This window comes from Sus scrofa, chromosome 4, assembly GCF_000003025.6.
Source record: "Sus scrofa isolate TJ Tabasco breed Duroc chromosome 4, Sscrofa11.1, whole genome shotgun sequence".
Classification (NCBI taxonomy): Eukaryota; Metazoa; Chordata; class Mammalia; order Artiodactyla; family Suidae; genus Sus; species Sus scrofa.
Genome location: NC_010446.5, coordinates 44961808 through 45105986, shown reverse-complemented (window position 1 = coordinate 45105986; position 144179 = coordinate 44961808).

The window sequence follows — 144179 nt, the reverse complement described above, 5'->3', positions numbered from 1 at the left end:
TGTTCTCTGGTATACTCCAACTAGTTCCTTTACCCCTCCCCCAACCAGAAGCCCAAAGAGATTTTCTGTTATTTAATATGGAAACCTGGTCAAGCTCTTGGAGCTAAATCTCACAATACTGTAAGGGCTTCACTATGACTATGTCCCCTAGAGTTTTTAACTAGTAATGTACACACTGAGCCTCTAGCAATTTGTCAATTTCAGTTCAGTTTTTCCAACCCCCACTAGTTTACAGGGAAGCTTCTACTGCGTCTCTGCTCTGGGAAGCTACAGCTCTGTGCATTTTCCTCTCAGTCTCCCCAATTTCGGAACATTCAGCCCTGTGTCTTTCTTTCTTATGAATTGAAAAAGTTTATTTTTCAGTCTGTCCAGCTCTTTAATTGTTAGGGCAATGTGGCAATTTTCATAATCCTTATAGACAAAGTTGGACTGAACTACTTTTTTTAACCCATGCATTTTGGCATCATTAATATTTTGAAAGTATATTTTCTTTACATATTTTTCTCAATTTCTGACGTTAATTTTACTAGATGAGGATTTTTTTCTATTTTTAGTTTATAGTGAATACCTTTGTATTTAAAAAAAAATTAAGCCATTTTTATAATCATAATAAATTAGGTGTGTGAGATGAGAAATTTTATCCCTGTCACTTTTTTACAACTGCTAATTCTTCATTTTTTATTTGTAGAATATAGGATTTAGACACAGATCATAATTATAAAATTGATTTTATGCAATCTATTGTTATCTATATAATAATGTCTGATACTTGCATTAAACCCTAATACTATATTAGAAATAATGATTTAGACTTAACTGTGTTTATTTAGTTTCACTGCTCAATTTTAATCTCACATAATAAATTTTATATTTTTAAATTATTTTATTTTTTCTTCAGTTAGTCAGCTGGAAAATATCTTCTAACTGTTCCAGGAAAGGAGTGTGGGTGGTAGACTTTCTGAGTCCTTGCATGTATGACAATGTCTTTTTGCTGCCTTATTATAGGAATGACTGGGGACAGAACTCTTGTATCAAACCCTCTCTGCTCAGAGCTCTATGGATGAATACAACCTTAAACAGTGGTTTAGAGAAAAGGAAGAACAGCTTAGTTTTCAGTGTTTAATTAGTAACTCTGATTTTTCTGTGTATGAGTACTTAAAACATTTTATGTTTTGTTCTTGAAAAAGGCCAGCAATTTTTAGGCTCTTTTTAGTTCCTTGAGGTTTTTCCTTCATTAGATATGTAACTGAATACTTAAATTTTTTGCCAACAATTGTGATATTTGATGTTTTATTGATGTATATACCTACTTGCTCTTATTTTCTATTAAAGTTTTGTTGTAGTATAGTTGACTTAGTGTTGTGATAATGTCTGCCATACAATAATGATTCAGTAACATATATATATATATACACACACACACACACACATCCATTCTTTTTCAGATTCTTTTTCTATTATCAAAGAGTATTAGATAGAATCCCCTGTGCTGTATAGCAGGTCCCCATTAGCCAACCATTTCATTTACCACAATATGCATATGCCAATTCCAAACCCCCAGTTCATCTTATCTGCTACCACCCGTCCACTTTGGTAACCATAAATTTGCAAAGTCGGTGAGTCTGTTTCTGTTCTGCTAAAAAGTGCATTTGTATCTTTTTTTAAGATTCCACATGTAAGTGGTGTCATATTGTTTGTCTTTCACTGTCTAATTCATTTATGATTATCTCTAGGTCCATCCATGTTGCTGTGAATGGCATTATTTAATTCTTTTTCATGGCTGAGTTATATTCCTTTGTATATATATATCACATCTTCCTTATCTATTCTTATGCTGATGGACATTTAGGTTGTTTCCATGTTTTGGCTATTGGAAATATTGTGTCAATGAATATTGAATATTGAATATTGTGGTGCATGTATCTTTTAAAATTATAGTTTTCTTCAGATAGATGCCCAGGAGTGGGATTGGTGGATCATATGGAGGTTTCAGTTTTTTGAGGAACCTCCATACTGTTTTCCATAATGGTTGTACCAATTTACATTCCTACCAACAGTGTAAGAAGGCTGCCTTTTCTCCACACCCTCTCTAGTGTTTATTGTTTGTAGAACTTTTGATATTGGACATTCTGACTGGTATAAGTTGGTGCCACATTATAGTTTGATTTGCATTTCTCTAATAACTAGCAACATTGAGCATAATTTCATGTGTGGGGTTTTCTGTGGGGGGGGCATCTATATGTCTTCTTTGGAGAAATGTCTATTTAAATCATCTACCCATTGCTTGTTTGGGTAGTTTGGTTTTTGATATTGAGCTGAATGACTTGTTTGTATATTTTGGAGATTAATCCCTTGTCAGTGGATTCATTTGCAAAGATTTTCTCCCATTCCTTATGTTGTCTTTTCTTTTTGTTTATGGTTTCCTTTGCATGCAAAAGCTTTTAAGTTTAATTAGGTCATTTTGTTTATTTTATTTTTATATTCATTACTCTAGGAGGTGGATCTGAGAAGATATTGCTGCAGTTTATGTCAGAGAGTGTTCAGCCTAGGTTTGCCTTGAAGAGTTTTATAATTCCCCATCTTATAGTTAAGACAAATCTATTTTGAGTGTTTTTGTGTGTATGGTGTTGGAGAGAGTTTTAATTTCATTCATTTTCATGTAGCTGTCCAGTTTACCCAGAACCACTTATTGAAGAAATTTTCTTTTCTCCATTTTATTTTCTTGCCCCCTTTTTTGCTTCAATTTTTCAAAGAGACAACTGTGGGCTTGGAGATTAGTATATGCTGCTGAATTCCATTAGTCATATCATTATGTTTGCTGCTTCTGAATCAAGCATCAAAATACAGCTTTCTCCTTACTGTAGTTGCTAAAGCATTGTTACAACCTGCATAAGTACTTTTATCCACCCACAAACTCCCAGAGCATCAAATGATAAGTTTATGACTCCTACAAGTACTAAAGTATAGAATTTAGAATGGAATTCAAAACCAAAGCATGGCAGGGAGCAGGTCTCAAAGTGAAGTGGATCAAAGGAAAATCCCTAGTACCTGCTAAAGACTGGAAATATGTAATTGTGTGATTTACTTTGTGTACTGGTGGCTCATGTTAATTACAGGAAATCCCCTTAAATTTTTCACAGGATGTATCGGTGGCCCACATGTCTTCTGTTATTTCCACTGAAAGTAATAAATTTCCAATGCAGTAACTGTGTGTGCTGTATAGTATTACTGTCACATTAGCTTGTAATGAGATAAGAGTCATTAATTCACACTGTTATAGTGCATTCCAGTGCATCTTGCCCTTCATGAAAGTTTCTCATCTATATTCTGGTTCATTTTTAATACATGTCACATAAGTATGCTCATAAAATTTCACCAAATCATTTCATTTTTGGTACTTCTCATCAGGCCCTTTCATACCTGCAACCTCATATGACAGATATAAGCACATATGTAGTTATTTTTGGAAGAAAACAAAATTTCAGATGAGAGGGTTCAAGAATGAGAAATAAGCAATTACTAATTAAGTACCCATTATGTTAAAATTCCATAATGCTCAAACAACTCTATGAATAATGTTCCTTTTTTCCAAATCCTTGAATGGAGCATCAGAGAAATTATATTATGTCCTGAAAGTAACATAGCACATCACAATGTTAACTATTTGTAATCTATCTATAAAGTCCTAAATATTTCCACTTGAACCACAAATAACCTCCATTTCATTATCTATAAAACTTCTCTCCTCAAAAGTAAACTTCCAGTCTAATATTCATGTTAATCATATTTAATTTTAGTTTAGAGAATATTATTGGATATTAGCTGACTCCAACATGTGTACTTTTAGGCAAAGAACCACTTTCTGCAATTTACTGTATATGCAAAGTCAAGCAAAAAATCAAACAGAAGATATCCAACAAGTACAATTTGCTTCACTGCTTTTTATAAATGCTGATTTTCTTAAATACAAATTTGGGTTATCATGAATAGAGATCCAACTTAGGTCTAGATCTACAATCAACCACACAAAAATGAAGAGAAACCACAAAGAGTATAAATAAAAACAGAGGGAAATCTCCAATTATTTTTCTGTTCTATGTATGAGGCCAGAACTACTTCCTCCGTGGCCAAAAGAAGAAGTTAAATGTTTATCATATTTTCTATAAAAAAGGGAGACCACAAGAAACTGAGATGAAGAGATGTCCATTTCTAACTCAAATGAACCTCCTCAGAAATTAGACTCATTGTCTTCAATGGGAGGTTGAGGGCAGTTGACCAAACGTCAACGTTGATGTAATGGAAATGCTACATACAAATATATATTTAGGAAGACATTAAAAGCAAAACAAATCCAATTTTATGAGGAATAATTAAACTATAAATTAAGGTAAAACAAGTGCATAAACTCATCAGTTTTGTCTTCTACTTCATATTTCATATTTTTCTTTGTTTTTATTTTCTCATTTTTACTTTTTAGAATCAGGCTCTTCAAAGAGAAAAAAGTCATATATAGAATATGATCCTAAAGCAACAGAAATGAAATATTTGTAATTTAAATTGAAGGCAATATCAATTAGTCAACAATAAAATGTAATAATATCTTTCACCTAAAGAAGTCTTTAAACACACAAATAACAATAGCATCTAATGTTTATTAATTAAGAACTTATAATGGGTATTGGCCAGGGTGAAATGCTTTACAAGCATTTCATGGCATTCCTACTGTCTAGCCACCATACCAGGATTAATGGGGAGACAAAGTTCTTTTTTTTCTTTTTTGTCTTTTTTAGGGCCACACTGGTGTCATATGGAAGTTCCCAGGCTGGGGTACAATCAGAGCTGTAGCTGCCGGCCTATACCACAGCCACAGCAACACGGGATCCAAGCCACATCTGTGAGCTACACTATAGCTCATGGCAATACTGGATCATTAACCCCCTGAGCAAGGCCAGGGATTGAACTGTGCCCTCATGGATATAGTTGGGTTCATTACTGCTGAGCCATGATAACTACCATAGAGTTCTTATCTTTAAAAGCAGCTGCTTGAGAAGAAGCACCCAGTGCAGCTGGGCCTAGGAGCACTTCTCTGCATGTGAGGTAGCAAAGAGAGTAACACCCACCATAACAGCCCAGTGCTTATACAACTGAGCTTAATAATAGCAAACTGTCCTATTCAAGAATGAGTCATAGACAGTGTAGGAAACAGGGTCAACCAGAACTTAGATTCCACTTCGTGATTAGAAACTCTTCACATGTTAACATGCTTATTAACTCATTCACACATTCAACAGACATTCACTGACACCTTCTATATACCAAGGACTGAGTCAGGTGATGAAAATACAAAGATAAATATAACACAATTACTGTTCTCAAGATGTTGCCAGGCTAGTTAGTGCAAAAGACAAATACTTGATGAACAAGTCCCAATAAAGTGTAGGTGTAAAAATTTGCAGAGGTACCAGGTAGGAAGAAGTGTTCACATTGGCAGGATATGCCAAAGGACTATGAATGGGGTTGGCTGAGGAGACAGGGGAGGAAATATTTCATGCAAATGAAACATCTGTAAAACACTTGGGCATGAACCAGAAAGGTGTGTTTGGGATCTCAAAAATTTTAGGGCAGGATGAACTGATTGTGAAATGACACATGTATTTAAAGAGCTTAGATTTTGTTCCTGTAGGGGATTGGGAGTTAATGTAAAACTAAGTGAAATATTGTGACTGGATCAATTTGCTGTACAGTATAAAATTGACAGAGCAACTATAATGGAAAAAATAAAAATAATTAAAAAAAATAAAAAGAGAGTGGGGGAAAAAAAAACAAAGCCAGAAATCTTTCAACATCCTACTGTATTTTTGGAGTAGCTAAAGAATTGCTTAGTATGAACTTTATTCTACATCTAAAAACATGATTTTGTGGTGAGGTGAACTAGTTTCAAAAAAACATACTTGAATCAAAAAAGCATAATTTAACTGTGTGACTCATCATTGTTCCCATTAGGCTGGTTTTCTGCTGCCTGTAAGATGGCATATGATGTATTCAGAAAACTCTTTGAGGGGAATTCATGATTGTATTAATTATAGTGCATTTGACGGCAATTTAGAATTGTCCCTGTTCTAGGGGTTTTCAAGGAGAAGTGTTTTCAAGGAAGAAAGTTTAGTAGAGTTACTAGCAAATGGGCTTGTATTGCTTAATTACAATATAATACAAACTATTACATAGTATTAAAGGGAAAAAAAGTAACCTAAGTGAAATAGAACTATGATCCAATTTATACCTTGGGAAATGCAAGTTATTTTGTGAAATTGTCATACAAGTTCGTTGGGTATTGAAAGAAAAGTATGTAATACTGCTGGAAAATGCATAATATCATGAGATATTTTCAGATCTTACATTGTTATATCTATAATATGTGTTTATATGTGTGGAGGGGTAGAGTTTTTATAACTTCTTTTCCCTAATATTATTGCCCTAAGCAACAATCAGAAAATTGGAATTAATGAATTTTTTCCACTTGATCTTTTGGCCAAGGAATCTCAAGCTTAAGTGATACTAAAATACTTCTGACTTTTCTATTTCCTATTAGGTAAAGGAAAATTAAAGTCATATCAAGCACCTTTCTGACCACAACACCATGAAACTAGAAATAAACAACAAGAAAAAAAATGCAGAAAAGACAAACACATGGAGGCTAAACATTGTGGTACTAAACAAGCAATGGGTCACTGAAGAAATCAAAGAAGAAATTTAAAAAAAGAAAAAATACCTGGAGACAAATGAACATGAAAACACAGTGATCTAAAACCCACGGGATACAACAAAAGCGGTTCTAAGAGGGAAGTTTATAGTGATTACAAGCCTACCTCAGGAAAAAAGAAAAAGCTCAAATAACCTAACCTTACACCTAAAGGAGCCAGAAAAAGAAAAACAAAACCCAAAGTTAGTGAAAAGAAAGAACTCACAAGAATCAGAGCAAAAATAAATGAAATAGAGACTACAAAAATAGAAAAGATCAATGAAACTAAGCTGGCCGTTTGCAAAGATAAACAAACTTGATAAACCTTTCGCCAAACTCATCAAGAAAAATGAGAGAGGGCCCAAGTCAATGAAATCCGAAATGAAAGAGGAGAAGTTGCAACCAACACCACATGAATACAAAGTATCATACAAGGTTACTACAAACGACCATTGGCCAATAAGATGGACAACCTCAAAGAAATGGACAAATTCCTAGATGTGTGCAATTTCCTAAGACTGAACCAGGAAGAAGCAGAAAATATGAATAGACCAATAAACACTAATGAAATTGAATCATTAATAATAATAATAATAACAAAAATAATAATAATAATAATACCTACCAAACAAAAGACCAAGGGCAGACGGCTTCACAGGTGACTTCTACCAAACATTTAGAGAAGAATTCACATAGTTTCCTTCTGAAACTATTCCAAAAATTTGCAGAGGAAGGAACACTTCCAAACTCATTCCATGAGGCCACCACACCCTGATACCAAAACAAAGACACCTCAAAAAAGAAAATACAAGCCAACATTACTCATAAACATAGAAGCAAAGATCCTCAAAAAAAATTAGCAAACCAAATGCATTAAAAAGACCATACCATGATCAAGTGGGATTTATCCCGAGGATGCAAGGGTCGTTCAATATTTGCCAATCAATCCAAGTGATAACCACATTAACAAACTGAAGAATAAAACTCATGATTATCTTAATAGATGCACAAAAGGCTTTTTGATAATTTATAGTGAAAATTCTCAACAAAGTGGGTATAGAGGGAACATTCCTCAACATAATAAAGGTCACGTATGACAAGCCCACAGCTAACACCATCTTCAGTGGTGAAAACCTGAAAGCATATCCTCTAAGATCAGGAATAAGACAAGGATGCCCACTCTTGCCACTTTGATTCAGCATAGTATTGGAAATCCTAGCCACAGCAATCAGATGAGGAAAAAGAAACAGAAGACTCAAAATTGGAAAGGAAAAAGGTAATACTGTCAATTTGCAGATGGCATGACACTATGTATAGAAAAATCTAAAGATGCGGCGAAAAACCTGTTCAGACTCATTCATGAGTTCAGTGAAGTTGCAGGATAGAAATCTGATTCCAAAATCAGAAAAAGAGAAAACTATAGGCCAATATATTTGATGAATTAAGATGCAAAAATTCTCAACAAAATTTTAGCCAACCTAAACCAATAACATATTAAAAAAAAAAAAAAACTGTGTACCACGACCAGGTGGGATTAATTCTAGGTTCATAAGGATGGTTCAACACACACAAATCAATCAATGTCATACACCACATTGAAAAAAGAAAAGTCAGAAAGCATAGGATCATCTCAATAGATGCAGAAAAAGCATTTGACAAAGTCCAACATCCTTTCATGATCAAAACTCTTACCAAAGTGGGTATAGAGGGAACATACCTTAACATAATAAAAGCCATTTATGACAAACCCACAGCAAATGTAAAACTCAATGTAGAAAAGCTGAAAGACTTACCACTAAAATCTGGAACAAGACAATAATGCCCACTGTCACCACTCTTATTCAACACAGTACTGGAAGTCCTAGCCACAGCAATCAGACACACAAAAGAAATAAAAGGCCGCCAAATAGGAAGAGAAGAGGTCAAACCATCACTGGTATGCAGATGACATGAGACTATATATAGAAAACTCTAAGGACTCAACCCCAAAACTACTTGAACTGATCAACAAATTCAGCAAAGTAGCAGGATATAAGATGAACATTCAGAAATCAGTCACATTTCTGTATATTCACAACAAAATTTTAAAAAAGGAATACAAAAATATAATACCTTTTAAAATTGCACCACAGAAAAATCAAATACCTGGGAATACACCTGACCAAGGAGGTAAAGGACTTATATACCGAGAACTATAAAATATTAATCAAAGAAATTAAAGAAGATGTAAAGCAATGGAAAGATATTCCATGCTCCTGGTTTGGAAAAATTAATATTATAAAAATGGTCATACTATACAAAGCAATCTGGAGATTCAATGCAATCCCTATCAAATTACCCATGACATTTTTCACAGAACTACAACAAACAATCCAAAAATGTATATGGAACCACAAAAGACCCAGAATTGCCAAGGCAATTCTGAGGAACAAAAACCAAGCAGGAGGCATAACTCACCCAGACTTCACAACAATAAACTCAAAATGGCTTAAAGACTTAACCATAAGACAAGACAGCATCAAACTCCTGGAAGAGAACATAGGCAAAACACTCTCTCACATCAATCTTACAAATATTTCTTCAGGTCAGTCTCCAAAAGCATCAGAAATAAAAACAAAAATAAACCAATGGGACCTAATCAAACTGACAAGCTTTTGCACAACAAAGGAAACCAAAAAGAAAACAAAAAGACAACTTACAGAATGGTAGAAAATAGTTTCAAATGATGCAACTGACAAGGGCTTAATCTCTAGAATATATGAGCAACTGATACAACTCAACAGCAAATATGCCCACAACCCAATTGAAAAATGGGCAAAATACCTGAATAGAGATTTCTCCATGGAAGACGTACATATGGCCAACAGCACATGAAAAATGCTCAACATCAGTGATTGTTAGAGAAATGCAAATCAAAACTACCATGAGATATCACCTCACACCAGTCAGAATGGACATCATTATTAAGTCCACAAATAACAAATGCTGGAGGTGGTGTGGAGAAAAGGGAACCCTCCTGCAATGTTGGTGGGAATGTAAGCTGGTACTATGGAGAACAGCATGGAGGTACCTTAGAAATCCATAAGTAGAACTATCATATGAGCCAGAAATCCCACTCTTGTGCATATATCTGGACAAAACATTCCTTGAAAGAGATGCATGTACCTGCATGTTCATTGCAGCTCTACTCACAAGAGCCAAGACATGGAAACAACCCAAATGCCCATTGAAAGACAATTGGATTAGAAAGAAGTGGTATATATACACAATGGAGTATTACTCAGCCATAAAAAGGAAAGAAATAATGCCATTTTTAGCAACATGGATAGAACTAGAATCTCTCACAGTGAGTGAAGTAAGTCAGAAAGAGAAAAAAAAAATACCACATGATATCACTTATATCTGGTATCCAATATACAGCACAAATGAACCTTTCCACAGGAAAGAATATCATGGACTTGGAGAACAGACTTGTGGTAGCCAAAGGGGAGGGGGAGGGAGTGGGTTAGATTGGGAACTTGGGGTTAATAGATGCAAACTATTGCCTTTGGAATGGTTAGCAATGAGATCCTGCTGTGTAGCACTGAAAACTACGTCTAGTCACTTATGATGGAGCATGATAATATGACAAAAAAGAATGTATACATATATGTGTAACTGGGTCACTATGCCGTATAGTAGAAAAAAAAATGCATTATGGAAATAACAATTAAAAAGTATAAAAATAAATCAACAGAAATCTGTTGTGTTTCTTCATACTAACAATACACAATTAGAGAAATCAAGAAAACAATTCCATTTGCAATATCATCAAAAGAATTAAATACCTAGGAATAAATCTAAAAAGGATGTAAAAGATCTGTACTCTGAAAACTGTAAGATGTAATGAAAGAAACTGAGCTGACACAAACAGATGGAAAGTTCTACTATGTTCATGTATGGAAGTTTTAATATTGTAAAAATGACTGTATATCCCCTAAACTATCTACAGATTTATGTAATCCTTATTAAAATACCAGTGGAAATCTTCATAGAACTAGAAAAAATAATTTAAAATTTCTATGAAAACACAAAAGACCCCAAATAGTGAAAAAACTTTGAGAAAGAAGGACAAAGAAGTATAACACTTCCTTATTTCAAACTTTGAAGAAAGGTAATCAAAACATTTTTGTACTGGCAGAAAAAACCCAAACAACAACAACAACAAAAAATACAGTTACACAGATCAATGTAATAGAACAGAGAGCCCAGAAATGAGCCCCCATCCTTATATAAGCAATTAATCTATGATGAAGGAGATAACTATACATTGCGTAAAAAGCAGCTTCCTCAATCAATATATATGGTATAAGGAAAACTGGGCACATATATGCCAAAGGACAAAACTGTACTTCTTTCTCACACCAAGGACAGAAATACATTTAAAATGGATCAAAAAAATTTTTTTTAATTTCCCTTTATTTATTTATTTTGTCTTTTTTTGCTATTTCTTGGGCCGCTCCCACGGCATATGGAGGTTCCCAGGCTAGGGGTTGAATCGGAGCTGTAGCCACTGGCCTACACCAGAGCCACAGCAACGCAGGATCCGAGCCACGTCTGCAACCTACACCACAGCTCACGGCAACGCCGCATCCTTAACCCACTGAGCAAGGGCAGGGACCGAACCCGCAACCTCATGGTTCCTAGTTGGATGCGTTAACCACTGCGCCACAACGGGAACTCCAAAAATGGATCAAAATTTTAATATAAGTCCTCAAACCATAAGAGAAAACATATGAGAATAATATTTGAGTTTGGTCTTACAAGTCTTTTTTTTTTTTTTTTTTTTGGACATGTTTCCTCAGGCAAGAGAAACAAATGCAAAAATATTGCAATTATCAAAACCATTAATTTAATTAAAGAAATTTTTTGTCTCTTTTGGGTCATACCCATGGCATACTGAAGTTCCCTGGCTAGGGGTTAAATTGAGCTATAGCTGCGAGTCTATGCCACAGCCTCAGCAATGCGGCGTCCAAGCCACATCTGTGACCTACACCCCAGCTCATGACAATGCCAAATCCCTTAACACACCAGGAATCAAACCCACATTCTCATGGATTCTAGTCAGGTTTGTTACCCCTGAGCCACAGTGGGATTTCATCAAACCATTAATTTATTGTAACTATCATAGATGCTAAGGGGGGGTAATCAATAAAAGATAATATACAAGACATATGGACAAAGAAAACAGAGAAATAGAGATCCTAATTAAGAATGGAAAAGAAATGCTAGAGATAAAACTATAATAAAATGAAGAATGTTTAAATAGGTTTGTTAGTAGACTGGACATCTCTGACCTAGAGAATACATCAGTAAAATCATTAAAAACAGAAAAATAAAGAGAACAAAGACTGAAAGTTGGAGCCAAATATCCAAGGAATGTGGGGCAAGTATAAAAGATATATGTATGATGGAAATACTAGAAAACAAGAGAGAAAGGAACAGAAGACGTATTTTAAACCATAATGACTGAGGATGTCTTCTAAATTGATGTCAGATACCAAACCACAGATCCAGGAAGCTAAGAAAACACCAACCAGGATAATTGCTGAAAATCTACTCTTCATCATATCCTTTACAAAATATGAAAATCAAACAAAGAAAATTCTAAAATAATCTGGAGGGAGAAAAATACTTTACCTATAGAGAAACAAAAATGAGAATTACATCTGATTTCTTGGATGTATAAAATATTTAACATTTGAGATAAAAAGAAACCCTACCATCCTAAAATTCTCTGAAAATTTTCTTCAAAAGTGAAGTAGAATTAAAGACCTTCTCAGACAAACAAAAATTGAGAAAATTGTTACCAGTAGATATATCTTGCAAGAAATGTTAAAATTCTTTAGAGAGAAGGAAAATAATAAACTCAATTTTACATTAGAAAAGGAAAGCATCAATGAAGAAATAAGTGAAATAATTTATTTTACTTTTTTTCTTTTTATGGCCGCACCTGAGGCATATGGAAGTTCTCAAGCTAGGGACTGAATCAGAGGTGCACCTGTGATCTATGCTACAGCCATGCTGGATCTGAGCTGAACTATACCACAGCTTGCAGCAACACCAGATCCTTAACCCATTGAATGAGGTTAGGGATCAAACCGTCATCTTGTCGTGTTCTTAACCTGCTGAGTTACAATAGGATCTCCCTATTTTACTTATTCTTAGTTGATATAACAGATAACAATTTGTTCAAAATAATAATAGCAACAGGGTATTTGATTGCTATGCTTATGTGAATATTTTATATTACCCAAAAGAGTTGAAAACATGTCCACACAGAAACCTACACAAGGATGTTTATAGCAGCTTTATTCATAATTGTCAAAACTTGGAAGAAATCAATATTAAGTAGATAAGTTGACAAATAAACAATGATATTTATAGACTATGGAATATTATTTAATCCTAAAAAGAGATGAGCTATCAAGCCATGAAAAGACATAAAGGAAATTTAAGTACATATAATAATAAAAGTGAAAGAAGCTGATTGTAGTATTCTACATACTATGTGATTCCAACTTTAAGACATTCTAGAAAAGGCAAATTTATTGAGACAATAATAAGGTTGATGATTGCTAGGGATTGGGCAGGGAGAGATGAATAGGCATACCACAGAGAATCTTTAGGGCAGTATAAATATAATGAAGGACATATGTTATTATACATTTGTATAGACACATAGAAAATACTACACCACAAGTGAATCCATAGGTAAATTATGGGCTTTGGGTGATAATAATGTGTCAATGTATGTTCATCCTTAATTTTTAAAAATATACCATTCTGGTGAGTGATGTGAATAATGGAGGTGGCTATACCTATATGGGGGTATGGAGTATATAAGAAATCTCCATACCTTCCTCTCAATTTTGTTTTAAACTTAAAAAATAAAGTTTTTTAAAAAATTAATGATATTTATCACTAGGTATTATTTTTGTAATCTGAGAAACAACACATCATTTAAAAAAAACTACTAGCCTGTAAGCTAGAAACAGAGAGAAGTTAGCTTGTGATTGTCTAAACTCTTGCTAAAGAGATTGTAGATACAACTGTATAGACATAATCATGGTTAACTCTCTTTTCTGACATTGCACTTATATATGCATCAATGATGATGACAAACCTAATTGATACTGTTTATTTAGGAGACATGTTCCTGGTACTGCTGTTTTCATTTTTCCAGCTTAAAACAATTGTGGTGTCTTCTTGCACAGAAATAGGAAATTTTTTTTTAAAGTTTCTTCTATTCCAGCACCCAAGTCATCAGTTTTGAATGTAAGGCACAGTGATGACTATGGTAGGGTGTGTTGTGCTAAGATCTCTTTGAAAATGACCCCTCGGTAAAACCTATATTTTGTAAATTGTCCTTCACTTTCCCCTTGACAGCAGACTTGTAGCCTGTGAGAGCAGTTATGGCTGATCAAAAATAATTCATTTTATATTAAACAAGTGTTAAATTCCATAGTAGTTCTTAACAGCAAGGGACTCTCAAAGGGCAAAAGACTGAATAAACTTAAACTTCAGGGAACAGTGAGCTCTTGCTTGCAGCAATCAATAGCCTTTTACTATGGAGAGCAACAAAACCTTTTGGCTTCCTGACTGTAAGTCAAGTCTCTGATCCCCATTCTAACCATCATTCATTTTCAGGGCACTTTGATTCTGTGCCTCTCATGTGGAGGCAGCAAGGTGTTGGCCCCTGTTTGAACTCAAGTCCCTGTGGAGAAAAAGATTCCCCAGCAGAGAAAATAAATACTTCCCAACTTCTTTGTTTGTCTTCCAGGCTCCCAGTGGGCACAGAACTCCTGCTCCCTCTGGGTAGCACTCTTCAACTCTCCCTGCTAATTAACCTCTCCTACCGGGTTGCCAAATGAGCTGCTGACAACCAGCCATGAGCAACTAGAAAACACCAGGACAGCAGACTGGATTGTTAAATTCATCCATTAAGTCTAGGAGCAGAGGGCGCCTTTGGAGCTTTACTTGAATTCAGTAGTGGTAGGTTTACATCACAGTCAGAAGAGGGAAAGAATTTGTGCCACACTTGCTCTCTATCAACAGGATACACTTTTAAAATATTTTTTCATGTGGTAGAGGAGGCGAAAAATAGTAGTAATTGAATGTGGGATCTTTTTACAACAAGAAATGGAAAAGATACTGAGAAATGTTAGGGGTGATCTTGAAATTTCAACCTTCTTTGCTCCTCTCTCTCAATATAAGTAAATCCCAAACCAAAAGCCAAATGGCCGTTTTTGCTATAGCAGAGGAAGTTGTGAGGGAACTACACATGCCTTATAAGTTGTGGGAGCTCAACAAATATTTAAGAATAACCAACATTTTATAAAACACATAGTACTACATCATAATGTATGGGAATACTATAATTTTTAGAATCTCCTCCTCCAATAATACAAAAAAAAATCAACTGTGAATAAATTACTTAAAGGTAAAGTTTTAGTAAAACCAATTAAGAAACAGTTTTGGTTTTTAAAAAAAATCCATGAAAATCAATTTTCAATCTTATGTATGGCCAGAGGGAGGAATACATTTTTTGTGACCTTCAAAATTAGTGCTGCTTTAAGTCAGGATCACCTAAGTATTTTCATTGGGCTGAGTATCAGAAGGTTTAATATATGGCAGAAAAAAAATTTGTAAAGTTTAGAAAGGTTGATGTCTGTTTTAATTTTTTTTTCTTTTTGATCTCAATATTCCTTAACTTTTTGCACCCAAACTTCTCTTCATATATCATGTTTAAATATGGCTATTGGACAAACTAATATTTAAGAATTTCTCCTTCCAACCTCAACTTAAACCTTACTTTACAAGCTAATTATTCACCCACATCATATGATTTTATGGGTAGCAGCTATTCAAATTTTTCTACAGTTCCTGAAGTTCTGATACTAACACATCCTTTTTTTAGATAAATATGTCTGTATGTTTTCTCTTAATTTACAGATACTCATCACCCAACTAATACACATTGATTGGTTTTGAATGGAATGCCACATTTTGAAAAATTCCAAGGGTAATTTCAGCAAGAGTATTGACTATGATCAGTTAATGATGTCTGCCATGGTCACAACATGGGAAAATGCTGGTAAACATGTTGTGCCTTTTCCAGCTACACCTGCTGTCTCCTCTGTATGAATGTATTGGTCAGTCTCTTTTACTTGCTGAGTGTCAGGAAAGACCCTTAATTATATAAGGTAGAGACGTTTATACAAAAGAAAAATCCCACCGTAGAAGAGAATCCAAAGATGAAGTGTTAATGTGCCACGATTTTGCTTTTGGTGCTCATATCTAGCTCTGAATGCCTACCTCAAAATGCTTATTCAAATCCAATCTTCCCTTTCCCAAAGCAAAATTAAAAGTGCCAAAACAGGCATAGCAATAAATATGTTCCAGAGCGTATTGGTCACACGTTAAAAAGTTATTTGGGAACCAGTCTACAAGTAACTTGTTGTTCACAATTTGAGGCAAACATATTGAAAAAAAAAAAAAAGTTGAAATCCAGAATTGAGTATATTATACCTAATTAGACAGAAAAATGCACAAACGTTTCCTGAGCAGTGGCAGTCATGCACAGAACACCTCACTGCTCCTCTGATTCTTTTACAGATTCTTCTTTCTTCTCAATTTATCTAAATATTAGTAACATTTAAAGCTCTCTCCTTAAGCCATTTCTCTTTTCCATTTTTATTTTCTCCGTAGGTAATCCCACCTCATACTGAAAGTCTCTTCTCTCTTTGAACTACTTCTAAACCCAAACTTCAAACTTGGTATCTTCAAAATTATACCTGAATATCTAATTGAATACTAAAATCTGGATTATAGAATGTTCTATCTAAACTTTTAAAACATATCAAGGTCAATTTAATCATTTACAAACAAAAGTTGTATTTTTCCTACCTAACTTTTATGCTAATGGGACTATAGCAGTCCAGTCCAATGTTTTTTTCTTTCCATCTCTAGTGCATGGGGGCTCTTTTAGGTTCTCAATTCCTATCTTTCTTCCATCTCAATTACCTCTGAACTTAATCTTTCTCCTGAGATTTTTCTTTTCAATTGATATTAAACATCATTAACAGATACTTAATTTTAAACCATAGATACAATTTATTATTTCCCTTTTCAGAAGCCTGCTGAAACTACTCATTATCTACAGAATAAAGCACAGAGCTCTCAAGCTGACATTCAGGATCCTCTGAAAACCCTCACAAGACCCTTATACGTCTATCCATCCATTTATCCCACTCTCTCTATTTGCTCCCTTCCTTCTTTGATTCTCCTTTCACTCTTTCACAAGTAATAACTGAGTGATTATTATGTGTTCAACACTGTGCTAGGTCTTGGGAGTACCAAGCCAAACAACACAGTTGCATTGAATCAGTCTAGTAAAATAGATATATGTATATAAAATTACAATACAAGACGTAAATACTACTACTACAGAGCTAAGGGCAAAACATGGTGGGAATACAAAGGAAGAAGCAACTGACTCATCTGCGGGACAGAAAAGGACTTTTTGTGTTAAGAGTTTACATAAAATATGGTACTGGCTTTGAGGATTAAAGAATGAAAAAGTGTTCTTTAGGTCATATTTCTCACTCCTTTCCCACATTTTGTGCACTTTCCAGGTAGACAAGCTACTTTTCCTCTGTTAACACATCCCTAATGTACGTTTGATCATGCTTTTTTCTCTTCACCTAGAAGACCTCCCTTCCCATCTGTACTGGGTTGAATAGTGTCCCTCCTGCCTGAATTTTCATGTTCATTCAGAATCTCAGAATGTGCCCTAATAGGGTCTTTGCAAACATAATTTGTTGTGAATCTTGAGATGAAATCATTCTGATTTTAGTGTGGGCCCCAAGTCCAGTGATTGGTCTCTTTATAAATAAGGATAGGGCATCCAGAGATACACTGAGGAGAATGCCACATGAAGATGGAGGCAGAGATTAGAGTGATACAGCTATGAGCCAAGGAAAACCAAGGATTGCCAACAGTCACCAGAAATTGGGAGGCATGAACAGATTTTCCCTGAAATCCTCCAGAAGGAAATGGATCTGCTGGCACCTTGATTTCATACCTCTGTTCTCCTGAACTGTGAGAGAACAAAGTTCTATTATTTTAAGCCACTCAGTTTATAATAATTTGATTTGGCCGCCTGGAGAAACTAATACACCATTTTAATTCCTTGTAATTCTATCCAGTCATTAAGATATTCTCAAATGCACTTTTTTCTATTGACATTTTGCCTACTTGCTTCTCCCCTGCTAGCAAATCTGATGTGATCTCTCTTTTCTTTGAGCTTTATATATGGCTCTTCTGAAATATCGCATTTTATCTTGCTTTGGCATTTTTGTGTGTCCTTCTCTATTCATCAGATTGTAAGCTTTTTTAATGATGTTAACATAACATCTTCATCTCATATATTTATGCAGCACAGTTACTAGTACTTTCTTAGCTTAAGTTCTGTCAAAACCAAAACCTGATTTTTAAAAAAGCATACGCGTGAATAGTTTTAGGAATGCGGTGCATAAGAGTTGCCTAATAAATTATATATAAAATACTCAATAAATATTTGTTAAAGGAATACATGAATAAATAAAATGGATACTAACATATTATAAATACTTGAGGACAGACATTCTACCTATTCAATTTTAGCCACTGCCTAGTATAATGTCTATTACACATAGCATGTCCTCAATAAATGAATTGATGTTTGATGAATGAGCTAAATTCAAGGGACTTTAGCCAATGTGAGTCCTTTGTTTTACAATTTGTCCTTTGATCTACTTAAACATACCTACTTTCCTGGTCAGATTTTTTAATAATGTAAAAATTCCTAATAGATTACGATTCTCTCTAAATTGCTGTTAAATTCATGTGATCATGATGTACATAAGCAAATAAGCATGTATCAAATTATCATACCTGATTTATTAATTCTGTGGATAAAATTAAAATTTCATCATTCAAATATTTTCTTTATTCAAAATTATGTCTTACAAGTCTTGAGATGAAATTGAAATCAAAAGTGGTTTGCCAAAAGTCATATATGTAGAAAATAGCAGAGCTAGAATTTAAAATTAGATTTACCCAATTTCAAAGCTCATAGTATTTTCACTCTTCCAAACTGACTTGGCTTCAAATCACTTGACTTTTGCTGACCTCAAAATCCCCCACTCGCCAGCTCAAGTTTATGCCTTTATTTTCACCATCCTGCTAGCTTTGAATTGTTTCTAGGCTTCCCATCACCTTGTGATAAGAATGCCACCCACTTATGCTGTGCTAGCCTCCGTCTGGTCCTCGTCAATGTGATTTTACCTTCATCATCTCTCAGGGCACTTGCCCTTTCTTTGCCACCTTCCAACACCATATGGCACATTTTTATGCCACATGGCTTCCATACATCCTGCCTCCTTATGCTCACCATCCTCTTAATCCCCTTTATATACACTTCGACAATTTTTTCCTGTCCTTGGATTTCTGATCTCTACTTTCATCCCAGGTTTCACTGTGGTGCCCTGTTCTTTCTCATTTCATGGCAGTCTATACAGTCATGACTGCAACATATGTCTATAATTCCTTCATAGTATTGGGAACATCCATCATGCTGCTGACACCACATAAATTCTGTGCATACGTTACAGATTTTAGAGAAAGGGAGGACACTTGCATCCAGAGTGAGCTTCACAAGTTGATTTGTGGGGCCCATCTATCTCATACTAAGTGACATCTCATGAACATGCAAAGAATTCAGAAAAAAAATTTTATAGAATTTCTATAGATTAAATTATATGTGTATACACAAATAAGATTGCACATATAAAGCAAATATGCCATTATTCTTTTGTTTCCAAATTTGCATTATGTTTTACAATGCTGAAATGTTTAAATGAACAATGAACATCCATATGCTCAACATCTAAATTAGACAATTGTTAACTTTTGCTACATTTTCTTAATGTTAGCTATAAATGTGTGTAAATTTCTTTTTAAATAATGAAATGTGTGAAAGTAGTGAAAGACATCAAGATGTTGCAGCATGTTTTTGCAAAGAATAAGGGTATTTTCATTTATAGCCATAAAATGTCATTATTATACCTAAGAAATTAATGATTCTATGGTATCATCTAAATGGTTGTCCATATTCAAATTCCTTCCATTTTTTTCTAAAATGTATTTTATAGGTTTAGTAAAACATCCAGTGTCAATGAAGTTTCATGCAGTGCACCTGAATATTTTGTCTCATTTACAACAGTCCTGCTGCCTGCTTATTTTTGTGTCTATGCGCAACCAAACCAGGTCCTTTCTCCAGTAGAATGCATCACATTCTGGGTTTGCAGGAAGTTTCTTATGCTGTTAATTTCTCCTTTTATTCACTTATTTTTTTTGGTAGATTTTAAACTATGTTTAAAGTAAATTAGGTTCCATGGTTCTATTTTCATAGATGGTGAGATGGACTTCATTTTCAACCGGCACACATTGTCCCACATTTGATCACTTGGTTAGGATGGAGAAAGCCAGATGCCTCCATTATAACTGTACATTTTTCCAATTGCAATTGGAAAGTAGTCTGTGAACTGACACTTTGGCAGAGTGTGAAATACCTATTCCCTTGACTGCCTTTCTTATAATGAATCTAGCATCCACTGATGATCTGTGCCCGAATTAATTATTATATTAGGAGTTACAAGATGTTGATTTTTTCTGATTGTATCATTCCCTCTACATAGAATTATTACCTAGCATTCATCTATAAGGAAAACTTTCTCTCATCAACTAGGATAAATTCTACTTTGCCTGAAAAAATGTGAGATAAATACTTATTAATTACCAATTTTCAAAGTAAGGGATGGTTATAATCATCATCTCCAGTGAAGGTAAGTGGGATTTCCCCTTTTTAATTCATTTAGATTCATTGATTTTTATTTGTTCTATTATAATTATTAAAGGCATTATTCTTTTTTATGTAATGATTTTTATATTTTTCCATTATAGCTGGTTTATACTGTTCTGTCAATTTTCCACTGTACAGCATGGTCACCCAGTTACATGTCCACGTATGCATTCTTTTTTCTCACATTATCATGCTCCTTCATAAGTGACTAGACATAAATCCCAGTGCTACACAGCAGGATCTCATTGCTAATCCATTCCAAAGGCAAAAGGCTGCATCTATTAAACCCAAGCTCCCAATCTATCCCAATCCCTTCCCCTCCCCCTTGACAACCACAAGTCTGTTCTCCAAGTCCATGATTTTCTTTACTGTGGAAAGGTTCGTTTGTGCTCTATATTAGATTCCAGATGTAAGTGATATATGGTATTTGTCTTTCTCTTTCTGTCTTACTCCACTCAGTATGAGAGGCTCTAGTTTCATCCATGGTGCTGCAAATGGCATTATTTCATTCTTTTTTATGGCCAAATAGTATTCTATCATGTATATATACCACATCTTCCTGATCCAATCATCTGTCAATGGACATTTGGGTTGTTTCCATGTCTTGGCTATTGTGAACAGTGCTGAAATGAACATGTGGGTGCATGTGCCTTTTTTAAGGAAAGTTTTGTCCGGATAGATGCCCAAGAGTGGGATTGCTGGGTCCTGTGGTAGTCATAATTCTTATTCATCCTCAAATTATCCCAAATTTGGCCAGTGGGAGCCCCTAGGAGCTAGCATATTTCCTTTCATCAGAATTAAAATTGAGTATTTCCTTATTTTCTGGCACACTCAGATTCCTTTGTACTTTTCATTCTAGGATCATGTTAGCAAGGACTTTTACAAAATTTTTATGTTCAGATGAAAAAGAACACTGTGCCCATAATTTTCAGTAGATCATTCCAAAATGTGTTTAATGTAATGCAAATACATTTATTACAGAAATTGGGTGTAACCATCAGAAGAAGGATGTTCAGAGCCATGACCTTACTCCACAGGTGAGAAAGAAGCATGCAAAAGAAACAGAAAGAGAAAACTGACATGACTCCCAGACCATATCCATGACATACTGATAAATACAAATGATCAGAACAAGAGTAGAGAAACATTGGTCACACTACAAATGAAAAAGCTCAAGCTACAAAAATATATTCAATGTCATGTTGATGCACTTATAAAATAGGCTAGACATTTTTAAAAATGAAAGAAATTTTTAATTTATCAAAGTGCTATAAATGTAATGTGTGAGGAAATAGCTTTATTATTAATTAATGATAGCAAATTTAATTATTGGTTTGTTGGCAGCCAAAACCATAATGAAGCAATGAAATAAAAATCTAACATGCTGCATCAAGATGAGATTGAATTTGAAAATATCTAATATTGTATAGTATATCTTATCAATGCATTGAAAGTAAGTATTCTCTACAACTAAATACCAATAGTTAGATTTCCAGAATTTGTAATGAATATCAGAAACTAAAGTAATTCTCAGGCAGTTTACTAAGTCTAGAGCTTATATATGCACAGTCATTTAAAAAATATAATAGGATCAAGGAAAATCTTGATAACATTTGATGTCTGTTTATCATACTTGGGCTTTCATATAAAAAAGCCTTTCAAAAGAGGACCAGCATCCTACAAACGTTAAGTGAACTGCAGGAATTTATAACAAAAACATTGAGACATTACTGGAACAAAATAAAGTTAATGGATCGCTCATGTATCTGGAATTCAGAGAAGCAGAGCTCAGACAATTCTAAACAGATGTTGGTAAGAACAATGCAAAGGAGAAAGTATGCCAGCTTGTATTTCAGGGACAAAAACAGTGATGTTTTGGCCAGCTAACACCATGGCTATTTGAAATACGTTAACAGATAAACTAAAACTGTGCTACCATGGTATCTACCACATTTCCATACATATTTATCCTCTTATGCATATACATATAGTTCCACACTTAATTTTTAAATGAATATTATGAAAATATATTTGTCACTGGTTATCTTCTCTGAAAGAGCAACCACTGCTGCCAGAGGTTCCTTGGGAGTTTTAGCAGCATCCGTCTCAAACCTAGAGGGAAGGGGCTTATAGCTATTGAGCTGAGCACATGTTCCTTTAACAACTTCTATGTTTTGCCATTTGGTTAAGGGTTATTTTTCACCTAGGGCATTCAAGATCCATGGCTAGATACTGTACTGATTTCCTCTATGTTTGAGATAGGAAAGAGCAAATACAGGTATTCTTTCTTCTATGTTAATGGTTCTTAAATTTTGGGTGGTTAGGACCCCTCCAAATACCTGATGAAAACTACAGACTCTATCCCTGGAAAAATGCACAATAGTTTGATTGCAATTGGGGGATATTTATTGATCCCCTGAAGCCCATCCTTGGACTCCATGAACTAGGAGAAGAAAGTATACATCCACAAGGCCAAGACTGCTATGAAATACTTCTATTTCTTTGTACACTGCATTCCTTTCAGCATTACACCAAAAAAAAAAAAAAAAGACATTGATGAATGACTCATATATAAAACCAATAAAATTCTTCTCAGGTCTCATAAAATTTACATAAAGAATCAGAAATAAGTCATTGATGAAAATTGTAGCCATTTTAGACTTTTCCACACAGCTTCCAAACTAAGAGACTACGATCAAATTAGAAAAAAAAAACTGATGATAACAAATTTCAGCCTGGAAGAGACATTGGCATAAACAAGATTTCTCAAAGGTCACCACATTTCCCACACCAGTCTAATTAGTATTATGTTGGAGGTATCAATTTAAGATAGTATAAAATCTTGGTTGCTTCCATAGGAGGTATTTTACTAGCAGTCCACAAAAACACTATTCTGTGCAACTGCTGATACTATTTGTCTTCAATTAACAAAGCTATTGAACATTTACTTACGAAATTCCATGATTATTGCCTACGCTTAAAGGTAATCTTTCTTGTAAAATTGAAATAATTGGTACTTTTTTGGTTTCTGGTTTGGGTACTCATTTGTTTTTAACCCAGTTGATTTTAATGATTTGGTTTTATTATGCCTGATTACTTAGGAAGGGTAAATAAAGATCCCTCATTAGCACGTCTTCTTTTCCAAGGCTTCTGGCTAATGAAGAGTCCTTCAAAATGCTCTTTACCATGACCTTAAAAGTCCTTTGCAATCTTACATAAATCGTTACCAACCTTATTGCTTTTGTGCACCCTTCTCACTTTACCATTTCCTGCAATGCCTTGCGTCTGTGCCTTTTACCATGCCATGCTAGTTGCCTAGGATTCCATTTCTAGCTCCTCTACCTAATGAGGAGCTACTTATTCAAAGCCAGCTCAGCTTTTCTCTCCACTGAGAAGTCTCCAACTTCTCCAGAGAAACAATCTCTTCTCTTATTTATTGTCATAGCTCTTTACTAGAAGAAAGGAAGGACAAATAAATACTGGATACCTTGAAAATATTTCTATCCCCTAGGATATTGGAACATGTAATAAGTAGAACACAGCTTTTGGACTCAATCAAATCTATATTTCAATATGGTTTATTGCTAAATAGTTATATGACAATGGGAATTTACTTCTCTTCTCTGGGCATCAGTATTTATACGTGTTAAATAGAGATCATAACACTTATTTCACAGGCTTGCCATTAAGTTTAAATAGATGATAAATGCAACAGCCCTAACATGTGATAGGCATTTTCCTTTCCTGCCACTACTCATCTGTTGTTCTAGAGATGTCTACCTCATCCCAGCTCTTTATGTGACTGTGAGTGCCACATGAACAAAAGTCATGTCTGTTTTTTTCTATACACAGGGCCTGACATAGAGCTGGTGTCTGACAAATAATTACTGAAAACAATCAATCAATCACTCTCAAGTATTTAAAATATCTTGGGCTTCTTCAAAACAAAATTCATATTTTAACAACTGGATACACAGTGGACATAAATACGAGAGTAATCTTGAAAATGTTGTGTATTCTGCTGTTATTTTTTAATTTTCATAAGGCAGCATGATATAGTGTTAGGAATTCATGTTCTAGAGTCATACACTTAAAAATTGATCTAGTTAAGTTATTAAAGCACTCTGTACCTTAGGGAGTAATAATAAAACAGGCCTCAAGTGGTTTATGTGAGGATTAAATGAGATAATATACAGAATGCTTAATACGGTGCCTGGTATATAGTAAGAAGTTTAAAATTTAGCTAGAAGTGATTATAGATGTGGTGGTTGAAGTGATAAAAAAGCAATTAGAATACAACTGTTTAAATTTCTTAGAAGAATCCTAGGGCTATGGGTACAACAGATGTAATAAGTTGGTTATTTCATTAAATGTTTATAGCTATTAGCTTCTTATGTGAATGAATGCTTTATGAAAAATGCTTAATGAGAATGTATTATATAACTTGTAAGGGTAGTCTGACTCTAGAGTATAAAAAAAAAATTCTTCTCTTTGAGGAATTCTTTCAATTGAGGGAGAAAGATAGGTAAAATTTCTGTGTACTAATGAGTTATTGGTGGTACAGCAGAAATGTGTAAGGGTACAATGGGTGTACAGTGGAGGGAATGGTTGATTCTTCCTGAGCAGTTAGAAGAGAGAGCTAGGAAAATCATATAAAAATGATGATGCTTCAGTCAAATCTTGAAAAGCATTCTTTCCACACAACTTGATTTGATACTCAGATAAGTAGTAGCCACTAGGGGCCAACAGAATGAGAAGACATCAATAAGTAGGACATGAGAGGAGAAGTTAAGAAAGGGAGAGATAATCAGTTAACTGTCTGCAGTAGAATAACTTCTCTAGGCTGTAAAGTGGGATGGGAACCAAAAATTAAATTTGAAGACAGGAAATATTTTAAAATATTTATAAATTCCTAACAGAAGGATGAGACATGGCATAACAATTTTATAGATCCTTTTTTATCTTTTTAGTGTAACAATCTCAAGGAAGAGTAAATACAAAGGAGAGTATCAACTGAATAGTATTTCAAATATGGGCTTCTGTTTATAAAATAATGATTTTTTCTCTATTTATCTTCTTTGATATTTATTTAAAATGACAACAAGGAAGGAAGGAAAGGCGAGAAAGAAAGGAAGGGCAGGAAAGAGGAAAACTTTATTATCAATGGAACAAAAACATTCATAATTTTAAATGACAAAATCTGAAGAATATTTTCCAAATACTTTAACACTTGGACAAGAAAAATAAAATATTGAAATCTGATATATACTCACCCAGACTTCAGACAGGAACAGATTTATTAAAATTGTTTCCACATTATTTAAATTTTGTGTATTAAAATTTTGATTAAAGTGATGAAATAAAAGGTTTTAGAAAGGTCATAGAAATAGAGGAGAATGCCCCTATAATGAAAAGATGCTTGATGACTTCAATTTTCTTAATGTTACTGAGGTTGGATTTGTAGCCCAGGATATGATCAATCTTAGATCAATCTTAGATCCTTCTGGCCTTCAGAGTTTCTATTGAAAAATCTGCCGATAGCCTTATTGGGATTCCCTTGTGTATTATTTGTTTCTTCTCCATAGCTGCTTTCAAGATTTTCTCTTTGTCTTTAATTTTGGTCACTTTGATTAGTAAGTGTCTTGGGGTGTTCCTCCTTGGGTTTATTTTATATGGTACTCGTTGTGCTTCCTGGATTTGAGTGAGTGATTCCTTCCCCATGTTAGGGAAGTCTTCGGCTATTATCACTTGGAATATTTTTTCTGTCTCCTTCTCTCTCTCTTTTCCTTATGGCACTCCTATAATATGGATGTTGGTGCATTACACTTTGTCCCAGAGCTCTCTGAGACTCTCTTCATTTGTTTTCAATCTTTTTTCTGTTTTCTGTTCTGCATCCATAATTTCCACTAATGTGTCCTCCACCTCACTTTATTCGTTCCTCTGCCTCCTGTATTCTGCTGTTGGCTGCTTCTAGTGAATTTTTTCTTTCAGTTATTGTATTTTGCACCTCTTCTTGTTTAAGTTTTATTTCTTGTATCTCTTTGCTCAGTGTTTCTGGTAAGGTATCCATCTTTGCCTCCAGTTTATTTCCAATGTCTTGCATCATCTTCAGCATCAATAGTCTAAAGTCTTTTTTCTGGCGGCTGAGAATCTCCTCATGGCTTAGCTGTTTTTCTGGGGTTTTTCCTTTCTCCCTCATCTGAGTTATAGTCCTCTATCTTTTCATTTTTATAGGTTTTTGGTGTGGCAAGCATCTTTTCTGACCACAATGCTATACAACTGGAATTCAACAACAACAAGAAAAAAACTGCAAAAAACAATCACGTGGAGACTAAACAACATGCTACTAAACAACCAATGGATCACTGAAGAAATCAAAGAGGAAATTAAAAAATACCTGGCAGCAAATGATAACGAAGATATGACACTCCAAAACCTATGGGATGTAGCAAAAGCTGTTCTAAGAGGAAAGTTTATAGCAATACAAGCCCACCTCAGGAAATAAGAAAAAGCTCAAATAAACAAGCTAACTTTACATCTAAAGCAGCTTGAGAGAGAAGAACAGACAAGACCTAAAGTTAGTAGAAGGAAAGAAATCATAAAAATCAGAGCAGAAATCAATGAAATAGAAACAAAGAAAACCATAGAAAAGATCAATGAAACAAAAAGGCTGGTTCTTTGAAAGATCAACAAAATTGATACACCCCTAGCCAGACTTATCAAGCAAAGAAGAAAGAGGACTCAAATCAATAAAATTCGAAATGAAAAAGGAGAAGTAACAACAGACATCACAGAAATACAAAGGATCATAAGAGACTACTATATGCAACTATATGCCAATAAAATGGAAAACCTAGAAGAAGTGGACAAATTCTTAGAAAAGTACAATCTTCCTAGACTAAACCAAGATGAAATAGAAAAGATGCATGGACCCATCACAAGAACTGAAAATTGAAGCTGTGATTAAAAAACTTCCAACAAACAAAGGTCAGGACCAGATGGCTTCACAGGCAAATTCCACCAAACATTTAAAGAAGAGCTAACACCTCTCCTTCTGAAACTATTTCAAAAAATTGCAGAGGAAGGGATACTCCCAACTCATTCTATGAGGCCACCATCACCCTAGTACCAAAACCAGACAAAGAGTCCACAAAAAAAGAAAACTACAGGCCAATTTCACTGGTGAACATCGATGCAAAAATCCTCAACAAAATACTAGCAAACCACATCCAACAATACATTCAAAGGATTGTACATCATGACCAAGTGGGATTTAGTCCAAGGATGCTAGGGTTCTTCAATATCTGCAAATCCATCAGTGTGATACACCACATTAACAAACTGAAGAATAAAAGCCATATGATCCTCTCAATAGACATGGAAAAAGCCTTTGACAAAATCCAACACCCATTTCTGACCAAAACCCTTCAGCAAGTGGGCATAGAGGGAAACTACCTCCACATCATAAAGGCCATATACGACAAACCCACAGTGAACATCATTCTCAATGGTGAAAAGCTGAAAGAATTCCCGCTGAGATCAGGAACAAGACAAGGATGTCCACTCTCGCCACTACTCTGCAACATAGTTCTGAAAGTCCTAGCCACAGCAATCAGAGAAGTAAAAGAAATAAAAGGAATCCAAATGGGAAATGAAGAAGTAAAACTATCCCTATTTGCAGATGACATGATACTCTACCTAGAGAATCCTAAAGACTCTACCAGAAAATGGTTAGAGCTCATCCGCGAATTTGGCAAAGTCGCGGGATACAAAATCAATACACAGAAATCGACGGCATGTCTATATGCTAACAATGAAAGAGCAGAAAAGGAAATTAAGGAAGCAATCCCGTTTACCATCGCATCCAAAAGAGTAAAAGACCTAGGAGTAAACCTACCTAAAGAAACAAAAGACCTGTACTCTGAAAACTACAAGCCACTTATGAAAGAAATCAAAGATGACACAAATAGATGGAAGGATTTACCATGCTCTTGGGCTGGAAGAGTTAATATTATCAAAATGACTACACTACCTAAGGCAATCTACAGTTTCAATGCACTGCCTATCAAACTATCAAGGACATTTTTCACAGAACTCGAACAAAATATGTTAAAGTTTGTTTGGAAGCACAAAAGACCCAGAATAGCCAAAGACATCCTGAAAAAGAAAAATGGAGCTGGAGGAATCAGGCTCCCGGATTTCAGACTATACTACAAAGCAACAGTCATCAAAACTGCATGGTACTGGCACAAAGACAGAAATATAGATCAATGGAACAGGGTACAAAGCCCAGAATTAAACCCACACACCTACAGTCAACTCATCTATGAAAACGGAGGCAAGGATATACAATGGAGAAAGGACAGCTTGTTCAATAAGTGGTGCTGGGAAAACTGCACAGCCACACGGAAAAGAATGAAATTAGAACACTCCCTAACACCATACACAAAAATAAACTCCAAATGGATGAAAGACCTAGATATAAGACCAGACACTATCAAACTCCTAGAGGAAAACAAACTCCAAACACTCTCTGACATAAACAACAGCAACATCTCCTCAGATCCACCTATCAGAGTATTGACAACAAAAACAAAAATAAACAAATGGGACCTACTCAAACTTCAAAGTTTCTGCACAGCAACAGAAACCCTAAACAACACAAAAAGACAACCTCCAGAATGGGAGAAAATCTTTGCAAATCAATCGACTGACAAGGGATTAATCTCCAAAATTTATAAATGCCTTCTGCAGTTCCATACCAAAAAAACAAACAAGCCTATCAAAAAATGGGCAGAAGATCTAAACAGACAGTTCTCCAAAGAAGACATACGGATGGCCAAAAAACACATGAAAAGAGGTTCAACATCATTCATTATTAAAGAGATGCAAATCAAAACCACGATGAGATACTACCTTACACCAGCCAGAATGGCCATCATCCAAAAGTCTACAAACAATAAGTGCTGGAGAGGGTGTGGAGAAAAAGGAACCCTAGTACACTGTTGGTGGGATTGTCAATTGGTGCAACCACCACAGAAAGCAGTATGGATATGCCTCAGAAAACTAAACATAGAACTCCCATTTGATCCAGCAAGCCCACTCCTGGGCATCTACCCAGAGAAAACCATGACTCGCAAAGACACATGTACTCTGATGTTCATTGCAGCACTATTTACAATAGTCAAGATATGGAAACAACCTAAATGTCCATTGACAGAGGAGTGGATCCAGAAGATGTTGTACATATACACAAAGGAATATTACTCGGCCATTAAAAAGAACGAAATACCAGCATTTTTTGCAACATCGATGGACCTAGAAACTATCATGCTAAGTGAAGTCAGATGTACAATGAGACACCAACAACCAATGCTTTCACTGACATGTGAAATCTGAAAAAAGGACAGACTGAACTTCTTTGCCGAACAGATGCTGACTCACAGACATTGAAAAACTTATGGTCTCCGGAGGAGACAGTTTGGGGGGTGGAGGGATGTGCTTGGGCTATGGGATGGAAATCCTGTGAAATCAGATTGTTATGATCATTAAACAACTACAGATGTGATAAATTCATTTGAGTAATAAAAATTTTTTAAAATACTATATGGATCTAGAAACTATCATACTAAAATGATCTAGGACATTTTTCATTTCATATAAACTTTGGAACAAACATTAATTTTTACGCAAAATACTTACTGGAGTTTTGATTAGAACTGCTACAAATTCAGAATTGACATATTAACTATATTATTTCCTAAGCCATCAGCATGGCATATATCTTCAGTGATTAAGGCCTTATTTAATATCAGAAAAATAATTTTTTCACCTCTTTAACACTACCCCCGTCAATAATTTCTTGCACATAATGGATACTCAAAAATATGTATTTATTTAATCAATGTCCATCAAACTAAAACACTTCTTCAGGGAACACTATCTGGAGACGTAGGTAAGAACAAGATATGCCAAAACTACAGGTTAATACATTGCCCCAGCATCAATTTAAAGTTTAAAGCCTCACTGCTTTTGCACAATTTAAAGGTTGAAAGACCATTTTATTTTTCTTAGTAAAACTTCCTACCAGAATTCCATATCTTTATGTCCACAACGCATATAATTATCATTGTTAACATTTTTTTGAATATATTATTATTATTATTATTTTTTTTGCTTCTTTTTAGGGCTGCACCTGCGGCATATGGAAGTTTCCAGGCTAGGGGTCAAAACAGAGATGCAGCTGCCTATCTACACCACAGCCAGATCCCAGCCGCTTCTGTGACCTACCCCACAGCTCACGACAATGCCGGATCCTTAACCCACTGAGAAAGTCCAGGGATCAAACCCAGGTCATGGATACTAGTCGGGTTCATTACCACTGAGCCACAAGGGGAACTCCTTGAATGAATAGCCTTTATACTTTACCCTTGAATATCTGCTGTTGTAGTGAAAACCTGTCTTTGTTTGCAAGGAGGAAGCAGATCTGCTGCAAATACTTGTTTAAACTTCACATGAAATGCTATATTGAAAATGTCTCAGAGGAAGTGTTATTAGTATGTTAATCAAATAATATAACAATTTAACATACAAGCCCTATGAAGACCTGAAAAGTTTATTAAACTGTGGTTCAGCTATAGAAATTTGATCGTTATATAACTAAACTGGTGTTTTGAAGAGAAAGCATTGGGAAAGGGAGAAAAGAAAAAGAGTGTTTGAGAGGTAATGGAGGAAGTGAATAAATGATGAGCAGTAGTAATTATAAAATATGTACATTAATTAAATTTATAGAACTACTGGGAAATTATTCTAGGTATGTCATGATTAAGTGATCAAGCCAGTAACAATAGGACATTGTCCTGATCTACAGACAATTGGTATGCTTTTCTAAAATGACTAACTAGTGTTAAGACCCTAGTCTTATATGCTTGGGTGGAGCATCTCTCTTTAGATATGTATACTGAACCTTAGCCTCCCAAGTTTGAAACTTTAACCCACTGAATTAATTGTCCCAATTAAATTATTAACAATGATACAACAATATAATTGCTGTTGAAATCATTGATTTTATAGGAAAAAATGAGCAAGGAACACTGGCATCTCAAGAATAATGTGTATTACACTCACAACAGACAAGAGGGTTCAACAGATCTTCGTGGACTGATCTGGTTTGAAATAATTGCATTGATGACTTTTTTCAGGTTGTCATCACCAAATATCTCCTGGCAATTATTTTTAACAGCTGGCTGCTGTTATTGTGCATCTATTTATAAAGCTGTCCTCTTCAACAAAGCTGAGGTCTTATAAGCATCTGTCTGCAGCCAGTTTTTGTCTCTTAAGGAAAGATGATTTTTTGCAGACCTTAGTTCTTGACAGACTTCCCCCTTACCATTACCAATATTCAATATGCTCTTCTGGATCTTCTCTATTTATATATTGTTTCTATTAACAGATCTGTCCCATGCAACCAAAATGAAAACAACTCCAAATTAATTAAGTCATGACTGGCTTCTGTCATATTGTAAAACAAATGAGATTATATTTCATCCATGGCTTATAAATTTTTTTTCCAAGTGCACATGGGATAACAGCAATTGTTCTTTTTCAACTTCTGGTTTCCTCTTGTAGAATTTTAGGATTTTATGTTATGTTCATAGATGCAACTAAATGAAAGTAAATAGTGGAAGTCATTTAAAAATTGCTTCAAATTAAATACTAACATTTCTGGAAGAATTTTCATTGAATATTTAAGTTTAAAAATACTATTTAGGTATGTATCCTATGTATCCTATGTATTAAACAGATATTAGAAGGAGATGACAGTTTAATGGGGGCATATTTTCTCAGAGGACAATCTAGAATCTGTTCCAGGTCTGGTCATTTGCTAATACTAATTGAAAGATGAAGCTAGGGAAAGAACTATCCCATGAAAAATGTCTAGAAAATTTATAAGGAATGTTATACTCTAAATTATCACTGTCCAATAAACTTTCTGAAGTGATGTAAATGTTCCATATCTGCCACTAGCCACATGTGGCTATTAAGTACTTGAAATATAACTAGCATAACTGAGGAACTAAATTTTTATTTAATTTTCTTTTTGTTCTTTTAAGGCCTCACCTGTGGCACATGGGAGTTCCCAGGCTAGGGGTCAAAGCAGAGCTGTAGTTGCCAGCCTACACCACAGTACAGCAACATAAGATCTGAGCCACATCTATAACTTACACCACAGCTCATGGCAACACCATATACCTAACTCACTGAGCGAGGCCAGGGATCGAGCCCAAGTCCTCATGGATACGAATTGGTTCATTGCTGCTGAGCCACGATGGGAACTCCATCTTTTAATTTTAATTAATTGAAATAGAAGCAAACTATTGCTTTTGGAATGGATTAACAATGACATCCTGCTGTGTAGCACTGAGAATTATGTCTAGATACTTACAACAGAGCATGGCAATGGGAGAAAAAAGTATGCATATATGTATGTGTAACTGGGTCCCCATGCTGTACTGTAGGAAAAAAAATTGTGTTGGGGAAATAACAGTTAAAAAAAAAAGAAATGGAAAAATCTCCATGTGAGTAGTGGCTACCATATTTCCAGCTCCATGTAATAAATTTCAATCTGATAAACCATAATTTTGTGAGATTAAGAAATAAATCAAATATCTAAATATGTATATTTACATTTTAAATAAAAATATAATTGGGGATGGCTGGGGTTTTTTTATTTACAATAAAGTATGTTCCTGGAATATCTAGTATTTTCTGCACTATTATTTTAATCATATTTTTCTAAGTTTCATGAATGTTACAGTATTTTGAATTTGAATAAAACTAAGAAATAACTTAGTCTAACTCCATTTTATGGATGAGTAAGATGATTCTAAATAGTTTTGAAATAACTTCACTAAGGTCATTTGACCTTCAAAAGCAAGGTTAAAACTAACATTTTTTAAAGATAAATATTATTTTATTGTCATAAAATATACATAATATAAAATTTAGCATTTGAACTATTTTAAGTGTATAATGGAATTAAGAACATTTACAATATTATGTATCACTACTATCCATTTACAGAATTTTGGAATCTATGACTTGTAAGGATGCAGTGGGAATAAACTCCAAAAATAATTTTTACCTATTTTAAAAATTTACCTAGGCAAAAAGGGAAATTCGTAAAGATAAAAAGCAGAACAGAAGTTTCTCGGGCTGAGGGAAGGGAAGAGTTGGAAAATTAACTCCTTTAAATTTTTCCCAAATATCCTTTCTTCTGAGGGGGAAGTAGTCTAATGCCTATAATTTTTTTCCAGATGTTTTTATTTTATTTTTTTAATTTTATATTTTTTTTTCCATTGTAGCTGGTTTACAGTGTTCTGTCAATTCTCTACCGTACGGCAGAGTGACCTAGTTACACATAAATGTATACATTCTTTTTTCTCACATTATCATGCTCCAGTAAATTACTAGATATACTTTCCAGAGCTATGGAGCAGGATCTCATTTCTAATCCACTCCAAAGGCAATTGTTTGCATCTATTAACCCCAAATTCCCAATCTACCCCACACCCTCCCCCTCTCTCTCCCCCTTGGCAATCACAAGTCTATTCTCCATGTTCATGATTTTCTTTTTCTGTGGAAAGATTCATTTGTGCTGTATATTGGATTCCAGATATGTGATGTCATATAGTATTTGTCTTTCTCTTTCTGACTTCCTTTACTTAATATGAGAGTCTCTAGTTCCATCCATGTTATTGCAAATGGCATTATTTTGTTCTTTTTTATGGCTGAGTAGTATTCCATTGTATATATATATATATATACTACATCTTCTTAATGCATTCATCTGTCAATGGACATTTACTTTATTTCCATGTCTTGGCTATTGTGAACTGTGCTGCAATGAACTTGCGGGTTCATGTGTCTTTTTCAAGGAAAATTTTGTCCGGCTATATGCCCAAGAGTGGGATTGCTGGGTCATATGGTAGTTCTATGTATAGATTTCTAAGGTACCTCCATACTGTTCTCCATAATGGTTGTACCAGCTTACATTCCCACCAACAGTGCAGGAGTGTTCCCTTTTTTCCACGCCCTCTCCAACATTTGTTCTTTGTGTACTTATTAATGACGGCCATTCTGACTGGTGTGAGGTGGTACCTCATGGTAGTTTTGATTTGGTCTTCTCTAATAATCAGTGATGTTGAGAATTTTTTCATGTCCTTGCTGTCCAATGCCTATAATTTAAACAATGAATTTTTCATTGTTTTAGTGTCACTAATATTTCATTTTTAGTTGTGTGTGCTGCTACTACTACTGATGATAATATAATTCTGGTTAGTGAAATTTAATAGAGGCCAGACACTGCCCAAAGTACTTTGTGTATACAACCTCATTAAGGCCTCACCATGAGACTTTGAGGTAGATTTTACTATGATTCTTATTTTATAAATGAAAAATATTGAGGCAGAGGGAGGCTAAGCAATTTGTCCACAGTCACAAACCTAGAGAAAGCAGAACAGTTATTCTAAATAACTGGGGACTATATGTTATCATTACTATGGCTTGTCGCAATTCCTCAGCTGTGCAGTCACATTCTGCCCAATCTGGTCTCACTCTTCCCTACCCCATCCTGTCACCTGATGCTAAACAGCACTTGCATAGATATTGAGCAGACAGATCAGCAAGTCATTTTTCACAGATATCTCCTGTGCATTCCAGCCTTTGTTGCCTTGTGTTTCCTCCCTTCCCATTCACTCATCAGGCAGCCCTAATGTTCTTCAGCCTATGTTCTTTGCTGAATTTGTTCTTAGCAAGGTACAAGTGAACTCCATGTTAATAAAACCAATGGGCACTTCATATCCACTATATGTTAGCTCTCTCAGAAACAGTCAATGGTGTTGATCCCTCCTTTTCACCTCAAATAGTTGACCCTGGTTTTCTGTGATAACGTTAAATACTATTCCTTTACTGCTATCTTCGACTTCTCCTCGGAAGCATTGTTTACTGTTTTCCTCTGCTCTCTTCAACATTTAAATATTGCTATTTCTTTTTTTTTTTTTTTTTTTTTTTTTTTTTTGTCTTTTTTGCCCTTTCTTGGGCTGCTCCAGCGGCACATGGAATTTCCCAGGCTAGGGGTCTAATCAGAGCTGTAGCTGCTGGCCTACACCACAGCTCACAGCAATGCCAGATCCTTAACCCACTGAGCAAGGCCAGGGATCAAACCCACAACCTCATGGTTTCCAGCTGGATTTGTTAACCACTGAGCCACGACAGGAACTCCTCTTTTTTTTTTTTTTTTTGAAAAAGCTAATAAAGTAGATACATCTCTAGCAGGAATGATAAAGGGGGAAAAAAGCACAAATAAACAAAATAAATCATAATTGAGACAAATATTTTTAAAGGAATATATATATATATATATATAAACTGAATCACTTTATTGTACAGCAGAAATTAACACAACATTGTAAATCAACTGTATTTCTTTTTTAAATTACTCAATGAATTTTATTACATTTATAGTTGTATAATGATCATCACAACAAAATTATAGCATTTCCATCCCAAACCACCAGCGTATCCCCCCAACCCCAGCCTGTCTCATTTGGAAACCATAAGTTTTTCAGTCTGTGAGTCAGCATCTGTTCTGCAAAGAAGTTCATTGTGTTCTTTTTTTAGATTCCACATGTAAGTGATAGTATATGATTTTGGTGTCTCGCTGACCAACTTCACTTAGCATGATAATTTCTAGGCCCACCCATGTTGCTGCAAATGCAGTTATTTCTTTCCTTTTAATGACTGTTTAATATTCCTTTGTGTATGTGTACCACATCTTCTTCAGCCACTCCTCTGTCGATGAACATTTAGGTTTTTTCCATGTCTTGGCTATTGTGCAGAGTGCTGCAATGAACACTGGAGTACATGTATCTTTTCAAGTCATGGTTTTCTCTGGATAGATGTCCAGGTAAATATTGCTATTTCTCAGGACACTTTCTCACTCTTTTCTACACCCCTTCAGTGATCTCATTCATTCCCACTGCTTTGAACACCAGGTTTATGCTCCTGATTCCCAAATTTAAACCTCGAGACATTTCCTCTAATCTTGTATGTATAATGCTTTCTCCCTGTTTCTTCACAGAACTAGCTCCCTTTCTTTTAGATCTCAGATTAAGAATATACCCATCTTGGAAAGAACTTCCCTGAATATATAATCTAAAGAGGCAAATCCTGGAGTTTCTGGTGGCCTAGGAGTTAAGGATTCTGCATTGTCACTGATGTGGCTCATTGTCGTTGCTTTGGTTAGGATTCAATCTCTGGCCTGAGAATTCCATATGTCATGGGTGCAGCCAAAATAAATAAAGATGCCAATTCTATTGTTCTTTACCAAAATGCACTATTGATTCTGAAGATTCTGGATCTGCAAATTATATTCTTTTTTTTTTTTTTTTTGTCTTTTGTCTTTTTTAGGGCCACGCCTGTGGCATATAGGGTTTCCCAGGCTAGGGGTCTAATTGGAGCTATAGTTGCTGGCCTACACCAGAGCCATAGCAACACCAGATCCAAGCTGTGTCTGCAACCTACACCACAGCTCATGGCAATGCTGGATCCTTAACCCACTGAGCGAGGCCATGGATCGAACCTGCAACCTCATGATTCCCAGTTGAATTAGTTTCCACTGTGCCACAATGGGAACTCAGTACAAATTATTTTCTTAAACCAAGCCATCAAAGACTCTAATCCTAAAATATATTTACTTTCTCATCTGAATGTTTTTAATGAATTGGTTTTTTTTGTTTGTTTGTTTGTTTTACCTTTTTGCTATTTCTTTGGGCCGCTCCCGCGGCATATGGAGGTTCCCAGGCTAGGGGTCCAATCGGAGCTGTAGCCACCAGAGCCACAGCAACGCGGGATCCGAGCCAAGTCTGCAACCTACACCACAGCTCACGGCAACGCCGCATCATTAACCCACTGAGCAAGGGCAGGGACCGAATCCGCAACCTCATGGTTCCTAGTCAGATTCGTTAACCACTGCGCCACGACGGGAACTCCTGAATTGTTTTTAAATAATGTTTCCAGATTACATAGTATAACCTGGCATGATCATTTATTCATCTTTAATTTGAGTATCTATTTCTGATTTGATGGCAAATTCTCTCCATTCTCTTAGAAGAAATATGCTGATATTTTTCATTTATAATTTCACCTTGAATGCACATTCAAATACAGAGTATTATGAAAACTCAATTTAGCATGTAAGTTGGTCTTAAAAATATATTCCAAGTTCTTATTATTAACATTCTAAGAGAAATTTATACCAAGCTACAGAAGTTATGAGCTATTTTTATGAATTTAAAGCTGATATATGCAAAATTATTTCAGAAGGTACATGAAACCATTGGTATATCTTCCTGAATAAATCTATTTTCTAGTAAGTAATTTAAAACATTATTTTAACATTAAAACTAGCACATATAGTTTATAGAGTAGAACACAAAGTTCACATGAATTTTTAAAATAAAATACAAAGACTTCAAATAAAGTCTATGCCTAGAGAAATCAGCTCTGAGCTATCCTTTTGGGACCACTAGGAGTGTAAAATCTCATTCTCTGAAGCCAGGAATTCTTTGGTGAAAAACTCTGAGATGTATTGAACCAGTTTTGAAAAGAGAGTCATCTCAGAACTAAAAAAGGGATCCATCTAAGCATATAGAACTAACAGAAGGCCTTAAAAAGGGGGAAAGCCCAGAATTCTTCAAGAAAATAATATGAAGAAAGCCCTAAGGGAAAATGAAAGAAATGAAAATCATAGGAAACCACAACCAATCCCCAGAGTCTCTTCAAATAGCTCATAGAAATGAATCTCTGAAGGCAGAATAGAAGTCATTATGTAGGAGTTCATCATCTTCAGATTTGAACCTCTTCCCTGCCCAGACGTGGGGTTCTCCTGGCCAAGAACAAGAACGTGGAGTTTTACTTGAACACAGTGTGAGATAGCACTGAAGGAAAATCTGAGTTGGAACTGAACACCAGGGACTTGGTGGTCCCATCCTGAAGAGGAGAGCCAGGAAGAGCAATTGTGGAAGACACAGAGATACACTGCCAAGACTCCCTTTCTGGAAAGGATTTGCTGCCCAGATGCCCAGAGGGCACTTCCTCCAGATATAAGCTCCTTTAGCCTCAGCTATGGAGATCTACTTCACCCAGAGTCAGTCTTCCCAGGGCAACTCACATTTGTAGACCAGGTAGAGCCAAGCCTAATACCTGTCATTGTGTGTGGCCCAATAAGATATAATGCTAGTGAAAAATTGTCAATTCAAAGATCTGAGTTGGCAAAGGCTTTTTTGGGCCTCCTTCAGCCTAATCCTGCTACGTCACCTTCTTTTCCCAGCTATTTCTAATAAACCCTATCTGTGCTTCTGAAGAATCACCTGAGACAGCTTGGTGGGGCCAGAAGCAGTGCTTGCTATTGGAGTGTAGATCCACCATCATGCAGGTAGCGAGTAAGTGGAGGCTGGAAACAAACAGATAAAGAGAGGGGGACTTGTGGGAAAGGGAGGTCCTAGTAATTGCTTTGACTTTCTGCTAAATGCAGAAACTAGATTTTGTGGCTCAGAAAAAGTATGATGAGTTGGGGGGGTGATGTTAGAGCCAGGAGTTGAGGATTCAGAATCCCTCATATTGGTGCCTCTTCCTTAGACAAAATAAAGACCAGGCATTCCAGGTTTTGACCCCGTAGTCATGTTGTGGGAAGAAGGTTTCCTAGCCTAAAATTTCAGCTTCATATTTTCAATTTTACCTGCTGCTGGAATCAGCCTTCGCATTAATAGGAATCCAGTAATCCCTGTACCACACATTCTCATTTTCCATCTAGTTTCCATGGCTGGATGCAGGCCTGGGCAGGGAATTGTGGGACTTTGATGAGCCAGGCATGGTGGGCAGCAGAAAACAAGGTGGGTATGTAGATAGACACAGTTGAAATGTTGATGATTGCTCTGACCTTAAATGACCCTAAGTAGCATTTGTGCAGTATTTTGAGCAAGAACAGATGGTCCGTATAGATAGGAGTAGAAACAGATGGTATCTCACTGTCAGATTTTCTCTCCTGAGACCTGGTGCCTGTGGTTGTATGCTTTATATTGTTCTTTGGCATGCTAAAGGGAGTTTTTAAGAACTCCTTGAATAGCCAGTGGCTCTCACAGCATCTTGCTGGCCTTCAGCTTGGGAGAAATGAAGAGGTTTGAGCAAGAGTTACAAGTAAAATTCATAGTCATAATGCAAGGGTGAATTCCAGTGGAGTAAGTATAGTAAACAATAGCAAATTCCCAGGTGATGAGTTAGATAAACCCATTCTGTCATCTGTACAATATGCAGCAGTGACATTATTACAGAAAAGTGATGAAGCATGCATACTCTGGGGCACCAGTCCCAGCAATTTTACCACTATTGTGTAACCTTGGATGATTTACTTAGCCTCTGTTTCTCAGTTCCTCATTTGAAAAGAAGAGGCAACATCATAGAACCTATGCAGTTTTCTGAGGATCAAATGAGTTAGTGCATGGTAAATGCTTGCCATAGGATAAGTATTCAGTAAATGTTAACTATTACTATTTATTGATTTATTCCATATGGTTATTGGTTTGAAAGCAAAAGAGCAGATAGACGAAATCAGAGGTGAATGGCTTAACTACTGCCTTCTAGAATTGGGTCATGACCAGGGACATGTTCAAAGATATTGTAGCTAAGTCATATGAATTCTGAAAGCATCTTTAACCAGTGGAGCTTGTTGAGAGAATGCGGGTAAGGGTTAATATGTACCCTTGGAGTGTAGCCATTACCACCATAATAAGTCCTGGTCATGGTAGGGGTTGGCAATCATAAAAGCCCAATGAGCATTTATAGGTTGGGAATGGGTGTGGAAGTTCTTTAAGTCTCTTGAATATGCCCTTGGCCTGAACATGTGCTGGTGTATTACAGAGTACCCTGGGAGACATCAGGTGGCAGTAGCAAATGTTGATCTTCCCCATAGGGATGAACAGCTGGACATTTCTGCAAAAGGATGCTCTCCATCCCCCATCTCTACCTTTGCTTTCCCCTCTCACATTCCACACCCCCACACCCTGCCCTGGATGCCTAAATCAGGTAAATACCCCACTTTGTTTAGGATTCTGCCTCTGTCTCCTGCCAATTTGCCTCAGTCCTTGGCAATTAATACTGGATGTGGTCAAAATTGCTTTGTGGGGAGAGAAATTTCTTGGGAAAAGTGATTGCTTTCATCATTTTGGATGAAAAGTGTATGTGATAGAATGTTTAATAGTTTTTTTTGGATGTTCAGTACATTCATTTTTTTATTAATTTAGCCACATCTTATGATGAAACACTAAGATATAGATAGATACTTATTTTTTGTGATCTTATTTGTTTTTTATAATAATTTTTACAGGTTTACAATGTTCTGTCTCATACTAGGTGAAGTAAGTCAGAAAGATATAAGCAAATACCATGATATCACATATCTGGATAGATATTTAAATTAGAAAAAAAGGAAAATAGTATAGATCAGGACAGAAAAATGAAGCCCAGAGACAAACTTACTTTTAAAATGTATATTGTAGGTTAAGAAACTTTGGTGGACTACAAATTTTCAGCCAGAGAGTTCTTGTAAAGCTTTGATGATAAATTAAGATTACAATGTACTGATCAGTGGGTTAAGGATCCAGTGTTGCTGCAAACAGATATGGCTCAGATTTTGCATTGACGTGGCTTTGGCATAGGCCAGTGGCTGTAGCTCCTATTTGATCCCTGGCCTTGGAACTTCCATATGCTGCAGATATGGCCCTAATAAGGAAAAAAAAAAAAGATTACACTGTACTTTTTACTTATTTTCTTTTGTTTTTTACAAAATTCCATTCTCAGTGATTCTGATGTAATTGAATTGGGGTAGGTCCAAGGCACTGTAGGTTCTAAAAGCTTCCCAGGTGAGGCTAATGTAGAACCAGAATTTTTATACCACTGAAAGCAAAGAAAGAAACAATTAGTTGATTGTGAAAATCACCAGGTTCCTGCCTTGGATTATTGATTTAATGCATCTTAGAACTCGTTAACCAAGCAATGCAGCTGATTCTAATGATTAAGAGTTTGAGGAAAGCACAGATTTCCTAAATTCACACTTTCATCTGAATGCAAAACACTAGTTCTCAGGAGGTGTTTAACTTTACTTGGCACTGAGGCATGAGAGAAATGTTCCAGTGGGTCCTCAGAAAGGGGATACTATGAGATTCAAGAATAATATCCTCATAAACATCCTTTCAAAACCAAAAATAAATGTCACACAGATGCTTCTGATTTACCCTCAATGTAGGCAGAGGGCATAACCAAAACACAATATAATTTTAAAAATATATATATTATCTAAATATTAAGGACCAAAGCAATGTGGCTAAAATTCTCAGCTCTCTGGTTTAAAGAAATCATACATTTTAAGATTATTTTTTGTTTTACTGACAATAAAATAGCATGTGGACATCTTAGAAAATTCAGAAATACTGGAGACATTTTGAAGAATTATAATATCCTATGCATCAGTTAGGACTTCTCCAATTGCAAGTAATAGAAACTGACTCTTCCTTAGTAAAAAAGAAGCATTATTGGAAGAATATCTATTACTCACATAGTCAATGTGACCAGGCTGAAAGTGGGCAGGAACAAGGGCTGATCCAGAATTCAGAAAGAAAGAAACCCAATAATATTTATAGCTGAAATAGTCTGGAGAGGTTCTGCTGCCCCATTGTAGGACATCAGTGAGCTAGGATTCCTCAATTATTTTTTTGATTGTGCCTGTGACATAGGGAAGTATCTGGGCAAGGGATCAAACCCATGCCACAGCAGTGACAATGCCTGATCCTTAATCAACTAAGCCTCCAGGGAACTACTCAAATTTTAATGTTCATCCAAATCATCTGGTGACCTTGTTCTACTCCAGGTTATAATTCTAGAATTCTAATGGCTAGTGTGGGGCCAGAGTCTGCAAGTCTTAAGAATTAAGAAATTAACCATACATATCGAGTTCATACAACTAACCTTAAGAACATTCCTTGTTAATAGATATGTTGACACCTATAATACTATTTCTCTAGAATTTTCCTATAATATGATTGTTTTTTTGAAAGATAACAGTGGAAACTCCAGTGTTCCCCATGCAGAATATTGAGATGTAAAACCAACTTTGTTTTTCAAAGAAGAATATAACAATAGATGGAAAGTCCAGGAAATGAAAAAAATGGATATAATATTTTATGAAAGTAGAATGTTGCTCTTTTTGAAAGATAGATTAATGGAATTAGCTCTGGGCTTTTATTCATCCAGATGGTATCAGACCTATTGAATAAATTAAAGGAAGCCAGATATAGATACAAGTATAGACATAGATACACAGCATAAAGACCAGACACTAAACAGCTCAGGTAGAGTCATACTTTACTGTTTTGTTGTTGAAAGTGAGTTAATTACCAGTCATATGAGAAACATCACCAATACTGAATCAGAAATGGTCTAAAAGTGTGACCATTTTTCTGTGCTATTACAAAACTGAAAAAATCTGCTACTCCACTTCTATGTCCATGTCATAAGTGATCAACCAGAATCAGTCCTCAGTCTCAATTCTAACAGTGAAACATACATCCTATTATGGGAAAGTAGAGAACCTTAAAAGATTTGTGTCATTTGATCATATTCTGGCTTAAAATTCTCTAGTTTGACTCCTACCATATAAATCTACTTGGTAGAGCAGCATCATGTGACTCCTTATCAGCTACAGATTATGCTGCAATGTGTAGAAAGTTGCCTTCCTAGCACAAAAGTCATGCACAAAATTGTTCCCCAAGTCAATTATATAGGTAGCTTTTCATAAGGTAGTTGAAGTACATGTGATTAAAAACCCTTTATTTCAGTATTTTCAGTGGGAACTTAGACTAGCAGTATTGGTACAAGAAGTGGTACAAAAGAAAAAAACAGTCAGAATGGGATTTTGAGGCTGGATCAATAACCATCAGGCAGAAATAATGAAAATCTTCCCAGTGGTAAGTGGAATGGTGGAAGTGGAATGCTTAGTGCTTTAAGTACTGAGTTTCACATAGGTGAATTAAGATGAGTTGCAAGTCATTGTCAGGTTATTCAATAGGTAGGTCACTTGAACATATGGTAGCTGTGGTAATTAAAAATACGTTGGAGTTGGCTGATTTGTTAACCGCTTTTGAAGACTTGAAAAAAAATGACATTCTCAGGTCAACTAACTATCAACTCAGGGCACTCTGTGAAAGCCAGAGGGACTCTATGACAAATTTAAGAAAATGCTTATCTTCCACAGCTGCAGAAATAATTTTGCTGAAAAGTCCATGACCATAATAGGTATCCTATGTTAAATAGAGTGTCATGATAGGGAAAAAGTGGGACATTGAGACCCAAGGTGAGGATATTCAAGTAAATTAACCTTAAAATCTTAAAACCCTAGATTTCTGTAGATCAAAAGAAACAGTCTCCTTCCCCTTGCTAAAGGAGAACCTGCAAAGACCTCACCAGATACAGATGTTTCACATGATACTTACCCTTCTCACAATCCATCCCCACTACTTGTCATTACCTTCAGGCTGATAGAAATTGTAGGACCTATTAAAATGTGCTAGTAGGTACCTAGAGAATACACATGGGACTGTATCTGTAGGATGTTGGATTGAGGTATATAATATAAAGCTAGATAGGGAATAATTTATTGACCTGTGAGCACTCACGCTTTTGTTGGAGTCCAAAGTGCTCCCATCCTGCAAAGAATTCCTGGAAATGATCCTGTTACACTGCTGAGTTGGCTTTTTGAATCTTGGACTCAATGTTGTCTTATAGTTAGGAAGTGGAGCTACTTGAACCATCTGAGAGCATTGATAAAGAGGCATGAAATTTCAGGAAGGCAAGAATGTTAGAACAGACTGACATGTGAGAATAGAGAACCTCATTATCACACATTCTATTGTAAACTGTCTAGGAATATTTATTGACCACCCCGACAGCATGCAGAAGTTCTTGGGCCAGGGATCAGACCTGCACCATGGCAGTAACCAGAACCACAGCAGGGACAATACCAGATCCTTAACACACTAAGCCACCAGGAAACTCCTGGCTAGACATATTTTATTTTATTTTATTTTATTTTATTTTATTTTTTTGTGTTTTTGCCATTTCTTGGGCTGCTCCCGTGGCATATGGAGGTTCCCAGGCTAGGGGTCTAATTGGAGCTGTAGCTGCCAGCCTACGCCAGAGCCACAGCAAAGCGGGATCCGAGCCATGTCTGCGACCTATACCACAGATCATGGCAATGCCGGATCGTTAACTCACCGAGCAAGGGCAGGGATCAAACCCGCAACCTCATGGTTCCTAGTCTGATTTGTTAATCACTGCACCACGACAGGAACTACATAGACATATTTTAAAAGGTGAAACCTTTTAAAACATCATAAGGAAACTCATAAAGTGAGATTAGTTTTGATAAATATTTTATCTGCTTTCAGTTTCTTGATTTATTTTAGAAACGTGTTAACTGAATTATTTTTTCTAAATTATTTTACTAAATGTAAAGACAATAAAAGAATCACTATGGTAGATAGCTTTCTTATTTTAATTGTTACTCACAGGAGGAACTTGATGAGAATGCATAATACTTCAGAAGAAGGTACCATTTGAGAGCTAAGTAGTAGAAGAAAGAGGAAAGATTTAAAAAATGAACTTCATAGAGATATTAGACCTTAGTAGGAAGAATCTAATGGAAAGGAAGACAAAAAGTGAGAGAAATTCAAAGAGATTGGATGCTTTTCACATAAGCTGCTTAGTTTGTCCAATCTGAGATCAAAATAAAGCAAGGTATCCATTCCTCTGTTGATGGACATTTAGGTTGCTTCTGTGACTTGGCTATTGTAAATAGTGCTGCAATGAACATTGGGGTGCATGTATATTTTCAAATTATGATTTTCTCTAGATATATGCCCAGGAGTAGGATTGTTGGGTTGGTATAGTTCTATTTTCAGTTTTTTGAGGAACCTCCATACTGTTTTCCATTCTGGTTGCATCTATGTACATTCCTGCCACAGTGTAAGAGAGTTCCCTTTTCTCTACACCCTCTCCAGCATTTATTATTTATAGACTTTTTTATGATGGCCATTCTGGCTGGTGTAAGGTGGTATTTCACAGTAGTTTTGATTTGCATTTCTCTAATAATTAATGATGTTGAGCATCTTTTCATGTGTCTTGCGGTCATCTGTATGTCTTCTTTGTAGAAATGTCTATTTAGACTGTCTGTCTATTTTTTATTGGGTTGTTTGTTTTTTCGATATTGAGCTGCAGGAGCTATTTGTAAGTTTTGGAGATTAATCTCTTGACAGTTTCTTCATTTACAAACATTTTCCCCTGTTCTGTGGGTTGTGTTTTTGTTTTATTTAAGGTTTCCTTTTCTGTGCAAAAACTTTTCAGTTTAATTAGGTACCATTTTTGTATTTTTGTTTTTATTGTCATTACTCTAGGAGGGAGATCTGAGAAGATAGCACTGCAGTTTATGTCAGATAGTGTTCAGCCTATGGTTGCCTCTAGGAGTTTTAGAGTATCTGGTCTTCTACATATATACAATGTAATATTACTCAACCATAAAAAAGAATGAAATAATGCAATTTTCTGCAATACTGTATGGATATAGAAACTATCATACTAAGGGAAGTTAGTCAGACAATGAAAGACAAATGTCACATGTGTAATCTTAAAAAAAAAAGATGCATATGAACTTAATTGCAGAACATAAACAGACTCACATACTTTGAAAAACTTATGGTTACCAAAGTGGACAGGTGGAGGTGGGTGGGAGGGATGGACTGGGAGTTTGGATTGACATATACACACGGAGGTATGTGGAACAGTTGGCCAACAGGGACCTGCTGTATAGCACAGAGAACTCTACCCAGTGTTATGTGATAATCTATGTGGGAAAATAATCTGAGAGAGAATGAATATGTGGATATATATGACTGGGTCACTTTGTTGTACAACAGAAATTACCACGGACTTGTAAATTAAATACACTTTAATAAAGCTTAAAAAAATAGAGAAGAGTATGTTGTATAGGAAAACATAAGAAATCAAAAAACTCTTCAATAACAGAATATTCCTCAAAACATGAATTGTAGCATTTAATGGGACTTATCTAAAGTGATATAAAGGAGTAGTTTTTAAAATCTACATAGAGGACAGAATGAGTTTAAATTTCAATATGGAAATTCAGTTATACAAAATGCTAGGATAACAATACATTTATATGGAATAACAGGAGAATTACAATATCTGTATTTCTGGAAAGTGAAATGGCAGCCATATATTTGAGACATTTAAAACCATTCAGTGCCCCTCCATTGCCCTAAAAATGAGGTTTGACTTTACCAATAAATCTCACAAGCCCCTTTATAATCTGGCCCCTTTGCACCTTCCATCATCGCTTCTCAATGCTTCTACTACTCTCATTCAACTTAGTCTCTTTTTCAGCCATGAATTATTTTTAAATCCTCAAACACACCATGATCTCTTGCCTTTTCATGTTCTGTCTTGTCTGCCCAGGAAGTTTTTCTTATCACTTTTTCCTTTCATATAATTCTTTGCGTTTATTCAGATTTCAGGACAGTGATTTTTGGCTCCACTTTCAGCCTCCCCCAGTGCCTGTCTCCCCTTATTTAGGTATCATTCCAATATTCCCCCATAGCTCCTCTACTTGTGGTAGTGCTCAACATAGTTTCCTTTAAGTGCATATCTATTTGTCTGTTATTTCCCACTGCACAGTAAACTCTGTAGGAACTGGGACCATGTTGAAATGCTCAATAACTAGCTTGGTCAGTATTTACTAATGGCGCACTTACTAATGCATCAAACATTTTTCTAGATCTTGCAGGTACAACAGGACAAAGTCAACTTTTATTGTGTTTGTATTTTAGAAGAATAAATAAATAGTTATTGAATAAACAAAGTTTTCTAAATGTAAAACATATTAGAGACTAATCAACAAAAGCTTATTTTTCAAGCACTTAACATGTGTTCTCTCTGGAGGAATCATGTTCCCTGACTTCAGAATATAATATGAAGCCACAGTAATAAAAACACTATGGTGCTGGCACAAAAATAGACACATAGATCAATGGAACAGAATAGTAAGCCCAGAAATAAACTCACATGCTTGTTGCAGTTAACCTGTGACAAATAAGGCAAGAATATGCTGTGGAGAAAAGACAGTCTCTTCAATAAATTGTACTGGAAAAACTGGACAGTTACATGTTAAAGCATGAAATTAGAACATTCTCTAATGCTGTATACAAAAATAAACTCAAAATGGATCAAAGACCGAAGTGTAAGACCAGATACTATAAAACTCCTAGAGGAAAACATAGGCAGAACATACCCTTTGAGATATGTTACAGAAATATTTTTGGACCCATCTCCTAGAGTAATGGAAATAAAAACAAATGTAAAAAAAATGGGATATAGTTAAACTTTAAAACATTTGCACAGCAAAGGAAACCACAGGCAAAATGAGAACCAACCAATGGAATAGGACAAGATATTTGCAAACTATGTGACAGACAAGGGCTTAGTTTCAAAAATGTACAAATAACTTATACTGCTTAATATGAAAAAATAAAACAACCTAACCTAAAAATGGGTAGAAGACCTAAATAGGCATTTCTCCAAAGAAGACATACAGATGGTCACATGAAAGGATTCTCAATATCACTAATTAGAGAAATGCAAATCAAAACGACAGTAAGGTAGCACCTCACATCAGTCAGAATGGCCATCATAAAATAATAATTTGTGGAGAGGTGTGGAGAAAATGGAACACTCATATACTGTTGGTGGGAATATAGATTGGTGCAGCCACTGTGCAAAACACTATATAAGTGCCTTATAAAAACTAAAAATAGGGTTACCATACAATCCAGTAATCTCACTCCTGGGTGTATACATGGAAATGACAAAAATACTAATTCAAGAAGCCACATGAACCCTTAATGTTTACAGCATCACTATTTACAATAACCAAGACATGGAAGCAACATAAATGTCCATGGACTGATGATGAATGAATAAAGAAGATGTGGTATATATACACAGTGAAGTAATTTATTCAGCCATAAAAAAGAAAGAAAGAATGCCATTTGCATCAACATGGATGAACATAGAGCTGATCATACTAAGTGAAGTAAGTGAGACAGAATAAGATAGGGAAAATATATTTTTATCTGAGATATGTTCTGTTATGTTACTTGATTCTATCACTCAATTTATCTCTCTGAGTCATCTTATTAAGCCACACTGAAATTGAGCTTAGACCATACTCAAGTCCAATTTTCAGTGACTACAGCACTACCCCCAGAAGATGAATCTTTTCTTTTCCTTTTTTTTTTTTTTTTTTTTTTCCTTGGCTTTTTGCCCTTTTGCTTCCTGCAGTACATGGAGATTCCCAGGCTAGGGGTCTAACCAGAGCTGTAGACACTGGCCTATGCCAGAGCCACAGCAATACGGGATCCTAGCTATGTATGTGACCTACACCACAGCTCACCACAATGCCAGATCTTTAACCCACTGAGCAAGGCCAGGGATCAAACCCGCAACCTCATGGTTACTAGTCAGATTTGTTAACCACTGCACCACGACAGGAACCCCATGAATCTTTTCGTAATCTATGCTTTTAATAACTAAGAAATGTATAGAATGCTGAAAGAGGCAGTCTGTGGGAAAGCAGTTTACATAAGTCTATTTCAATGAATTCATAAAATATATAATTTTACCCTCTTTTTAATTTGAATTAGAAAATGTTTTCAGATGTGATTGATTAAATAACTGTCTCTAGCTTTACTAAAGGGAAGGAAAAGAAGAGGATGATAAATATAAACCTATTCAGAGAAGGTGAATTCGCAGTGTTTCCTATGGGATTTGAGATGTCCGAACGACCTGTCTATATTTTTAGAGATTTTCATCTTGTTTCAAAAAAAAAGAATATATATATTCTATATATATAATCACTAGGAAGTCCCCATTAAAATGCAAACATGTTAATGCAAGAAGTGAAAAAAACATACTGAGTTTTAAATATTGATTTCAGAGGAGAGAGGACAAGATGGCAGAGGAGTAGGGGGACATGCTCACCCTCTCCCACAAACACAACAAAAAAAGCACATCTACAGAATAAATGACTCGCACAGAACAGCAACCAATCGCTGGCAGCGGAACCTAAACTCCAATAATGGCAAGAAGTTCGTGACATTACTGGGCAGAACGGGAGAAAAGAGGAGAGTGAGAGAAGGTGAATCTGAGCGGGACGGGTGCTCCCGAAAGGGAACTGCGGAGGAGAAAGGGATCCTGCACCCTGGAAAGTCACCTACACGGGGGAAAGATCAAATGAACCGGAGGAATCTCCAGATGCAGAGAAGAGTGTAGCAGTAAGTTGGAGTACGGAACCGAATGGACCATCTGAACTACGGGCACAGTCACCAAAAATTGAGACGCCTGAGTGGGGGCTGGGCACCGAGACCTCGGCTCCAGAGGTTAGTCCCCCAGAATGGGCTGGGGGACGTCTGGGTGGGGGCTGGGCACCGAGACCTTGGCTCCAGAGGTTAGTCCCCGGGCTGGGGGGGGCGGGGCGGAGCGGAAACTGCTTGGGAGGTCTAGAAACCATTTAACGGGGCAGAGACTGCCTGGGAGACTAGAAAACAAAGCTGTTGCAGAGGAAGGGAGCAATATTCTAGGGGCAGGGAAGTGGAAAACCGCATCAGATGGAACCTGGGAGAAGAGCCTGGTCTGCGCCCGTGCTGGGGAGGGGAGAGAAGAAGGGGTGGGTCCCCAGAGAATACCCCCCACACCACAGCAAGCCTACAGGCCCACTAGCTAGCTGAAAGCTGTGCTTCCCAGTGCATCCCCTCCCCCTACCCCCGCCACCCCCTATGCTCTCGCTGTACCTGGGGCTGCCTGCCATCCAGGAGGGCTGGCCTCAACAATTGCCTGAAGCCTACCACCGCAGGGGCTCTCCCTGCACAGGCCTGCTTGCCCTTTGGAGGGGCTACACTTCCGCAGAGCAGCACCAAACACCACCAGCCCCCGAGAAAAGGCCTGCAGCCCAGAAAAGCTAGAACAAGCCTAGCCAGGCCATGAATAGATCTGCCTAATTCTCGGACAGTTTTTCTGAGTCAGGCTGCCCGGGGGAGGAGCCTCTTGGATTTCCAGCGGCCCTGCTACCGGCCCAAGCCCCCAGGGGGTGCCCTAGTGGATCAGCTGCATAGGACTGCCAGCTCCAGGCAGGACCCCCTGCAGCCAGAAAAGCTGCAACAAGCCTGGCCGAGTCGGGAAAACATCTCAGATGGTCTTTCTGAGTCGGGCTGCCCTGGGGAGGAGCCTCTTGGGTTTCCAGTGGCTCTGCTATCCACCCAAGCCCCCAGGGGGTGCCGAGACCTACTGGACCAGCTGCATAGGACTGCGGGCTCCAGGCAGGACCCCCTGCAGCCCAGAAAAGCTGCAACAAGCCTGGCTGAGTCGGGAAAAGATCTCAGACGGTCTTTCTGAGTCGGGCTGCCCCGGGGAGGAGCCTCTTGGGTTTCCAGTGGCCCTGCTACCCGCCCAAGCCCCAGGGGGTGCCCCACTCCCATGGAATAGCTGCTCAGCACCACCAGCCCCCTGGAAGAGCCCCTGCAGCCCAGAAAAGCTGCAACAAGCTCGGCCAGACTGTGAAAAGATCCGCCTACATTCTCAGGCCGTCCTTCTGAGTCGGGCTGCCCTAGGGAAGAGCCTCTTAGGTTCTCAGGGACCCAGATAGCTGCTCCAGCCCCCAGGGGGTGCTGCACGCCTGAGGAACAGCTGCCCAACACCGCCAACCCCCTGCAAGAACCCCACAGCCTAAAAACACCAGAGCAAGCTCTGCATGACCAAGTGAAATCTGCTACCATCGTGGTGTGGACCTCCCAGTCCTGTCTGCCCTCAGGAAGTACTCCTTTGCTTCAAAGAAACACTGTTAGCCCCATCAACACTCCAGAAAAGCCACACTGCCTGAAAAAAGACTGACCAACAATTCCAGCTCTCAGGAAACATTCCACGGCAGTGACAAGGCAAACACTGCCCGATAACGGAGAGTACAACATCCTCAGAAGAAAGAAAACAACAAGCAAGATGAAGAAGCTGAGAAACCACCCCCAGTCAAACCAACAGGAGAACTCACCTAAAACAGTCAACAATGAAACAGATCTCTGCAGTCAGACAGACCTGGAATTCAAAAGAGAAATACTGAAAATACTGAAGGAATTAAGAGAAGATATGAACAGCAATGCAGATACCCTCAGAAAGGAGCTAGAAAATATAAGGAGGAGCCAAGAAAAACTAGAACATTCATTTGCAGAGATGCAAACTGAACTAGGGGCAGTAAAAACCAGAATGAATAATGCAGAAGAACGAATCAGTGATGTGGAAGATAGAATAATGGAAATCACTCAATCTGGTCAACAGACAGAAAACCGAATCAAAAAACTGGAAAGCAATATAAGAGACCTATGGGATAATATAAAACGGGCCAATCTACGCATAATAGGAATTCCAGAAGGAGTAGAAAAAGATAAGGGAATGGAAAATATATTTGAAGAAATTATCGCTGGAAACTTCCCAAATCTAAAGGATACTGGATTCAAGATACAAGAAGCACAGAGGGCCCCAAACAAACTGAACCCAAACAGACCCACACCAAGACACATCATAATAAAAATGGCAAAAGTTAGTGATAAAGAGAGGATCCTAAAGGCAGCAAGAGAAAAACAGAATGTTACCTACAAGGGAACCCCCATAAGAATATCAGCTGATTTCTCTACAGAAACACTACAGGCCAGGAGGGAATGGCAAGAGATATTTAAAGTGCTCAAAGGAGAAAATATGCAACCTAGAATACTTTATCCAGCAAGAATATCATTTAAAATAGAAGGGGAAATAAAAATTTTTCCCAACAAACAAAAACTTAAAGAATACAGCAACACAAAACCCAGGTTAAAGGAAATATTGAAAGGGCTTCCCTAAACCAAAAAGAAAGGAAGGAAAGGGAAGAAAAAAGAAAAGAAAAAAAAAAAAAAAGAAGAAGAAGAAGAGGAAGAACTAGGACTGAGGAAACCGCAATCAGAGAGCAGTCACTCAAATAAGCCAGCATACAGATTTAATCATGAACATGCTTCAAACAAAATAAAATTAAAAAGAAAAAAATAAAAGAGTCATCAAAACCATAAAATGTAGGCAAGGGATGTTAGGAGGTAAACAATCCTTTTTGATAATATGTATGTCTCTCTTCTTAATTTTAATATAATAATGAAGTGTTTGAACTTACAGGACCATCAGGCTAAAACACACAATTATGGGAAGGGGTTAGCATACTTAAAAAACAGGGCAACCACAAGCCAAAACCAAATATTGCATTTGCAAAAAATAAAAAAAAATACGCTCAAGCAGATAATAACAGGAGACCATCCAACCAAAAAAAAAAAAAAAAAGAATGGAGAACCATAGAATCAACTGGAACACGAGGTTCAAATGGCAATAAATAGTCATCTATCAATTATCACCTTAAATGTCAATGGACTGAATGCCCCAATCAAAAGACACAGAGTGGCTGAGTGGATAAAAAGGCAAAAACCTTCAATATGCTGCCTACAAGAAACTCACCTTAGGACAAAAGATACATATAGACTGAAAGTGAAAGGCTGGGGAAAAGTATTTCACGCCAATAGACATGACAGAAAAGCAGGAGTCGCAACGCTCATATCAGACAAAATAGACTTTAAAACAAAAGACATAAAGAAAGACAAAGAAGGACACTATTTAATGATTAAGGGATCCATCCAAGGAGAGGATGTTACTATCATCAACATATATGCCCCAAACATAGGAGCACCCAGATACATACAACAAATATTAACAGACATAAAGGGAGATATTGATGAGAATACAATCATAGTAGGAGACCTTAATACCCCCCTCACATCAATGGACAGATCCTCTAGACAGAAAACCAATAAAGCAACAGAGATCCTAAAGGAAACAATAGAAAAGTTAGACTTAATTGATATCTTCAGGACACTACATCCAAAAAAATCAGAACACACATTCTTCTCAAATGCTCATGGAACATTCTCAAGAATCGACCACATATTGGGACACAAAGCTAACCTCAATAAATTTAGGAGCATAGAAATTATCTCAAGTATCTTCTCTGACCACAATGCCATGAAATTAGAAATCAACCATGGGAAAAGGAAAGAGAAAAAACCTACTCCATGGAGACTAAACAACATGCTACTAAAAAACCAATGGGTCAATGAGGAAATCAAAAAGGAAATTAAAAACTACCTTGAAAAAATGATAATGAAGACACAACCTCTCAAAATCTATGGGATGCTGCGAAAGCAGTGCTCAGAGGGAAATTTATAGCAATACAGGCCTTTCTCAAAAAAGAAGAAAGATCCCAAATTGACACCTTAACCCTCCACCTAAATGAATTAGAAAAAGAAGAACAAAAAAGACCTAAAGTCAGAAGAAGGAAGGAAATTATAAAGATCAAAGAAGAAATCAATAAAATAGATACTCAAAAAACAATAGAGAAAATTAATAAAACCAAGAGCTGGTTCTTTGAAAAGGTAAACAAAATTGACAAACCCCTGGCCAGACTCACTAAAAAGAGGAGAGACAGAACCCAAATAACAAAAATTATAAATGAAAAAGGAGAAATCACAACGGATACAGCAGAAATACAAAAAACCATCAGAGAATACTATGAACAACTATACAGCAACAAGTTTGACAATCTGGAAGAAATGGACAATTTTCTAGAATCTTACAGCCTGCCAAAACTGAATCAAAAAGAAACAGACCAACTGAACAAACCGATCACTAGAAATGAAATTGAAGAGGTCATAAAATCACTCCCTACAAATAAAAGTCCAGGACCATATGGCTTCACAGGAGAATTCTATCAAACATATAAAGAGGAATTGGTGCCCATCCTCCTTAAACTCTTTCAAAAGGTTGAAGACATTCTATGATGGCACCATCACCCTAATTCCAAAACCAGACAGAGATACCACCAAAAAAGAAAACTATTGGCCAATATCATTGATGAATATAGATGCAAAAATTCTCAACAAAATCTTAGCCAACCGAATCCAACAACATACCAAAAAAATTATACACCATGACCAGGTTGGGTTCATCCCAGGATCACAAGGATGGTTCAACATACGCAAATCAATCAACATCATACACCACATTAACAAAAAAAAAGTCAAAATTCATATGATCATCTCAATAGATGCAGAAAAAGCATTTGACAAAGTCCAACATCCATTCATGATCAAGACCCTCACCAAACTGGGTATAGAGGGAACATTCCTGAATATAATCAAAGGCATTTATGATAAACCCACAGCAAATATAATACTCAATGGGGAAAAACTGAAAGCCTTCTCACTCAAATCTGGAACAAGACAGGGATGCCCACTCTCACCACTGCTCTTCAACATCGTTTTGGAAGTCCTGGCCACAGCAATTCGACAAACCAAAGAAATAAAAGGCATCCATACAGGAAGAGAAGAGATAAAACTGTCACTGTATGCAGATGACATGATATTGTACATAGAAAACCCTAAGGACTCAACACTAAAACTACTTGAACTGATTAATAAATTCAGCAAAGTAGCAGGATGTAAGAATAACATTCAGAAGTCAGTGGCATTTCTGTATACCAGCAATGAAATATTAGAAAAAGAATAAAAAATACAATACCTTTTAAAATTGCACCTCACAAAATCAAATACCTCGGAATACACCTGACCAAGGAGGTAAAGGACCTATATGCCGAGAACTATAAAACTTTAATCAAAGAAATCAAAGAAGATGTAAAGAAATGGAAAGATATTCCATGTTCCTGGTTTGGGAAAATCAATATTGTAAAAATGGCCATACTACCCAAAGCAATCTACAGATTCAATGCAATCCCTATCAAATTACCCATGACATTTTTCACAGAACTACAACAAACAATCCAAAAATGTATATGGAACAACAAAAGACCCAGAATCACCAAAGCAATCCTAAGAAACAAAAACCAAGCAGGAGGCATAACTCTCCCAGACTTCAAGAAATACTACAAAGCCACAGTCATCAAAACAGTGTGGTACTGGTATCAAAACAGACAGACAGACCAATGGAACAGAATAGAGAATCCGGAAATTAACCCTGACACCTATGGTCAATTAATCTTTGACAAGGGAGGCAAGCACATAAAATGGGAAAAAGAAAGTCTATTCAGCAAGCATTGCTGGGAAACCTGGACAGCTGCATGCAAAGCAATGAAACTAGAACACACCCTCACACCATGCACGAAAATATACTCCAAATGGCTGAAAGACTTAAATATACAACAGGACACCATCAAACTCCTAGAAGAAAACATAGGCAAAACACTCTCTGACATCAACATCATGAATATTTTCTCAGGTCAGTCTCCCAAAGCAATAGAAATTAGAACAAAAATAAACCCATGGGACCTCATCAAACTGACAAGCTTTTGCACAGCAAAGGAAACCCAAAAGAAAACAAAAAGACAACTTACAGAATGGGAGAAAACAGTTTCAAATGATGCAATCGACAAGGGCTTAATCTCTAGAATATATAAACAACTTATACAACCCAACAGCAAAAAAACCAATCAATCAATGGAAAAATGGGCAAAAGACCTGAATAGACATTTCTCCAAAGAAGATATACAGATGGCCAGCAAACACATGAAAAAATGCTCAACATCACTGATTATAAGAGAAATGCAAATCAAAACTACCATGAGATACCACCTCACACCAGTCAGAATGGCCATCATTAATAAATCCACAAATAACAAGTGCTGGAGGGGCTGTGGAGAAAAGGGAACCCTCCTGCACTGCTGGTGGGAATGTAAACTGGTACAGCCACTATGGAGAACAGTTTGGAGATACCTTAGAAATCTATACATAGAACTTCCATATGACCCTGCAATCCAACCCTTGGGCATATATCCCAACAAAACTCTACTTAAAAGAGACACATGCACCTGCATGTTCATTGCAGCACTATTCACAATAGCCAGGACATGGAAACAACCCAAATGTCCATCGACAGATGATTGGATTCGGAAGAAGTGCTATATATACACAATGGAATACTACTCAGCCATAAAAAAGAATGACATAATGCCATTTGCAGCAACATGGATGGAACTAGAGAATCTCATCCTGAGTGACATGAGCCAGAAAGACAAAGACAAATACCATATGATATCACTTATAACTGGAATCTAATATCCAGCACAAATGAACATTCCTCAGAAAAGAAAATCATGGACTTGGAGAAGAGACTTGTGGCTGCCTGATGGGAGGGGGAGGGAGTGGGAGGGATCGGGAGCTTGGGCTTATCAGACACAACTTAGAATAGATTTCCAAGGAGATCCTGCTGAATAGCATTGAGAACTATGTCTAGATACTCATGTTGCAACAGAAGAAAGGGTGGGGGAAAAACTGTAATTTTAATGTATACATGTAAGGATAACCTGACCCCCTTGCTGTACAGTGGGAAAATAAAAAAAAAAATAGTGGAACAGAAATAGGTATCTTCATGTTTTATCAATAAGAAGAGCTAAATTTAGCCAAGTATCTACATCTCTATGGTAAAGCAGCACAAAATGTGTTGTTTCAATGCCACAGAAACTAAATCTAAAAAATGTATTATTGATGCTCTGTCTAAATAATCCTTTCACTAGATTACAAACAATCTTGAGCAACCGACTATTCTGGGAAGATTCCAGATCACCCCCCTAACCTCTTCCATGATATCTCTACAGGCTACATATTCACAGTTGAGGTAAGGAGAAGCAGTGCCATGAATGCAACTGATTAGATGTACAATTTTTTTCACATGTTTCAGCTGGGAGTAATTGGTGGCCAGTGAGAAGAAATGGTACTTAAAATCAATTCTGAGGACAAAAAGCATTCCAGCTGGTTGAGATGTCCAGAAAAGTTGTTCCTTACTGAATTAGCTTGCATCAAGAATTTCCTTGCTTAGCCATGAAGCAAATTAGGTTGTTAGGCCTAAAAAAGGGTACTGTCTGAGGATTCAAAGTTTCCTGTCAAAACAGTCACTATTGATTATATATACTTTTAATATATAGTTGTGTTTGGTGTAGCTGTTTATGTGTATATATGCTGAGAGAGAGGGGGAGAGAGGGAGGGAAGAAGGAGGAGGAGGAGAAAAAGACATAGGAAGAAGAAAGGAATAGATATACAAAATGTCATCTTTGCAGGAATTTGAGTGGGATATTATAACTACATAGAATACACATGGGCATAAAAAGTACAGAATGGTCTATTGACACTTTTTCTTTTTCAGTACAGAACCCTGCCTTAAACCATCTCTTGCCTCTCATTCAGGGCCTATTGGTCTGCTTTACTTTTCTCCTCTCTCCCTCCCTCCACATGTCATTGGGAATCATTTCTTCTTAAACTCAGCTCCCTGTGAAAGTTATCAGTCATTGTAATACACTGGTTGAAGACTGCCTTCCTAGTTCTACCTATTTCCAGTGGTATAACTGACAACTGGATATATTCTAAAGCATATAGGTCCTTTCATGAATACATTTAAAAAAACATAAAAACCATTTTAAAAAAGAGTAAAACAACTGCTAGCCTGAATGCCACCCTGAATGCCACCTACCACCTTCCATAGAATTGGCAGGTAGAAAAGGAAAGGGTTCATACTCCTAGGAGGACCAGTGATACTAGAGGAGGTGAGTGGACGTAATCCTAGTCTCTGAGAGATTCTGCATCTAACTTGTCCAGAAAGAAGTACAAAATTCTTCCAGTGGTACTAGCAAGTGTAAGAACAAGAACAAAGATGGAAGCGTGTGTCCTGTTACCTCATCTCCCATGGGCTCTTTCCTGAGCAAAGTCCAAATTTTGCAAGAGAAGCCAAACATCAGGGCAGTCTTTCAATTCTTTATAATCGAATTTCAAAAATCAAGTCTTATTTATTCCTGCATGAATGTTCTTCCAATTTAAGTTTTAACATATTTTTAAATATTTGGGTCACAGTCTTATAACCAAAGGAAGAATCTGAACCACATAGTTATTGCTTGAAGAGTTCTTAAATGAGATTGTCTGGGGGAACCTAAATACTCTGGTTATTCCTTTCTGTGTACTTCCCACCCGGATGGGGTTCCAGAGTCTGAGAGTGGAGGAAAAGAAGATGAAGAGCCCCCAATATTTTATTATGTAAAAGAAAATAGTCTTTATTGCTATCAACATTAGTTTTCACATAGAATATCTCCTGCATACTATTATGAAAAAGGGGTCTCTTTTGCTACCTTTATTTGTTTTATCATAAATAAATATCAGGCATTAGATAGGAAGAGAGATGAAATCCACCCCGCTTGAGCTCATCTAATCACTCAAAACACTTATATGAAATATTTGTTATTATTATTATCCTCATTTTACAGATGAAGAAATTGAAATTTGGAGAGTTTAAGGGATTTACCTTAGATCACATAGCTAAAAAGTGGCAGAACTATGATTAGAAACTGTCCTTTCCTTCCAAAACCTGTGCTCTTAACCAACAAAATACATATAATGCCACTTAGAACTCAGAATGGTGTTCATTTATTTTTCTCCTTCATTTGATGAACATTTCTTAGTGCCTAATATGTGCCAGTCAGTGTAATTATTTGGAGAATAAAATGGTAACTACCTTCATGCAGCTCACAGCATTTCAGGACATAGGAAACTTGTCTGGAGTTCCAGAAATCCAACAAAAGACTTTCAAAAAGGAATTGCTTGTTCTGCCCATGTCCCATGGAGGACAAAGCCCTTGAACCCTTCAGGAGACTATACTCTCTGCTCACTTAAGCATTCTGTCCCAGATTAGACTAAAGATCACATACTAATTTTACACACACACACACACACACACACACACAAGAGTATGTATAAGTTCTCTTTCCCCCCAGACTTAAAGTTTATACACTGTTAAAAGCTGACGTCTGCACCAGAGTCAGAACAAGGGCTCTTTGGGGAATTCAGGGCTGTGCAGGTGGAGACTCTCACTGTTATTTTCCAGCCCTGTCACCTGGCATCTGAGTCCCATATGCAACAAGTCCCGGAAAGATAAATTGAAGAGGGATGTTTCTGTTCTCCATATCCAGGTGTGGAACAGCTGGTAAAGGCCAGGGGACCTCAAACCTGTAAGCAATAAATTGTACTGAACCTCTGGCCACTTCACATCACTCCGGATTTCTCACGTTAATAATCATTGCCCTGAGCAAAATGGAAGCTCAGGTGTGTTCTGTCACTTTGCTTTCCAACACATCCGCATAGTCACCTGGTTTGGATTCACAGAGGAGCCTTGGAAAAATGACAGACAGAAGGTTGTGATTTATTAGGGAGTGGGTAATTAAAGCAAAATGCCTGGAAGGGCAGCCTCTGTTAAATTTGTTTCACAATCTTGATTAGAAACTTCCAATGTCCAAAAAGTCAATTTGAGAATATCCTGAATATGTACACACACACACACACACACACACACACACACACACACACACACACAGAGGGATAGAGAGGGAGAGAGACACAGGGATAGAGAGTGAGCTAAATTTTAACATTGTATTGGGTTGTTCAGGCTAATGGCATTAACTCAGGATATGAGACTGCAAGCTACAACACTGGGTTTTATGCTTCTTTATGAAAGTTTTACAAACAAAAAAAGAAAGAGAAGGAAAAATTGCAATTTATGCAGTAAAATAATTTGGTAATTTAACTTTACTGAAAATTAAGCTGCCCTTAATGTGCAATGAACCAAAAATACATATACTGATTCACTTCAAGTGTTTCCTCTATGAAAAACTCTTCAGCCACATTTTGATCTTTTTAATCATATGTGTCTCTGCATATAAATGTAGAGCTATAGATATAATTTGTCAAGTGTATATTTTTGCCTTTTTTTCTTGCTTTATGACACAAGAGCTTGTGTGCTTAATGCTTTTCAAAAACATACTATATGTTCATTGCAACATTATTCACAGTAACCAAAATATGGAAACAATCTAAAAGTCTGTCAACAGATGAATGAATGAAGATGTAGGCAATGGAATATTATTTGGCTGTAAAAGGAAGGAAGCCCTTATATTTGTGACAGCATGGATAAGCTTGGAGGGTATTATGCTAAGTGAAATAAGCCAGACATAGAAAGACACATACTGTATAGTATCACTTATATGTTTAATATTTAAAAAGAGGAAAAAGGTGATTTATAGAAACAGAATAGAATAGTAGTTTCCAGGGGCTGAGAGGAAGGGAAAATGAGATTTAGGACAGAGGGAATAAAATACCAGTTATAAGAATAAGTTCTGGGGATCTAATGGATAGCTAACAAAGTTTGAAAGTTCCTGAGATCTTAAGCATACACATACACACACACACACACACATTAACTATGTGAGGTTATAGGTGTTATATATGTGTATCACATCATCATATTTTACACTTAAAATATATATACAATTACATTTGCCTCATTTCTCAATAGCATTGGAAAAACATTATATGGTCAGTTCCTCTGTTTTGTGTTAACTTGTGATCAGCTGACATATAGCCAGAGGACTCAAGTGACAATTAGGATTAAGCAATCTTTCTAGAATTCCCTCATTTTATTTTCTTTTTTTCCATACTCAGGAGAGAATAGAAGTCCACTGAGGCAGTTGTTTCTTGCAAGTGAATTATAAATATAAATGACACATCAATGAGTTGTGCTCTGAATATAAAGGTCACCGATGAAAAACAGGTTAGATGAAATCAAGGTTCAACCATGGTCAGGCAACTCTGACCACTATACTTACATTTTTAATCCTGTGCCTAAATATTAATAATAACCTTTTATTAAGCAAATACAATTTCCAAAGCACTGTGTTATTTTATTTAATCTTCATCACAATTCTAGTCCCATTTAACCCATGTGGCACTTGAGGCTCAGAACACTTAAATAAGTTGTCTTGAAATCAAATATTAATCTATGGTGAAACCAAGATTTGAGCTCAGAATTATATTATTCCAAGCCTTATGCTCTTAGTTTCTATGTCATTCAGCTCTAAGGAAAGTCAAGGGAGAGGAAAGCCTCCAGGTAATTAGGAACATATACTAGCATCACCTTTCTTTTTTATTTTATTTTTTATCATAAATATATATATATATATATATATATATTTCTACTCTACAGCATTGTGATCCATTTACACATACATGTATACAATCATTTTTCTCACATTGTGTTCCATCATAAGTGATTAGACAGAGTTCCCAGTGTTACACAGCAGGATCCCTTTGCTAATCCATCCCAAAGGCTACATTCTGCATCTATTTACCCCAAGCTCCCAGTCCCTCCAGACTTCAGGCAATGTTACAAAGCCACAGTCATCAAGACAATGTGGTACTGGAACCAAAACAGACAGACAGACCAATGGAACAGAATAGAGAACCCAGAAATAAACCAAGACACCTTTGGTCAATTAATCTTGACAAAGGAGGCAAGAATATAAAATGGGAAAAAGACAGTATTTTCTGCAATTATTGCCGGGAAACCTGGACATCCACATGCAAAACAATGAAACTAGAACACACCTTCACACCATGAACCAAAATAAACTCAAAATGGCTGAAAGACTTAAATATAAAACAAGACAACATCAAACTCCTAGAAGAGAACATAGGCAAAACATTATCTGATTTCAACCTTACAAATGTTTTCTCAGGTCAGTCTCCCAAAGTAACAGAAATAAAAGCAAAAAGAAACCACTGGGACCTAATCAAATTGACAAGTTTTGCACAGCAAAGGAAACAAAAAAGAAAACAAAAAGACAACTTACAGAATGGGAGAAAATACTTTAAAATGATGCAACTGACAAGGGCCTAATCTCTAAAATATACAAACAACATATACAACTCAACAGCAAAAAAGCCAACAACACAATTGAAAAAATGGGCAAAGGACCTGAAGAGACATTTCTCCAAGGAAGATATACATATGGCCAACAAGCACTTGAAATAATGCTCAACATCATTGATTATTAGAGAAATGTAAATCAAAACTACCATGAGATACCACCCCACACCAGTCAGAATGGCCATCATTAATAAGTCCACAAATAACAAATGCTGGAGGGGGTGTGGAGAAAAGGGAACCCTCTTGCACTGTTGGTGGGAATGTAAGCTGCTACAACCACTATGGAAAAGAGTCTGGAGGTACCTTAAAAATTTATATATAGAACTACCATGTGACACCAGCAATCCCTCTCCTGGGCATATATACAGACTGCTTTCCTTGAAAAAGACACATGCACCAACATGTTAATTGCAGCGCTATTCACAATAGCAAGAGCTGGAAACAACCCAAATGTTCACTGATAAATGTTTGGATTAGCACCTCCTTTCCACTGTTATTTCTGGCAGTTGAAATCCTGGCCCTTCTTTTTCCTCCATCACTGTGGAGGTTTAGGAATCCTATGGATGTGAATTCAAATATAATTCTAACTCCTACATTGTGTGATCTGGAATTAATTGCTTAACCTCTCTGAATAATCTTTATCTCACAGGATTTTTGCGAATGAATAATTGATTCATGTGTCCTCTCCATGGCAGGGACTTAGCAAGTGTTTATTGAATGTAGTTCCTGCTTGCTACCTCTGCTGAGAAGACTATTTTTCAGAATTAGAACTCTTTTCTTTCCCCATGGTTTCATGGAAAACTGTTTCATCCTCCCTCATAAGATAGCATGGTTTTGTGGTGGCATTCAATTTTCCCAACTAAGTGTAAAGTGTGATGTCAGGATTGACCTCTTAGAACCAACCAGTTTTGCTTATGTTTTCCAGAATGGGGACTGGTGTATAATTTTTGTCTTTAAGAAATTCAGTCAGAACAGGAATAGATGATGTGAATAATTCCTTGACTATCTTAAAAGTTCAATTAGTCATGATTAGTAGATCTTTGTGAGAACTAGAAGCAGAATAAAAAGGAGAAAAAAGAGTAAACTGACAACATATATTTTGAATTATAAATGTTCTGTGTTTATTAATGACTCCAGTCAGAAATATTGTGGGTAAATTTGTGATTATATTTTGAAATATCACCATCTGAAACAATGGTCACCTGCTGAAATGAATGAACTAATTATGTCATTGGATCATCATGATGACCCATACGCATTGCACAGTAATCCAGCTTGCTGTGTAACTGACATTAATACTGAACTATATTTTGACTTGAGGCATTGAAAAGACCACATGCTTATACCACCCCAAGCTGTTAGTGAATGGAATAAAATGAAGACATAGGATAAATTTTCAAGGACATATTTTTCTTAATGACTTTGAGAAAGTGGTGATGTGTACTCTTTATTATTCAAATAATCAAGAAATAAACTTAGGATTAAACATTAAAATAAGTCTGAAGATAAATAATTTTCAAATAATAATCAATAATGTTTTAAAAAAAACACAGCAAATATAATATTCAGTGGAGAAAATCTTAAAACTTTCCACTAAAATCTGGAAAAAGACAAGTATGCCCAATCTCACCATATTTATTCAACATAATATTGGAAGTACTAGCCACTGCAAACATACAAATGAAAGAAATAAAAGGCATCCAAATTGGAAAAGAAGAGGTAAAATTTTCACTGTATGCAGATGACATGATTCTATATATAGAAAACCTAAGGACTCAAACCCAAAACTAGTGAAACTGATCAACAAATTCAGCAAAGTACCAGATACAAGATTAACATTCAGAAATCAGTCACAATCCTTCATACTAAAAATGAAATATTAGAAATATTAGAAAAGGAATACAGAAGTATAATATCTTTTGAAATTGCACCCCAGAAATTCTAATACCTGGGAATAAATCTGACCAAGGAGGTGAAAGACTTATATGCAGAGAAATATAAAAACATTAATCAAGGAAATTAAAGAGGATTCAAAGAAATGGAAAGATATTCCATGTTCCTGGGTTGGAAAAATTAATATCATAAAAAAGCTATACTACCCAAAGCAATCTACAGATTCAAGGTAATCCCTACCAAATTGCCCATGACATTTTTCACAGACCTTGAACAAATAATGCAAAAATTTATATGGAACCACAAAAGACCCAGAATTGCCAAAGCCATCCTGGGAAACAAAAATAAAGCAGGAGGCATAACAGTCCCAGATTTCAGACAATATTACAAAGCTACAGTCATCAAGACAGTAAGGTACTGGCACCAAAACAGACAGACAGACCAATGGAACAGAACAGAGAACCCAGAAATAATTCCAGACACCCACAGTCAATTAATCTTCAACAAAGGAGGCAAGAATATAAAATGGGAAAAAGACAGTCTCTTCAGCAAGTAGTGTGGGAAACCTGGACAGCTGCATGCAAATCAATGAAACTAGAAGACACTCTAACACCATGCACAAAATAAGCTCAAAATGTCTTAAAGACTTAACCATAAGACAAGACACCCTCAAACTCCTAGAAGAGAACATAGGCAAACATTCTCTGATATCAACCTTAGAAATGTTTTCTCAGGTCAGTCTCCCAAAGCAACAGAAATAAAAGCAAAAATAAACCAATGGGACCTAATCAAACTGACAAACTTTTGCACAGCAAGGGAAACCATAAAAAACAAACAAACAAACAAAAGACAACTTACATAATGTGAGAAAATACTTTCAAGTGATGCAACTGACACAGGTTTAATCTCTAAAATATAAAAGCAACTTGTACAACTCAACAGCAAAAAAAGCCAACAACCCAATGGAAAAATGGGCAAATGACCTGAAGAGACATTTCTCCAAGGAAGATATACAGATGGCTAAAAAGCACATGGAAAAATGCTCAGCATCACTGATTAATAGAGAAATGAAAATCAAACTACTATTAGGCACAAACTCACACCAGTTAGAATGGCCATCATTAATGAGTACCCAAAGAACAAATGCTGGAGAGGGTGTGGAGAAAAGGGAACCCTTTTGCACTGTTGGTGGGAATGTAAGCTGGTACAACCACTATGGAGAACAGTATGGAGGTACCTTAGAAATCTATACATAGAACTACCATATGACCCAGCAATCCCACTCCTGGGCATATATCCTGACAAAACTTTCCTTGAAAATACACATGCACACACAAGTTCATTGCAGCACTATTTACAATAGTGAAGACATGGAAACAAGGTAAATGTTCATTGACAGATGAATGCATTAAGAAGATGTAGCATATATACACAATGCAATACTACTCAGCCATAAAAGGAACAAAATAATGCCATTTACAGCAACGTGGATGGAACTAGAGACTAATATTAAGTGAAGTAAGTCAGAAAGACAAAGACAAAAACCATGTGATATCATATCTGGAATCTAAAAATAGCATAAATGAACCTTTCCACAGAAAAGAAAATCATGGTTGTGGAGAACAGACTTGGGGCTGCCATGAGGGAGGGAGAGGGGGAGGGAGTGGGATAGATTGGGAGCTTGGGGTCAATAGATGCAGACTATTGCCTTTGGGATGTATAAGCAATGAGATCCTGCTCCATAGAACTGGGAACTCTTATCTAGTCACTTATGATGGAGCATGATAATGTGAGAAAAAGGAATGTATACATTTGTGACTAGGTCAACTTGCTGTAAAGTAGAAAATTGACAGAACACTGTAATCCAGCTACAATGGAAAAAAAATAAAAATCATTAAATAAAAAAGTTTATAAACTACTTATGAATTCTTAATCATCAGAATAAAAATAATATTTTATGAAACATAGTGAGAGTATAGTAACTCAAGCAAATTTCAGTTATGGCAGTGAAAGCAAATCAAGCCAAATAATTCACTGCAAAACTAAGAAAGAAGTTGGAAGAGCTTATTCTAGTAACTATACTAGAAAAATATCAATACATCAAGGGCCATATTACAGAAACAGCATTAGAAATGGCTCTCCAGAAAATCCAGATGGCCTGACAAAGCACACTAAGTGATTTGTAATAGATTCATTCTTTCATTTATTCTATTCATTTATCCATTTACACACAGATTTGAGTTAACATTTACTGAGTACTTGTTCACCCTGTGCTAGTTACTAGAGATGAAATGCTTCCAAACATGTCACTGCCCTCAAGGCAAATCATATTTGGGTCATGGGATTCATATAACCAACTAATTATGATACAAAATTAGTATCATTTTATTTGAGTGGTGATTAACTCCTCCTGAGGGAATCAGAAAAATTTCCTCAAAAAATTGATCTCTAAATTAACCTCTGAAGATAAGGGAGGTGGTGCGAAGGGATGACAGTGTGTGGGGAAGATGTTCACCATATGAGTTATATTAGAAGAAATGCTATATCAGGCAGAGTGTAAACATAAACTGTTTGGGAAATAGCTGCCTGGCTGTGTTACAAACTCAATAAATAGGAACAATAAGAGATAAGGTCAGAAGTGAAAATGCTCAGTAACCTACTGTGCCACCAGGGGATAACCCTCCTGCACTGTTGGTGGGAATGTAAGCTGGTACAACCACTATGAAGAACAGTATGGAGGTATCTTAGAAAACTATACACAGAACTACCATATGACCCAGAAATCCCACTCTTGGGCATACATCCAGACAAAACTACTTAAAAAAGACACATGCACCCACATGTTCATTGCAGCACTATTCATGATAGCCAAGACATGGAATCAAACCAAATGTCCACTGATAGATGATTGGATCAGGAAGATGTGGTATATATACACAACAGAATACTATTCTGCCATGAAAAATAACAAAACAATGCCATTTGCAGCAACTTGGATGGAACTAGAGACTCTCATACTGAGTGAAGTAAGACAGAAAGAGAATGACAAATACCATATGATATCACTTATATCTGGAATCTAATATATGGCACGAAGGAATCTTTCCAAATAAAAGAAAATCATGGACTTGGAGAATAGACTTATGGTTGCCAAGGGGGAAAGGGAGGGAGGGAGTGGGAGCTTGGGGTAAATAGATGCAGAATGTTGCCTTCGGGATGGATTAGCAATGGGATCCTGCTGTGTAGCACTGGGAACTCTGTCTAGTCACTTATGATGGAACACATAATGTGCGAAAAAAGAATGTATGCATGTATGTGTAACTGGGTCACCATGCTCTACAGTAGAAAAAAATGTATCTATATAAAAATAAATGATAAAAAAGATAAGGTCAGATTAATTTGGAATAGTCTTTAAAGTGTTTGATGCCAGGCTAAGAAAGTTGTTGTTGAGCTTTACCATATAAGCAAAAGAGCTGATTTTTTTTTTTTTGAGAGAGAGAGTCATAAGTAGATATGTTGCTTTAAAACAACACTGACTAAAGTGTTTAGGCTACACTGCAGTTGAAAAATACTAGGGGAAGAGAAAATTACTAAATCAAATAATAGGATAAGAAGGTAGATATCAAATAATTTATGAACCTAATCTGTCTGCAAAGGAATAATTATTTTTTCAAACTCCTGTTTGACTGACTGATTTCAGTGAACCAGATATCATTTTAGAGCTTAAAATTATTTGATCAGAAATTTAAAATTAATTAGTGAAAGCCAATTAATTAAAGCTAATGAAAACAGTTTAAAAAAGAGAATCTTCAGATTAAAAAAACATTAAATTGTTAAGTTATAATTCATCATTAAAGATGTTCATGGGATAAATGATAAGGTAGTAGATAATAACAAAATTTTCATTTCAGCAGGGAAAAAACTTGCTCTAAGTAATGTACTATCATTGACTCAGCAGGCTTTCGTTATTTTAAAAATCTCATCTTTCTTTTTCACTTAGAACATAGTACTTTGCATAAACCCAGAGAGGAAAAATATTTGCATAAGAATAAAAGTTACAATATATAAAGAGAATAAGTTCAAAGAAATAAATGGAATTCTATGGTTTTTGTGGAAATGATTTTGTGGGTTATACTGCCATAGGAAAAATTCCTAGATTCTAAATTAGAGATAGTAGTATCTGTTTCAGGATAGCCAAATCTATTGGCTAAACTAAATCAATCAAAGTCCCTTGAGTAGGAATTTGAAATTTGTATACAGAGACACTCTTCAGTTGATTAGAAAAGCTAAAGCTGGGAGGACAAGAAAAGGGATGGTGTTGGCCCTTGTGCTCCAAATATATGGAAAAGGAGAGAAAATCAGTCTACATAGAAAAAAAGTGAATGCAGATATCCAGAAAGGGATCATGGGACATCAGAAGAGAGAAAAAAAAATAAAACCATTAAAAAAGAGTAACTACTTTAGTTGCTGATTATGTTCCACATACTGAGTCAAATGTCTGCCACTTGGATTCTATATGATTCTCTTGTATCTTCAGGACATACTTTCAATTTTTTTGCTCAACATTTTTTCAGTGAGTTTGTCTTTGAAGTCAAGTAATTTCTTTTTTTAATTTTTTTTTTGCCTTTTGTCTTTTTTAGGGCCACACCCATGGCATATGGAAATTCCCAGGCTAGGGATCAAATCAGGGCTTCAGGTGCTGGCCTATGCTACTGCCACAGCAACACAGGATCCAAGCCACATCTCTGACTTACACCACAGCTCACAAAAATACCAGATCTTTAACCCATTGAGCAAGGCCAGGGATCAAACCTGTGTCTCATAAATACTAGTCAAGTTTGTTAACTGCTGAGCCATGGCTTGAACTCCCTGAGGTCAAGTAATTTATAACCAAGATGTACATGTTTCCTATACCAAAAGTGACATAACTGGGAAAAAATTAGGTATCCTTTGGCAAAAAACTTCTGAAACTGAACAAAACAACATATCAAAAATTTTCAGCCTTACCCTTCTAGTTCTAGTCCTAAAATTTATGAATTTTACATTCCTAGATTTATTTACTGCAGGAAAGAGTATCTCAATTTTTAAATTGATATTTTATATTTTCATGGCATTTTATAGAGCTCCGGAGGGTGTTCTGCAAGCATCTTCTAGAGTCTTGATCTAGTGTCAAAAAAAGACATTAAATGTCTGGACTTAAATAGGGCTTGCTTTTCTAGACCATAAATGACATCTGTCTTTATAATACTTTGCTTTGCCTTAGGATGCAGTCTATGCAGCTCTATGCCCAGAATTTCAGACATAATATTTTTTAAAATAGAACAAAGATGGAGAGTACACATATAGATGGATGATTTTGCTCTTTCCAGTAGTGAGAAATAAAGTTAGCATGCACCCATGTACCAGAGTCATAAAAAAATTTCTCCACTTTATTTAATTTCTATCACCTTTTAGTAGAATTTTCATAACACTATGTCTCATACACAATAGGAAAGTATGTATGTATGTATGAGTGGATGGGTGACAGATAGATGAATAAATGAATGACTGAATGAAGATTTAAGCTCTTGAAAAGCATCTTTCTCTACAAATAACAAAGGCTTGAGGGGGTGTGGAGAAAAGGGAACCCTCCTGCACTGTTGGTGGGAATGTAAATTGGTACATCCACTATGGAGAACAGTGTGGAGGTACCTTAGAAAACTATACATAGAACTACCATATGATCCAGCAATTCCAGTCTTGGGCATATATCTGGACAAAACTTTCCTTGAAAAAGACACATGCACACACAAGTTCATTGCAGCACTATTCACAATAGCCAGGACATGTAAACAACCCAAATGTCCATTGACAGATGATTGGATCAGGAAGATGTGGTATATATACACAATGGAATACTACTCAGCCATAAAAAAGAACAAAATAATGCCATTTGCAGCAACATGGATGGAACTCTCATACTGAATGATGTCAGAAAGAGAAGTACAAATATCCTATCACTTATTCTGGAATATAATATATGGCACAAATGAACCTTTCCACAGAAAAGAAAATCATGGATGTGGAGAATAGACTTGTGGTTACCAGGCGAGAGGGAGAGGGAGTGGGATAGATTGGGAGCTTGGGATTAATAGACACAGACTTTTGCCTTTGGAATGGATTAGCAATGAGATCCTGCTGTGTAGCACTGGGAGCTATGTCTAGTCACTTATGATGGAGCATGATAATGTGAGAAAAAAGAATGTATGTGTACATGTAACTGGGTGACCATGCTGTACAGTGGAAAATTGACAGAACAGTGTAAACCAGCTATAATGGAAAAAAATAAAAATCATTATATAGATATATATGTATGTATGTGTGTATGTGTGTGTGTATATATATATATATATACACACATATATATACACATATATATATACACACATATATATACACATATATATATACACACATATATATATACATATATATATATATATATATATGAAGAATCATCTTTCATCTGTAGTCACTTATTTATTGTGGTTTATTTAAAAAGTGAGAGGTTTAACAACCCCACAAAAGATTTAAAATCTCCCTCCAACCCACTTTATAATATAAAGCTGTGGCTAATGAATTCTCCCCTTGCAGTGAGCCTCTAACTGTAATTGCCCTCAACCATTCTGAATACAAAGCAAAGCACTCCTGCATGTAATTGCATGGAGGAGAAAGGGGGACCAGAAATAAACTAAATATAGGTGATGAGGAACTATCTTCTTCAATCAGTCCTAACAGAGATTTATATTTATTGCTTGTTATAAAGTTTTATTACCCTTTTTATAACTCTAGCCATCCACTGTCTAGAAAACATGCTAGTAATTTGTTTTTCAGTATGTACATATTTTCAGGATCTAGAAGTTATCATCGTGGCTTTGATATTTTTTCCATACATGAATCAGTACTTCAGAAAGAAAAGTACAGGGGTTTTTTTGTTTTCTGTTTTTGTTTTGTATTTGCTTTTTAGGCACACCCACAGCATATGAAGTTTCCAGGCTAAGGGTCAAATCGGAGCTAAAGTTGATGGCCTACACCACAGCCACATCAATGCAGGATCCTAGCTGCATCTGCAACCTACATAGCTCATGGCAATACCAGATCCCCGACCCACTGAGCAAGGCCAGGGATTGAATCTGCATCCTCATGGATACTAGTCAGATTCATTTCTGCTGTGCCACAATGGAACTTGAAAAATTCATGTTGAACAGGATATTTTGAGGAAGGGCCTCTGCCAGGCATGAAAATGTGCCATCAGATCAATTTAGGTAGCTTATCCTAGGGAATTTATCTAAGTCGAATGTGAAGTATATTGAAATTTTCTATATACAAAATTACCATAAGCTACAGAAGTCATATGGGATAAGCTGCCTATTTGAATAAAAAATTTAAGGGACACATAGATATTGCTTTTGCTGCCTAATTGGAGGAATGTGCTGTTGTGAATCTCATGTAAACACACATACAACAAAAAATTCCATCCTCCCTTCTTTTAAATTCAGCCACTCATATCATGCATCCTGCTAAGGCCTGAATACTCTGGAGATTTCATCTTTGTTTTGATTTAGTAATAATATTAAGGGATATGTTTTATTGGGTGCTACTGTGTATTTGTATCCTCAAATGATGGCTTGATTTAGTACTGCTCTAGAGAAACATTAATTATTTATAATTATGAGATTTGATTCACTTTGAGAGAAGCAATCAGAGCATTTAAATGTAAGAGAAAAAATAGGCAATACATCATAAGCCCTACTTCAGGTTTATCTGTACAATTTTATCTAAAACCAAGACAAATCTGACAAAATTTTCCTATTTTAAAAAATGTCCATTAGTCCAAATGTAATTAAATTAGCTATGTTCTCAGTGAATATGCTGCTGCTTGGGAAACACTTTGGAGTCTGGGGAGGAGACTAATGGGAAGGTATAAATCTCTTGGAATAAACCCGAGTGTAAATCATTCATGGATTTAGCCAGCTCTAAACCCAAGAATGTACAGGCTTGGGAATGGATTATTCAAAGAATATTTTTTTCTAACTTACTCTTCAGAGAAAACAGCTGTTTGGATATAAAGAAATGCATTTCAAAAATAACTAAATAGAAAAGTTTTGGGCACCTTACCAGATTCTGGCAAGATAGAGAAAAACGGGATACATTTCACTATGTCCCTTTATTTCTTCCCCATTTACTTTTCCAGAGGAAAGGGGACAGAAAAATATTACTTGGGTCACTTTAGCTATCGAATTACAGGTTTTTAGTCCAATAATATATAACAGATTTACAAGACCCACTGAATGATAAAGCTGCACTTCTTCTATTTAAGCATTCTGAAATCATGGTATGTATAGGAAAAAAATACAAAACAAGTAATTTGATAAGATTATGCCAAAATACCAGTTTTTGTGCTCAGATTGTCCTCATTCATTTATTAGATAGTAAATCCATCTGGGAAAATATTGTAGCAAATAACAGGCTTTTCTTAAAGCCCAGTTTGGCACCCTTTGTGCAGTGACTGGCTAAAACTCCCAACCAGTGAAGAGGTTTAAAGTATATTTACAGTTTAGAGTATATTTACAAAAGTTTAAAAGTCAGGTAAGAGTGGAGATGAAAGGTGGTAAGGCAAAAACATCTGCTCTAACAGCTTGGAAGAATTTATAATAACCAACAAAATTCAATTCTTGTACACACTCAAATGCCTTGAGGCAATACCATAGTTACAGCTTATTGTGTTTGGAATATAAGATTATTTTTAGATAGCTTTTCAAAAGCAGGGGAAATACCATATTCTTGTATTCCTGAAACTGAGAAGTAATGAAATTTCAGACTCTGGACACTGTATATAGATTTCATATCTTTTTCAGCCTGACATCTCAGGCATTCAGAGCTACATTGTTAATAGTATTTCTTCTCTTCTGCTTTCAATTAATGCCAGTTGCTGGGACTGATGTTCCTGGAAAGAGACACCTTGTTAAATTCAATGTAGCTGCAGGTGTAGCTCTTCATAAAACTGTAAATAGGCCTGCTAAGGTTGTACAGTGTAATCTGAAATATTTTGAAAGAATTTAAGCTTCCTACTATGTCTATAACTATTTAATCAGTCTAACAGTGGTTCCAGAGAATAAATTTTAAACAGTTCAAGCCATTCCTTATCTATATAGCTGCCAAGGACTCATCCAAGTTCCATTACTCTGCAACTAACAAAAAGAGTTTTGAGACTTGAGATTTAAGTCCTAGATTTACAATACTTTGATGTTTGCTATACTTAGTAGTCACAAAGCTGTGTGGTTTAATATGCAATGATATAATATTTAATTCTATGAACACTATTGACATTTGCTTCAAAAAAAAAAGTGGGGGGGGGAAACATGACAGGTGGGTCATTACCTGAGAGCAAAGGGAAGCTAAGAGCTGTGTAAAGACAATTGTCCTGGAGTTCCCCTCATTGTGCAGTGGTTAACGAATCCGAATAAGAACCATGAGGTTGCGATTTGATCCCTGGCCTTGTTCAGTGGGTTAACGATCTGGCATTGCCATTAGCTGTCGTGTGGGTTGTAGATGTGGCTCAGATCCCACGTTGCTGTGGCTCTGGCATAGGCTGGTGGCTACAGTTCCGATTTGACCCCCAGCATGGGAACCTCCATATGCTGTGGGAGCGGCCCAAGAAATGGCAAAAAGACCCCAAAAAAGTAATAATAATTGTCCTGATGCGAATTAGTAGATATTTTTCAGCAATTTTCAGTCCTGCTTATCTCTAACAGTCCAACAGCATTAACTAAATCTATTTATCTGTCAAATTGCTAATCAAAAACAACACCAAAAAAGAGAAGAAAAAGAACAGTGTGTATACATATCTTTGCTAAAAAAACCCCAGGTCAAACTAGAAAATGGATTCTACCACTGAAGAGACAAACATCAAATTCCAGGAAAGCTTGACCTATAGTCACCATAACTATTAAAGCAATGCTTCTTAACTAGTGGTGCACATCAACATTACCTATTAGAATTTTGAAGCCACATCTTCCTTAATCCCGGCCCCTAGGTTGTGGTCTAAGTGTCTAATTGTTATTACTTACTCTCAGTGATTCTTATATGCCCCACTTTTCATTTGTTTATACTGAGGTTCTATATAAAGCAACTGAGATTTTTAGCAATATATTAGCCTTGATGTCTCACCATTATACTTAAATTTGTTTCAATTCTTTTCTGTGGTAAATGCCATCTAGATATAACCTAGCCAAGGATGGGCCATCAAAATGTTTGAAGTTAAAACTCATGTTCAGGAAACTCTGTCATGGTAAACATCAACCAATAGTTCAATTCAGGCCACAGCACTTAACAGAACCCATAAACATGGAGAGTCTTGAGCAAGATTCATCTAGATCAGCACCAAGGACAGCACCAAGTGAACTGGTGAACCTTGTCTTCCAAGTGACTGCTTTGGCTTGTTAAGCCATTTAAAATTCCTGAGTCAGTACAGACATAAAGAAGAAACTTGTGGTTGTCAAGGGGGAGAGTGTTGAGAGAAAGCTGAAGTGTGAGGTTGGGTTTAGCAGATATAAACTCTTATACATGAAGAGGATAAACAACAAGATCCTGCTTTATAGCACTGAGAACTATATTCAATGTCCTATGATAAACCATAATAGAAAATAATATTTTTAAAAGTGTGTGTGTATACACCCTTCATATAGATATATGAATATACACTTCTTATATACGTATGTGTGTGTGTGAATCACTTTGCTGTACAACAGAAATTAACTACATTGTAAATCAACTACAAAAAGAAAGCCAAAAAGAAAAAACAAAATAAAACAAAAAACAAAACAATTACTGATTCAGGCTTGAGTCTGCTACAGTTTTGCAGAGCTTGACTAGTTCAAACCACTAGTGTTACTCTAATGTGGAGCTTTTTAAACCAATTTGCATATCCTACATTGGACTCTAATTCAGATGCTCTAGGATAGAGACAAAGAAAAATTTATATTTTATAAATCTTTACAGATTCATCTTTATTCATAAATGATTAAAAATAAATTCTGTGATTGATCAGAATTACCCAGGTAATTAAACTTAGATTTTTAAGCCTTAGTCCCAGAATTTTAAGATTCAGAGAATCTGAGGTGAGACTTGAGAATATGCATTTCTAATAAGTTCCCACGTGATTCTGATGTTAATGGTTTGTGAAGAACACTTTGAGAACCACTAACTTAAATCATAATAAATTATTGCATACCTAGTTATAATTGAATAATCTGCATCATTTACTAAGGTGATCTTTGTTAAGGACCCAAAAGTTAAATCATATACTCTAAGTAACTTTGTGATATATGTGGAAGAATGCATTTAAAGGCCTCATCATGGATAACTCAGTGTTATCTTTGTTGAAGACCCAAAAGTTAAATCATATACTCTAAGTAACTTTGTTATGTATGTGGAAGAATGCATTTAAAGGCCTCATCATTGATAACTCAGCCTGATAGTCCTGCCAACTTCCAGTGACATATTCTGACAGCAGGAATCCTGATCATTAATGAAGTTTGAGATGCAGAGATTGTCCACTATTATTCCGATAAAAAATATGTGTAGAGTATCATGTAGTCTTTTTACTTCCTTTTTCATTCTGTTTACTAAAAATTTCTTTTAGAACAACTCCATTTTTATGGATTGAATTGTGTCCTTCCTAAAAGATATATTGAAGACCTAACTTCCTTTAAGATAGAATGTGGCCATATTTAGAAAGGATCTTTACAGAAGTAATCAATATGAGGTCATTTTCTTGGTACTTAATCCTTAGAAAAATGGAAAATTTTGATGAAGAGATGAACACACACGAAAAAAAGGCAACATAAAAAAAAACATGAAGAAGATAGCTAGGTGACTGAAATGATGTACAGCTGAATTTGAACAATGCAGGTTATATGTGGACTTATAACTTATATGTGGACTTTTTTCCAATAAACATGTGCAGATCTATACAATTAGTGGTTGGTTGAACCTGTGGATATGAACCAAAGATACAGAGGGCTGACTATGAGACCTGAGCATCTGCTAGATTTTGATATGCACAGGAGCTCCTATAACTCCCCTATTGATCTGCAAGGGACAACTGTATATACAAGCCAAGGAATATCAAGGATTGGCAATGAATACCAGAACAGAAGTGACAAGGAAGATTCTCTGCTAGAGATGTCAAAGAGCGTATGGCCCTGTTGGCTACCTTGATTTCAGACTTCCAACTTCCAGAACATTGTAGCATAAATTTTCTTTGTTTTAAGCCACCTAGTTTTTGATACTTTGTTACGGCATCTCTAGAAAACTAATATACCCAAAGATAAGCTAAAACAATGAGTACATAAATATTTATGTAGTATTTTATAGTTCACAATATACTCAGATTATCACGGTCAATTTAAGGAGCTAAGTGGTGGAAATTTTGAAAATAAGGAACTGAAACTGAGAAAAGTTGAATTAGTTGATACATAGCATAAAAAATATTTAAGTGATGGGAACAAGATGAAGAAAACTTTGTTCCTTACCCTCATCACCTTTTACATTTGCAATTATCTCCCAATAAAAAGAAGATAACACTTGCCCCTATGGCAAAAATGACTTGATAAAATAAAAATTTCAAATTATCTAGTTTTGATTCAAGGCCAATTACAACAGAAGCCATCCTTGAAAGTCTTATGGGTTTACAGCCAGACAAACTTGGGCTCAAACCTCAATACTTACTTTAAATGTAAATTTACTAAATGTTCAAATCAAAAGACTTTGAAAGAGTGAATAGATACAAAAGTAAAACCCTTATACACTCCCTACAAAAGAGTCATTTCATATTTAAGGACACACACACAGACTGAAATTGAAGGGAAGAAAAGTATCCCATGAAATGAAAAATGAAAAGAAAGCCTGAATAACTACATTTAAAATAGACAAAATAGCTTTTAAAACAAAGACTGTAACAAGAGACAAAGAAAGACATTACAGAATGTCAAGTGATCAATTCAAGAAGATATAACAATTGAAAAAATGTGCATACACAACATAGGAGCACCAAAATACATGGACAAATATTAACAGATGTAAAGTGAGTTATCAGCAGTAACACAATAGTAGAGGAATTTAACATCCCATTTACCTCAATGGACAAATCATTAGCCAAGAAAATCAATAAGGAATTACTGCCCTTAAACAACCATTATATATATGTATAATAATAACAATAATGTGTATATACATAGATATAAAATTCCATTCCATCTATTACAAAAGATGGACTTATATACACAATTATATATTTGATAGAATATATTTTCTATCAAAAAGCAGAAGAATTAACATTCTTTTCAAGTGCACACTGAACTTTTTCCAGGACAGATCACATGCTACGCAGCAATATGAGTATCAGTAAATTTAAGAAGACTAAGATTGTATCAAGCATCTTTTCCATCCACAATACTGAGACTAGAAATAAACTACAAGGAAAAAAAATGGAAGGACACATAAACAATAGGCTACTAAATGAAAAATACGTCATGGAAAGAATCAAAAATGAAATAAAAAAATACCTGGAGACAAAGGAAAATGAAGAGAATAACCAAAATATATGGTGAGCAGCAAAAACAGTTCTAAGAGTAAAGTTTTTAATTATACAAGCCCTATCTCATGAAACAAGAAAATCTCAAATAAAAATCCTAACCTTAAACCTAAAAGAACTAGAAAAAAAGAATAAGGAAGAAAAACTAAAGTTAGTAGGAGGACAGTAACCACAAAAAAAAAAAATGAGAGCAGATATAAATAAAATAGAAGCAAATAAACAATTGAGAAGATTAATGAACTAAGAATTGTTTCTTCCAAAAGATAGAGAAAATTGATAAAGTTTTATCCAGGTGTATAAGAAAAAAAAGAGAGGGCCCAAATCAATAAATTCTTAAATGAAAATAAAGTAATAACTGAAACCACAGACAAATGAAGGATCATAAGGAATTATTACAATTATATGCCAATAAAACGGACCACCTCAAAGAAATTAACAAATTCCTATAAATGTACAATTATTCAAGACTGAACCAGGAAGAAATAGAAAACATAAAGAGAACAATTAACAGTAATAAATTATGTCACTAACTTAAAAAAAAAAAAAAACCTCCCAGCAAACAAAATCTCAGGACCAGATGGCTTCAAAGGTGAATTCAACAATTATTTAAAGAATAGTTAATATCTATTCTTCCCAAACTCTAACAAAAAGTTAGATAAAAGAACACTTCTGAATTCATTCTGTGAGGCCAGGATCACCCTAATACAAAAATCAAAAAATCAAAAAAGAGAAAATTACAGTCTGGTATCACTTATGAATAATGATGCAAAAATCAACAACAAAGTATTAGCAATCCAAATTAAATAGTACATTAAAAGGAACATACACCATGATCAAATGAAATGTATCCCAGGGATGAAAGATGGTTTAATATTCACAAATCAATCCATGCACACTCCATAATAAATTGAAGAACAAAAATCATATGATCATCTCAATACATGTAGAAAAACATTTTGACAAAATTCAACATCAATTTATGACAAAAAACTTTTCACAAAGTTTAGAGGGAATATATTTCAACATAATAAAGGCCAAATATGACAACCCACAATTTCCATCATATGCAACAGTGAAAAGATGAAAATATTTCCTCTAAGATCAGGAATGAGACAAGGACACCTACTTTCCTCACTTTCATTCAACATAATACTGGAATTCACACACAAAAATCAGAGAAGAAAAAGGAACATGAGAAATTCAAATTGGGATGAAATGCCACAGTTTGCAATGATATGTTACTATATATAGAAAGTGTTAAAGATGCCACCAAAAAACAACAAATTCAATGAATTTGGCAAGGTTTCAGGGTATATAATTAATATACATAAATCTGTTGCATTTCTATACACTAGCAACAACTGATCAGAAAGAGAAATTAAGGAATGCATTTGTAATGAATCAAAAAGAACACTACACCTAGGAATAAATCTAACTAAGGAGGTAAAAGGCATGTACTCAGAAAACTGTTAGACACTGATAAAACTAATCAAAGATGACACAAATGGATGGAAAGAGACATCATTTGTCTCGGATCAGAAGAGTTAATATTGTTAAAATGAGCATACCACCTAAAGAAATCTACACATTCAATGCAATCCCCATAAAAACACAAATGGAACTTTTCACAGCACTAGAACAAACAATTCTAAAATTTGATTTGTAGCACAAAGACCTTAGATGGCCAAAAGAATATTGAAAGTAAATAACGGAGTGGAATTCCCTTACTTTAGCAAATACTACAAAGCTACAGTGATCCAAACAGTATGTTACTAGCACAAAAATAGACCCAGAGAAAAACGGATTAGAATTGGGAATCCAGAAATAAACTCATGCACTTATGGTTGATTAATCTACAACAAATGAGGCAAGAATATACAATGGGAAAAGTCTCTTCAGTAAGTAGTTCTGGAAAACAAGACAGCTATGTGTAAAACAATGAAAGTAGAACACTTTCTCACACCATTTACAAAAATAAATTCAAAAAGTATAAAAGACCTAACCATAAGACCAAAGACATAAAATTCTTAGATGAAAACATAGGACACTCTGACACAAGTCATAGCAACATGTATTTGAATCTGTCTCCTCAAGCAAAGGAATCTAAAGGAAAAATAAACAAGTGGGACTTAATAAACTTAAGTCTTCTGCAAAAAAAGGAAACTTTTGACAAAACAAAACAAACAAAAAAACAACTGATGAAATGGGAGAAAATATTGCATATGATATGGCCAATAAGGGGTAAATATCCAAAACATATAAATAGTTAATACAAATCCATATTAGAAAAATAAACAATCCAATTAAAAAGACAGAACACCTAAACATATATTTTTCCAAAGAAGACATACAGAAGATTTACAGGCAAATGAAAAGAAGCTCAACACCATTAATCATCAAAAAATGCAAATCAATACCACAATGAGATATCAGCTCAAACTTGTCAGAATGGCTATTAACAAAAGATAAGAATAACAAATGTTGACAAGGATATGGAGAAAAGGAGACCTTTGTACACTATTGGTGGGGATGTAAATTGGTACAGTCACTATGGAAAATAGTACAGGGGTTCCCAAAAATCTGAAAGTAGAGCTACCATAAGACCCAGAAATACCACTCCTGAGTATACATCTGAAGAAAACTAAAACACTAATTCAAAAAGATACATGTATCCCAATGTTTATAACAGCATGATTTATAATAGCCAAGCTGTGGAAGCAACCTATGTGCCTATCAACAGAAAAATGGATAAAGAAAATGTGATATCAATATATACACACAGAGTAATACTACTCAGACATAAAAAATACTGATTTGCCATTTGACACAACATGGATGGACCTAGAGGCTATTATTCTTAGTGAAATAAGTCAGAAAAAGACAAATATCTTATGTTATCACTTATCTGTGTAATCTAAAAAATAAAATAAAGTAGCAAATATTTTTTAAAAAGAGCATGGAAAATGTTAGAAAAAAGCATGTATACATGTATGTGTAACTGGGTCACCATGCTGTACAGTAGAAAATTGACAGAACACTGTAAACCAGCTATAATGGAAAAAAATAAAAATCATTACATTTAAAAAAAAGATGTAAATATACACAGTGGAATACTACTCAGCCATAAAAAAGAACAAAATAATGCCATTTGCAGCAACATGGGTGGAACTAGAGACTCTCATACTAAGCGAAGTAAGAGAAAGACAAAGACTAATACCATATGATATCACTTATATCTGGAATCTAAAATACAACACAAATGAACCTATCTATAGAAAGGAAACAAACTCATGGGCTTGGAGAAAAGACTTGTGGTTGCCAAGAGGAAGGGGGAAGGACTGGGAGTTTGCAGTTAGTAGATGAAAACTATTGCATTTGAGGTAGATAAGCAATGAGATTCTGCCATATAGCAGAGGGAAATATGTATGATTGCCTGTGATGGAACATGATGGAGGATAATGTGAAAAAAAGAATGTATATGGATGTATGGCTGGGCTACATTGCTGTGCAGCATAAACTGACAGAACATTGTAAATCAACTATAATAAAACATTGTAAAAAAAGAGACTCAGATATAGAAAACAAACTAGTAGTTATCAGTGGGGAGAGCAAGGGCAGAGAGGGGCATGATGTGGTGGGGGTTAAGAAGAAGAAAGTACTATGTATAAAATAAGTAAGCTAAAAGGATATATTGCATTTTACATGGAATATAGGCAATATTTTATAACTTTAAATGAATTATAATATTTAAAATTGTAAATTGTTGTGTCATACCCCTGAAATTTATATAATACTGTGTATCAACTTTCTCTCAATTTGAAAAATAATAAATAAATTTTAAACCAATCTTTAAAATAAAAAATAATTTAAACCAAAATAATTAAGAAAAAGTTAAATTTAGTAAAAAAGTGAATGTTAGTAGAATACTTTCCTTATTAAGGACAGATGGACTTCTCAAGAAAAGATGTTGGAGGCAGGGTAAGATGAGAGATGAGTTAGGCGTGGAACAAATTTTCTCTGACAAATACATCAAAATATATTTACATGTGGAATGACTCTCATAGAACATCTACTAAATACTGTGAGAAGATCTCAGACCTCCAAAAAGGTATCAACATCTACATATAACTGGGTAAGACAAAAGAAAAAAGAAAGAGAGAGAGAAGAGCAAGAGAGATCATACTGGGACCAGTGGCCCTGTGAAGGAGCTGTGAAAAAGGCTAGTTTTTTTCTTTCCCCAGGCACACCAGGAAGGCCCTTCACTGGCAAAAAGACCAGTCAGGACATAGGGGAAATTTTGGAGCCTCGGAGATTTTTGCAGTAACTTGTTTTCAGAGGGCAAACCTGAGAAAGATCTGTCCATTAAATTGGTATCTAATTTAGCAGCACACCCCAGCCAGAGAGCCACTGAGAGGGGAAGGGGCTGGGTGCTGAGGCTCAGGCTTTGGAAGTCAGATTGGGGAAAGAACTGTGGATTGTTCAAGGAGACAACCTGAGGGACTTAGGGTGGGATGCACCAGAATAAAGGGAGAATTGGAAGAAGCCTGGGCCTGCCAGAGAGGCACGGTGCTATTGGTGGATGGTGTGAGAGAGGAGGCATGGGACTATAGCAGTGCTTCTTTCTCCATGTGTAGGATTTTAGGCCACAGGGCACCATTTGCATGAGCTCTAGAGGTGGGTGCTAGCCATGGTCATCTTGGACCCCAGAGGCAGGAGCAGAATACTGTCTCCACTGAGGATCTCATGAAAGGGCAACAATCACTGCCACTTCCTTCCCAGGGACACACAAGACCCATTACTGCCATTGCCCCCAGAAGGCCCATAATAGCAATCCAACCCAATCCTGACTCCCTTTCAGGAGGACACAGTACTCATTGCCACTGTTCCCAAGAGGTCTGTGACCAGGTACCAACCACTACCCCTGACTCCCTGAGAGCTGGCAAGCCTACTGCCACCACCAATAGTTATGTGACTGGGCACCAACCTCCGCCCTTTCTTCCTTGGAAGTGAGGTGGCCCAGAGCCACTGCCAAAGAGCTTGCAACTGGGTGCCAACTGGTGGCCACCACTAGGTTCCAAGAGGGGTCACATAAGACACTGCCACCTCCCTTGTGGACTGTATCCCTAGCTGCTGTCCAGCTCTGGGTGTGTGTGTAAACTGCTACCACTACCAAAAACTTCAAGACCAGGCTCCAGCTGCTGCATCTGCACACCTACTACCAAGATGATAAGAGCCAGCATACACTGAGGAAGAAAACAATAGGCACCCATTCTAAAAATAGCCTTGCAATTAAAGATGAAGAGCTGAAATCTCTCTTTCAAACTGCATGAATTTTAGACTTAAATCTCAGCTTCCATCCTTATAAATTCTGCACCAGTGGAACATCTGAAAGGACAAGTCCTCCTGCACCTGAGATAGGTCTGGCTTGAGCATCTGTGGGCTTTGTGAGCATGTATATATGGGGATTGTACCAGGTCAGTCGGAGCTGCCTCCATATACCCCACAGAGGGCCCAAGAGCATGAATACTGTAATCCTTAGTGGATATACTCTGGTGACCTAGTGAAGGCAATGCCTGAGAGACAACAGGGCCAATTACAGACATACCCACAGTTAAGGTGGGGGCTGAGAGTGGTGCCAACAATAGTGTACTCTGTGAGCCAACACAAGGAAAAAGTGACAAAACAGAGCACATTCACAGGTGAACAACTCCAGCAGAGGAATACTCAGGGCCCTTTCCCAGGGAGTGCTGCAAACCAAGCTACTTCACACTGCAGATCAGAACCACAGCTTAGAAATATATTTTGGGGCTCTTACTCCAACAACTAAGACATGGACCATGCCCCTTACTGGCAGTGACAAGTACAGAGCAAACATCAGGCCACACTCAACATCCAGTGCAGGCTTGGGTCACCACAACATCAGTCACACCTACTATAAAGTGGATAAAAGCCAGCATACACTGAGGAAAGAGATGAAGGTCGGCCTAAAGTCATACTGAGACAATAGCCACCTCTGAACACACCCCTTGAAATGGCCCTAACAAACAGAGGGACAAGCTCCATACACCAGTGGGAAGGCATCAGTCCCTCCAACCAGGAAGCCTGCACAAGCCCCTGGGACAACCTTATCCACCAGAAGGCAGACATTAGAAATAAGAAATATGCATAATGGAGACCTCAAGCATAGAAAGTTAGACAAAATGAAACTACAGAGAAACATGTCTCAGACAAAGAAACAAGATAAAAACCCACAAAAACAAATAAATGAAGAGGAAATAGACAATCTACCTGAAAAATAATTAAAAGTAATGATAGTAAGGATGAGCAAAGATCTCATAAAAAAATGGAGGCATAGATTGAGACGTTATAAGAAGTGTTTGACAAAGACAGACAGATTTAAGGACAAGCAAAGATGAATAATGCTATATCTGATATGAAAAATGCATTAGATAATCAACAGCAGAATAACTGAGGCAGAATAATGAAAACAGAGAAGTGGAAATCACTGCCATGGAAAGGAATAAAGAAAAAATAATGAAAAGAAATGAGGGCAGTCTAAGGGATCTCTGGAACAACATCAAGTGTATCAATATTCACATTATAGGGGGTCACAAGGAGAAGAGAGAAAGAAAGGAACTGAGAATTTTTTGAAAAGATTATAGGCAAAAAGTTCCCTAATTTGGGAAAGGAAACACTCAATAGTAGAGGAAGCACAGACAGTAGCATAAAGGAAAAACCCAAGGATAAACATGTCAAAACACATATCAATCAAGTTGACAAAAGTTAAATACAAAGAAAGACATATTAAAAGACTCAAAGTAAACGTAACAAATAATATACAATAGAACCACCATAAGGTTATCACCTGATTTTTTAGCAGAAATTCTATAGGTCAGAAGGCAGTAGCAAGATACATTAAAATGGATGAAAGGGAAACAACTTCGACTAAGAATTCTCTATTCGGCAAGGTCTCATTCAGATTCAAGGGAGAAATCAAGATTTGTAGACAAGCAAAAGCTGAAAGAATTCAGCACCACAAAAAATAGCTTTACAACAAATGCTAAAGAACTTCACAGTTGAAAAGAAAAAAAAAAAGCCACAATAAAAATAAGAAAAGTATAAATGGGAGAGCTCACCAGTAAAGGAAAATGCAAAATGAGTGTAGGAAATCATCTGCAGACAAATATGATCTCAAAGCTAGTAATCATGAAAAGAGGAGAGGATTAATACAAATATTTTTAAAAATTGTTTGAAATTAGAGACAAGCAACTGAAAACAATTTTGTATATATAGAGAGACTGTTATATCAAAACTGTGTGGGAACAACAAAACAAAAAAACTATACTAGACATATTCATTAAAAAGAAAAGGGAATTAAAATCCAACAGTAAAGATAGTCACCAAATCAAAAGAGAAGAGAAGAGGAAGGCAGGATCAGTATGGCAGAGGAGTAAGATGTGTCATTCATTTCCTCCTACAAACACATCAAAAAAAAAAAAAAAAACCCATCTACATGTGCAACAATTCACACAGAACATCTACTGAATGCTGGAAGAAGACCTTAAAGCTCCAAAAAGGGAAAGAAACCCTCCACAAAGCAAAAGAACAAAAAGTAAGAGAGTGAGAGAGAAAAGAATAAGGACAGGACCAGCACTCCTTAGCGGAAGATGTGAAAGATGAAAGGAACCCACACCCTGGGAACCCACCTTACTGACAGGGAGATCAGCCAAGATGGAGGGATCTCAAAGCCTCAGAGAATAGCCCAGTAGCTGGACTGAGGAGGACAAAGGAGAGACAGCTGCAAAGAACATCAGTAGTACCACCCATGGACACTACAATCTGAGACACTCAGGCAGGGGCTGCGTGCTGAGACTCAGGCTATGCAAGTCAGTTCCTGGGAGAGGACTAGGGTTGGTGGTGTGGAGACAGCCTGAGGGAGCTGGGGAATGGTACACCAAAGGCTGTGGAGTGGAGCACCACAGCCAAGGGAACCTGGGAGGAGGTCTGGGCCTGCAAGAGAAGCAAGCCGCCATTGTTGGAGAGGACAAGAGGAGGAGGGGTAGACTGCCATAGAAATATCTTTCTCTGCACACACATGGACTCTCAGAGGGCAGGGTTACATGCAGAAAGACACCCATCGTAAAGGCAACGGGTAACCACCCTTCTTGCAACAGCTACAGGTGGCAGCACTACTGGCATGGGCTAAGCATGAATACTAACAGACATAAAAGGAGAAATTGACTGGAATACAATAATAGTAAGAAACTTTAACACCCTACTCACATCAATGGATAGAACCTCTAGAGAGAAAATTAATAAGGCAACAGAGATCCTAAATGACACAATAGAAAACTTGGACTTGATTGACATTTTCAGGAAATTACATAAAAACCAGAATATAATTTTTTTTCAAGTGCAAATGGAATGTTCTCAAGGATTGACCATATACCTGACTACAAAACTAACCTCAGCAAATTTAAAGAGTATAGAAATTTTTTTCGAGTATCTTCTCTGACCACAATGGAATGAAACTAGAAATCCACCACAGGAAAAAAAATGAGAAAAAACTGTATACAAGGAGACTAAACAACATGCTATTAAAAAACCAATGGGTCAATGAGGAAATCCAAGGGAAATTTAAAAAATACCTAAAGATAAATGATAATGACATGACCATTCAAAATCAATGGGATGCTACAAAAGCAGTTCTTAGAGGGAAGTTCATAGCAATGCAGGCTTTCCTCAGAAAACAAAAATCTCAAAACAACAACTTAACTTACCATCTAAAGGAATTAGAAAAAGAAGAACAACAAAACCTAAAGTCAGCAGAAGGAATGAAATCATAAAAATCAGAGAGGAAATCAATAAAATAGAAATCCAAAAACACTAGAAAAAAATCATCACGACTCTGTGGAAACGAATCTGACTAGCATCCATGAGGATGTGAGTTCAATCCCTGGCCTCGCCCAGTGGGTTAAGGATCTGTCATTGCTGTGAACTATGGTGTAGGTTGCAGACACAGCTCAAATTCTGCATTGCTGTGGCTGTGGCATAGGCCAGCGGGTACAGCTCTGATTTTCCCCCTAGCCTGGGAGCCTCCATATACCTTGTGTGCTGCCATAAAAAAAAAAAAAAAGACAAAAATAAAATAAAATAAAAATTAAAAATGTCATGATACTGAATACAGAAAATCTTAAGGACTCAACCCCAAAACTACTAGAACTCATCAATGAATTCAGCAAAGTAGCATGATACAAAACCCCACTTTCAGCAATGGACAGATATGCCCACAGTAAATCAATAAAGAAACCCAAACCTTAAATGACACAATAGATCATATAGACTCAATTTATATTTATACAATGTTTCACACAAAAGTGGAAGAATACACTTTCTTTTCAAGTGCACATGGAACATTCTCCAGGATAGATCACATCTTGGACCACAAATCAAGCCTCAGTAAATTTAAGGAAATGGAAATCATATCAAGCATTTTTCTGACCACAATGCTATGAGACTGGAATTCCACAAGAAAAAAAAAACATGCAAAAAACACACACATGTGGAAGCTAAACAATATGCTACAAAACACTGAAAAATCAAAAAGAAAATGAAAAAAATAACTTGAGACAGGGAGTTCCCATTGTGCCTCAGTGGAAACAAACCTAACTAGTATCAATGAGGCTGTGGGTTAGATCCCTGGTCAAACTCAGTGGGTTAAGGATCAAGTTCTATTGTGAGCTGTAGTGTGGGTCACAGACACAGCTCATATCCCATATTGCTAGGCTGGCAGCTGCAGCTCTGATTCAACTCCTAGCCTGGGAACTTCCATATGTCACAGGTACAGCTATATATCTACACCTAGAGACAAATGACAATGAAGACCTAAAGATCCAAAATCTATGTGACACAACAAAAGGATTCCTAAAAGGGAAGTTTATAACAGTACAATCTCACTTCAGGAAACAAGAAAAATCCCAATAAAACTACCTAAACTTACACCTAAAGCAACTAAAGAAAAAAGAACAAACAAAACCCAGTTAACAGAAGGAAAGAAAAAAATCAGAGCAGATATAAATAAAATACAGATGAAGAAAATAATGGAATAGATCAATGAAACTAAAAGCTGGTTCTTTGAAAAGGTCAGCAATACTTTTTTGATAAACTTTAGCCAGAATCACCAGGAAGAAAAGGATAGGGTTCAAAACAATATAATTAGAAATGAAAAAGGGGAAATTACAATTAACAACATAGGAATATAAGCAATCACTAGAAACTACTACAAGCAACTATATGCTGATAAAATGGACAATCTAGAAAAAATGGATGAATTCTTAGAAAGGTACTATCTATAAAGATTTAACCAGGAATGAACAGAAAATATGAAATACCTGTCACATGTTATGAAATTGAAAATGCGATTTACAAAAACTTCCAACAAACAAAATTCCAGGAATAGATGGCTTCACAAGAGAATTCTATGAAACATTCAGAGAAGAGTTAACACCTATTCTTCTGAAATTCTTCCAAAAACTTCCAGAGGTATATTCCAAGGCTAGTTCTACAAGGCTGTGATCATCCTGATACAAAACCAGACAAGCCACCACAAAAAAAGAAAACTATAGACCAATATCATTGATTAATATAACTACAAAAATCCTCACAAAATGTTAGCAAACCGAATCCAAGAATATATTAAAATGATCATACACCATGATCAAGTGGGAGTTATCCCAAGGATGCAAGGATTCTTCAACATACACAAATCAATGTGATATACCACATTAAAAAACTAAAGAATAAAAACCATGTGATCATCCCAATATATGCAGGAAAACCTTTTGACAAAATTCAACACTAAGTTTTGATAAAACTCTGCAGAAATTGGGCCTAGAGGGAAACCACCTCAACATAATAAAGGCCATATGTGACAAACACATAGCTAACATAATTCTCAATGATGAAAACTGAATTTCCTGCTAAGATCAGGAACATGACAAGGAAGTCCACTCTCCCCACTTTTATTCAACATAGTCTTTGAAGTCCTAGCCACAGCAATCAGAGAGGATAAAGAAATAAAAGCAATCCAAATTGGAAAAAAAAGAAGTAAAACTGTCCTTTTTTGTAAACAAGTATGAAACCATACATAGAAAACCATACTACCAGAAAAATACTAGAGCTCATCAATGAATTTGGTAACATTTCAGGATACAAAATTAATACACATAAATCTCTTACATTCCTATACACTAATAATGAAATATAATAAAGAGAAATTAGGGGACCAATCCCATTTGCCATTGCATCAAAGAGAATAAGATATCTAGGAATAAACCTACCTAAAGAGGCAAAAGAACTCTACTCTGAAAACTATAAGACACTGATGAAAGAAATCAAAGATGACACAAATAGATGGAAAGATATACCATGCTCTTGGACTGGAAGGATAAATATTGTCAAAATGATTATGCCACATAAAGCAGTCAATGCAGTACCAGTCAAACTACCAATGGCATTTTTTACAAAACTAGAACAAAAAAATTTTAATCTTTATGGAAATATAAAAGATCCCAAATAGGCCAAAACAATCTTGAGAAAGAAAAACGGAGTTGGAGGAATCAGAGTCCCCAACTTCAGACTTTACTACAAAGCTACAGTGATCAAAACAATATGGTACTAGCACAAAAACATAAATATAAATCAGTGGAACAGCATAGAAAGCCCAGAATTAGACCCACTCACCTATGGTCAATTAATCAATGACAAAAGAGGCAAGAATACACAATGGAGAAAAAAGAAGTGCTGGGAAAACTGGACAGCTACATATAAAGAAAATGAAATTAGAATACTCTCTAACACTACGCACAAAAATACACTCAAAATGGATTAAAGGCCTAAATATAAAGCAAGATACTATAAAATTCTTAGAGGAAAACAGAGGTAGAACACACTTTCACATAAATTGAAGCAATATCATTCTTGATCCACTTCCTAGAGTAATGAAAATAAAAATAAAAATAAACAAAAGGGACACAATTAAGCTTAAATGCTTTTGCACAGCAACGGAAACCATGAACAAAGTGAAAATGACAGTCACAGAATGGGTCAAAAGATTTGTAGATAAAGCAACCAACAAGGGCTCAAAGTATATGAATGCCTCATGAAGCTCAAATTTAAAAAAAAATGGGTAGAAGTCCTAAATAGACATTTCTATGAAGAATATATATGGCTGGACAAAAAAATACATGTCAAAAAGCTCAACATCACTAATTACTAGAGAAATGCAAAGCTGAACTACAGTGAGCTATCATCTCACTCCAATCAGAAAAGCCATCATCAAAAAGTTCATAAACAGCTTAATGGAGAGATGGAACAAGATGGTGGAGGAGTAAGAGGTCATGCACATCTTCTCCCACAAACACATCAAAAAAATGCATCTACATGTAGAACTACTAGCACAGAACATCAACTGAATGCTGGCAGAACTCAACCTTCAAAAAGGGCAAGAAACTCTTGACATAACTGGGTAGAACAAAAGAAAAAAAAGAGAGAGAAAAGAAATCAGGATGGGACTAGCATTCCCAAGAAGGAACTTTGAAGGAGAAAAGGAATCCACCTCCTGGGAAGTCACCTAACTGACAAAAGATCAGCCGAGTCAGCAGGACCTCAAAGTCACAGAGAAAAGAGCAGCAGCTGGACTGAGAACAGCAAATAAGAGTGAGAGCCACACAGACCATCTGAACCACCAGCCCAGACACCACAGCCTGAGATGCTTGGGCGGGGCCTGGGTGCTGAAACTCAGGCTCCACAGGTCAGTCCTGTGGAGAGAAGTGGGGATGGCATGAGGGGCTAAGGAGCAGTGCACCACAGGCTAAGGAGGGGAATGCCACGGCAGAGAGAACCCAGGAGAAGGTTTGGACCCACAGGAGAGGCAAGGCGCCGCTGTTGTGGGGGAGGACATGAGGAGGGGCAGGCCACCATAGGAAACTGCCTGCACTGGAGCATGAGCATTCCCAGGGGCTTAGAGGGCAGGGCAGCTCTGCAGAGGGTACAGGCAGCTAGAGGCCTCTTGCTCATTTAGGAGAGATTAGGCACTTCTTGTACAGGCTACCAGTGGTCAGGCACCTATTGTGTGGGCTAAGGGCATAAGGGGTCTAAGTGCAACATAGTGCCTCTTGGAAAATCTACAGGTGACAGGGACAGACTGTGGTGGTCATCTCATAGGCCAGAGGGAGGCGTGGCTTGCCACAACTGGGGACCTGTGAGTGGGCTCCACCTGTGACCCCAGTCACCTTAGGGTTTGGCAAAAAAGAAAAAAGAGGGCACTGCAACCAAGAACTATACACTATTGCTCTCACTCCCCTAGTAACATACCCACCCTGCAGCTGCCACTGCCAAATGCTCTGAGAGGCAGCAAGACACTTGGTCACTGCCCCTTCCCAAGATCCTACAATTCGAAGCAGCTGGTACAGCACCTCCTACAAGGGCTAATTGGGACAGGGTCCTTCTTGTGTGGTCTTCAGGCAGCAGGGGCAAAGCGCAGCAGTTATCCCTGATTCCAGAGGTGGGTGTGGCCCACTGCCATTGGAGATAGCTGAACAAAAATCACTTGCAGCCCCATCCACCTAAAAGTACCCACATGCCTGATCTCTGTCACTTCCCAGGATCCTGAAACTAGGAGCAGCCTGTACAGCACCTCATATGTGGGCTAAGTGAGATGGGTTGCTTCATGCATGGTCTACAGGTGGTGGGGCAAACTACCACAGTTATCACTGGCTCTGGAGATGGACATGGCCTGCTCCCAATAGGGATCTGAACAGGCACCAACTGCAGTCCCAATCACCTCAGAGGAGGGAAATGCAATCAAACACAAGCTGTTGTTGCTCTCACTCCCCTGGGAACACATGCACCCTACTGTGACACTGCCAAATGCTCTGGTCACACTGAAGATCTGCCTAGAGCTTATTACCATTTCCCAGGGCCCTGCAACTAGGAGTAGCTTGTGCCAACTTCCCACAGGTCCTTCTTGCTGTCGAGAGCCCAGCAAACAGGCACTGACTGCTGGCCCTACCCATTGCCTTCTTCTCTCTGAAAACACACTGAGGATCCTGGGAATAATAGCCTGCACACACCAAAGAAAGACACAGCAAATATTCAAATTACCACACCAAAAATAAATAGTAACCCCCTAAAATATATGAAGGGATATTCTTGCATAGAAAGTAGCCTTACAAGACCAGTTTGCCTTCCCTGAACTCACAGAAAAAGAAAAACACAAGCAAGATGAAAAAGCACAGAAACCATTCCCAGTTAAAGCAACAGGAGAATTCGCCTAAAGTAATCAACAATGAAACAGACCTCTGCAGTCTCACAGAATTTGAGTTCAAAAGGGAGATAGTGAAAATACTGAAGGAAATAAGAGATGACATAAACAGTAATGCAGATTCCTTTAGAAAGGAACTAGAAAATACAAGGAGGAGCGAAGAAAAACTAGAAAATTTATTTGCAAGATATAAACTTAGCTAAAGGCAATAAAGACCAGAATGAATAATGCAGAGGATTGAATTAGTGATGTGGAAAATAGAATAATGGAAATCACCCAATCAGGACAGCAGACAGAAAACCAAATGAAAAAACATGAAAGCAATATAAGAGACCTATGGGATAATATAAAGCATGCCAATCTATGCATAATAGGAATTCCAGAAGTAAAAGAAAAAGAAAAGGAGATTGAAATATATTTGAAAAAATTATGACTGAAAACTTTCCCATTCTAAAGGATAATGATATCAAGATACGGGAAGCACAGAGGGACCCAAACAAGTTGAACCTAAACAGGCCCACACCAAGACATACTATAATAATAATGGCAAAAGTTAAAGAGAGGATTCTAAGACCAGCAAGAGAAAACAAAGCATTAATTATAAGGGAACCTCTATAAGGTGATCAGCTGATTTCTCTACACTATAGGCCAGAAGGGAGTGATATTTGGCAAGAGATGTTTAAAGTGCTGCAAGGAAAATAATTTGCGACCTAGAGTACTCTATCCAGCAAGAATATCATTTAAAATACAAGAGGAAATAAAGAATTTCTTCAACAAACAAAAGCTAAAAGAGTCTAGCAAAAATAAACCCATTCTAAAAGAACTACCAAAAGGGCTTAATTAAATTTAAAAAAGAGAGAGAGAAAGAGAGAAAAAAGAAAAAGAAGAATTAGGATGGAGGAAATCACAATTGGAAAGCAGTCACTTAAATAAGCCAGCATACATTTATAAACATGAAGATGTTAAATTAAAAAAGGGGGGACATAAAAATCAGACAATGTGGGAAAGGAAAGTAAGAAAATATAGATTCTTATTTTTTTATTTTAATGAGGTGTTTGAGCCTATATGACTATCAGGCAAAAGCAAGCAGATATAGGAAGGGCTTAATGTGCTTAAGAAACAGGGCAACCGCAAATCAAAACCAAACATTACATTCACAAAAACTGAAAAGTACTAAAACAAAAATAAATGGAAACCATCCAACCCAAAAATGAAAAGAAGAAAAGAGAAACATAAAATCAACTTGAAAACAAGGTTTAAAATGGCAATAAATATGTATCTATCAATAATCACCATAATGTCAACTGACTGAATGCTCCAATCAAAAGACACAGAGTGGCATATTGGATTAAAAAAGCAAAAACCTTCAATCTGCTGCCTACAAGAAACTCACCTGAGAGCAAAGGACACATATAGGTTGAAAGTGAGGGGATGGGAAAATATATTTCATGCCAATGGACAAGACAGGAAAGCAGGAGTAGCAATACTCATATCAGACAAAATATACCTTAAAACAAAGGCCATTAAGAAAGACAAAGAAGGACACTAGTTAATGGTTAAAGGATCCATTTAAGAATAGGATAATACAATCGTCAATATATATGCCCCTAACACAGAAGCACCCAGATACCTCCAACAAATACTAACAGGTATAAAAGGAAAAATTTATGGGAATACAATCATAGTAGGAGACTTTAATACCCCACTCACATCCATGGACAGATCCCCTAGACTGAAAATCAATAAGGCAACTGAGATCCTAAAGGACACAATAGAAAAGTGAGACTAAATTGACATTTTTAGGACATTACATTCAAAAAAATTCAGAATATACATTCTTCTCCAGAGCAAATGGAACATTCTCAAGGATTGATCACACACTGGGGCATAAAGCTAACCACAACAAAATTTAAGACTACAGAAATTATTTCAAGTAACTTCTCTGACCACAGTGGCATGAAACTAGAAATCAACCACAGGAAAACAAACGAAAAAAAACTTATTACATGGAGACTAAGCAACATGCTACTAAAAAACCAATGGGTCAATGAGTAAATCAAGAAGAACTTTAAAAATACCTCGACATGATAATGAAGACCCAACCACTCAAAATCTATGGGATGCCACAAACGCAGTGCTCAGAGGGAAATTCATAGCAATAAAGGCCTTCCTCAAAAAAGAATAAAAATCTAAATTTGACAACTCTAACCCAACATCTAAATGAATTAGAAAAAGAACAAACAAAACTTAAAGTCAGCAGAAGGAAGGAAACCATAAAGATCAAAGAGGAAATCAATAAAATGGAGATTCAAAAAACAATAGAATTCAACAAAACCAAGAGCTGGTTCTTTGAAAAGGTAAACAAAATTGACAAACCTCTGGCTAGACTCACCAAGAAGAGAGAAAAACCCAAATAAACAAAACAAGAAATGAAAAAGGATCAGTCACAGCGGATACTACAGAAATAAAAAAACCCTGAGAGAATACTATGAACAACTGTATCCCAACAAATTTGACAACCTAGGAGAAATGAACAACTTTTTAGAGACTTACAGCCTGCCAAAACTGAATCAAGAAGAAACAGAAAAATTGCACAGAACAATCACTAGAAGTGAAATTGAACACTCCCCACTAAAAAAGTCCAGGACCTGATGGCTTTACAGGTGAATTCTACCAAACATACAAAGAGTAAATTATACCCATCCTCCTTAAACTTTTTCAAAAGCTTGAAGAAGAAGAAACACTCCCAAAGACATTCTATCATGCCACCATTATACTAAACACAAAACCAGACAAAGATACCACCAAAAAAGAAAACTATCAGCCAATATCTTTGATGAATATAGACACAAAAACTCTCAACAAAATTTTAGCCAGCCAAATCCAGCAACATATAAAAAAGATCATATACCACAACCAGGTGGGATTCATCCCAGGTGCACAAGGATGGTTCCACATATGCAAATCAATGAATATCATATACCATATTAACAAAAGAAAAGTCAAAAACAACATCCCAATAGATGCAGAAAAAGCATTTGACAAAGTCCAACATCCTTTCATGATCAAAATTCTCACCAAAGTGGGCATAGAGGGAACACACCTGAACATAATCAAAGCCATTTATGACAAACCCACAGCATATATAATACTCCATGGAGAAAAACTGAAAGCCTTCCTACTAAAATGTGGAACAAGACAAGGATTCCCACTCTCACCACTCTTATTCAACATAGTACTGGAAGTCCTAGCCACAGCAATCAGACACACAAAAGAAATAAAAGGCATCCAAATAGGAAGAGAAGAGGTATACAGATGACATGAGACTATATATAGATAACCCTAAGGACTCAACCCAAAAACTACTTGAACTGATCAACAAATTCAGCAAAGTGGCAGGACATAAGATTAACATTCAGAAAAGAGTCACATTTCTGTATACTAACAATGAAATATTACAAAAGGAATACAAAAAATAAAATACCTTTTAAAATGGCACCACAAAAAAAATCAAATACCTTGGAATACACCTGAGGCAAAGGACTTGTATGCTAACTACAAGAGGCAAAGGACTTGTATGCTAACTACAAAACTTTAATCAAAGAAATTAAAGAAGATGTAAAGAAATGGAAAGATATCCCATGTTCCTGGATTGGAAAAAATCAATATTGTAAAAATGGCCATACTACACAAAGCAATCTGGAGATTCGATGCAATCCCTATCAAATTACCCATGACATTTTTCACAGAACTAGAACAAACAATCCAAAAATTTATATGGAACCACAAAAGACCCAGAATTGCCAAAGCAATTCTGAGGAACAAAAACCAAGCAGGGGGCATAATTCTCCCAGACTTCAGGCAATATTACAGAGCCACAGCCATCAAGACAGTGTGGTACTGGTACCAAAACAGACAGACAGAACAATGGACCAGAATATAGAACCCATAAATAAACCAAGACACCTATGGTCAATAAATCTTTGACAAATGAGGCAAGAACATAAAATTGGAAAAAGAAGTCTTTTTAGAAAATATTGCTGGAAAACCTGGAGAGCTGCATGCAAATCAATGAAACTAGGCCATACCTCACACCATCCACCAAAATAAACTCAAAATGGCTGAAAGCCTTAAATATATGACAAGACACCATCAAACTCCTGAAGATAACACAGGTAAAACATTCTCTGACATCAACCTCATGAATATTTCCTCAGGTCAGCCTCCCAAAGCAACAGAAATAAGAGCTAAAATAAATCATTGGGACCTAATCAAAGTGGCAAGCTTTTGCACAGCAAAGGAAACCAAAAAGAAAACAAAAAGACACCTTAAAGAATGGGAGAAAATAATTTCAAATGATGCAACTGACAAGGGCTTAATCTCTAGACTATACAAGCAACTTATACAACTCAACAGCAATTAAGCCAACAACTCAATTGAAAAATGGGCAGAGGACTTGAAGAGACATTTTTCCAAGAAAGATATACAGATGGCCAACAAGCATATGAAAAAATGCTCATCATCTCTGATTATTAGAGAAATGCAAATCAAAACTACTATGAGATACCACCTCACACCAGTCAGAATGTCCATCATTAACAAGTCCACAAATAAGAAGTGCTGGAGAGGTTGTGGAGGAAAGGGAACCCTCCTGCACTTCTGGTGGGAATGTAAACTGGTACAGCCACTATGAAGAATAGTATGGAGGTACCTTAGAAATCTATATGTAGAACTACCATATGACCCAGCAATCCCACTCTTGGGCATAAATACAGACTAAACTTTCCTAGAAAAAGACACATGCACCTGTATGTTCATTGCAGCACTATTCACAACAGCCACGACATGGAACAAACCCAAATGTCCATCAATGGATGATTGGATCAGGAAGAAGTGGTATATATACATGATGGAATACTACTCAGCCATAACAAAGAACAAAATAATGCCATTTGCAGCAACATGAATGGAACTAGAGACTCTCATACTGAGTGAAGTAAGTCAGAAAGAGAAAGACAAATACCATATGGTACCAGTTATATCTGGAATCTAATATATGGTACAAATGATACTTTCCACAGAAAAGAAACTCATGGACATGGAGGATAGACTTGTGGTTTCAAGGGGAAAGGGGAGGGAGTGTGGTGTAATGGGAGGTTGGGGTTAATGGATGCAGACTATTGCCTTTGGAATGGATTAGCAACGAGATTCTGCTGTGTAGCACTGGGAACTTTGTCTAGTCACTTATGATTGAGAATGATAATGTGAGAAAATTAGATGTGTACATGTATGTGTTAATGGGGTCACCATATTGCACAGTAGAAAAAAAATTGTACTGGGGAAATAATTTTTACAAATGTTTATAAACAATAAATTCTGGAAAGGGTGTGGAGAAAGGAAGCCTTCCTACACTGTTGGAGGGAAATTAAGCTGGTGCAATCATTATGGAGAACAATATGGAGGTTACTTTCAAAACTAAATATGTAATTACCATGTGATCTAGCAATCCCACTCCTGGACATTTATCTGGAGAAAATGATAATTTACAATAGCCAATACATGGAATGTCCATCAACAGAGAAATGGATAAAGAAGATGTAGTACGCATACACGATGGAATATTACTCAGCTATAAAATGAATGAAATAATGCCATTTGCAACAACGTGGATGGTCCTAGAGATTGTCATACTAAGAGACTGTCATACTAAGTAATGTATGCCAGGCAGATAAAAATATGATATGAAATTACTAATATGCAGAATATAATAAAAAGTTAAATAAAGAACTTACAAAGTAGAAACAGACTCAAAGATTTTGAAACCAAAGTTATGGTTACCAAAGAAAAAATGTGTGGATAGGGGGGAAATAACTTAGGGGAGTGAAATTGACATATACAGGCTACTATATATAAAATAGATAGGTAACAAGACCTACTATATAACAGAGTAAGCTATTCAATGCTGTGTAATAACCTATAGGGAAAAAATTGAAAAGTAATGTATCTATATGTATAACTGATTTATTTTGATGAATACCTGAAACTAACACAACTCTAGTCAACTATATCCCAATAAAATTCATTTTAAAAGGAGGAAACATTTGTAAGTTTGATGTCAGAGGCTGTTTTTGCCTATGTTCTTCCAGGAGTTTGATGCATAGGACTACCATATGACACAACAATCTCATTCTTGGGCATATATACAGACTAAACTTTCCTAGAAAAAGACACATGTACCCACATGTTCATTGCAGCACTATTCACAACAGCCAAGACATGGAACCAACCCAAATGTCTATCAACAGATGATTGGATCAGGAAGAAGTGGTATATATACACAGTGGAATACTACTCAGCCATAAAAAAGAACAAAATAATGCCATTTGCAGCAACATGAATGGAACTAGAGACTCTCATACTGAGTGAAGTAAGTCAGAAAGAGAAAGACAAATACCAAATGATATCAGTTATATCTGGGATCTAATATACGGCATAAATAAAACTTTCCACAGAAAAGAAACTCATGGATTTGGAGAATAGACTTGTGGTAGCCAAGGGGGAGTGGGATGGATGGAGATCTTGGAGTTAATAGATGCAGCAGCTATAATGGAGAAAATAAAAATCATTATATAAAATAAATAAATAAATAAATTACATTAAAAAATTAAAATGAAATAAATGTTGTATTAAAAACAAACAAACTGAGTGTGGCTGTCTTTCTGAGATGATTTATTTACAAGTTGACATGAGAGACAGAGGACTGGCCTAAATGACCTCTCAAATTTCCTTCAATCTCATGACTGTGTATAAAGCGAAGAAGACCAGGAGTGTCTGTGTTACCTCAATGTAATTGTTTTTGTGTTTCCAGTGTGAGTGTAACAGAGAAGAACACACCTGACTCATATTGGTTTCTCCCTTTAGCTCTAACCTTTGTGCTCTGTTGCCCATGCTTAGTCATGTTGACTGCACCTCTGTAAAAGAATGTTGCCTGTTGCCTTAAATGTATGTAATAGCCTTTCTCAATTCTCTACTCCTGGGCTTGACCTTTTACATTTATATAGCTATAAAACGTTGGAGAAGGAGTTCCCGTCGTGGCTCAGTGGTTAACGAATCCAACTAGGAACCATGAGGTTGCAGGTTCGATCCCTGGCCTTGCTTAGTGGGTTAAGGATCCAGCGTTGCCGTGAGCTGTAGTATAGGTTGCAGACGCGGCTCAGATCCCACGTTGCTGTGACTCTGGTGTAGGCTGGCGTCTATAGCTCTGATTTGGCCCCTGGCCTGGGAACATCCATATGCTGTGGGAGCAGCCCAAGAAATGGCAAAAAGACAAAAAAAAATTTTGCAGAATAAAAAATAACAATTGTTTTGCTGGAGGTTTATATGAACATTGTGACCAGACCTAGCTGGACAGTGGCAAGACAAAGGATTCTAGAACAAAGATATTTGCAATAACCAGCCAATTCATTTCCTCCTCTAGAATAAAAGCCTGAATTCTAACTTGGGTTATATGGTTCTTTGGGACACCAGTCCAACATCTTCTCACTCTGCTGGATTTCTGGATAAGATTTTTATTTCTTGCCCCAACAACTTGTATCTTGATTTATTGGACTGTTATGCAATGAGCAGTACAAGCTTGGACCTAGTAACATACATGAGGATATACTTCACCATTTATTTTTCTTTCATTCAGAATAGAAAAGGGGGGCCCTGTCTAAAGATCTGATATTATACTGATCTTGGTATATCATAGGTATCTCCTTGTTTATGAACATATTTAATATGACACCAGCTCCTCATGAGTCTAATAGCATAAAAAGAAAATGCTGTTTGCAATTCCATTAGATAAGAGAATTTTTAAAAGTGAATTTGCTGCATTTTCAGCAAGGTGTTTCTCCCAAATAACAGAAACAAAGACAATTACAAATTGTGATTGTGACCACATATAATTTTAAAGTGATTTTTGTGTATATCAAGTCCATGTTGTTCTTTTTTAGTTGATAAATTCCTAAAAGCCAAGAACCAGGAAATGTCATTTTGGTGAGATGGTAGATACAAATTGACCATAGTTAAAAATACTAGTAGATACTTTTAAGACTTTAGATGTGTTTGATTTCTTTCCACGTCTGTCTGTCTTTTTCTTTTTCTTTCAGCTGCTGGCTGATCTTTTATGGGTCCTATTTACAAGGTGACTGGTTGAAGAATCTTAGAGGCCTTTGGGGCTACTGCTGTCTCACTAGTAGACAGAGTCAGGATCCCAAAGACTCTGGGGCTGCTGTTTACCCACTGGCTGGTGAAGCCAGATCCTGGGGTTAGTGCCACTCTACTAGCAGGCAGAGATGGTTCCTAGAGTTTGGCTGCAGGGTCCAGAGAACCGAGTTCATTTCAGTTTGTTTGGGGGGAGGGTGTCTCTTTCTGCCACAGTTGGGTATGGGGTCCAGGGTGTCCCAAAAGTTGTATTGGCATGCTAATGGGCCAGGCCGGGGATCAACTAGTTCCAGGATAGGGTCTAGCCTGTGTCGCAGGATCATAGTTTTCTTGCTCTGGTGTCTGCCCCCTGGTGGATGAGGCTAGTTTAGAGGCTTAATCTGGCTTTCTGGTGGGAGAGGCTGGTGCCTATTTCTGGTGGTAGAGCAGGTTCTTGGTCTCTGGTGCTCTGGGGCATGTCTAGAGGTGAGCCCAGAGGCAGCTGTGGGCTCTTTATTCTTTAGCCAGCTGTCTGTCGGAGGGTGGGTCTGTATCTCTACCCAGTTAGTTCTTTGGCCAGAGGCATCCCAGCGCATCATCTGTAGGCCAGTGGGTGGGGCAAGGTCTTGAGCTAATGAGGCAAGATGTCAGCTGCCAACAATATCCCCCAATATGTCTGATAGTCACCAGTGTCTATGCCCCCAGGATGAGCCATAGACAACCCCACCACCTCTCTAGGACACTCTCCAAGACCAGAATGTAAGTCTGGCTCAAGCCTCTATCAAATTACTTCTTTTGCCTTTTGTCCTAATGTACATGAGACTTTGTGTGTGCCATTTAAGAGTAAAGTCTCTATTTTCCCCAGTCCTGGGGGATTCCTCCAATTAAGCTCTGCTGACCCTCAAAGCCAAATGCCCTGGGGGCTTGTCTTTCCAGTGTCAGATCGCTGGGCTGGGGATCCTGACATGGGGCTCAGAACTGTTACTCCTGTCAGAGAACTTTTGCAATGTAATTGTTCTTCAGTGTATGGGTCACCCACCTGGGTAGTATGGGATTTGATTATATTGCAAGTCCACTCATCCTACCAGTCTCTTTGTGGTTCCTTCTTTATGTTATCAGCTGTAGAAGATAATTTCTGGTAGGTTCCAGTCATTTTTATCAATTGTTGTTCAACAGATAGTTCTGATTTTGGTGTGCTTGTAAGCTCAGGATATTTTTATTCTGCATCTTGAATGCTCTTGCCTCAGGTGTTTCTTTTTCACATCTAATCCCATCCTAGAGTCTGCATCTTAGTGGACCTGAGCTAACACAGAAGACAGTAGTCCCACAGCTTATGGAATATTCTCACTGTTGACCCCTGAACTGAGTTTGGTGCTTCAGAAATGTTTTTTCAAAGTCCAAAATAGCTATTGAAATTTTATTTTGTTTTGCTAATTATGAGTCTAGTATTCACTTCAGTAAATCTATTTCTACTCTCAAAAAGGGCAAGTAGTAGAATATATGTTACCTTGTCAATAAATTTACTTACTTTAAAATACTTTAAGGAGTTCTCATTGTGGCTCAGTGGAAACAAACCTGACTGGTATCCCTGAGGATGTGGGTTTGATTCCTGGCCCTGCTTGGGTTAAAGGATCTGGCATTGCCATGAGCTGTGGTGTAGGTTGCAGATGTAGCTCAGACCTGGTGTTGCTGTGACTATGGCGTAGGCCAGCAGCTATAGCTCTGATTTGACCCCTAGCCTGGGTTCTGTGGGTGCAGCCCTAAAAAGCAAAATAAAATAAAATAAAATAAATTAAAAGCATATGTGTGTGTGCTTAATTTAACAGTGATATATACCCTAGGGGCAGTTAGTTGTACAGAAATCCAGAGGTATTGACAATAGGTGCTTTTATATAAATCTACAGCACAGGGTTTGTTAATTAGCAAAATGAAATGTTAGATATGATTTTTCATTGATCAAAAGGCTGTTCTATTTTGAAAATATAGGGTTGACCAGATTTTACAAACTCCATTCTCCTTGAACCTTCAGGGCAGAGCACCAAATCTACAGCTTCACTGGGCAGTACACACACACACACAAACACACACACACACACACCCCAAAAACACTTACTGGAGGTCTCCAAACCTAACTGAACAGAAGATTAGCTGATATCATCAGCTACTCATCAGCATATCATCAGCTTTGGAGTAAATCTTCCTTTCAAGGTACTTTGTCTGAATGCCTGAATAGAGAGAACAAGTAGAGACTTAACCAAAACGATCAGGTTAAATGTGTGTGTGTGTGTGTGTGTGTGTGTGTGTGTAAGCTTATACATGTGTATACATGTTCTTGTGGCAAAATTTAGACAGAGAGCTGATGATAAGGTTGTAGTGAAGGTAGTATAGTTTCTACCTAGCTATAAGAGTGGTTTCTGTGACCTTAAAGTGTTGAATGACCAAATTTATTTGTCAGTTCACAAAAATAAGGGTTATGTTTTATGCCAGATACTTCAAATTTCATTATTATCTTTCAACTTTGAGAAAAACTGATAGGCAATTCCTGAACTTTTTTCATCCATTACCTGTGTCAGATTCTCTGTTTATGTCTCCCTGGGATTTGCACTCAGGAACTCTTAAAGTTTTGTGAGATCCAGCAGCTGCATTTGGGCTATTAAATCAATGGAGCAGGATTTGTTCTTTCTGAGCTTCCATAGCATGAAAAGACTAAAAGTTTATCTTTTTAACTCAAAACAACTGAGGCTATGAGATCTCAGTAAATGATATATGTCATAAGTTTTTGTGGAGTTTTGGTTTGGGGGGCTTTTTTTTGCTTGTCTTTTTTTTTTCCTGGAATACTACACCATCATTTATTTTTGCCCATGTTAGTGTTAAACCCAACTTGCTTTTTGACTCCAGAAAACCCCTTCCTATAGTAGGTAAATATTGAATAAATCCATTTTCAGAAGAACCTTGTTGAGGAAAAGCACAGAAGAGTGAAACAAAAGAAAACTCCTGCCAACATAATTTCTCACCTGGGCAGACTTAAATTATAGTGGAGGAAATTTGAATCACAGAAAATTATATCTCACCCTAGATTACTCTAACAAAAATCTCACAAAAACAAAGTCAATGGTGCATGCTAGCTGACACTAGTTACTTTGGCTAGGAATGGAGAGAGAAAAAATTAATAATAATAGAATGGTAACATATACAAATAAGCAAAATTTTTATCATTATATTGAGACTGTGATGCATAGAGCCATGCTACATATAACAACTATAGCATTAAAGATGGGAGATAGAGAAGAGACTTTGTGATTACACCTTTATAATATTTTACCTGAAGACTTAAAAGTTAAACACTAAATAGACTGAGAAAAGCTAAGAATGTGTATTCAATCTCCAGAGCAACCAATTAAAAAAAAAAAAGAGACAGTTTATCTAAATATTCAGTAAGTTAAAATGGGATTCTAAACAATTTTCTTTTAATCCAAAAAAGAAAAGAAAATACCAAAGAGACAAAAAGCAGAAGAGAGATAAAACACAAAACAAATAGGAAAATAATAGGTCAAAATACGAACCCATCAAAAATTTTTAAATATTAGTGGACTAATCATTCCAATGAAAAGCACACACATATATACCTCTTCCAGTAGCTGATTAAAAAAGGTCTCAAAACAATGATCTGAGTTTCCACTTGAGAAACAAGAAAAAAATAAGAATATATTGAATCCAAAGCAAGCAAAAGGGAAAAAAAATAAGATAAAGCAGAAACCTATCAAATTAGAAAAAGTAAACAATAGAGAAAAATCAATGAAATAAAAAAACGGTTCTTTGAAAAAATTGGTAAAATAGATTAACCTCTAGCTGTAATGATAAAGAAAAATAGAGAGAAAGATAGAAGAAACAAATATCCAGGAATGAAGAATATATCATTACAGATTCTAAAAATGTTTTAAAAAAATGAGGATAATATTTCATGAATGAAAAATTAGCTCAATATTGAAACAAAAAATGTAAATCACTATATCCACAGACTAAAGAACAAAACCTATATCCCAATAGTTACTAAAATAGTTAACGAAAAATTCTCAGCCAACCAGAAATAATAAAAACAGATAAAATTTCCCTGCTAAATAACAATGACTACCTAAAATTACTGTTAACTTGATAGTTAACACAGAAAGATTTTCCCCTTAAGATAGAAAACAAAGGCAAAGATGTTTGTCTTCTGTATTTCTGTTCATCATTGCCCTGGTAGTCCAAGCCTTCTAATAAAGAGGAAGGAAGAGATAGCAGCACATACAATTCTGAGAGAAAGAAGTGAAACTGTCCTTTTTTTCCCCACAGATGGAATGAATGTGTTAGAAAACCTAAAGAGTATCCAAATTTTCTATTTGAACTGTTAAGTGATTTAGCAAGGTTGTAGAATACATAGCCAATATACAAAAATCAATCATGTGCCTGTATATTTATTGTAAACATACATTAACATTGTTTAAAATAAAATTTATAATAATGTCAAAATGCATAATATTAAGAAAAAATCTAACAAAAGTGTGGCATGTTGCACACTGAAAACTATAAAACTTTGGAGAGAAAAATTAGAGAAGATATAAGTAGAATGGAAAGATAAATTTTGTATGGATTAAATGACTCAAATATTGTTACAATTTCAATTTTTCCCCAATAGATATAGAGATTGCAATCACTAACAAAATCTCATCATATAGTTTGTATACATTTAACAAACTTATTTTAAATTTTATAAGAAAAAGCAAAGACTTTTATTTTTGGGGCCACACCCATGACATGTAGAAGTTTCCGGACAAAACCAATGCCACAGTTGCAACCAGGGACACGGCAGTGACAACACTAGATCCTTAACCTGCTGAGCCATGAGGGAACTCCAGAAAACAAAAAGACTTTAGAATGTCCCTTTAAAAAAAATAAAGAATACTTACAAATTAATAATAAGACACCATAACATAAATTAGGGAAATGTTTGAAAAAACATTTTTAAAAAAATGATAATGTGAATGGCCAATAAGCACATCAAAATATACTTAACATCATCAGTCATGAGAGAAATTAACTTAAAATTGAGATACCACCACCTACCCACTGGACTGACTAAAATGAAAAAGATTGATAGTACAAAGTTTTGTAGAGGAAGTAGATAACTGGAACTCTTATGCATTGCTGATGATAATGTAAAAATATTAAAACAATTTTAGGAAACAATTTGTTAGTTCTTATGAAACTAAAAATATATTTATATGCAACCCAGTTAATTCACTCTTAGGTATTGACTCAAAATAAATGAAAATACATGTCCATACAAAAGATTTCAGATTTTCTTCAAAAAATATGGGTCTAAAGTGATTTGGATCTTTCAAAATATATTTATAGCTATATTAAAATATTCACATGTGCGTCATTTGCATTAGCCCAAAACTGGAAGTAAATGTCTGTCAAGGGTTGAATGTGCAAACAAATTGGAGTATGTTCATAAAATGAGGGATTAAGTAGCTATTAGAAAAATTTACCAGTATACATAATAAAAATGAAGAAAGCATTATGCTGAAAAAAAACTAGGCATAAAAAGTGCACTGTTTAATTTTTTATGAGAAATTTTATAAAAGAGAAATGTAATCTATAATAATGGAAAATAGATTAGTGGTGGAGACAAGGAACTAACTGTGAAAAGGCATGAGGAAATGTTAAGTGATGTCTCCATACTTTATGCTAACTGCTACATAAGAGCATGCATTGGTCAAATTTCATTGAACTATGCATTTTAAATAGGTGCATTTGATTGAATGTCAGTTGCATTCAAATAAATTTTATTAAAAATAAAATTTTAAAAGCAAAAGAAAAATTTTCAAGTGGCTAATATATTACTAAGAAATAGGAAAAACTTGATATCATATTATATTATAATATTGTCTGAACTTCTCTTGTATCCCATTTTCCACTTTAGTTTTTCTTCACATTTTTATTTTTCAAAAAGATGAACTGGTAAGTGTGGGAATGTACTCCTAATTCTAACATGTCTTTCAATAGCTAGGGGACAGAGTGTTTCATTTTATAAATACTTAAAGAGGGGAAAGCTTATATTAAAATCAGCATGAATTTGATAATGTGACTAAGAAGTGTGGCTTGTGTAATTATCTAGGAATCCAAAGCTTTCTATCACAAACATGCCAGTCATTCTTTCTGAAAATTCATGATGTGCAAAGGCGGTAACCATGTTTTAGTGTTTCATGCATAGAGACCATTTACTGATTTTGGCTTTGACTCCAATGATTCCAGCCTTCTGTGGGGTCTAGATTCTCACTTTCCTGGGCTCTAACCCATTTCTGCTCTTCGGTCTTAAAATCAAGTAAAGTTCTAACCAGGGGTTTCCAGAAACTCACATGTATCGGGCACAATAAGGTATATTTTTAGGGAGATGAATACAAAATAACTTTAGAGACACACCTTAGTACTGATGAGTAATAAACATGGATGTTTAAGAGAATTCCAAATCAAATTCATATAATTTCCTTATGTGATGGACATACCTATGTTCTTATTTATGACGGATAAGTATATACAGAAAAATCAAGCTGTGATTATATAGCTATAAGTGTATATGACTATCTAGAGATCTGTGCCCATTTTGAAAGGAAATGTATCATCTAATTTCCTAGAACAAGAATTTTCTAACCTATCCCTTAATCACTTGAATAGAGGAGCTAAGATACTCTGCAAGTTTTTAATTAATCCAACAATTTTGAGTTATAATTTACATTATATTAACATATAATATATTAACATATAATTAATATAATAAGTTAATATTATATTAACTTGTGTAAAAAACCAATTCAATATTTTTATATATTATTAAATAATCACTGCAATAAGATCAGTTGTGATCATGACATAACATCATTATAATATTATTGACAATATTCTCTATGTATAGGTTATATCCCTGTGATTTATTTATTTTATACCTGGAATTTTGTACCTCTTTATCTCTTTCACCTATGTCAGTTGTCCCTCCCCCTAGCAACCACCAGTTCATTCTCTGTATCTGTGAGTCTTTTTCTGTTTTGTTTGTTTTGGTTTTTAGATTCCACATATAAGTGAAATCATATGGTATTTGTATTTTTCTGTCTGACTTATATCACATAGCAAAATACCTTCTAGGTCTCTCCACATTATCACAAAATACAAGATTTCATTCTTTTTAAAAAATTTTTATAATGATTGATTTACAATGCTCCATTAATTTCTGCTATACAGCAAAGTGACCCAGTCATACACACATGTACATTCTTTTTCTCACATTATCCTCAATGATGTCCCATCACAAGTGATTAGATTATGTAGTTCTCCATGCAGGATCTCATTGCCCAACCACTCCAAATGCAAGAGTTTTCATCTACTAACCCCAGACTTCCAATCCATCCCACCCCCTCCCCCTGCCCCCTGGCAAACATGAGTCTGTCCTACATGTCCATGATCTTTTCTGTTTTGTAGATAGACCATATGTGCCATATTTTAGACTCCACATGTAAGTGATATACGGTGTCTTTCTCCTTCTGACTTACTTCACTCAGTATGAGAGTCTCTAGTTCCACCCATGTTGCTGCAAATGGCATTATTTTGTTCTTTTTATGGCTGAGTAGTATTCCATTGTGTATATGTACCACATCTTCCTAATCCATTCATCCATCGATGGACACTTAGTTTATTTCCATGTCTTGGCTATTGTGAATAGTACTGCAATGAACATGTTTCTTTTTCAGTAAAATTTTTGTCTGGATATATGCCCAGGAGTGGGATTGCTGGGTCATATGGTAGTTCTGTATTTAGTTTTCTGAGGTATTTCCATGCTGTTTTCCATAATGGTTGTACAAACTGACATTGCCAACAACAGTGTAGGAGGGTTCCCTTTCTCTACATCCTCTCCAGTATTTGTTATTTGTTGACTTGTTAATAATGGTTACTCTAACTGGTGTGAGGTGTAGGTTTTTTTGTTGGTTTGTTGTGCCTTTTAGGGCCACACTCACAGCATATGGAAGTTCCCAGTCTAGGGGATGAATTGGAGCTACAGCTGCCAGCCTACCACAACCACAGCAATAGGGCATCCGAGCTGCATCTTCAAACTACACCACAGCTCATGGCAATGCCAGATTCCCAACTCACTGAGCAAAGCCAGGGATTGAGCCTGTATCGTCATGGATACTAGTTGGATTTTTTTTTCCACTGCACCACGTTGGGAACTTCCCTGACTCTCTTTAGAGTCATTGTCTCTTAGACTCTCCTCAGTTTTTCCATTCTTTTTCTTTATTCTTTTATGTAGCAGTGATTTCCTCCACTCTGTCTCCCATCTCACTTAATCATTTTCTGCCTCCATTAACCTGCATTTGTTTCCTTCTAGATTATTTTTCATCTCAGCTGTTGCACTATTCATTTTACTCTTCAAATCCTCTAGCTCTTTGTTGAACATATCTTTTAAGTTCTTGATCTTTGTCTCCATTCTTTTTACAAGATCTTGGATCATCTGCTATTATCACTCTGAATTCTTTTCCAGTTAAATTGCCAGTCTCCTCATAATTTAGTGGTTTTTGTGTTTTTGCCTTTTCCTTAGTCTGAAATCTGCTTCTCTGTCATCTCATAGTGTCTACCATCCTGTTTATCGTCCCCTTGACAGTTGGTATGTAGCTCTTGAAGCAGATGCCCAGTCCTGGAGTTCTCAGGGGTGGTAGTGGTTCACGTGTACCTCTTTGCTGGTAGGCTCTAGGAACTGCTCACTGTAGATTTAGGAGCAGATATCACTGTTCTGCTGGCACATCCTTGCTTGGCCACCCTGGGGATCTCTCTCTAAATCCTTGGGGGCAGGGGTCTTCTCCCTAATTGTTGCTCACAGGCTCTCTGTGTGTGTTTCTGGCAGTCCCTCCCCCTCCCTTGCTGCTGGTTGCAGTGCTCTCTGTAGCGCTACAGATTGGAATGTGGGTTAATGGGTCTCCCTTGGCTCCCTTGCTGTGGAAAATGTGCTACAGACATGAGCCTTCACAGGGCCACTGGCAGGGGTCTTGTACCTTGTGCTTTTCACCAGTTGGAGCCCACAGATCTGTCAGAGTGCAGGCACCAGCAACCTTCTCATGAAAATGGGCACAGCCACCAGCATCTTTTCTGGTGCTGCTTTGTTGGCATGAGTTTCTGCAGATTATCTGGGTGGAGCCAAGGCCCCTCTGTTTTCCCTGATTAACAGGTAGTGGGCACCAGCAACCCTCTCAAACTAATGAGTGCTGCCATGCTGGCACAAGCCTCTGTAGATTCTCTGGGTGGAGCCAAAGTGCCTGTGTTTTCCCTGATCAGCAGGGAGTGGGCAATGGCAGTCCTTTCATGGGAATGGGTGCTGCCTCTCTGGGCAGAGCTGAGACTTGTGTTTTCCCTGCTCAAGCATTTCGTTGCTTTTGCAGGAAGTAGGCACTGCCACCAGAAGATTTTCTGGTGCTGCCCTGCTGGTCAGAGCTTCTGCAGATTCCCTGGATGGAGCCAAAGCATCTTTGTTTTCCCTGATCTCTCAGGGGATGAGCACTGCCACTTCAGACAGATTTTCTGGGGCAGGCTGGGCTCCACTAGCAGGGCCTCTGCTGGAAGGAACTGGGAATTGGTGTTATTCCCCCAGGCAGTTACTTCACCTGCTCCAAGAAGTCTGTAGCTCTAAGGGCAAGGCTGCTTCCCAGCCATTTCTAGGCAGCTGCTAAAGCCAAGTGGTTCTAGAGCTGAGGCAGCTAGTGTCCTGTAACTTGAGAAAGCAGGAGTAGGAAATAAGACTGTAGTGGTGGATTGCTTTCTTCCAGCACCCCCAAACAATATCATCTAGTCCCTAAATCCAACTGGGTTGCCTCTGCTTAGAAGCTTTCCATCGTGGTGGCCCTATACTTTAGTCCCTCCGGACTGTTTCCACATGGCTAACCCCAGTTTTTTCCCAACATAACCGGATGCAGCTCCCTCTTTGTGTATGATCTCTGAGACCAAAGTTTTAGTCCCCAAAAAATGCTGGCACCCACCTACAGTTGCCCCTTGCCCATAACACTGACTAAGGAGGATTGTCTCCTTTTTAACTGCTTCAGACCATTTGTCTAGAGTTCCTCTTCCTTTTGTTCTCATTTCATTGCATATGGTATATACACAGTATTCCATTGTGTATGTATGTGTGTATGTATATATCACATCTTCTTCATTCATTCATTCATCTATCAATGGACACAGGTTGCTTCCATAACTTGGCTATTGTGAATAATGCTGCAATGAATATACAGGTTAATATTTTCAAATTAGTGTTTTCATTTTCTTTAGATAAACACCCAGGAGTGAAATTGCTGAGTCATAAGGTAGTTCTATTTTTAATTTTTTGAGGAACATACATATTGTTCTCCATAGTGGCTGCACCAGTTAACCTACCCACCAACAGCACACAGAGATTGCCTTTCTCCACATCCTCATCAACACTCGTTGTGTCTTTTTGATAATAGCTATTCCGACAGTTGTGAGGTGGTATCATATTGTGGCTTTGATTTGCATTTCCCTTATGATTAGTGATATCAAGAATCTTTTTATGTGCATGTTGACCATCCATATGTCTTCTTTGGAAAATTGTCTATTTTTGTTTTACTTAGGAAATAATACACTAACTCAAGTTTATTTAACAAAACAAAGATTCACAGAAATTGATTTTGAGTGAAACAATGAAAATAGTATTTATAAAGTCATTAATTTATTCTTATAACACTGTTTCCATTCTAATAAATAGAAATTCTATGCATTTATGGAAGACATAAAGGATATAAAATGGTAAAATATTAATTTTTTGGCTTTTTAGAAGTTGCCTAGGTGACAGTTATGACATAGGGAAGCAAAATTAAAAAAACAAAATACAGGGCACACAGGTTCAATGGAAGTAAATATATGTATAGTAGAATAAGTCTGAAATATCCATGATAACATAGAGCACCTTTGTTTTTTTGTTTTGTTTTGTTTTGTTTTGTTTTTTGCTTTTTAGGGCCGCACCTGTGGCATATAGAAGTTCCTAGTCTAAGGGTTGAATAAGAGCTAAAGCTGCCAGCCTATACTACAGCCACAGCAACACAGGATCCCAGCCATGTCTGTGAACTACACCACAGCTCATGGCAATGCCTGATTCTTAACCCACTAAGTGAGGCCAGGGATTGAACCTACATCCTCATGGATGCTAGTCAGATTCATTTCCAATGAGTCACGATGGGAACTCCCACAGAGCACTTTTAATATGAAAAGAGTTAAAGACTGTTCTAACAGTTGTTGGATGTTTGGTTTTGGGAAAATCATATGGAATTAATAAGCAATAAATCATAGTGGTTAATAAGGTTCAGTTCAAACCTCTTACATCTTGCTTTTAAACCAGATTTTAATCCTCTGATTTACAGGAGCGCCCTGGGATTTTGTATGGTTTAAAAATAAGAAAACTTTTTTTTTTTTGTCTTTTTGCTATTTTTTGGGCCGCTCCCGGGGCATGTGGAGGTTTCCAGGCTAGGGGTCAAATCGGAGCTATAGCTGTCGGCCTACGCCAGAGCCACAGAAACGCGGGAACCGAGCCGCGTCGGCAACCTACACCACAGCTAATGGCAACACCGGATCGTTAACCCACTGAGCAAGGGCAGGGATCGAACCCTCAACCTCATGGTTCCTAGTAGGATTCGTTAACCACTGCGCCACGACGGGAACTCCAGAAAACATTTTTTTTGTCTTTTCTCTTTTTTTTTTTTGGTCTTTTTAGGGCCACACCCGTGGCATGTGGAAGTTCCCAGGTTAGAGGTCTAATCACAGCTGTAGCCGCCGGCCTATGCCACAGCCACAGCAACATGGGATCTGAGCCTCATCTGCAACCTATACCATAGCTCATGGCAACGCTGAGTCCTTAACCCACTGAGCGAGGCCAGGGATCGAACCCACAACCTCATGGTTCCTAGTTGGATTTGTTAACCACTGTGCCACAATGGGAACACCAAGATGATATTTTTTTTTTTTGTCTTTTGTCTTTTTTTAGGGCTGCACCCGCAGCATGTGGAGGTTCCTAGGCTAGGGGTCTAATTGGAGCTGTAGCTGCTGGCCTACGCCACAGCCACAGCAATGCCAAATCCCCAAATCCCAGCCATGTCTATGACCTACACCACAGCCCACAGCAACACCAGATCCTTAACCCACTGAACAAGGCCAGGGATCAAACCCGCAACCTCATGGTTCCTAGTCGGATTCATTTCTGCTGCGCCACAATGGGAACGCCAAGTAAATATTTTTTAAATGATTGACACAAAACTTGGTATGATAATCACAATTATTATTATTATATTTTATTATTGGCTTTTTATTATTAATTACTGTCTTTATTATAAATAAAAATAAATAATTTCTAACTTGATAGAAGTGACCAAAGAAATTGAAAAGGAACTGAAATAACTCTTCTCACAATTCTTTTAAGAAAGGTAATTGAAAAGGATTTCAAGTTTTCTCCTCCAGAAAAAGATTTAAAGTATAGGTTTTATAACCTCTATTGAAACAACTTTAATGGAATAAAAAATAATTTTATTTTCTTATTTTCATAGGACAGAATTAGTTCTACAGATTACTCAATATCCAGTGAGAGAGGGACAGGGGTAATCTTAAAAGTAGGATACAAGAAGAAATCTTCCATACGGTAGGCATTGACCTACCTGAAATCAGAGGGGTTAGACCAGATTACCACCTATATGATATATTTATTTTTAATCTCATGGTCTTTAACAATTATTTATGTCTCTTGGAAAGTAAAATTCTGCCAAATGGCTTCAAAGCTCCAATTATTATGCATCTACACGAGACAAAGGTGGCAGATTGGGGTGTGAAAATTGCTTAGGAGATCTCCTGTCAGTCTGCTCTTGATAATGTTCTGTCAGTAATCTTTCTTGACTGGCTGCTTCCTCAAGTGTTAAAATGCACTTCTCCCAGAGAGCCTGCATGGCTGCAGAGTAGGAAGTGTTGCCATGAACTTGATATTTATTCTCCATAAGCTCCAGAAAAAGGCATGTGGAAAGTGCCATCTGTGATACATGGCTCTTTCTGATCTGATGCAGGCCTTTGACAGTATTAATAGAAGAGTGTTGCAAACTCCTTAGAAAATACAGATGTCCAGAAATTATAGATGGTCCTTCTTTTTAAAAGAAGGTCCATTTATAGAAGAATAGATCAGGATAGGATCCAGTATTGTCTTTTCAAGGTTATGTCACAAGCGAAAAGGAGAGGGAAGTAGTAGGTGATCATCAAGGTGATGATGTGAGACTGGTTTGCTCTCCTTATCCTCCTATTTGTTCTCTGGGGATGTTATTATTAAAATCATTCAGAGACTTTTAGATTTATCTTTAGCTCTATTTTTTTTTTTTTGATAAGTAAAGGGATAGTGAGGGTCATGGGTATTACTAGAACTTGGCTCCACAGAAATGTATATTTTTTCTAGACAGATAATTTCTGTCAGGAAAGCAAGTTTACTAAAGAGCTGCTTTATCTAAATTAAACATCATGACAGACCAGTAATTAATTGGGCACTCAAATTACATTCCGCCAAGACAATAGCTGTGGAATTTATCCTCCTACCTGTCTGCTAGCAATTAGGGATTAACAAGAGGCTAAGGAAGAAAATAAATTTAATGTGGATTCATTGGTCATTTTTCCTTAACTACAGTTTATTTGTTCCACTTGGCAGTTTAGGCCTCTAATTGCTGAACTATTCATTTTCTAGGAGATCTCAGACACATTTCCAATGCTATGGCAATAGAAGTTCTTGGGAATTGACTATAGTGACATTTTCAGAGAAACTTAAAAACAAACACAATATATGGAGGAGCATATTAATGAGGTGTTAATGAGAAGTCAGGGACAATCACACCCTAGAATGTGACATGGGGGATAATGAGGAGATAAACTCATTAACCAAGTTTCACTGCTAACAAAGTCCTGTCTGTATGTGAGATACCCTTGCATGCTTTTCAATTTAATGGATACTCGAGAGATTTTGGGGGGGTGGAGGCAGATGGGGGAGAGGTTAGGAAGGTCAAGCGAAAAGGGTAGAGATGGACCTAAAGGGAAATACTTAAGGAAGAAAAAAATACAGTGAGAAATGTTGTAGCTGGAAAGGTGAGAATTCAATAGAGAAAAGGTCACTTTTAAAGGGGATCAACTGGCACACCCATATTCATAACAGCATAATTTACAGGAGCCAAAGTGTGGAAACAACCCAAATGTCCATCTATGGATGAAAAGAAACATGTCATATATGCAATAATGGAATATTATTTAGCCTTAAAAAGGAATGAATTCTGACATGCACCACCTACATGGATGAACCTTGAAAATATCATTCTAAATGAAATAATCCAAACAAATATTATACTATACCACTTATGTGAGGTACCTAGAATAGTCAGATTTATATAGACACAAAGTAGAATAGTGATTACCAGGTGCATGGAGAGTTAGTATTTAACTAGTACAGATTTTCAGTTTGGGAAGAAGAAAAATTTCTGGAAATAAACAGTGGTGATGGTTGTAAAACAATATGAATGTACACAATACTACAGAACTATAAACTTTAAAGTGGTTAATATGTCAAATTTTATGTTATGTATATTTTATCTCAATAAAGAAGGGGATTCAAATAAGCATTTAAAAGGACTTTTTCAAATTGGTCCTAAAGCTTAACAAAAATGGAATCTTTCATGTGTTATTCTAGTTCTAATTTGCACAGAAAATAATTTTATTAAGATGTCTGACAACCATATTTGGTTATAACTTTGAGGGAAAAAAAACAACTTTGAGTAAAAGTTTTCAAAAAAAAAATGGGCTGAATTATTTTTGAATTTCTTACGAGGACTGTGTTTCCTGAGGGAACTAGCATATAGGAATAGCAGAACTCCTGATCTTTTCCAGTACTCATTCAACTACTTATTTGGGGGTGGGGTTGGGGCAGATAAACTTTTATTAGATGCAAACAGTCCTTCTGTAATCTTTGCTACTTTCATAAAAATTGGACCCTAAGCATTTTTCTCATCAATTATAAGAATTTTGAGAAGGTAGTTCAATAAATTACTAAGGTAGCCCAATAAATTACTCCTTAAATAAGTTTTCAATGGTGTATTTCCATTTTTTATGATTCTAGTTTTATAAACCATGGCCAAGTCATTGAACATCATTAAATTTCATTTCACTGTTTTTGAAATGAAGCTGTGGTGAGGATTGAAATGTGTACCAGGTGCCTGTTTTTTTTTTTTTTTTTTTTTAATCTGAATAAAAACATCAAAGAAACTCAACAAACTCGGAGATCTACACTGAGTCACATTATAGTCAAAATTTCAAAAGCCAAAGAGAGAAACTACTGTTTAGTAGTTTCCTTACCTCTTTCTTTCCTCCTTCTCAAACTACAACAAATCCTTTTATAAAATACTCCCCTAAATTTCACTTTGTTATGTTCTGGAATATAAAATTGTCATCTTTCTTTTCCTACTAGAATTATCTAAGTAAGTTCTTTCATTGAGAGTTTCTTCACTTAACTCTCTGTGTTTTAGCTCTTACCTGAGAAAAGTTATTTCCTCCATTTGTTAATCGTTCTCTCTCTCCCTATGCAATTATTTAATATTTACTTTGGCAAATAGCTTTTGGAATTAAAAAATTCCAAAGCTATTAGAGTTACAGCATAGGCTCACACTGATAATTAAGTTTATATTATGACACATAATAAGAACCTAACTTACAAGGAGTGTTATTTATCTCTTTAGAGTACTGTCCATACTCACGTTTCATGGTGGATTTAGGAACACTGCAGAGGTGGAAGAGTTACAAATGGATTCTAAATTCAAGATAAAAGAAAATGTTTAAAGCTACTTGTTGTTAAGAGGCAAAGAGATGCAAACAATTTTCACTAGTTTCTACTACGGTAACATCAGATTCAGTAGACATGATCTTTTCCAATACCCAGGAAGGAATTGCAGGCAGAAAAAGAAGCTTACTGGGTGGCAAGATAATACTGGCAGAAAAACTGCATCAAAATGGCAGAAAAAGACTAGCATAATGTACTAATGCATCCCCTCTAGTTAAGAAAATGTAATTAACACTAAAAGAGGATACAAGTTTTACATTTTTACCTTTTTTAGGTATGGTTCTGCCAAATTTGTGGCATTGTATGTAATTCAAAATGCGTCCCTAAAAAGTAATAATAAAAAGCAGATACATTGAGTTTGTACAAACTTTTTGAAGATGTTATTTGAAAATATCCAAAATCCGGGAAACTCATAAACTATATGAATTGGGTAAAGATCAAAATAGCTATTGGCATTGTTGTCCTTCTCCTGAAGTGCTCTAGAAAAAGAGTGAAATGATGTATTATCAACTTAAAAATAGACACATGCTCTGATGGCAAAATACATCACATACAGCCAACACATAACATAAAATGAAGCTGATCAATTATATAAGATCAAAAAAAAATTATATAAGATCAAAAAACTTATAGAATATAAACCTTTAACTTAAAGCAGAACCTATCTAATCTTTGAAATATTAAGAAAATTCATTTAATACACAAAGAAATAGTTTTCATCCAAATGTTTGTCTACAACATAATGCTAATATTAAAGCAATCACATTTTCACATCTCCATGGTGCTGTAGAGGAATAGTCCCATTCTATGATCTGTGAATAAAAAATGTTAGATAACAGATGAAAAAATAAAGCATGCCATATGAAAGTTCTTCTTGAGAAAAAAAACAATAGAAATAGAGTGCATAAAATATAAATTTTAAAATTAACTTGTGTAAAATAATCAGTATTTTACAAATCTTCCATACATAAACAATAGCTCAATTCTATTATCCAATTCTATAAACTTTATAAACAAAGTGTTTTGGTAAGTGAATTAGCTAAAATTTCCAATCTACATCTTTTGAAGAAACATGATTAAGCAACTAAGTACAGAGCATGTAATTATTCCTATGTTATAAAAACATAAAAAATGCTCTCTAGGTAAAACTTTAAGGAACATTTGGTCATCAAAATAGCATAAATTGCATAATCTCTATTCAGTGTTTTTAATGAGCAATATTAATATATTTTACAGTATTTGATAGTATAAGACAACAAAACACAAGCCCAAAATAGCCACATGAATAAAAAAGACAATCAATCATCAATATATTTGAATTCACATGTTGATATCTAGACAATTAGAAATGTATACATCTGGATCTCATGTAGATAACAACTTACCTGTAAGTTTTAGTGTCATCATTCCCCTTCCTTTTATTAAAAAAAAAAAAATTAACCTGACACATTTCTCAAGGAACAATTTTTAAGTTTATATATTTCTGAACTCTGGTATGTACCTGAGACTGTGCCCCCTTAAAACTGATGGCCTGTGGCACCACTCCTCATGATAAGATGTTCTTTTATCATGGTAATAGTTAACATTTTTCTTTTATTATTTTAATGGGTTCTTGTTAACTTGAGGTAGATCAAGTCAATTTTTTTCTTAACTGGGAACAATGCTCTTCTCCCAAATATCCACCTAACATTCTCTTCTGTGTGAAGGGGGTTTTACTCTCCTGTTTCTTTTGGTACTTCCCTCTCATCTCTCTTGGGTAAGAGAGATCTGACTTAGTGAGTTTCGGAAATGAATCGGATATGCATGTCTTAGTCCTTTCTGCCTAATTATTCAGGCAATAGCTGCCTATAGGAAGTAAGTTTTCTCCTCTACTTCTCCATCCTGTAAGAAATGCAGGGTAGGCTCTCTTTGGAGAAGACCATGAGTTCTCAGTGCTCCCTGTGCCTGAGAGACTGTATCTGGTCATTTATACTATGAAGCCTACTGCTGCCGCCAAGCTAAATTACATTCTTCAATATCAGCTTTGCAAAAATAATGTTCTTCTGAAATGCTTTTGTCTTTTCTTTCAACTGATTCACAAAGCTGGTAAAAAAGAAGAGCAGTATAATTTAGTTGCCCCTCTCCAAATCCCCACATTCTCCAGCCCCAAAACCATTTTTGCTTGCTTCAGAGTTGCTTCAACAGGAGAGAGGAACTCAAGGAAGTTTTTGGGTTTTTTTTGTTTTTTTTGTTTTTTTTCACAAAGTGGATTAAGAAAGTTTAGGAACTACGAGTGCCAGGAGTGGAAAAATAATAGAAATTTGCTCTTAAACCAAATTCATCAGGATCACAGAATCTGATTTTCGGGACTTCGGTAGCTTTCCTAAATGAACCTATATATAAATGATCATTCAGCACAAACTGTGCACTGTCCTGTTTGCAAGTCAGTTAATTTCTGATTTAACTACATGGATTCCAGACACATTTGCTAGAGCTATTTTTATTAGGAATTAATTTTATCCTTTAAGAAATCTGTCAAATATCATTTTAACAATTAAATATCCACTGATTATCAATTTTCCATTAAAACCCATCAGTGAAATTACCATATTTTCTAAGAAAAATTATTTCAGTTACAAAAGCTAAAAGAATAGTTATTTCTCTGATTCAATGAACCTAGGAACTTGACTTAAAAGGCCAGAGTCACAGAGGGAGATTGCCAACCACACTGTGCATATTTATGGACTTGTTGTTCTTGTGGTAAGTACTCTCCTGACAGCCAGTGCTAAATCTAATCAATCATCCCTTAAATACATCATAGTGCAGATTCACCTCATTCCTTCATTAGCATTCATTAGCAATTAATCAACACAGCAGGAGTCTCTAGAAAGTTCAACAATCCATAAGGTACATTTACATTAAAGATGAGCAAACATGAGGAGAGATAAAAAAGAAACAGGATGAGCAGTGTCAAATTGGTGGGAGAAAACTTAAGTTTGATTTGATATTCAAAAAAGAAAAATCAACAGAATTTGGTTATTCAGCCTAAGACTTAAACTCTTGATTAACAAGCAGTAGCCTGCGTAACTCTATTACAGTTGTCACAGACAGATTTATGCTCCCATCAGCCTGCTGAGTACATTTGTTCCACTTCAAGAAAGCCTATGTATTGTCATTATATCTTCAAAAGGAACGAAAAGACGTTTGTATCCAATTTTTTGCAATTGTGGGCAATAGCTTAATTCAGTCCTTAACTGTGTTCTTGCCGAGAGTTGAGGGTTATAATGGAAGCCTATTTCCCTGCAGGATGAAAAGGAATCCTGCTGTGGAGTATAATACCCTGAACCTATGGCTGAGAGCTGTATTGTGTCCACTGAAGTGTCTCTCTTCAAAATGAGAGAAATAGGGAGGGGGTATCCTTTTCCAGTCAACATCAGCATAGGATCAGGAATCATGGTCTTCTCCTGTCTAACCTCACTGAATTCCTCTGATCTCACAGCCAACCTAACTTAGTTTTCCCATCAGAAAAGACAATCTCAGGAATTATTTCATGAGGATAAAAAAATTAATAGTGCAAAAAAGAATTTTGCATGCACATTATTTTAATGCCTTGGCTAAATTATTCCAACTTACCTTCTGATTTAAAAGTAATGCAAAATCACTGTGCTCACATGAGAAATGTGATGTTAAAGATTCAAAATTATATTAACTCACAGAAATATATCTAAAGGTGTCATAAATCCAGCAACTACTCAAGCCACCTAAAGCTAATGTAAATAACAACTACTTGGAGTATAAATGCTAAATGCTAAGTCATATATTTTAGCATATTATATATTTAATTTAGATATAATTATACATCTAATCACAAACTTTTATTTTTTATGTGATTATAACAGGGTTATTCACTTGGTCCACACATGTTGAAGTGTTTGACTCAGGCCATGAATTGAAAACATTATCCTCAAACAAATATCTCAAACTTTAGTATAATCCAAACACCTTACATCAGTAAACTTATCTCAGCAAGTGTGAACAACAAATTGCAACCAACAGGATTCCTTTATTATGGGAGTAGTAAACGGCCTTAAAAGATTTTGGTCTCAAACTACAGTAGAAAGAAAGACCTAGATTTTTTCTCTTTTCCCTTTAAAGAAAATTTTACAAATGTCACAGTTTGTTGAATTGGTCCAGTCTTGTTCTCCATGGTTATAATTCAAAATAGGAGAGAAGTAGCTGGCAGCACAGCATGCCTCATTTGAGTTTCAGAATATATCTTCCGAACTCTCTGAACCACTGCCACCTCTCTTCTTATTAAGTTATTCTGGATGTTTCCTAAAAGCAGAATATATTCTGGATTTATTTTGAAGAAAAATGATCTTTTAAAATTTTTGTCTAAGTAATTTGTTTAAAAAAAATTTAAGTAATTGTTGTCAAGGGTCAAGCTCATTTCTAGTATACATTTCAGAAGCTGGTAGGCTTATGCTTAGAAAAAAAATTTTTTTCCTTATCCTGCCTTTCCATTTTATTCCATTAATTCACTGATCTGAAGAAAAACAATACAGTCTGGATAGAAAACTGAATTAGCTGATAAAAGCAATAAATTAGAGACATGTTAAGATATCACTCAGACCATTGAAGACTCTACAGTTCTCTAAAGTCCAGCAGTAGCTCACCTCCTCATCACCGGAGTCTCTGACTGCAGTCATCAGCAGTGACTGACAGGCTCACATCAAGAGGCATCAACCCTTCATACATTTTTAAATACCCCAAATGAACCTAATGGAGAATTTAAAACAATTTGGGGATTCGATATTAGGGAAATGCATTCAAATGCAAGATCAGACAAACATATTAGCCAATACTCAAAGTATTAATGGACCTAAGAACTAATTCTGTCCAGTTGAAGATAATTCATAAAGCTTTCCAGACTCTAGGGATGGTCTTTAGGGTGGGGGTGGGAAGGACACAGTCAGGAAATAGGAATAAAGGGTAAACAAGATGGGGAAAAAAAGATGGTCAGCACCACTGAGATAGAGGCAGACAGAAAGCGATTGGTTTTGTATCCTGTTTTCAGGCAAACTGAATCATGCATTATACCACTTTCCAGCCATTCAATTAGCTAAGTTAGCATTCTCAGTCTCATAAAGACATGAGTTTAAAAATTAATAAAATTTTTAAAAAATAACGAAAAAGATTTAACGTGGTCATTATGTTCACAGCAAGGAGCTGCTATATTACTCCAGAGGCAGCACATTCCTAAATCACATAATGGAAATACTACCCATTCTCATGTTTAATAAAACTTAGGAAAGAAAGCCAAACTTCTTTATAGTAGTGTAATTTTAGGCACATTATTTACTGTCCCTGCTTCAGTTTTCTCATATATAGAGCAAACAAACAAACAAAAAAAATAGTAGCAACCTCTCAGTATTGTTATGAGGGCTATGTGATTCAATTTTTGTAAAGGGCTTAAGAGAAGGTTAGTATAGAATAGGCATTATACATAAATCACTGTTGTTATTAAAGTCTCAAATCAGAATTTCTCAAGCGCAATGTAATAAATATATTTTCTGGAAAAAGTGATTGGTATATACTGGAATATGTTTTCTAGTTCAATTCCTCGCTCCTTAAAGGGAAGATATTAGTTCATTATTGTTGCAGTTACTAAAAATAGAAAGAGCCCAGGGACAAGATTCAGGAACAAAATTCAGAAATGTCTTGGCAAATTCTCATTTAGCTGCAACATATGAAGGAGTTGTTTATTTGATAAAATAAATAAAATGTTCTTATAGCCATGGTTTGTAATGTTTTCATGTATACATGGATGAGTTTATTTGAGCAATGGACCACATGAGATACCCACTCCAACTTTCTGGGTTACTTAATACATTCTTTAGAAAAGAGCAATGCATCTAATGAACCTCTGATAAAGCACGTTATAAATAAAATATGATTGTACAAGAATTTAAAATGACATTACTGTATTATAAACTTAATGTATGAGAGTTTACCAATAAATTATCTGAAGATTTCTGGGCCACAGTTGTGATTTAAGAGTAAGAAATCTTTCTACCAAGTATCCCTTCATGGAGCAAATGTTTTTTCTTATTTCTTAGGAAAGTGTCATAACTGATACTGAGGAATGATGGAGAAGAGGTCATGCTTTGAAAATGAGAACTCCAGAGTTCCAGTTGTGCCTCAGTGGTAACAAATCTGACTAGTATCCATGAGGATGTAGATTTGATCCCTGGCCTCACTCAGTGGGTTAAGGATCTGGCGCTGCTATGACCTGTGTTGTAGGTGGCGACATGGCTCAGATCCTGTGTTGCTGTGGCCAGCAGCTATAGTTCTGATTTGACCTCTAGCCTGGGAACTTCCATATGCCATGGTGTGGCCCTAAGAAAGAAAGAAAGAAAGAAAGAAAGAAAGAAAGAAAGAAAGAAAGAAAGAAAGAAAGAAAGAAAGAAAGAAAAGAAAATTAGAACTCTGAAAGTGCAAAAAAGTTCAGCCCTAAGATAGGGCAGTTACACATGGGTATAAGTTTGAAGATAGGCCATAAAAAGAAACAAAGAGCCAGGTCACCATCACAAATATTTCAAACCTAGGGGGAAATCCAACTGGGTAAAGAATATAGAGGATTAGGCTAATGCAATAAACCAATGTATGTCTAAAATCAGAAGGAGTACAGGAAGACAGATGGCCAATGGCAGAAGTCAAAGAATGATATGAAGCCTGAAATTTAGAGATAGGATTGTCACTAAAAGCAAGATCAGATACACTTCAAATTATCTGTCAACTAAAATGAGAAGATTAGGAGAAGAACCAAGTCACTGAAGAACTAGAAAATAGAGTAGGAACCTATTTCTCCAAAGCCGGAGCATAGGATAGGAGGACTTAGAGCATAAACAGTCCCAGAGGGATTGGAAAATAAAGCAAGGTCTTAATTTCCTGAGAACAGGGTATTAAGGTCATATTAGGAGCAGAAGCCAATCCTGCTCAATCCTGAAATCCTAGATTATATAAACAGAGCTCCTTCTGTCTATACTCCAGACCAGAGATAAGACTGGTCCTAGAGTTCTAGATAGAAAAGATTCTTATAAATAATTAAGCGAATCCAACTGTTAAGATTAAGAACAAAGGGCAAGCAGAGGGAGGTTCCGTGGGTAATCCAGCAGCCTCATTTTAGCTTCTTTCTTTGTTAGTTTAACATCTTGGTCCCTGACATTGAAGTATGGCTCTCTTCAAACTTAAGATACATTTTTTCATGCAAATGTTCTGGATTCAGTGAAACTACTCAGTTATATACAATTACCCTTATAGCTAGAGCTATAATAATGTTTAAAATGAAAAAAAAAAGTCAGGAATCCACATTACCTCTCCTCAAGGAAAGGAAAATTAAAACAACCGTGAAATACCACTACACATCTATTAGAATGGGCAAAATCTGGCACACTGACAACACGGTGCATTAGTGGTATATATAGTTGTGAGAATACCTGCCTTCCAGAACACTGACAACATTATATGCTTGTGGAAATTTAGAGCGAAAGGAACACTCAGTCATTGATGGTAGGAATGCAAAATGGTATAACCACTTTGGCAGACAGTTTAGAGGTTTCTTACAAAATTAAGAGGTTTCCTACATCTCTGTACCATATGATCCAGAAATTGTATTCCTTAGTATTTGCCCAAAGGACTTGAAAACTTATGTCCACACAAACTCTGCACATGGATATTTATAGCACTTTTATTCATACTCACCAAATCAGAAGCAACCAAAATGTCCTTTCAGTAAGCTAAATCAGAAAAATAAATTGTGTTACATCCAAACAATGGGGTAGTATTCAGCACTGACAGGAAATAAGCTATCGGGCCATGAAAAGATGTGGACGAACCATAAGTGCATATTATCAAGTAAAAGAAGCCAATCTGAGAAGACTACATATTGCAAGACTCCAGCTATTTGATACTCTAGAAAAGGAAATACCATGGAGACAGTAAAAAAGAACAATGGTTGCTGGGGTTGAGAGAAGGGAAGGTATAAATAGGCAGAGCACAGGGGATTTTTAGGGCAGTGAAAATGCTCTGTATGACATCATAATGGTGGGTTCCTGTCCTTATGTATTTGTCTAAACCCATAGAATGTACAAGAAAGAACCTCAATGTAAACAATGGACTTTGGCTGATATATTATCGACAGAGCTTCGTGGAGGGATGCTAATAATGGAGGAGCTATACATTAGAGGGGCAGAATGCATACAGGAAATCTCCGTACCTTTCCCTCAGTTTTGCTGTGAACTTTAACTGCTTTAAAAAAAGTAAAGACAATAACAAATGAAAAGTAAAAAAGAATTCAGCCATTTACCCAGAAGCAGACACACTGCTTGCTTTAGAGTGACATAGCATTAATATTGGTGGTTCTTCATGCTCAACTACCAAGCAATTCTCAAAGGACTTAAATCATTTAAAAGAATCATTAAATCATTCTTAAAAGAAAAAAACTTTTCAGATAAAATTGTTAAATTATTTTGGTATAGAAAATTCTTTTATGAATCACATGCAAATTAGAAATGAGAAAAAAGAGCTAAGAGCTAGAAACATAATAAGACCTTGGGGAAAAAAAAATACCAAAAAAGAGGAAATAAAGGAAAGAATATAGGAGTTTTCTTGTCTCTATTCTTGTTCATTTTGTTTGCTAGTTTTAAAAGTATAATTTTCAAAAAGGCAAAAATCACTATACTAAGGCAAATATATCATGAATACAAGTCAAAGATTTTATCTAATTTGGTGATTAATAAGGGAATCAATAAGATGATAAAGCTGGCCCCAAAATTTTTTGAGAAGCTAATATATAAAGACAATTTAACAAGGAAATGATTGGATAAGATTGTCACATTAAATATGAAGCTGATTAATGTGCAACAGACCAAAAAAAAAAATGGAAACATTTGAGGTTATTTATTTCACCGGACAGATCTTATTTGCCTCTTTCCTGAAAAAAAATCTGCAAGTGTAGAAAATTGTCCAGCCAATTGTGATGTCAAGTGGAGCATCACAATGAAAGAACACTCAGTAATCTCACTTGCCTGTTTCCAAATTTTGGGTAATTTTTTTTCTGACACTACTATCAATATATTACATGCATGCTTTCTTTAAAAAGGAAAATCTATGCACATTTTAACCAGATGGCTTAACAACAGAGTAATAACTTATTTGCCATCAGTGTGAAAGTATTACCACCTTCTGTTCATACAGAATATCCATTCTTCTTAAAATTCTTAGTCACTGTTTTCTTTTTTTTTAATTAATTTATTTATTTTTCCACTGTACAACATTGGGGCCAAGATATACTTACATGTATACATTTTTTTTCCACCCTTCGTTCTGTTACAATATATAAGTATCTAGACAGAGTTCTCAATGCTACTCAGCAGGATCTCATTGTAAATCCATTCCAAGTTGTATCCAATAACCCAAAACTCCTGATTCCTCCACTCCCTCCCTCTCCCGCCGGGTGGCCACAAGTCTTTTCTCCAGGGCCATGATTTCTTTTCTGTGGGAATGTTCATTTGTGCTATATATTAGATTCCAGTTATAAGTGAAATCATATGGTATTTGTCTTTCTGGCTCATTTCACTTTCTGGCTCATTTCACTCAATATGACAATATCTAGTTCCACCCATGTTGCTATAAAAGGTTTTATGTCATTCTTTTTTATGGCTGAGTAGTATTCCATTGTGTATATATAACATGTCTTCCTAATCTAATCATCTGTCAATGGACATTTGGGTTGTTTCCATGTCTTGGCTCTTGTGAATAGTGTTGCAATGAGCATGCAGGTGCATGTGTCTCTTTTAAGTAGAGTTTTGTCGGGATATATGCCCAAGAGTGAGATTGCGGGGTCATATGGAAGTTCTATGGATAGATTTCTAAGGTATCTCCAAACTGTTCTCCATAGTGGCTGAACCAGTTTACATTCCCACCAGCAGTGCAGGAGGGTTCCCTTTCCTCCACAACCTCTCTAGCACTTGTTATTTGTGGATTTATTAATGATGGCCATTCTGACTAGTGTGAGGTGGTATCCCATGTTTGTTTTGATTTGCATTTCTCTTATAATCAGTGATGTTGAGCATTTTTTCATGTGCTTGTTGGCCATCTGTACATCTTCCTTGGAAAAATGTCTATTCAGGTCTTTTGCCCATTTTTCCATTGGGTGATTGGTTTTTTTGCTGTTGAGTTGTATAAGTTGCTTATATATTCTAGAGATTAAGCCCTTGTCAGTTGCATCATTTGAAACTATTTTCTCCCATTCTGTAAGTTGTCTTTTTGTTTTCTTTTGGGTTTCCTTTGCTGTGCAAAAGCTTTTCAGTTTGATGAGGTCCCATGGGTTTATTTTTGCTCTAATTTCTATTGCTTTGGGAGACTGACCTGAGAAAATATTCATGATGTTGATGTCAGAGAGTGTTTTGCTTATGTTCTCTTCTAAGAGTTTGATGTTGTCTTGTCTTATATTTAAGTCTTTCAGCCATTTTGAGTTTATTTTTGTGCATGGTGTGAGGGTGTGTTCTAGTTTCATTGCTTTGCATGTTGCTGTCCAGGTTTCCCAGCAATGCTTGCTGAATAGACTTTCTTTTTCCCATTTTACGTTCTTGCCTCCCTTGTCAAAGATTAATTGACCGTAGGTGTCAGGGAATATTTCAGGGTTCTCTATTCTGTTCCTTTGGTCTGTCTGTCTGTTTTGATACCAGTACCACACTGTTTTGATGACTGTGGCTTTGTAGTATTTCTTGAAGTCTGGGAGAGTTATGCCCTCTGCTTGGTTTTTGTTTCTCAGGATTGCTTTGGCAATTATGGGTCTTTTGTGATTCCATATAAATTTTTGGATTGTTTGTTCTAGTTCTGTGAACAATGTCATGGGTAATTTGATAGGGCTTGCATTGAATCTGTAGATTGCTTTGGGTAGTATGGCCATTTTTACAATATTGATTTTCCCAATCCAGGAACATGGAATATCTTTCCATTTCTTTACATCTTCTTTGATTTCTTTGATTAAAGTTTTATAGTTCTCAGCATATAGGCCCTTTACCTGCTTGGTCAGGTGTATTCCGAGGTATTTGATTTTTTGAGGTACAATTTTAAAAGGTATTGTATTTTTTAATCCTTTTCTAATATTTCATTGTTAGTATACAGAAATGTGACTTATTTCTGAATGTTAATCTTATATCCTGCTACTTTGCTGAATTTATTAATCAGTTCAAGTAGTTTTGGGGTTGAGTCCTTAGGGTTTTTTATGTATAGTATCATGTCATCTGCATACAGTGACAGTTTGATCTCTTCTCTTCCTATATGGATGCCTTTTATTTCTTTTGTTTGTCTAATTGCTGTGGCTAGGACTTCCAAAATTATGTTGAAGAGCAGTGGTGAGAGTGGGCATCCCTGTCTTGTTCCAGATTTGAGTGAGAAGTCTTTCAGTTTTTCCCCATCAAGTATTATATTTGCTGTGGGTTTGTCAAAATGGCTTGATTATATTCAGGATTGTTCCCTCTATACCCACTTTGGCAAGCTTGATCATGAATGGATGTTGGACTTTGTCAAATGCTTTTTCTGATCTATTGAGATGATCATATGGTTTTTAACTTTTCTTTTTAAAATGTGGTGTATGACATTGATTGATTTGCATATGTTGAACCATTCTTGTGAACCTGGGATGAACCCCCCCCTGGTCATGGAGTACAATCTTTTTGATATGTTGTTGGATTCAGTTGGCTAAAATTTTGTTGAGGATTTTTGCATCTGTATTCATCAAAGATATTGGCCGATAGTTTTCTTTTTTGGCGGTATCTTTGTCTGGTTTTGGAATGAGGGTGATGGTGGCATCACAGAATGTCTTTGGGAGTATTCCTTCTTCTTCAACCTTTTGAAAAGGTTTAAGAGGATGGGCACCAGATCCTCTATGTATGTTTGGTAGAATTCTCCTGTGAAGCCATCTGGTCCTGGGCTTTTATTTGTAGGAAGTGTTTTTAGGACTTCTTCAATGTCATTTCTAGTGATCAGTCTGTTCAGTTGGTCTATTTCTTCTTGATTCAGTTTGGGCAGGCTGTAAGACTCTAGAAAACTGTCCATTTCTTACAGATTGTCAAATTTGTTGGCATATAGTTGTTCATAGTATTCTTATTTTTTTTTTTGGTATTTCTGCAGAATCAGTTGTGATGTCTCCTTTTTCGTTTCTAATTTTGTTTATTTGGGTTATTTCTCTCCTCTTCTTATTGAGTCTAGCCAGGGCTTTGTCAATTTTGTTTACCTTTTCAAAGAACCAGCTCTTGGTTTTATTAATTTTCTCTATTGTTTTTGGACTCTCTATTTTATTGATTTCCTCTTTGATCTTTATAATTTCCTTCCTTCTGCTGACTTTAGGTCTTTTTTGGTTCTTATTTTTCTAATTCATTTAGGTGGAGGGTTAAGGTGTCAATTTGAGATCTTTCTTCTTTTTTGAGGAAGGCCTGCATCATTATGAATTTCCCTCTGAGCACTGCTTTTGCAGTGTCCCATAGGTTTTGAGAGGTTGTGTCTTCATTATCATTTGTCTCCAGGTATTTTTTAATTTCCTTCTTGATTTCCTCATTGACCCATTTGTTTTTTAGTAGCATGTTGTTTAGTCTCCATGTGGTAGGTTTGTTCTCATTTTTTTCCTGTGGTTGATTTCTAGTTTTATGCCATTGTGGTCAGAGAAGATACTTGAAATAACTTCTATGCTTCTAAATTTGTTGAGGTTTGCTTTGTGTCCAAATATGTGATCAATTCTTGAGAATGCTGCATGAGCTCTTGAGAAGAATATGTATTCTGATTTTTTTGAATGTAGTGTCCTGAAGATGTCAATTAGGTCTAACTTTTCTATTGTTTCCTTTAGGATCTCTGTTGCTCTACTGGTTTTCTGTCTAGAGGATCTGTCCATTGATGTGAGTGGGGTCTTAAAGTCTCCTACTATGATTGTATTCCCATCAATTTCTTCCTTTATGTCTGTTAATATTTGTTGTATGTATCTGGGTGTTCCTGTATTTGGGGCATATATATTGATGATAGTAATATCCTCTTCATGGATGGATTCCTTAATCATTAAGTAGTGTCCTTCTTTGTCTTTCTTTATGTGTTTGTTTTAAAGTCTATTTTGTCTGATATGAGTATTGCAACTCCTTCTTTCCTGTCTTGTCCATTGGCATGAAATATTTTTCCCCACCCCTTCACATTCAGTCTATTGTGTCCTTTGTCCTAAGATGGGTTTCTTATAAGCAGCATATTGAAGGTTTTTGCCTTTTTATCCACCCAGCCACTCTGTGTCTTTTGATTGGAGCACTCGGTCCATTGACATTTAAGGTGATAATTGATAGATGATTATTTATTGCCATTTTAAACCTCGTATTCCAGTTGATTCTATGATTCTCCATTCTTCCTTTCTTTTTTTGCTTGGATGGTCTCCAATTATTTTCTGCTTTAGTGTTTTTCTTTTCATTTTTTGCAAATGCACTGTTTGGTTTTGATTTGTGGCCTGTTTTTAAAGAATGCTAACCCCTTCCTATAATTATATGTTTTAGCCTGATGGTCCTGTACGTGCAAATACTTCATTACTATACTAAAATTAAGAAGAGCAACAGACAAAAAAGAAAGAAAGAAAGAAAGAAGGAAAAAGAAATCAATAGAAGAAAATAATTTTTATAAAAGAGAATTTATTTCCTCACATCCCTTGCCAAAATTTTATGATTTTGATGGCTCTTTTTTTTCTTTTTAATTTTATTTTGTTTTAAACATGTTCATGATTAAATCTGCATGCTGGCTTATCTGAGTGACTGCTCCCTGATTGTGGCTTCCTCATTCCTTTCTTTTTGGTTTAGAGAAGCCCTTTCAATATTTCTTTTAGCCTGGGATTTATATTGCTATATTGTTTTAGCTTTCATTTGTTGGAAAAAATTGATTTCCCCTTCTATTTTAAATGATATTCTTGCTGGGCAGAGTATTCTAGGTTGCATATTTTTTCCTTTCAGCACTTTAAATATCTCTTGCCATTCCCTCCTGGCCTGTAGAGTTTCTGTAGAGAAATCAGCTGATAATCTTATGAGGGTTCCCTTGTAGGTAACATTCTGCTTTTCTCTTGCTGCCTTTAGGATCCTCTCTTTATCACTAACTTTTGCCATTTTTATTATGATGTGTCTTGGTGTGGGTCTATTTGGGTTCAACTTGTTTGGGGCCTTCTGTGCTTCCTGTATCTTGAAATCAGCATCCTTTAGATTTGGGAAGTTCCCTATGATAATTTCTTCAAATATATTTTCCATCCCCTTATCTTTTTCTGATCCTTCTGGAATTCCTATTACGTGTAGATTGGCCCGCTTTATATTATCCCATAGGTCTCTTATATTGCTTTCATGTTTTTTCATTTGGTTTTCTGTCTGCTGTCCTATTTGGGTGATTTCCATTATTCTGTTTTCCACATCACTAATTTGTTCTTCTGCATTATTCATTCTGGTTTTTACTGCCCTTAGCTCAGTTTGTATCTCTGCAAATGAATCTTCTAGTTTTTCTTGGCTCCTCCTTATATTTTCTAGTTCCTTTCTGAGGGCATCTGCATTACTGTTCATATCTTCTCTGAATTCCTTCAGTATTTTCACTATTCCCTTTTGAACTCCAAGTCTGTCAGATTGTGGAGGTCTATTTCCTTGTTGACTGCTTTAGGTGAGTTCTCCTGTTGGTTTAACTGGGAATGGTTTCTCAGCTTCTTCATCTTGCTTGTTGTTTTCTTTTTCTTGGTGGAGTTGTACTCCCTGTGGCCAGGCAGGGTTTGCCTTGGCACTGCTGTGGAAAGTTTCCCGGGGGCTGGGGTTGTTGGTCGTCTTCTTTGAGGCAGTGTGGGTTTTCTTGGGGGTGGGTGGGGCTGACAGGGTCTCTGTGAAGCCAAGGAGGACTTCCTGAGGGCAGACAGGACTAGGAGGTCCACACTGCGATGGAAGCAGATTTCACGCAGCTGGGCAGATCTTGCTCTGATGTTACTGGGCTTTGGGGCTCTTCTAGGGGGCTGGCGGTGCTGGTCAGCTGTTCTACGGGAGTACAGCATCCCCCCAGTGCGGGAGCAGCCAGCTGGGCCACTGAGAACCCAAGGGGCTCTTCACCAGGGCAGCAGGGATTGGCAGGATCACACAGCAATAGAGGCAGATTTGCACGGCTAGGCAGAGCTTGTGCCAGCTTTTCTGGGCTGTGGGCCTTTTCCAGGGGCTGGTGGTGCTGGGTGCTCCTCTGCGGGGGTTTAGCCCCTCCAGAGGGCAGGCAGGTCGGGGCAGGGAAAGCCCCTGCTGTGGTCGGCTTCCTGCAAATGGTGAGGCCAGCCCTCTGGGATGGCAGGCAACCTCAGGTTTGGTGCACAGTGCACAGGGTAGCGGGAGGGGGGATGCACTGGGAAGCACAGCTTTCTGATAGCTGGTGGACAAGTGAGCTCACCATGGTGTGACGAGTATTCTACGGTGGCCCACCCCTCCTTCTCTCCCCTCCCCAACACTGGCGCCTTGTTTCTCCTGCAGATCCAGCTCTTCTCCCATCGGGTTCCCTCTGATGTGGCTTTCCACCCCCCAGACCTTAGCATATTGTGCCCTGCACCTGCAATGCTCAGCTTCCTAGTCTCCCAGGCAGTTTCTGCCCCGAGAACTGGACAGACCAGTTCCTGGTCCCCCAAACAGTCTCAGCACCACCGAGTCCAATCCATTCTCGGGGACTAACCTCCGGAGCCGAGGTCTTGGTGCCCAGCCCCCACCCAAGCATCTCGGTTTTTGATGACTGTGCCTGTAGTTCAGATGATCTGTTCAGTTCTCACTCTGCTCTTCAGAACTCAGACTTACTGCTGTGCTCTTCTCTGCATCTGGAGATTCCTCTGGTTCGGTTGATCTTTCTGTGGAGTAGGTGACTTTCCAGGGTGTGGGATCCCTTTCTCCTCCACAGTTCCCTTTCAGGAGCACCCATCCAGCTCCGATTCCCCTTCTCTCACTCTCCTCTTTTCTCTTGTTTTACCCAGTTATGTCACGAGATTCTTGCCATTATTGGAGTTTAGGTTCTTCTGCCAGCTATTAATTGTTGTTCTGTGTGAGTTGTTTAACCTGTAGATGTGGTTTTTTTGTTGTTGTTGTTGTGTTTATGGGAGAGGACGAGTGTGTCCCCCTACTCTTCCACCATCTCGCCTTTTCCCTTAGTCACTGTTTTCTTAAGAAAGTTAGACCGAGCAGTTATCTAGTAATTGAATCAACTTCATGAGTGGCACTCTTGCAATCACATTTTTGCTTATAATCAAAAGTTGTCCTCAACAAAACCAGACAAAAATGTTAGACATTTCATTGTAGCTAATAATTTCAGTTTAGGTTAAGTAAAAATGTGTGTCTTGATCTTGTTATATGCACATAAATATGTAAGCTAGGACCATATCCCTATTTCATAAAACAAGATATATCAAAATTAAGATATCTGGGAGTTCCTGTTGTGATGCAGTGGCTGACGAATCTGACTGGGAACCATGAGGTTGCGGGTTCGGTCCCTGCCCTTGCTCAGTGGGTTGACGATCCAGCGTTGCTGTGAACTGGTGTAGGTTGCAGATGCGGCTGGTATCCTGCGTTGCTGTGGCTCTGTCGTGGGCTAGCGGCTACAGCTCTGATTCAACCCCTAGCCTGGGAACCTCCATGTGCCACGGGAGTGGCCCATGAAATAGCAAAAAGACAAAAAAAAAAAAATTAAGATATCTGTGGTCATTAATGACTTTGAAGTGATAAGATGTAGTATCATGAGAAATAAAAATTATACCTACTGAGAATGTTAACTTTTAATATTTTAGTCACATAGTTGAATTATTAATCAGACATATTTAATTCTAGTTCTGTCTTATGAAGGGCAAATAAGAAATTGATTAGCTTTTAGTTGAGGGTCAAAACTTTTAGAAAAGGTTAATATTTTTGGTTTTCAATGAGACCAGACAATCACAAATGAATATTAGTCAGAATCATATAACTAATGTTTATGCAATCCAGTGCCTCATATATGCCTGATTTTATTGTAGAGAATCCAGGGAAATGGTAGTTTGGGAAAGTTGTATCCTAAACAGTGACCACATCCATGTCTGGCTATTTTCAAATATGGAAAGGAAATTGTCCTAAACACAATCACAAAAAAAGACAAAATCAAAATTAGGAACAATTGCATTCACCATGGACATCTGATGGCTATTTACATGTATACCTCTCACTACACAGATCAGAACAGTACAATGAATATGAAGGGGAAGGTGATTATACTAATTAAGAGACTTTATGTTGAATTTCCCTAAAACTTGTAAATTGTGGTTCAATTTATAAAATTCAATTTAGAATGATCAGTTAGCACATTTATTACCCATAGCCATTCTTATCAGTACATTCATGTAGATCCCATTTAAAAATGAACTTAAGGGAATTCTCGTTGTGGCTCGGGAAACGAATCAGACTAGTATCCATGAGGATTCAGGTTTGATCCCTGGCCTCATTCAGTAGGTTAGGATCTGGTGTTGCCATGAGAGTGGTGTAGGTTGCAGATGTGGCTCATATCCCATGTTGCTGTGGCTATGTCATAGGCCAGCAGCTGTAGATCTGATTCAACCCCTAGCCTCAGAACTTCCATATGCCACTGGTGCAGCCCTAAAATAAATAAATAAATAAATAAATATCAAATGATTTCAATAAAACTAGATCTTTTGCTATATGTTAGTGTGTTAGGAAGGCCCCTCAATAGTAGTTCATATATTTTATCACTGTGCACAAGAAAAACGAAAACCCCAATTTCAAAAGGATGCATCTGATATATGTATGTAAATTCTGTGATGTCTTTGTTTGTTTTTTAACTTAACATGGCCTACAGTTTTTTTTGTCTGTGAATGAAAATATATCATATTTCAAGTATACAGAGCTTTCACATAAGTGTGACCATACTTCATTCTATTTACTTGAGACAATGTTGGTTCTTTAACCTGCTGAGCCACAATGGGAACTCCAAAAACATGTGTTTTTAACCTATGCCAATTGTAAATTTCCTGGTTTGCTTGAAATTGCATGAAAACTTATTGCATAGTCCCCTGAAACCACTCTACAAATAAATGCCAGCTATGCATATTGGTCAGAAAAGCTGGGGAAAATCTCAAAAATTCAAGTTTTCCAATCCCAGTATTGGCTGCATAGTTATCACTGGGTTTGGACTTCTTTCTCAAAAGTCCACTTAGAGTAAATCCCAACCACTTGAGAGACCTGCAACCATTCACAATTATTTGAGGCATGCATGTGAATGATTCTCAGACAAAGAATGAGACTTTGAGTTTCAGAGTATGATGCTAAGCATAGGCCTCAAATTGTGCAATGGTGTGAGAGGGAGTAGTCCTCTCAGGAGTCCTTGTGCCTGCTCTTTTGAATATATTCTCAAAAATGATGAAAAATGATGAGACTCAACCCAACAAAATTGATTGTAGCATGTGTGGGAATTCAGCATAGTGTACTAAAGAGACACGTTAATGTTCTTGATTCTGCATTTGAAACTTTTTTGGTTGATTTCTCCATCAATATATTCCAGGCACCTAGAACACTATCTAGCACATAAAAATCATTCAATAACTAATTACTGAGTGAGTGAACAAATGAACCAAGGAATGAGGAAAGACTTATGGAATAATGAGGACACAAGAAAATCCAGTGTAAAATATTTCTGGGCTGACTATAGTCTATGATTTAATAAGCACACACACATAAAACAAGAGAGAAAATAAGCATTTGTTGGAGTCAAAGGAAAAGATTTCATGAAGAAGGCATAGTTTGCATGTACTTTGGTTGGCAGAATATATGAACCAGAAAAAGGAAAGCTCTTAATTGTGAGCAGCTCTACAGAGAACACTGCAGTTATCTCACTGAACTTCATTAAACTCATTAAAACTCAACTATCGTAATGCCAGACATTTAATAAGTCTTAATTTGAAAATGCCCACTTTGTTTTCTTTGAAATACAAGTTGTTACTTCTCATTATATTTTGCTTATGAATTCATTAAAATATTCATTAAACACCTAAAATTATGAGGCTCTGTGCTGAAGCTAGAGATTCAAATAAAATCCTGTCCCAGTCCTCATCCTTAAGTGTCTCATAGATGATGACCGACAAGTGAGTAGACTGTTACGCAGTGTTATAAACACTAAGAAAATATTCTTTTTTTTTTTTTTGTCTTTTTGCTATTTCTTGGGCCGCTCCTGCGGCATATGGAGGTTCCCAGGCCAGGGGTCGAATCAGGCCAGCGCCACAGCAACGCGGGATCCGAGCCGCGTCTGCAACCTACACCACAGCTCACGGCAACGCCGGATCATTAACCCACTGAACAAGGGCAGGGATTGAACCCGCAACCTCATGGTTCCTAGTCGGATTCGTTAACCACTGCGCCACGACGGGAACTCCCTAAGAAAATATTCTGAAACCACATCTCACAAAGGCCAAAAAATTCTCATTACTTTTACGAGATCAATTTCTGTATGAGCTGATGTGCACCTTATTTCATTAAAGAGAGGATTTTTAGTCCATTAGTAAAATTTTATTTTTTCTCCTTTTCTGTATTTGCAGCTAATTCTGTGCCATTAATTCAATAGATTAGCATATTCAAGGCTTAACAAAAAATGGGTGAATACTGAAGGACATTCATCCACAGATTGGCCTTCTTTTAATAAACTCTTCATCATCTTCCACTGTTTTGACACTCAAGAGGCCTAGGAATCTTAACTCATTTAATCCAAATATCTCTGATAGGGAAAGGCTGTTAAATTATGAGTATTATGAAAGAGCCTAAATTTTCAAGAGCATTTAATCATCAAACTGTTGATTTTTTATCATAAAAATGAACAAAATAGCACAATTTGCAGCAACATGGATGCTCTTAAAGTTTCTTCAAGTCTAAATAAAATAGACTTAAAGATCTGTTTCTATGATACTTCCTTGAATAAATTTATTATGAATTGCATCGAGTGAATGCAAAACTCCTGGCCCATAGTCAGCCTTCGATTTAAGTTATAAATCATTAAGTAATGAAGGTCTCATTTATCTGCTCCATTAGAGAGGAAGACTGAGGAGCAGTCATGGACTACCTCCTTCCCAGGCTCTGGAACGGTGGACATACTAGGACATACATACTGCTGTCAGTGTTGTCATTTATTGAGCTGCAATTTTGTCCCAAACTCTCTACATACATCATTTCTTTTAATTCCCAAAGATCCATTTAAAATAAGAATTATCCCTGTTTCACTGTAGAGATCCCTGATATAGAAGTTTATAGAGGTTCATTAACTTGTCAAAAAAATTTGTCAAAAAACAGAGCTGGCTTCTATCCCAAGTCCTTCACTCTCCAAAACACTGCATAATACTTTGTAAACCAGTGAAGGGTTGGGGACAAGTTCAGTCAATTTCTAGAGTCATTTAGGAATAAAGATGGAGGCACAATTCATGTTTTTTTATTCTTTTCCTATACACCTCAAGTCCCATTTACTTTGGTGCATATAGCTATGAAAGTCTTCCTCCAGGGTTTTCATTAGGTCAAGAAAGCTGATTCACATTCTATGCACAAAAAAGTTTACACTGCCTAGCGAATGGGTTCTTTGTTTCTCAGAAAGTCATTAAAGAAGGATATTAAAATTATTCACCTCAGGAACTCACTTGAAGCTAGGGAGATATAAACAGAAGTTATTTTGGGAAAAAAGTATTCTGGGTGGAGCCTTAGGAAGAGTTGTTATTTTTCTAATGAAAATGATAGTTTTATCTATACTTCTTTCACCCCTTTTTCTTTCCTTTTCTGTCTAGAATGCAGATGTGATACCTAGTAGAAGGGCAGCTATCTTGTTACTATGAGTATAAAAACCTCTTAATAAAGATGACAGAGTAAGGAGTTGAAAGAAAGTTAGGTCCTTAATTATTTGAGCAGATGTACAAGTCTGTAATTGCCTATTTCCAAGAGCGGAACAGACAACCCTTATTTAATTAAGCAATTTTAGTAATATTAATCTTATATTCATTTCCAAATTATATAGAGCTGTATCAAATTTTACTTCAATACCTTTATTTATTGTTGGTCCTCAGCTAGAGAAAAATCAATTAAAATAACCTCTATCATAGTAAATCTTAACTATAGCCTTTGCTCACAAGCAAGCATAACCTTGAAATCTTGAGAATCCTTAGTTTCTCTTCGATAGTGCATAGGCAAGACTTTGGACAAATAAGCAGAATTTTTTATTCAATTTTCCTCTCATTTAAAATGAAATTAGTCATTCTTACATGTAGTCTACCTGAAGGCTCCATGTGAAATGACTTCAAATATGTACAGTTATGCTGAAGAATGGAACTATTTGCATATAAAATATAATCATTAGTAATGCATATAGCAGTTTGCTCTGATTACTGCCTGCTATTTTAAATTTGTTAAAGGTTGTTCAAATATGTTATAAAAATTTTAATGAATTATGAGTCAAACTCTCTCAGAACATGGTACGCTTTTTATGAATATGAATGTAATCAGTGGGTTTCTGAGGCTCTAGAATTAAGCAGAATTAGGCCCACAAAATGATCACTTTTAGAGATGGGATAAAATAGAAAGATAATAAAAAATAAAAAAAGAGACATAGGGCAGCATAAGATTTTTAAAAAGGAAGAGAGCTTGCTCAAATGGGAATCATTGCAGTGATCTTTAAAAATAGATCTTATTAAAGTGGAAAGAATCAACCTGTGAATAATGTTATTATACATGTCATGCTAACAATTGAATAATTATTCCAATAAAGTATTTTAAATCTGTTAAATATATTTTACAAAAAGGAATTTAAATAAGAATATGAATAGGAAGACAATAAAGGTGTAGTTTGCCAGTGAATTCTGCTAGCAAATTTTCAAATCCCAGCGCCCATTCTCTGAATTTAGGGCTCACATTTTTTGCACATTAATGTTCAGTAAATATTAATTTTCTTCCGCCAGTTAAAAATAATACAAAAACACACTTGATTAAAATCAGTGGGTAATTATAAAATGGCTTTCAATGGTAATAAGAAAGTTAGGAATAAAAAAATGCTGCATATGATTTCTTTGTATAAATTTTTTAAAGCCTTTCAATGAGTTATAACATTTTTAATTGTAACTTCCACACAAAAGGCTAGAGTGTACCTAAAACCATGTTATTGCCCTTAAAATAAGAGATACATATTTAAAATTTGGTTTCTAAATGACCATTTGACTTGAAGAAAATGTGATCACATGAATGTCAGTTTGGCAGAATGGTCATAAATAAAAGGTAATGACAAACCAGCAGCATTCAGAGTGTGGCGCTATCTCTTATGAGGGCCACAGGGGTTGGCATGAAGTTCCTGTCTTTTCTAACATCTGGATTATTGATGGTTAGCATTAATGATGTGAGAGCAGAGCACACAGCATGTTAATAAAATTTGCAGATGTTACAAATTTGGAAGCTGTTGCACACACCAGGAGACTAAGAATTAATACAAATGGATCTAATGAGATTACAAATATGAGAAGAAAAGAGGAAAATTAGATTCCATTTAGAAAAGTGCAACCTATCAGTCTGGGGGGAGGTAATCCAAAACATGTTCACTCAGCAGGTCTGAAGACAAACCTGGGAAGTAATCAATTTAAACAAAAATGCAAAGTACAATAATAAGACTGCTGGGATCAAAGAAGGAGTAGAGCCCCAAGATCAGTCAGTAGTGCCATACTTGAGCCTTTCTTACCTGGAACTGCCATGGAATAAGTAGATCTGAAGGAAGAAGCCTTAAGCATGGGACTATTAAATTGGAAGTCCTTAATTTATTATTAAGGAGTAAGAGCAGTTCCCTTGTACCATGGTAGCACCAATAGCCACTTCCAATTTGCAGGTTGAGCAACCATGCGTACACTGAATTGCCACTATATTAAAAGAATGAGTGTTAAGAATGCTATCAGCATAACTCTCCTAAACTAAGTATATTCAAGTTCATGGTCCAGGGCAGCTTTCTTGTGATGCCAAAGAAGCTAAAGACTTCAGGAAGTGGGATAGACCTGCAAAATAGTCGATCTTACTCAAACGTATAAATGTAGCCTAGGGTGGAGCAGACCAACACAAAGTTAAGAAAGACCTTTGAAATCTCTATAAGTTATGAGCTTTGTAACTTTTGGAAAATAATTTACCTTGTTCTAATCTATTGAGCTGCTATATAATATATTGAACTTCTATGAGTCTCTATTTTCTCATATGTAAAATAGATGTAATGCCTGCTTTTCAGAGTTATTGAATGATAAAAAATAACATCCATAAAGTACAGCACTAATGATCCCACTATGAATTTAGTTTGTTATTCTATGAACCTATGAAGTTCTTTGAAGTCAAAAGGTCAGTTGGAAGTCCTTGATCAGTTATTTTGAGACTATTATATAGGTTATAATTTTCATTCTTAGAACCCACATACAGACACACTTAGATTAGAAATTGTCATAATCAGACTAGATATGATCACAGCAGTACAAAGAGTAATGGTTCAATAATTAAACAGTAATTTGAAAGCCAAGTTACCCAGGCCAGTTTATCCTTGCTAGAGGAAGAAGGAAAGTGAGACAATGTAATACTGAACATTGTAAAAAAATAGAGGCCAATCAGATAGAATAAGGCTTCAACTCTGAAGACTCATATGTAGATAGCATGAACAGCTATGATCTTCACCCTTTAAAGGTTCAAGTGTGGTGTTTAAAAATCAAACTGATAGATAATTGGATTAGGAAGATGTGGTATATATGCACAACACAATACTACTCACCATAAAAAAAGAACAAAATAATGCCATTTGCAGCAACATGGATGGAACTAGAGACTCTCATACTGAGTGAAGTAAGACAGAAAGAGAATGACAAATACCATATGATATCACTTATATCCTGAATCTAATATAAGGCACAAAGGAACTTTTCCAAAGAAAAGAAAATCATGGATTTGGAGAATAGACTTGTGGTTGCCAAGGGGGAAGGGGAGGGGTTGGGAGGGAGTGGGCGCTTGGGGTAAATAGATGCAGAATGTTGCCTTCAGGATGGATTAGCCATGGGATCCTGCTGTGTAGTACTGGGAACTCTGTCTAGTCACTTATGATGGAACACTTAATGTGAGAAAAAAGAATGTATGCATGTATGTGTAACTGGGTCACCATGCTGTACAGTAGAAAAAATATATATAAATGATAAAAAAATTTAAAAAAATCAAACTGGAAACATAAGGCAAGATCTGTAATAGTGAGGCCCTAGAAGATCATCTTCTGTTACCACCAAATAAGTGATTTGTAGCAAAAGTTCACTGAGCTGAGTTACCAGATGGGACAAATAATAGCCTTAGTCCCAAGAATTTGGCAAATAAAGATAAAATGGTCATTAATAGCATAGTGAGCAGAGGCCAGCTTTGAAGGCCAGGAGGTAGCCCAAGATGAGAACAAAACAAGGAACAGCTTCCTAGGCAACAGAGATGGTTCCATGGGTGATGGGCTGGGAAGGTGGACAGATGCAGACTTAAGTGAATCAAAGCTCTGGAGATAAAAGCAACAATAGAATACTGGAAAAAAAAGACCACCTAACAAAATTCCATAGGCCATGAAATCCAGAAATCAAATACAGCATATTCCTTTCCATCATTTCCCTATATTGAATTTTTCCTTTGGTCCTGATGATTTGACCTCTGACATAACTCTTAGTGTGTCTATTTTTTTTCCCATTTACATGGCCACCACTACAGTTCAAGCTAACCATTCTCTTTCATCAGGACCCTGCCATATGCTCTCAATTGATCCCTCTGCATCCATTTGGATTCCTTTTGCTGGGCATACTCTTCCCAATACATTCACCAAACAGACATTTTCAAAAGACAAATATATTCATGTATGAATATTTCATTTCAGGCTTCTGTTTAACATGTTTCTGCAGCACTCAGCTGAAATTAAGATAAAGGTTAAAAGAGTGAATATGGCAGCCAGGCCTTACATAGTCTGGGCCTGCTTCTTCTCTTGCTTCATTATGTACAACACCCTTCATGCACTCCAACCATTTTTCTGCTCAATCCTGTGCCTGCTTTGACCAGGGCTATTACCATCATCTCCAGTTCTTTCTTTTCACTTAATGTAACTTGTTAAATTTAAACTTAATCAGCACTTCCTCAGAGAAGACTTTTCTAAGTCACTGCTCCTTCTCTTAGATACCATGTCACTGCAACGTTTTTTCAGAGCTAAAATTTTACATTTTTTAATGGGATTCTGTGATAAGAGTCTATTTTCAACTACTCCCTTCAGGCTCATGAAAGCAGATTCATGTTTCTTTATACTGCCCCAAAAATCTCTAGCATAGGTCATTATTTGGAAGTCTTTATACTTGGCTATAACATTCATACAGCATCTATGGTTCTTTTACCTGTTTTCTTGGTGGGAATTTCTTCTTTCTCTTCAGTGAGACCTCTATGGAAAGACTGGTATGGTATACAAACAAAAACCACCCAAATGTGCCTGCCCACATTCCTAATCCCTGGATTCTGTGAGTACATTACATTACATGGTAACTGGGGAATTAAGTTTTCAGGTAGAGTAATGTTGTTAATTAGCAGTCTTTACGATAAAGAGATTATCCTGGATTATCCAAGTGGCCCAATGTAACACGGTGATCCGTAAAGTGAAAGAGTGGGGCTGAAGTGTCATAGAGAGAGGGAAATATGACTTAAAAAGGTCAAGGTGATACAATCTGAGAAGAACTTGATCAGATATTTCTGGCTTTGAAGTGGAGGAAGGGAACAAGAGCCAAGGAATGTATATAGCCTCTGGAATCTGGAAAAGAACATTGAGTGTCCCCTGGAGTCTCCAGCAAGAAAAAAGCCTGCCAACACCTTTATTTTAGCCAATGAGACCTGCCTGAGTCAGCTTTACAAACCGGAGAACTAGAAGATAATAAATGTTGTTTAAACCACTAAATTCATGGTAATTTGTTTATTGCAGCCATGAATAACAAAACATTAATGTTTATCTCTCTTGAAAGTATGAAGACCTTAATGTCATTCATACTGTATTACAAGGATAATTATTTTAAGATGTTAAGAGGATTGGGCGTGGCCTCTTCAGCCAAATGTTTTGTTTTCTCTTCCCATTGGCTAATTCTAAAAATGAAGCACACTATTGGTTAGCTCCCAGTAATTGCCGCTGTTGGGCGCTTCCTCTTGGCCTCTTTCCTTGGGGAAATTGCATCTTCTTGGAGTGACAGCAGCTGTCTGTGACTATTACTATTAGAGGACCCTCTCTGCTCTACCTCCTACAGCCTAAATTTCCCAGAGGCTTCTGGTCTGGGAACTTCCCAATTAGTGACTCTTTTAGGATCCTCATTCTTCCAATGTTCATGAAATGAATAATATTCCACAATAACCAAATAGATCAAAAGTACTTCCTCCAGGAAGGAAGCTCACACTAGGAGATCCATGGTGTCAATGGCCCACAAAGTTCATTTTGGCTCCAATTATCTGAAAGAAGCAAGACTGTGAAGCACAAAGCAGCAACCCCACACAGCAGCCTTTCCTCACTATTTTCCTTTGCTTCATCTAGCCTTTTTCTGAGGTAAACAGGGGAATACTAACCCTTTGATGGTCTGAGGTTAGAGTTCTAACATCTGTAGAAAGCTTCTAAGAGATTTGGAGAAATGACACCCCAGCTACCTAAAATTCATGGCTTCACCCCAAATTATTATAAACATGTCTATTCACAAACTACTGAAACCACAAGTGCAAATATGGCCCCAGAATATCTGAGATTGTCCATAGTTCCTTGAGGTAGATATGCAACTTATACACTAATAATTGCTTGGTTTCCCATACAATCCAAACTGACACATCATGAGAGGCTTACCAACTCAGACACGAAGTAACTTCTAGTAGTTAAAAGACTGAAATATGATTAAAGAGAGGCAATATGGCAGAGGGGGAAGAGCACAGACTACTAATCATGAGCACATAATGATCATGCCTTTCTTCAGACACTAATTTTGCCATTTACCAGTTTTGTAACCCAGAACCTCAGTTTCCTTATCTGTAGAACAGAAAACATCTCTCTCATGGTTAGAAGGTTTAAATAAGACAATAGGTGTAATAAGACAATAGATTTTGCCAGACCAGACTGTGTCTGGAAAATTTTCAGCATTCAAAAATTAAGTCCTTGATGCTCATAGAATAAATTAGTGTTGTTAGTGAACTCTTTCTAAACTATGAAACTATTCATGAGAAAAATTCTCACTAAAATAGTTTATTTGTGGAGTTCCCATTGTGTCACAGCAAAAATGAATCTGACTAGTATCCATGAAGTTCTATGGATACTAGCTTCTATGGATACCAT